The 107,823-nt window shown below is 55.6% G+C and overlaps 7 protein-coding genes across 15 annotated transcripts; 1 reads left to right on the forward strand and 6 right to left on the reverse strand.

Annotated features, from left to right (window-relative positions):
• Window positions 1-2,639: 2,639 nt before the first annotated feature.
• On the reverse strand, window positions 2,640-13,098 carry LOC116494581 (rho-related GTP-binding protein RhoG-like). 2 transcript variants are annotated; one of them, XM_032196515.1, is made up of 4 exons: window positions 13,041-13,098; window positions 12,438-12,582; window positions 6,243-6,313; window positions 2,640-4,420 (listed from the first exon to the last, which is right to left on the reverse strand). In XM_032196515.1, the coding sequence occupies exon 4, from the start codon at window positions 4,397-4,399 to the stop codon at window positions 3,824-3,826; it is 576 nt and encodes a 191-aa protein (XP_032052406.1). In that variant the 5' UTR covers window positions 4,400-4,420; window positions 6,243-6,313; window positions 12,438-12,582; window positions 13,041-13,098; the 3' UTR covers window positions 2,640-3,823. The 2 variants fall into 2 exon arrangements, with proteins under 2 accessions (XP_032052406.1, XP_032052407.1); XM_032196516.1 differs by lacking the exon at window positions 6,243-6,313.
• A 248-nt stretch (window positions 13,099-13,346) lies between these two features.
• Window positions 13,347-18,502, reverse strand: ITGB1BP2 (integrin subunit beta 1 binding protein 2). Its single transcript, XM_032196432.1, has 11 exons — window positions 18,439-18,502; window positions 18,255-18,304; window positions 18,113-18,169; window positions 17,642-17,787; window positions 17,370-17,482; window positions 17,186-17,244; window positions 16,737-16,807; window positions 16,527-16,629; window positions 15,331-15,444; window positions 14,871-14,933; window positions 13,347-13,664 (listed from the first exon to the last, which is right to left on the reverse strand). Exons 1-11 carry the CDS (start codon window positions 18,500-18,502, stop codon window positions 13,347-13,349), a joined length of 1,158 nt encoding a protein of 385 aa, XP_032052323.1.
• A 3,993-nt stretch (window positions 18,503-22,495) lies between these two features.
• On the reverse strand, window positions 22,496-36,679 carry NONO (non-POU domain containing octamer binding). Of its 2 annotated transcripts, none has more exons than XM_032196044.1 (11): window positions 36,610-36,679; window positions 36,281-36,410; window positions 34,213-34,406; window positions 33,024-33,325; window positions 30,800-30,895; window positions 29,566-29,762; window positions 29,196-29,280; window positions 28,326-28,428; window positions 26,944-26,986; window positions 26,203-26,312; window positions 22,496-23,139 (listed from the first exon to the last, which is right to left on the reverse strand). In XM_032196044.1, exons 2-11 carry the CDS (start codon window positions 36,399-36,401, stop codon window positions 23,002-23,004), a joined length of 1,389 nt encoding a protein of 462 aa, XP_032051935.1. In that variant the 5' UTR covers window positions 36,402-36,410; window positions 36,610-36,679; the 3' UTR covers window positions 22,496-23,001. The 2 variants fall into 2 exon arrangements, with proteins under 2 accessions (XP_032051935.1, XP_032051934.1); XM_032196043.1 differs by having other exon boundaries at window positions 34,213-34,433.
• Window positions 36,680-36,928: 249 nt separating this feature from the next.
• Window positions 36,929-64,465, forward strand: ZMYM3 (zinc finger MYM-type containing 3). Of its 3 annotated transcripts, none has more exons than XM_032196040.1 (25): window positions 36,929-36,967; window positions 44,358-45,254; window positions 45,701-45,744; window positions 46,150-46,222; window positions 46,917-47,208; window positions 47,639-47,816; window positions 48,239-48,451; window positions 49,062-49,212; window positions 49,775-49,890; window positions 51,920-52,006; window positions 52,218-52,368; window positions 52,952-53,124; window positions 53,548-53,713; window positions 57,237-57,295; window positions 57,799-57,967; window positions 58,583-58,698; window positions 58,880-59,054; window positions 59,526-59,672; window positions 60,522-60,625; window positions 60,993-61,161; window positions 61,282-61,433; window positions 61,854-61,968; window positions 62,942-63,196; window positions 63,287-63,404; window positions 63,805-64,465. In XM_032196040.1, exons 2-25 carry the CDS (start codon window positions 44,372-44,374, stop codon window positions 64,001-64,003), a joined length of 4,305 nt encoding a protein of 1,434 aa, XP_032051931.1. In that variant the 5' UTR covers window positions 36,929-36,967; window positions 44,358-44,371; the 3' UTR covers window positions 64,004-64,465. The 3 variants fall into 3 exon arrangements, with proteins under 3 accessions (XP_032051931.1, XP_032051932.1, XP_032051933.1); XM_032196041.1 differs by lacking the exon at window positions 36,929-36,967 and adding an exon at window positions 37,970-37,998; XM_032196042.1 differs by lacking the exons at window positions 36,929-36,967; window positions 52,952-53,124; window positions 53,548-53,713 and having other exon boundaries at window positions 42,551-45,254.
• A 1,055-nt stretch (window positions 64,466-65,520) lies between these two features.
• LOC116494243 (gap junction alpha-3 protein-like) lies at window positions 65,521-67,552 on the reverse strand. Its single transcript, XM_032195991.1, has one exon. The coding sequence runs from the start codon at window positions 66,613-66,615 to the stop codon at window positions 65,719-65,721; it is 897 nt and encodes a 298-aa protein (XP_032051882.1). The 5' UTR covers window positions 66,616-67,552; the 3' UTR covers window positions 65,521-65,718.
• On the reverse strand, window positions 67,545-69,297 carry GJB1 (gap junction protein beta 1). The gene is made up of 2 exons (XM_032195992.1): window positions 69,200-69,297; window positions 67,545-68,449 (listed from the first exon to the last, which is right to left on the reverse strand). Exon 2 carries the CDS (start codon window positions 68,435-68,437, stop codon window positions 67,601-67,603), a length of 837 nt encoding a protein of 278 aa, XP_032051883.1. The 5' UTR covers window positions 68,438-68,449; window positions 69,200-69,297; the 3' UTR covers window positions 67,545-67,600.
• A 4,155-nt stretch (window positions 69,298-73,452) lies between these two features.
• NLGN3 (neuroligin 3) lies at window positions 73,453-91,032 on the reverse strand. Of its 5 annotated transcripts, XM_032196207.1 has the most exons (8): window positions 90,324-90,704; window positions 89,941-89,989; window positions 89,211-89,270; window positions 84,090-84,149; window positions 81,628-81,777; window positions 79,997-80,182; window positions 76,455-77,244; window positions 73,453-76,010 (listed from the first exon to the last, which is right to left on the reverse strand). In XM_032196207.1, exons 1-8 carry the CDS (start codon window positions 90,636-90,638, stop codon window positions 75,173-75,175), a joined length of 2,448 nt encoding a protein of 815 aa, XP_032052098.1. In that variant the 5' UTR covers window positions 90,639-90,704; the 3' UTR covers window positions 73,453-75,172. The 5 variants fall into 5 exon arrangements, with proteins under 5 accessions (XP_032052098.1, XP_032052095.1, XP_032052096.1 ...); XM_032196204.1 differs by lacking the exon at window positions 89,941-89,989 and having other exon boundaries at window positions 90,324-91,032; XM_032196205.1 differs by lacking the exons at window positions 89,211-89,270; window positions 89,941-89,989 and having other exon boundaries at window positions 90,324-91,032.
• Between the last annotated feature and the right edge of the window lie 16,791 nt (window positions 91,033-107,823).

Raw genomic sequence — 107,823 nt, forward strand, 5'->3', positions numbered from 1 at the left:
ACCTCCACAGCAGCCCCATTAGGAAGCAAGGAATGAGCTAACAGCAGAGCCACAGAGATGAGGAGAGGTTTTATTACAATTTAATTTTGCATAATTTAAAAAAAAAAAATCTTTTAAAACTGTTAGCTGTAATACAAATTCTTTTATAGTATAAAATCAAGTCGCCAGTGTATGTATCAGTACCACACTTAGTCTTGGGCTCCCGCCGGGACGGGCGGCGCCGGGGTGAACCCTTCTTCCAGACATCCTCCGCTCCTCCAGGCGAGCCCAAGCAGCACCAAGGTTCCTACAGAGCAAGGTTTAGCACTCGACAAAGCACGGTGAGGCTTCTCTAGTTTAAATTCCATATAAATAGCGACAGCTGTAAACTGAAGAAAGCACTTACACACCTCAACACGCCTCGTAGCATCCTTCGGACGCAGAATTCCTGAACTGCTCGATGCCGTGCGGATGGCCACAACTGTGTTCTCAAAATGCTTATGTATTTGAGAAATGATTCATAAGCTGAAAGATTAAAACCAGTCTCTTCACAGAGAGCCTCTTCTGTGAATTATGACACACGTGCTACATTTCCACTAAGAAAACAAACTGAAGAATGTTGAACAGTTCAGGAAACCCTCACGACTTAACTCTGGGGTACCCTGATCTTCTGAACAGACAAAATCTAGCCACATGATTGTGTGAAGCATTTGTTACCTGACCACGGGAAAAAAAAAAAATAAAGGGAAGAAGGGGATGGATTGTAGACTGAAGCACTGGGCTACTTACAATGAAATGCACCAGAAATTGTAAGAAAAAAAGATTAAACAGAGAATGCCAACTGCATGGAAAAGCTCATTGGATTTGTGCACTCCTGAAGGTCATTCTCATGAAAAACAGATGCTGGAATAAATCAGCTGTCAACCAGCAGGATTTTTGCTCGTGACAGAAAGATACAAATACAAGGCACCTAAATGACTATTGATGAGGTACTCTGAAATCAGTAAAAAGCTTCTGAAGTTGTTCAAAGTTCACTTTCTGCTCATTTTCCTCACTATTGTGTTAATATCCTCAGTACTGCTGTGCGATCTATTTATTAAGTAATCTAGATGGGGGATAAAGTGTTCTAGTATCATGTAAGCAATAATGTAATCAATTCAAATGGATTGATTTAGTAGAATTTTATCTCGCCATACCCTCTTCCAGTTAACACCAGGACAGCTGCTCTGTGAGCCTACAGAAGCAGGGTGTGTGCAACAATACTTGCTCACAGGACTTCATCTACAAAATTATTGTCATCCAGTTAGGAATAGCCACAAAAGATGCAGAACTATAAGATTTCAGTATGTAAAGAAGTAAAAACTTTTTAAAACAGTAGTAGCTTCAGTACAAAATTGCAAATTTGTGTAGCAAAAACAAAAAAAAAAAGAGGTGCCTGTTGTTGACATCAAAAGCCTATTTAAGAGCAGTTCAAATATATCACAAAGTTTTTAAAGTACATCTCAATTAAGCAGAGGTTATGGGCTTGCACCAGGGTAACCAGACTGTTGATTTAAGCCTGACCTGCATTATAAAAACATGTGCACTGGCTTAAATAAATATATCTTAAACATGATAAATTCTATTTACTCAGTTACTGAAATTTACCTACAGAAAATAATCTTGCATTACAAGGCACAGGATTAATTGCTGCCAGCAAGTCAAGCCCGCACTAAAGGCATATTACTGAAGAAAAGGCAGAGCATGGTGAACAGAGGTTTCCTCACTGAAATACTCCTCCTACTCCCTCACAGCCTGCAGGGCACTGCGGTAGGAGCCACATCTGGACCGGCACTTCTTCTACGAGTGCAAAAGATGCAACAACACTCCAGACAATGGCACTTGGTGAAGAAAAACATGCAGAAGTCTCCAGGTTTCTGCAAACATCATTCACTACGGGCGTTTTGGTGTTGCCTGCCATCAGGCAATGTGAAACTCAGTACTGTTTTACTAGCCGCTTATACCGATACCTGAATTCACTGCAGTTTGTATCTATGGGCTGCAGCTTGCTAAAGCAGTACCTGTACGAGCACACAGCCAATACACAGAGATTGTGGTTAGCGACAGTGACAGTTACAACAGCTGAAGAAAGGCACATCCTCTTCAAAGAGGGGAATAAGGGCACAAATATGAATGTGTTTATCTACCTGTTTTTTGTTGTTGTTGTTTTTCATATCAGACAAAGCAAGGTCAAATTAACACAAGATCCCTAATAACCTTGCTGATATATTTTCTGTCCTCTTGCTAAAATGAGGCTTTTTTTTTTTTTTTCTGACCAGGGTATACGCAGTGCAGTTTTGCATGTGTGGGAATCACAAGAAAGCAAGTTCTGAATTACCAATCGAGGCTGCATCTGGACAAAGACAGTACTGTCAACCTCAGACAACAAAGCCCAGTCCAGCACCATTGGTTTCATACAAAGCATCTTTGAAGCATGCTGCTTTCATACTACCAAGCTGGAAGGTTAAGACTAAGGAAGGTTTCATGCGCTCACTCCTCAGCTGGTCCCAGAATCACACACAAAAAACAGTGAACATCCTGAAAACAAAAGCCAGCTGTCACTCACTAGAGCTGCTAGAGAAAGTTAAAAAAAAAAAAAAAAAAAAAAAAAAGTACGTAAACAGAACTTCAGTTACAACCGTCTATAACAACTGATCACCTTGCAGAGGGGAGAAAATTGCCCAGGTAAATCTATCCAGTGACTGGCTAACCATTACAAACTTAACTGAAACCATCAGAAGAAATAAGCATTTCTGTTTCCTGCAAATAGAACATCCAAATTTTCTGTCAATGATCTCCCAGAAAAACAACAAAGGAATTGCTGTAAAATCTCAGGTGGTCGCTCCAAGAACATTAAAAAGTGAAGCAATGAATTCTTCAAGAGAAAATGGGCTTCTACCAAGTCTTTGGAATTCATCAAAGGGAGAGTGGGATTACACTGAAAAGCTCACTTGGAGAGTAAGAGTGATCCCAACTATCTCAGTCGGCCCAAGAAGATCATGAAGTTTATTCTCAGGGTGTTAAGTCTCTTTGGAGAGTGAAATAAAACCTTATCTTGGTTTAGTAGATTATGGAAGACTTGCATCTAAACTACTCTTCCACCTCTCCATTTTGACAGCATGAAAATCACTCATTCAAGGGATTCATCGTTATTATCCTAAGTTCCTTACGTGAGGAGAAATCATCTCCTGCTTCTATGAAAAAAATAACTGCAGGTGTTCCCTGGGTCTTGCTTTTTGGGTTAAATATGCCTTATGTTAAATCTTCATACGAATGGTCACAGTTCACTTTAAGGTGAGTCTCAGTACTATTTCAGGCATTTCTGCATGTAAACAAATTGTTTTCAAGCTCTGAATTGGCAAACAACTGGACAGCCAGATGTGTGTAAAAACCAGTTTGGTCTGTACATAAGGGATGGGAAAAGCAGCAGCTATGCTTAAAGCAAAGTTATCAGAATTTGTGCTTTTCAGCAAGTCTGGTAACTGACAGTTATCTACTAAAGGCGTCTGGCTTCATCCCTTCTTTTATTTTCCTCCGCTAAATAAGTACAGAAGCCAAATGATCCCTGGAGAAGCTGGAGACTGGAACTTTAGAAATTAAGTATATATTTGACCTCTCAGTTGGAAAAAAAAAAACTATTTTGTTTCAGTTTCCCTGAAGCAATAAGACTGCAAGAATATTCTTTGCATAATCCATTTCTGCTTAGAGCTGTTAGTGCAAGATGCAAATCTTCAATTTAACGCGTTAAAAAGCCCTCCAAAACTCTAGTCATTATTCAACTTTGAACATCCACCACCCGAGGTAATTACAATAAGACACATTTTCTTGTGTTCTTCTTTGTCACAGGATACAGAACTGCACGAACAGCTTCAGCAAACACCTCCCGAACACCCTCCTGATTCAACGCCGAGCACTCCAAATATTTGACTGCTCCAATTTGTTTAGCCAGTGAAGTCCCCTGTTGCGGGGTAGTGGGAGCCAAGCTTTGCTCTTTCAACTTTTGAACTGTTTCCAGGTCATTCCTCAAGTCTCTCTTCGTGCCCACTAAAAGAATGGGAACATTAGGACAGTGGTGAGAAACTTCAGGGTGCCATTTGTGCCTCACATTTGCGTAGGAAGAGGGGCTACCAATGGAGAAACAGATGACAAATACATTGGTTTGAGGATACGAGAGTGTGCGCAGACGGTCGTATTCCTCCTGGCCTGCAGTGTCCCAGAGATTCAGGCTAACCGTCCGGCCATCAACAGTCATTTGGGCACTATAGTTGTCGAACACAGTAGGGATGTACTCTTCAGGGAAGGCATTGGTGGTGTAGCTGATGAGAAGACAAGTTTTTCCCACAGCGCCATCTCCAACAACTACACACTTTATGGTCTGCATTCTTTACCCAGAAACAAAGTCCTGCACAAAGCAAGAGAACAAGTTAGAAAAGGCACGCTCGACGACAATCATTTTTAAGAGATGCTTTTGCAAGTGTTTTTAATATTGCTAACAATTTCTTATCGCAGCCAGACATACCCAGTGTCTCAGAAGCCATTATGAAGAGCTCAGAGGCTAGAAAGACAATAGGGAAAGAGATGCAACAAGTTGAAAGCTCAGTGACAACTGGCTGCTCTCCAACCACATAAGCACAAATTAGCCAAATTCCCACAGTCTTGCCTTACGGCCAGACAGTTTCCCACAGGCAAGAGGGACAAGTCCTTAGGAAATACCTGCAAGCGGAAAAGGATCGTGATCTCACAACCAGTAACAAGATACTCTGTCATCTGTAAGTCCACACACACTCTAAATTGACACTTCTTGTCTATGTGTTCTACTGCCTAGGAAGTTTAGCACAAAGAAAGGTCCGAAAAATGTGCAGTAAGCCAAGATATCAATTGCTGGGTTGCACTGCTACCGTTTACTACAGTAATTCACTCGACTCACAGTCAGAAAACACTGGACAAAAGGTTCAGACAGCAGCACGTACAAGAAAAGCTGTTCTTTGAAATAAAACTAGAAATGGTATCCAGATTAGAATACATACAGAATTTTTCTAAAGAGGCCAAGAACAGATTATTCGCACTAATCGGTGACAGAACAAGCAAAACTTAATAGGCTTGAAGTAAAATAAAGAAAGCTTATACCAAGCATTAGAAAAAACACACGGTGTAAGAGATCAGCAATCAAACAGCCTTCCTGGGCAGGCTGTGGAAATGTTCCCAGAGATACGTGATGCTTAAAGGCCTTCTTATCCCTTTCTTGAAATGTAAGGAATAGGTTTGATAATCAAGTGGATATAGACTAAAACTCGATTCATTCTAAGCTTTTATTACATGAACAGGAACTTTCCTGTTACTGTTCATAAACACTATGGAACAACTACAAGCACAGTCATTTGCTGTTCATTTCTGTGCTAAAGCTTCCACTGCTAGCCTGAGCAAGAAGGAACATGCATCTGCCTTCTCACCCAAATGCCTTTGAGGTACTATCAGTAATCCCCAACTCGCAACCAGCACCAAATATGCTGCTTCAAACAGAAGAAACAAATAGTAGGAGGGACTACATTGCACATTCCAGAAAAATCACAACTTTAACAGCATTATATTTGCAAAGGAAATATAAAAACAAGCAGCAGTGAAGTACTTCGCTAATAAGAAGTCACAAAATCCCATTCCTCCGAATTCCCCTTCAAGACCATTGAAACAAACAGCTTTTTGACAGAGTCTGTATCCACATACTGTTATCATCCCACTGGGAGCACACATGATTCTTCTGTACTAGGTGAAAAAAAACTACTTTAAGCTTTGGCATTGCAGCAGGCTACTCAAGTGAGCGATATTGCTTTCGGTCACTACAACGTACAGTGCTTAAGGAAGTATAAATATATGTACACACTTGCTATTAAAAGGCAGCCAGTTGTGCGAAGCAGTGCTGAAACCTTGCACCGGAAAGACTGAGCAGGATGTGTGAGGGGAGGAATTTGGAAGAACCAAGCAGGAGAAAGATGCAGAAGCAGTTGATCCTTTTTGAAAAGGGCAGGAATTAAATTGCTTAAACATCATGAATCACCTGAAACGAAATCTGAGCTCAGGTACTTCTGAGCTTTGGCAGAAAAGCATACGTGTGCATTTCATCATACATCAGAAACATCAGTCATCCTTCAAGGCCAGAGTCAAATGTAAAGAGAGAGGCATGCCACTGGAAATCGTAAAGGTAATCAATAAAAAAGAAGAGCACTGACCAGCAATAACCAACAGCAGGACTGCATATATTATTCCAGAACAGTTGCACCAAGATTTTCATTTAAGGGGGCTAGAAGAAAAACAAAAAACAACAACAAAAAAGGTAAAAATCTAACGAATTAGAGGCTTAGAAACATTAGTTGCATTTTGCAAAACCAAGAGTTGAAATTTTAATATAAAACTACCAAAATCATTACATTAAACATTTTCAGCATTTTATTAAGAGGTTGTGCACTGCTCCCTAACAGCACATGAGACAAGGTCATATTCCTGAACACAGAAGGTCTAATGGTTACAAAACAGTGACAGAAGAGGGGACGGATCCCGATGCCATAACACTGCTGTATCCACAGGGGCAGCTGTAACTCGCTGTCCCAGGCTCTCCCCCTGCCCTCCCTGCAGCTCTGGCATGACGAGGCTGCCTTCAGACCTTTCCAAGCACCGAGTTCCCTCCCCAGCCAGGCAGCAGCCCACCTTCTCAGCCGTGACCGCACACTACAACAGGCTGAGGAGTCCTTTCACCCAATTTCCTGAGCATCAGGGGCTGGTGCAGCCAAGCCAGTGGTACGACACGGTGGGAGTGAATCGCGGAGGAGGGGAGCACCGGCAGCTGCCAAGGGCAGCAGCACTGAACGGCAGCAGAGAGCAGGTCTTAGAGTTAATTCCTACACGCACTTCAAACCACTGAATTAAGCCCTGCATCCCAAACTTTAGCGGTGACCAGCAATTTCAGAGCAGAAGATGATTTCCAAATGAAAAGTACCTATGCAGCAGCCAGCTGTTCTGATCACTTGATGAAAAGCCATCTCCGTGATGACGCAGAGCTAAGCTGGACACATGCATTCAAAAACCCGCACGAGAAGTCTCATGGAGAATGAGACACACAAAGCCTTTTATATCCCAGTTCCTAGTTTCTAAAACACATAAATCGCAAGGCCTTGGGAATGGCTCTCCTTAAAGCACAAACCACGAGCTCCCCCAAGGGCTCACATACCTATTCATTCCCGCACAGGATTTTTCACAGAAAGGCAAGATAACCCAGAATTGCATCACTACCCACGCCTACCAGGCACCAGTACTGTAACACAACGCGGGCAGTTTCTTATATTGGTCCACTACAATGCCACACGTTCCCTGTACAATGGGAAGCTATAATAGCTTGGTTCAATCTCATTAAAATTTTCTAAAGAAAGTGTGCTATTCGGAGATTATTTTTGCTGGGTTTTATTTAAGAAGTCTTTGCAGCTTTCGGTTTGGAACACAATAGTAAAGTAACAAAAAAAAAATATCTGGAATATGAATAACGCTTTTACAGCATTAAGATCTCGAATTACCTGGCTGCAGCTTCACTTTTAAGAGAGCAACAGTTGCAATAGGAAGTAACTCCATGCAAAAATGCCAAAGCACCAGGCTAAGTATGAACTATTCAAATATGATTAAAGAGCCTGTGGGCTCTAAAGTATGCTTCCCTGCAGGGCTCCTTTAAAGTAGGTTCTCTTAGCTGAAAGGATTCGTGTGTGGCATATGCAGACTAGAAAAACAAACAGACCGGGATACAAAATTTAGTACTAAAACAAAGCATTTAGAAAATTAATCAAAAGAAAGAGTAGAAAGATGCTCCCACTCTCCAGAAACCTGTAGGCTGCGAGCAGGTGTAGCTTGGTTAAAGATTTACATGTGGAAGACAAAGGAGTTTTTAATTTAAGCCACAAGCAAACAAACAGTATTACCTCCACCTAGCCTTTTTTATTAAATCCACAATCTCTGTTCAACATGTTCAGAGTCTCTATTTGTAATTTCTGCTTGTAAACAATTTACATAACAACAAAACTCATAAGAAAGCAAGAAGCCGAGGTTCAAATTTGAGAGGAAAATTCATTTTTCTCAAGCACCTTGGAACTTGGCACTGCGTGCTGTACGAATAGATGCTGGGAATAAAAAACACCATACTCCCCAATCAATCATCACCAACAAACATTACAAAGAGCAGGAAAAAAGTGTAGGGTTTGCTTTTTTTTTTTTTTTTTTAAGCTTTAAAAGAATTCTGGGGAAAAAATTTTAGAGAGTAAAACATATACAACAGGTAAAAAGAAGAACTGAAAAAAAGAGAAAAATACAGACGACCACATCAACGCATCAAAAGCAAGACTCAGAATTTAGAAACAGAAAGCTAGGCACGAGCTTCAAAGTGAAGTTTAAAGGTTACTTGGCAAGAGAAAGGAGTCAACAGAAAGTCCAAAGTAGTGAGAGGTAATTCTGGTTGCTGAGTCCTGCCAGAGAAAGCACTTTGATTACAGTCAAGGCAGAAGATCATCAGAACATGAAGAGTTCTAACAGTTACAGCAGCATGGGAATAATTTTCAAGAAATTAAAGAAAAAAAAAAAAAACAACACGCATTACCCCACAGAGAAATGTTGTACAAAAATACATGGAGAAGTTATTTCTATCTTATCCATCAATGCCTCCGAATTACCAAACTGGCATTCCAGCTGGGGTTAGTTTCCTCCTCAGAGGATGCTGCAAAGTCTGCTTTCACTGTCTGCACACCTGGCGTTTCCTTTGGAATGTGCAAGATTTCGATCGACATGTCGAGACATCGTCAGGAGAGCTGCTCCCGTTCTGACCTAATTACATATTTTTGGGTATCGTTAACACGGGCAGCTTGCTCTCCTGTAACCCAGCAGGACTTCTGCAGGAGAAATTCACTATTTGGGTTCCACCCCCAGCTTCCCTCCAAAGCTATCCTAAGTGAAATTGAGTAACTTCATATTACCTCGAAATATTTTTGAGGGAGAGAGAAAAAGTTTTCTTCACCACGTCTGAAGGAAACTTCCCGATTGAGAGAAGGGAGAAAACAGTGACAGAAAACACAACGGAAATACAACTGAATTCACTTCCCGATTGAGAGAAGGGAGAAAACAGAACGGAAATACAATTGAATTCTCCTGGGGCTTTCTAGATGGGTACTTTCTTATACTTCCTGCACTTTGAAAAATTCTTGGCAGAGGAACTATTTCTTAGCAGGATATGTCTCTGCCCTCGCTCCATTAACACTAGATGCCTCTGTTAGGTGGATTTTAGCTTTGATATTGCTCTTTGATAACCTTGTTTTCAAAGAGCTTGTCGGGTTTTCTACATCTCTCTTTCCAGTTTGGACAGGGCCACATTTTGGCCAAACATGAGCAGAAAAAGCACCAGGAGTTCAGCAGAAGTCACCTGTACTGAGCAGTATTGTTCTATTCAGCCATCACCTTTGATCAATCCCTCCCAGTTCTGCAGGCTCAGAAGTTTGATACTGCTTTATCTGGAGCAAGCAGAAGCTCAGAAATCTAAACAACATAATTGCTCATTTTCCAGTAACAAAAACTTCAGAGATGATTCACGCCATCCATACATAAAATCAGGCAGAACCTTTCAACAACAAACTGCAGCTCCAACTATATCCTAACATCCTCACCCATACAAAGGAGCCTAAAAGATTTTTGATTTGTGCAACTTAGCCACCAGATCTAACAGGGAAGATAAAGGGGCTTTCAGTAGTCTAATCGAGACTGTGTTACTATTCCATAACAGCTCAGCTTACTCTCCATTGTTTTAGGCAAGCGCTAAACGAATGGACAAGTGCCAAACTTGAGCATGCATGCCAAGAAAGAGTAAAAAAAAAAGCTAAATAGGAGACCTCATCCCTAATACCCTGACTATTCCTTCAGCAGTGAACGACCTACTTGGACTTCTGAATGCTTTTCAAAGTTTCCACACTGCTTTCTGTCCTGCCATTTACCTGTAAGGCAAGAGAAACAAAACATCCAACAGCCTGAGTGGCAGCAGAGGGGAAAGAAATTAATGAGCCACGCCAGATTTCAGCAGCACAGCAGAACCACCAGCCCAGGACCCAGAGCTCCAGGTTCTGTGAACAGCAGAACCCAAGGAGCTCACTTCTGTGGAGCTTCAAGTTCAACTTCCACACACACTGCTGCTGTCTAACAAGAGCACAATTCCCACATCTCACTGCGGACACTATAAAGACCTTCCTATTTTTCACCAAATAAATAAATAAATGTTTCTAAGCTAAAGGAAACTTCCCAAAACCTTTCAAATAATGTTTTTAAGACTTATATCCCTACCAAATCAGGCTGAAATTGGTTTATCCATTTAGTCTTTTTATTTTAAAAAAATGAAGAAACAAACTTTACCATATAATCAGTATTTCCTTGGGAACCACAGAGAAAACAGTGTTCTGCATGAGCCATTCAGGCACCTCACCCACACAAACCTCAATGCATCAATACTGTTATTGCATGCACTCATACCCCAGATTTTATATGAGAGTCGTGATATGAGTGACCAAATATCAATGAACTTAAGCTCTATGAATCCAAGATTACAGTGCATTAGAAACAAGCCAATGAAACAGCTGCAGGACTGTGAAATAAGACTACACCAAAGTGCAGCTCTACAGGAACTAAAAACTAGAACATCGGTAGGTATCTGCATCCCTACAACATATGAAAATGAAATGTATCCTGCCATAATCAGAGGCTGCAGAGCATTAAACTTGATGTTCTTGCAACCACATGCAAAAGGATCGACTTGTCACAATGGTACCCTTCAGAGCTTATTTAAACAAAATGTCCCTAACGTGCTTCAAGGGTGGTAACAGTAAAGGAGTAAGACCAGGAGCTGGCACGGGACGGTTCTGCACCCAGATCCACTGCACACCTCCTCAGAGATGCAGGCAACTTGCAGAGGTCCTGGGTACATACACTGACCACTTTTTATAGGTCCTTCCTAGCTTCTACAGATTTATTCAGTACTGACTGTTAAAGGGAAAAAAGACAGTACCTCAGTGACTAAGTTCTGCTAGGAGAATTAAGCACATTACAGGATGAATGACAAATCCAGTTAAAGCCACCCTCATTGTGATTTGAGGGGGGGGAGGGAACAAAAAAACAGCTGTGAGTCTACCTTCCTATCACCTTGTCACCTGGCATTCCTCGGGAGTATAAAAGCTATTTTTAAGAGAAGTTGGAAGACACCACTGTTCTACCTGAGGGGTAACAGGTATACTGGGAAAATCTGGACTTCTTCCTCAAAAATAAAACCCCCACACTTTCTTTGATTTGCTTTTGATTTCTCCTCCTCTTCCCCCAAATTTCACTGGGAAGTAAAACAAACAAAAAATGCCCTTGGTCAATCAATAACAGTTTTCAAAAGTTTCTTTAAGCAGTTTTGATACAATTAAAACACAAGTTAACGCATCCATTCAGTGGGTATTTTATCATGGCTGCTGTGCTACAATATTGCCCCATTTGCCAGTCTCACTTGTATCAAATCCTGCAGTTCTAAACAGTGAGCAGAAGTTATCAGTGACAAAGTAGCGCCTCAGCAGTCCACCAGATTTACCGCAGGGACATAGGAATGTAAAGTAAATAAATAAAATACTCCTTTTAATGATACAAGACGTCTGTAATACATGACACCATATTGTGTCAAAACATTAGGACAGAAAAATCAGAGCCTCATCATGAAAGCAAATCAAACTGTGCATTCCCCTACCAATGGCAAACCACATATTTCATTGTTTTTCCAACATGTCTGTAAAGTTCCTCCTAAGAACGCTTAAAAGCTTCTTTTTTATGGAAACAGCTCAAAAGCCAAAATGACAAATAATGTCTCATAGCTGTAAGTTCCCTATAGAGACCCGAGTGCAACTGTATGCTGGCAAACTGGCCAAACGCAGTCTTCATGCCAGATGTAAATTATATAGCAGAGAAGAGAACTTAAAAGTTTTTAAAAGCAAAAACCAGGCTTGGGACAAGCAGGACACACCTAATGAACCGGGCACAAGGAGCGCCGCACTCCAGTGCGAGACACGTGTGGTAAGCACAGGGTACACACAGCGAACAAAAGCATTTAAAGCCTTTTTTTTATAACTCAGGGTAAATACGGTGGAAATCACAAGTGCTTATAAAGAGCAAACAGACACCAACTATTCACCGGCTCTTTTAAAGGGGAGAACAAAGGGATGCCAAATTAAATCAGAAGGAGGGAGGCTCCAAACAAACACAAGGTAGCTGGAGGTGAAGCCAGGAATTCCTGGCTGTGGGACGTTACCGATACCGAAAGCTTACAGAACTGGAGCGGAGAACCACCGAGCTGGTGGGTGATGTGCACAGCCTGCCCCACACCGTACCTGTGCCTCCCCACTGCGTGCAGGTGCCGAAGGCTGCGAGAATGATTTCGGACAGCGCCTTCCTCCAGCCGTGTGCTCTTCGAGACAGGAACGTGGCGGGGGTTTTTTGGGGGGGCAGATCACGCAGGACTGCTCCTCGGCGTCCCTGTAAGGGAGGAAAACGCTTCGTGCTGAACACAGCGAGCCCTGGAAGCGGGGAGCTCGCCCCGTGCCCGCCTGTTGTCGCCCCCCCCCCCCCCCCCGCACGGAGCCGCCGCTGCCCCGCGGAAGAGGAAAGCCGAGGAGCTGCCGGCGGGGCGGCCGCACTTCCTGCACATCTCCCCGCAGGAAACCGGCCCGGGGACCGGCTCAGCCCCAGCCGTGCCCTCCCCGCACCTCCCAAGCCCCTTTCGGAGCCACCCCCGGCGGCTGCTCCCCGCTGCCCTGAGGGAAGCCACCGCCCCCGGTACCCCCCCGATACCCCCCCGGTACCCCCCGGTACCCCCCTAGTACCCCGTTTCCCCTTCCTCCCCACTCCTCCCTGCTCCTATTTCCCCTCAGCGGCCACACAACCCCCGTCCTGCCTCCCCTCCCGGCCCGGCGCGGGGCGGGGGCCGCGCTCACCTCAGGGCCGCCCGGTGCCCGCTGCTCCCGGGGCGGCGGCGGCGAACCCGAACCCGGGCGCCGGCCGCACCCCGCCGCGCGCAGGCGCCGGGCGCAGGCGCAGTGATGGCGGCGGGGGGAGGCGGCGCCGCTGTGGGGGAGCCGCCATCTTTCGACAGCTCCCCTCTCCTCCCCCCTCCCTTCCCCTCAGGGTGGTTAAAAGTAATCTTAAATAAAGATTCAAAGTCAAGTTAAAAGGTTAAAAGCAGTCTGCCTGTCTCTGAGCCCGTCTCAGCCTTGTACACGGAGCTGTGGCGTGTTGTGTTTTTATTGCTCGCCCCCTGTGAGCTGAGGGGGGTTACACGGTGCTCTGGGTCGGGGCTGCTCCTCCAGGGCTGCTGTCAAAGCCCTTGAGCGGCGCCGTGCCTCCAGCTCCTCGTCGTCCTCCTCTGACCAGCTCAGGCTGTCGTCAGAGTCCTCCTCCAGCTCCTCCGTGCTGGCAGCCGCCTTCTCTGGCTCCCCCTGGGAGCATGCCCTGCTCTGGGGGTGCTCCAGCCTGGCCCAGGGTCCTGGGCTGGCTTTGCAGAGTGTGATCTCCACCTTGGTAGGGACCATGCTCACAAAGCTCTTCTCCATTTCGATGACCTGGGGAGAGGGCAGGGCACGTCAAAATGAGCAGGAGAGGGCCGGCAGCATGTGCTCATCCTTCCCACAATCAGTAGAGCCGTGATGGAGGAGAAAAGACAAGAGTCCTCCCCTCCTCAGGGCAGAGCAGGATGAGTCCCGGTGTCCAGCTGAGCTTGGTGTTACACCTCAACAGCACGTTGGTGCTGGCGCTGGGCTCCGTTACAGCCCTCTCCACACAGCTACAAGGCACGGGCACCTCCACAGCCAGCAGCACGCTCTGCTGCAGGCGGGCACAGGCAGCACACGAGGGGAATAAAGGCAAGAAGGACGCATGCAAATTGCTGAGCCTCGCTGCTCCTCTGCAGCTGGCAAGTGGCTGAGGAATTGGACAGCGAGTCTTGCCCCTTGCACTGCTTCCAAAAGCGCGGGGACTGAGCCAGGTTCAGGGAGAGCCAAATCCAGAAGGCCAGCAGAGCCAGCAGCGACACCCAGCTCTGCTCTCAGTCAAGGATCGGCACAGCCACCACCAAGGCCCTCCTCACAACACCTGTGATATTTCCTACGTAGCCAGTAGAGATGGGTATAAATGCTAGCATCTGGGTGACCTGGCTCCCAGGCAGCCCCAACAACAAGCCAGCATTGTGGCAATATTTAAAAGAGAGCAGCCAGGGTGCTTCAGGTAGAACAGAGCTGCCAGGACAGAGTCCAGGCATGGCTCACAGGGGGTGCTACCCATACTGGATCAATAGAGAAAAACATCATTTCCCCATCAGCATTTGCTGCTATGGAAAACAGGAGCTCTAAAGATAAACCAGTCCCCTCTGCTGTGACAGCTGCGATGGAGCTGTGTTCTCTGCAGGTCCTCAGGAGCTGGCAGTGAATAACACCGAGAGAGGGACTGTGAAATGGCTGTTTGTTCCACAGATACGCCAGCCTGTTCTCGGGAAACAGCAGAGTCCCGTGGGCCACACTGTTTTTGCGTGATAATGCAATTAAAGACTCCCTCGTGCTGCATGCACAGGAAGGACTGTGCAGAACTTGTAACAGCTACCGCTTTGCTGCTTTTTCAGAAGTCTGAGACTATAAAGGGAGTAATTTTCCTTACTGGGAGCCTGTACTTGGGGCTGAAAATACTTCTCTAGCAGCTTGGGCTGCTCTACAGTGTTGCAGCTCATTCCCACACAGATTTCTGGAACAGGGAAATCAAAGTAAACAGGATCTTACCCCCCAGAGATCGAGTTCTGCCTGGAAAATCTTATTCCCTTCAAAGATGACGTGAACCTCAAGCTGAAAGATCAACAGAAAATTATCTTAGTGGGGCGGCACAGCACTTCCAGCGCTGTTCCCTGGACAGCGCAGCTGCCTTCCTGCCCTGTACCGCATCCCACGTCCCAGCTGCAGTGTAACTGCCGATCCCTCAGCAGCTGCCTCTCACCCCTTCCCCATGCTGCAGCTCCACCTCTGCCACCAGCTGACGGTCTGGAGGCCAACAAAGCCCCACGCTGAGGCCGAAAGCCACTGAGCCAGCGTGGCTGGGCAGCTGCAGCCGCAAAGCCACCAGGCTCTCAGCTCAGGAAGCGCCAACCCCAAATGGGTGTTGAAGAGCACCGGGAACCCGGCCGGCTTGTGGCTCATTGACGTGGGGTGCCATGAAAGCCCCAGCCAGCTTGCTGGCCCCACTCACCACAGTGTGGTTGGCCTTCACGCTGCTGAGGGCGGGCAGGGGGTTCTTGGCATAGATTGTCACCACCACTTGGCTGCTGGTTTGGTGCCAGTCCTGTCGGCACGACACCGCCTTCTTGTTCTGCCAGGGAGAAAAACCCATCTTGGTGTGGCATCCCCCAAGACAGCAGAGGGGACGTTTGTGCCAGAGGGTGCTCTTTGAGTGTCTGTCCTTCGCAGAAAGCCAGCTAAGGACAGCGTCAGCTGAGCGAGAGCAAACCCTGCATCTTGTTTTGGAGGGGAGGTGGTTTGTGTGAAGGTGGGCAGCCCCTGCCCGACTGCCCCATGCAGCACAGGACATCTATGCTGTGCTCCAGGATGTGTTAAGAGCAGACATCTCCTTGTTCTAGGGTCACTCTGCTGTGCCCAAGCTCACACCAGGAGCAGGCACAAAGCCTTTACATCACATCAAATTTCATTCACTCTGCAGGGACAGCAGAAGATGCCCTCTCAAAGCAGCCTCCCTTACACCCCTTGCGTGTTTTCAGCCCAGGACAAAGAACATCCTGAGCTCCGAGAGGGCTGCTCAGGCAGTCTGGCAGTGCTGACTCAGAAGAACACGATGCACTTTCAGAGATATCCTGGGCTATTTTCTTGTAACTTTCCCAGCTCCAGCCTGCTGCCAGCTAAGAGAAACTCTCTCATGCACACAATCGTGAATTGGCACCTTCCCCTCGTGGCCCTGCCACAACAGCCAGTGCGGATGAGGTCCCTCCTGAGAAGCAGCTGCAGAGAGAAAGCTTCATGAAAACAACCTCAAGTCATTTGCAGACATCCGCCAAAACTTTTGGGGGATTTTTGCAGGGCTTTTCCTGTGCTCAACTGCCTGTTCCTGTGCGGCAGCCTGCAGCACCAGCCACACCAAGCTCCTGGAGCAGAAGGCAGAGGCAGCCCTCCTTCAGCTTCCCATTGCACCCGTGCCACAGGCATGAGAGCTGCCAGGTTCTGTGAACGCAGAGGCAGAGTTTTAAAACAACAGATGGGTGAGGATTCAGCGTTCAAACCCTGATGCAATCATCTGCGAGCAATTATGAAAATTAGCAGAATTAAATATGGAAATCCGCGTTAATGCAGAGCAAGGGAAAGAGCAGCCTCGGGTGCCAGTAAAGGTTTTCCTGGAGGCACTTTGCTCAGTCACCTCCCCGGGAGCTCCCTTACCGCCTTCCCCGTCCAGCAGTGCCGCCCCGTGCTGCAGCCCGGCTGCTCCAGGAAGGCGCTGAAGTCGGTGGTCCTGACCCCGCAGCAGCTCCAGTATTTCATCCTGCAGGGTGTGGGGCTTCCTGAGCAGGCAGCAGGACCCCAGCAAGGGCAGGACCCCACGGGACCGCTTCCAGCCCGCAGCGAGGTCAGTAAAGGGAGGTTCCTTACCCCTCGTGGAAGACAGGAACGCCAGGGTGGAAGGTACAAACCTCTGCGTTGCTCTCTGCACCCCGGTAGACCTGTGGGGCAAGAAGCAGAGGGAAGGCTTGGCTGTGCCTCCAGCACGGCATGGCCAGGCACCCGTACATCAGGGCCCATTCCCATCACAGTCACAGCCCGTTGTCACCCTTCCCTCAGCATTGGAGAGGACTTTTTGGGGACAGCTGCAGGCCCTGCTCCCTGTTGGCAGCACCCAGCCATGGCAGGACACCGCTGCGTGCCCCCAGCACCGCCCCGCCGAGCCCCTATCCCAGCACAGCATGGCAGCCTTGGGGCGAGGCAGAAAGCGTGCTGCACTGCAGGAGGGAGGAGCAGGCAGGAATTATTCCATTCCGTGCCCATTTTACCCAAGTGAACGGCAGAGCAGTGCAGAGGGTGTGGGGACGCCGGGTACTCACCGCCTTGCAGGCTGCATTCTTGCAGGTGGTGCCAGCTCTCACCTGCGCTGCCGCCTCCCCTGCAAGGACAGCACAGCTCTGCTCGGGGACACACACCCTGCCTGTCCCCAGCCCTCCCACAGCCCCTGCTTCGGGCTCGCCAGGCCAGGCCAGGCCCCGCTGCCTGCTGCAGACTGAGAAGTACCTGTGGGGCCGCCCTCGGGCACCTTGTCGTGGGGGGACAGGCTCAGTTTCTCCAGCGCCTGCTCCAGAGACCTGGATACTTTAATTGGCAGCAGTTGTCGTGGCTCATCAGAGCTGGAAAACAACAGCAACAAAGGCCGAGTGTTGTTTTTCTATTTTTTTTTTTTTTTTGCCATTTAAGTGTCGCAGCTCCTTCCCAGGAGGCAGGCAGGGCAAGGCTCATGCACAAGCAGCAGCGTGGCCAGGCGATGCCACCAGCTGAGCCTCTCTCACCTTGGTCTTTCCCGTTGCATCATCTCAGCTGATTTTGGTCCTTGGATGATGAATTCCGCCACTGGCTTGGCCTTCGCCTTGTCCGAGCTCTCCTCTTGGAGAGGCTCAGGGGGCTTCTCCTTGCTGTGGAACCCCTTTGTGCATCCCTGAGCAGCAGAGACGAGCCCGATGCCTGCTTTGCCCTTTCTAACCTGGAGGCTGCTCCAGCCCCGGTGAGCTCCTGTGACCCGGTGGCTCTGCGTCCTGCAGGGCCAGGCTCCCACCCTACAGCAGCGCAGGGGCCGTGTCCACAGGGATTCCCACGTGCAGCCCCACCGGGGCCGTGTCGGGAAAGCCTCAGCTCTGTCCCACCCCAGCCTGGCAGCAGAGGGACAGCAAAGAGCCTCCCCACCTCCCCGGGCTGCTCAGACACCTCATGGTGCGGGGGGCGTGAGCTGCACGGGGTCCCTGCTGCTTTGGTGAGTCGCTCACCTGAATGGAGAGGAACTCGGAGAAGTCCATCGTGCGCTTCTTGCAGCAGGACCAGCCCTGGGCACCGGGAGAGGACGAGACGGTCGGGGTGGATGTCCCCACCGGGCACACAGTCCCACCCCACAGCTGCAGCCCCTCTTACCTTCAGGGCATCGTGGAAGATGGGGACGCCTGGGTGGTACAGGCAGGAATCTGAAGAGGGAAAAGCATTCGGAGCCTTTTGGAAAGGGCGATCCTGGCCGTGCACCCCCCAGCTGCTCCCGAGCTGCCTGCTGGCAGCCAATGCCGCAGACCAGGAGATCATCGGGGGGCAGGAACCCGCTTACCCTCGGCGTTGTGCTCGGGATCAAACCTCTGCCCGCAGCCCTTGTTGTAGCACAGCAAGGCCATGGCTCAGGCGGACACGCGGCGTCCTTCACTCCAACAAAAACCCCGTCAATCTCATCCCCTCTATTTCCCTGCAGTTCCCAGCACAGGCGCCGCGAGGTGACTTTGCCTGCCTTTGGGGGCAGCTGGAGGAGGCGGCTGGTAACCGGAGAGCTGGCCAAAGATGGACATGGCAGCTGGCAGGACCCACGTTATCTCCAGAGGCATATTTCTGTCCTGCCCCCTGCTCCGGCACACGCAGGCGCCTGGTGGAGGGGACGCACGCTGCGGGGTGCCCTGGGGTGGGCAGGGGGCTGCCAGCGCCTGCATCCCGGGGCATCTGCAGCACCACGGTGCTTGTGCTCGGATCCGTGGAGCCACAGCTCCTGAGCAGCTGCTGGGAGAGCTCTCGATTTATTTATCACCCAGAGAAGGGGCTGAAAGTTTGCTGCAAAGGGAAGGAAGAGACTTCGCAGGGTCCCAGGGCAAAATGTGCAGATGGCACCAGAGGACCAGAGCAGGGAATATGCCCTGATCCCCAGGGCCTTGTGCAGCCCAGGGATGAAATCTGTCCCCGGCAGCTTTCCCTGCTTCCACCATCACCACAGAAGTGTGCAAAATGATACGAGGGCTTCCAGTGAGCAGGAGGGGTTTGCTGAAGCTCCCCGCTCCCATCCCAGCACCTCGGGTTTTTCTTCCTACAGACAAGAAGCCCTCTCGAGATCAAAGATTTTACGTAGTTCCTACAAATATCTAAAACAAAAGTTTCTTTTTATTGTTCCTGTTTGCAGAGGCAGATGTTTCCTGGGTGTTTCTCTGACCTGTGGGGGCACACTGCAGCCAGCGAGCACTTCTGCTGCGGAACTGGGTCTGAGAGAAGCCCACGAAGGGCAGGTCCCGTGGGCAGCAGCTGCCCTGCAAGGCAGCCCGGATGCCACTGCTGCTCCTCTCAGAGCAAACCCTCAACACAAAGGTACAGCAGCCCCAACGCCTGCCCTACCTGCGGTGCAATATCCCCAGGAAAGCTTTGCAGGAGTGCCAGCAGCCTGGCTTCGAGCTGATGCCACCCCTTAAAGAAAAGCATGCCCCAAGGCACGGGAACAGGCAGCAGTGTGAAGGGCGGGTGGAAAAGCAGGAGGGATCACAGGTCCCGGGGAGTCCGTCAGAGCCCTGTGCCGGGTCTGCGTGGTGCTCTAGGGTTTCAGGTCTCCTCGTCCTTTCTGCAAGCCGTCAGCAAGGCCGCAGCTGTTGCCATCCTCGTGCCAGGGAGGGTTTGGAGCTCGGGTTACTTTGCAGAGGAAACGCCGAGGCGATGTGGAGGGTGCTGAGGCTCGGTTTGGAAGGACCAGCAGGTCGTCGGGGTGGAGGACAAGGGTTGCAGGGCCAGCCCCGGTGTGCCTGCAGGAAGCCGAGCGAGGTGGCCAGGGAGCCACACGGGCGCAGCGACACACAAATCACCGTGCCCGCAGCTCCCAGCGGGTTTGAGGTCAGGGTGGCAGCCCTGGGGACAGGCACAGCACAGCCAGGGCGCAACAGGGACAAGCCCTGTGCTAGGGCTGGCACTTTCTGAATGAGAGAAAGGAGGAGATGAGGTACTTGTAATAGGAAGGACGTGGTGTGGGGCAGCACGCCGATCACCCAGCGCCTGGCTGGGAGCTGTGGCTGCCAGCAGCCCTGGCCCCACGTGGCTGGGTCCGGCCCTGCCCCGGGGCAGAGCTCCAAGTAAAGCACAAGTCCCTGTCGTGTGGGCTGGCTGTGGGCAGCACCTTTGGAACGGCGTGCAAGGAACAGCCAGCTGGGAATTACAAATAAAGCCTCTTTGCTTCATGTGCAGTCGATTTGGTATAACAGAGAACAAAAAGGAGATAGAAAAAATGGACCCAATCGCCCTCAAACAACTTCCACAGGCGTTTCTTGTAGAAGGAAAGCCCTGTTATCACCTTGAACCTTGGACCAAGGAGCACGGGGCGCAGCTGCAGACGAGGCCAGCACAGAGCTGGGCTTCCAGACCCCGAGCACTGAGCATGAAAGCAAACATCACCTCTCGAGGAAGTGGCGTGCCAAGGACATGCAGGTCTGTGAACAATTAAAGAGGAGCAAGAGCAGCTTGAGGAAGAAGGTGACTTCACCGCAGGGACACCTACCTGTGCAGGAGGGTGCTGATGGGCTCCTCATACAGGGGAGGCACAGCACTTCTCCATGGAGCGAGGAGGCTTTGTGTGTGTAATCCAGTCACAGCAATCCTGCAAAGCCTTTCAGCAAGGAGCCAGTCCAGAAGTCCTCTCCGAACACACAGTTTCCTTGTCTTCAGCTGGCACCCTCGTGAAAGCCTGCAGCCAGAGTTAGCAGCGTGGGGTTATACAGGTTTTCCTTTTGGGGGCGCCGCAGCCTAGAGGCACAGCCACCCCGAGCAGGTAGAGCAGCGCAGGCAGGCTGCACCGAGGGAGGGAGCATCCAAAAGGCACAGTAAGGTAACAGTAAGACTGCTCATCAGTCCTGGTAGGGAACGTCTGCCAGTCACGTTCCAGGTAAAAGCCCCAGGAACAGCCACATCCCCTTCACAAGGCAACAGAAGGGCTGATCAGCATTCTAGCCACCTTACTCGGCATTTTGCAGCGTGTAGTTACCTTAGCAAATTGACAGGTGAAAAACATCAAGCTCCTCACACGGTACCTACAGGTGTTGCAATCCCTCTGATAATCACCACTAAATACTGCCAGCTACTCAAACAGATGATGCCAAACAGAAATAAAACAAGCAAAAGAAACAAGACCAGCAGCTGCAGTCTCTCTCCAATACAACTTACCAATCATGCCATTACAAGCTAATTATAAATATTCAATGAACAGCTGTAAACCAGTAAAAGCCTCCAGAATGACTACTTCATCTCTTTTAACAGGGTACCCATAGGCCAATTCATAATTTTTAAAAGCTCCGGTAACATCAGGCACCTGAAAATGTTTTCATCTTCCCTATTATTTCTCAGGTTTATAAGGCAGCTCCTTATGCTCCTACACAGTAACTTTCTCCCTCCTGAAGTCTCTTCCTAAGCTCCCCCTTTCTGCTCCCTCCTTCCCAGTCTCACCTCAAGCTTCAATACAAGAGTGTAAGTCAGAGGACTCCTGTCCTTACAGATTCCCTCAGGTATTGCCTAAGATTAATTGTTATTGTCACCACTGACACTTACAGTCCCTCAGCTTCCTGCCCCAGCGGAGTTCAGAGCCCCACAGGAAGGTCTGCATCCTACTCAGAGGCAACAGCAACGCGGAGCAGAGACAGACAGCTTTGTACCAGGCAGATCAGACACAGATTGAACTCTGCGCTCCCAGTGACTCACAGACAAGTCTTCCATTTCGCTTCTCTGTGCCTGCAATGTAGACATAACCTAGGTGCATCAGGACTTCCCTTATTTTACTCTTAAATGCTGAAGTTAAGGTTCTTATTCCAAAAGCCATACAAAACTCATTCTGTGACAAGAACTGTTAGAAAATTCCCAGGGGTTAACACCCTCTTTACAGAGCTACGCAAGAACAACTTTGACTCCAGAATCTGGTGCTTGATTTACTTCAATACGTAGGTACACATTTTAGTAAAAAAAACAGAAGAGACAGCACACCAGATAAAAAAGGCTTAAAATCCACTTTAATAATAATGCATTCCTGTAACATTCCTCAGACAAACTCAAACTTGTTAGTGGGACAATTACAGCTTGTGTTCAAACAGTTTACACTAAATGAAAAATCTTGTAGTACTTCTACACAAAAGACAGGCAAGGTTAAGATTATACAAACATTTGTTTCAGTTAAATCTTCAGCATGAGATACAGTATCTTTGTCCAATAGATTGTACTTTACTACCAGTAAAAATAAACAGCGATACAACACATTATCAAAAAATTCATCCGAACAAGAGCCTTCCAGCCATTCCGGCTGCACATGACGGTCAACTACTTTAAAGAAACAGATGGTCCAGATAAAAAGAGTAACTACAAGTTAGGATAAAAAAAAAAAAAAAAAAGAAAAAAATGAACATAAAATCTCCCCAATTCACTACATGATGGATCATTTGGAGCTATGTAAATTTACAGAATCATGGGAGCTGCAAAGTACCCAGATGCTGCCCTAGTTCTCCAGAGACTTCTTCCCTGTGCTCTTAAGCAAGGTACGCTACACTAAAATTAAAAAAATGCCAAGACAATTTTATCTCGTTTAGTCTCAGGGCTCCGGCTGCAAATAGGAAACCTGGAATGGTCAAGGCATTGAGGTCCTTGCCAGATTTTACCGTTACTGAACAACCACGGCAGCCTCCCAGAATTCATTTTCACATTGAAATTATAGGAATGCACCACATGAAATTTTCTAAAACCTTTACCAGTCAGACTGCACTCCCCTTTTCCTAGAGTGGCTTAACCAAAGCAGGCCCTAACGAACTAATTTGAACATCCACCCCCTGAGAAGAACCCTGTGTGGCCTGCCAAGATTCCTTTTCTCTTTGGGGCATGTGCAGGGGGCAGCTTAATCCTGTTAGTATCTGCGACGCTTGTTGGGGCCAAATTCCCCCCCTGGATTTCCTCTGTTGAAGGCAGGTGGGTTCCCACCCATCGCTCCGAGTCCTTCCATCGCGCTGCCCTGGCCAAAGCGATCTGCAGGTGGCGGTGGAGTCTTGTAACAAAGAGAAGTGCAGAAGAGGCAGAAGGAAAAACAAAGAACAAACAGCAGTTAAAAGCCATTTGAGTAGATTCGAATCCTGTCAGGATCCCACAATTACAGTTCACCTTGCTATAAACCCCCCACCCTACCAAAACCAACCCCAAAGCCCCAAAACCAGGCTGATAGGACTGTGGTTACAGTTAAGCATTGTAGGATAAAGCCTCTTTCCCCACATAGCTTGGAGTCAAGCAAACTGGAAAACAGCTTATGTCATCCCCACAGTAGCGCCTTGCTGTGGAACACACGAGAAATGCAGTCTGGGAAAGGAATTTCACGTTTCCACCATATTCCCCCACCCAAACTGAATGTAAACGAGGAGCAGCATACTCATAACACAGCAGTGTCACAATCCAGGTGTATGCAACGCTACAATTCCAAGGTAAGTCTGAGATACTCGTCTTGTGCCTTGGTCATATCCTGTCACTTCCATTCCTTTGGCTCTCCCATCTCCCAGCTAGAGCAGTGCTATTGCACAGCCTCTTCCTTCCAGCACGGAGATGAGATGAAAGGGTAATTCAGCTTGGAAGGTACCTTAGGAGATCCCTCGTCCAACCTCCTGCTCAAAGCTGAGTCAGCTCTGAGGCAGATACGTGGCAGACATGTGCTTCCACAAAATACTGTGCAGCCACCGCATCTTCCTTCCCCCTCAACATCAGACTCATGGGTTCCATTCATTCTTCATCCACACATTTACAGTACTACATACTATTTGCAGCATAATACAGCACTCTTTCCATCTTTTTCCCTTCCCAATAGATGAAGAACTCTAAGCAATTGTGGACTTCCCCTGTAGGACACATTACATCATGTTAGGGAAGGTCACTGCAGTCACTAACCAACTGGAGCAAACATGCAAAGCAAGTGCTACATACATGAATAAAGAGCTGGAACACACTGAACTAGTAACACAAATTAAGCAATCTAGCCAGGATAAAGATTTTCCAAAATAACTCTACGCATGTATCTGTCCATTAAAGAAGCAGCTTACTGCTTTTTGGTCTAAGTGGTATTACTTCATTATCCTGATCTGAACTCCTTCCCCTTTCCATTCCTCTCTTCACCTTCTCCCCCATAAATTTCCTTGCGTAGTACACGTTCCTTGAACCACAGCCTCTCTACTGTCCCTACCAGTCAGGTAAAAAAGCTCACAGCCAAATAAAACTGTTCCTTATGACAAGAAGACTTCCATGAAGCAGTCATGCTAAATTAAGAATTAGGAAGGTTTGCAGGAAAATTGCTCATTACACCAAGTACTAGGAACTGCTGAAGAAGAACTTTCAGGACAAACTTGAATATGACTGCTGCTGTTTCTGCAGCTGATCCTGTATGAGATTGCATCCTCTGACAGATAGGATCAGCAAGCAAAGAAGCCATCACCTATTGTAAAGCTCTGCAGTGAAGCTGTAACTGTGCATAACCAAAGCTTGAATTCTTTAGAGGCATCCCTCTCCTGAGTTCAGCTACCAGATCATCCCCACACCCACAACATTTGCTTTACTAGACTTAATTTTACTTGCAAACTAAGGAAACTCCCAAACTGAAAGTTACAAGCGGCAGTCACCAACTTTCACAGCGATATTCATTTTCTATTCCTTCCACTACTTTCATAAAAACCATAACAAACAGCAAGCAATTCAGTTCTTTCATGTTGACAAGTTACCTCTCACCACAGTAAGTACATGCAGACCCTGAACTCGCGGTTTCCACATTAGATGTGACACCTTCAACAACTCCTCCAGCAGTATGAAGTAGCACTCCATTTCACATTTATAACAAGCTAAAACACGCCGCTACCATTCACCAACTAAATCACTAACGCAGCAACCATAATTCCTGTCTAAACACTCTTGTTTTTCAATTTATCCCACTAGTAGCTCAATAACCTTTAAGTTAGAGAGTATTCTTAAAAGCATTTTTTCCTCCCAATCCCATGGAATGGGCTTTTTGCAAGCTGGTCACAGCATGTTGAATGAAGTCTGTACAGCTACTAAATGTTTTATGGCAACCTATTTCAGTTCACTACCAGTACCGGAATTAAATATATGAAGAAATTAATTTCTCATCTCACTATTATGGAAACAGAGACAAGCTCTGTGCTTTCTAAGCAAAAAAAAAAAAAAAAAAAAAAAAAACAAACAAACAAACAAAAAAAAAAGCCAACTTTTAAAATCTTTTAAGAAGGATTTCTAATAAACAGAACTTCTAGATTTCCATTACTTGTATTTGAAAATTAGATTTGTATTTAGAATTTTCCTTAGGGCTTTCTCTTTAGAATTCTTTGGTGACATATATTCAATGATGAGGATGCCTAAAAAGGTTTTGAGCTGTCTAAGGTCCATCAGAGTGGGGATGACTGTGGATGGATGGGGTGCAAAGCTGAGGAACTGTCTGGTCATACAGCTTTGTAGATGGAATGTCAGCCTTGAGTTTTGCCAATCAAGCATTTAAACTTCCTTTGCCCTACAAGAAGAGTCACAGAGACCCTTTGCAGACAAAAGCTACTGTTTAAAATTCAATTAAATGTAAAAATTTAAAAAGGCAAATAAGCAAGCATAGACTTCACTGATTCTTTGTTATTTACTTCCTAAGCAAATCAGCTGAACTCATTTTTGCATACTTATTACCATATTCCTTTTAGCATAGAAGAGTATTGTTTTAAAAAACTAGTGATGGACAGAACATTCCTGAAAGCTTGGCTTTATGCCAGCAAGAACGTACATCTCCAGATACTCTCACTCAAAGCGCTTCCCAATATGCCATTTAAAAAACAACCATGTCGTATTGGTTGATTGCTAAGATCCTTCTAATAAAGGTTTTAGCATCTTCAAAGTAAAGAAGTAAGCATTAGACTTGGCTCAATTTCAAAAATACCAACTAACATCGAGGCAAGATTAACTTCACAGCAGGTCTAGGGTGACAAACAAGACTCAACTTTAGCAGTGTCCTCCTTAACAAGGGAAACACCACAATCTACATTTGAAAGGTGTGCATGAAAAGCAGATGGAGATACATTACCATTCCCATGGCTCCGTCAGGTATCATAGCTCCAGGACCAGCTGCAGGAGGCGCAGCAGCTGGGACGTTGGTACCACCCATAGCTCCTCTATTGTTCATGCCAATGGTACCTGGAAAAGAACCAGAAAAACCATGAACCAGAACAACCACAAAACACCACATAAGCTCCCTGCAGGATTATATCCTAGGACAGAGTTCTAATCTATTAACCACCAGTGCACTATCAGGTCAAGACAAACTGATCTCACATTCCACTATTATCTGAAACCTCGGCAGGTTCTAACGCTCACTGTCTTTGTTAAGCACTGAGCCTGATGGTCTTTTCAATCACTGTTGTGCACGTGGCCTCAAACTCTAGGTCATGTAGCCAAAATATGGAAATCTAGTAATTGAGATTTCTTTCTGGAATCAAGGCCTAGTACCACATGTTGTACCAGCTTCCGTATCACTACAAACTTCTTAACCACATTATGGCTCTAACAGCAATTTCAACCATCTTCTGCTTACTGAACTTTCACGTACGTACAGCACTGCCTCATACCCATACGTTTCCTGTCATACGACAGCTTCCTGTCACTGAAATGGGAGAAAGTTACTACGACGGTTTCTAAATAAGGAGCTGATAAAATACAACAGCTCCAAAACCAAAAACAAACAAACAAACAAACAAAAAAAAACACATGGATTTTGCAGAGGACACAAATGTGCACAAGAATTAAGAAGACTACAAAAAATTCTTACCTCCCATACCCATCTGCCCCATTCGCATGTCTGGTGGCTCCCTCTGGAAAAGAGATGCTCATTTCAAATGATAAAGATCCAAGTATTTTGTAATGTAATTACACAAATTCATTGAGATCTGGGGCTTTATTACCGGATAGAATTACTGGGTAAATTTCAAAAGCAGATCTGAGCTACTGCTATTAACTGCTGAACAAAGAGCTCGTATTTAAAGCATTCTCATTCTGCAAGACAATATTCAACAGCAAAGCAATCCTGGTACAGCATCAAGCCACAAAGCTGTGTGTGCAGATTTTACCAAAGAGCAGCATAAAGTTATCCAATACCTGGATGGAAAGATCTGCTGAGCAGCAGTAACACATTGGAAAAAATTAGTTTTTATTACTTCCTCAGTGTAGCTAAGTAGCTTTTCCTGCTGAAAGGAATGCAAGCTTACACAACAAACATGCAGCACTGGATCATTTCCAGACTTCCAGCTAGTGAACGTCAGGCACACACCACAGATCTCCCTTGCTGAAAAACTGGAAGCACCTCCTCACCAGTGAGGATACTGCTTTTCCAGGATGGGAACTGAACAGATGTCACTCGATTTCACCTGTAGTCTCAAGTGCCACTATTTATCAGATGAAGGCACTATTACTTAGAGAACTCAGGAGTTCTGCTAGGTAATATTTGCATTTAGAGGTCAGTCACAGTTTTGATCTTTTGTCTTTACAGTTAGCTGTTTTGCTTAGCAGCCAATTTTTTGCTAAAATGCATAAGCAATTGTCACCCAGTTGCACTGACATTATGATAGCATCTCCATAGCATGAGAGCTGGTTCACAACAGAAAATTGCCGGGACTGAAAATGAACTGCAAACAGCTCATTACAGAGCTAGCATTACTGCTATTAAAAAGCAGGCTATCACACATTTTACATTCCAAAGAAATGCTTGACCAACACAGACTTTCAAGTATAAGCAAATTATTGTGCCTGCAGCACTGTCTCGAGCTGGGATCGTTCCACCTGAGGAAGACTAAGAACGACTGCAGGCTAGGGATATAGCTGGATACACGACCACAACAGGGCTCTGCAATAGGATTTCAGAAGAGTACGTCTTTGTTACTACTCTTAGAATATAATTAGTTAGCATATGTTCTTCTGAACAGCCAGACAGCCATTGAGGACAGCAGTGGGACAGTAACTGTGTTAATTTATATTTTCCAGACAAAATGTTATAAAGACAGACAGGAGTCTATAACTGGTTGTAGAATGCATTGAACACGTATGTAGAGTCCCTCAACCAACACATTAAGCATCCACTGGAAGCCCTGTGCTAGGGAAGAGAAAAAAATCTAAAATCCATCTCCAGATGCAATGGAAAGGTAGGAATATTCATACCGCATCAGTGAAGTTCCCCTTGAAGCCTTCCTGCTGGCGTCTCATCATCTCTTCTTGTTGCCTTCTCATTTCCTCCTCACGGCGCCTGCGTTCTTCCTCTTGCCTGCAAAGAAGTGGCAAGGATGCTCAGCACAACACAAAGTGATCACTTGCATCAGAGCGTTGTAGTGCTGCCTAGTGGGCTCTTGTTTTGGAAACCTACAACTTGGAAAGCATTATTCTGCTGAGGTTGTGAAATATCAGGCACCTCATGATGAAAGCAAACATCTACGAGCAGGACATTTTCAACACTGAATTTTAAGGAGTTCATTATAGAACTCAGCCTGAGCACACCCACATACACAGCCGCTCTCAAGTACATGCTGACTACGTTACACTGTGTATAATGCATAGAAGCCAGACAGTTCTCTAGCCCCTCGTATTACAGAAGTAATCTGGAGATCTTCCTGGAGTTTCTCACAATGACCCTGAGACAAGGAAGAGCCAGAAGGGAGAGAGAAATCTCTGAGACTAAGTTACCTCTCAAAGGAGAGGATAGATGCTAAAATGGGGTTTTCCAACCTGCAGCACTAAAGCCACTGCACAAAGATCCTGACTTTTGTATCTGCCTCGGTCAAGGAGCTAAACTGAGACACAGAACTGTAAAAAACCAACAAAAAAAAACAAATACTAGTCAGTGTCCTTCAACGTCAGCAGAAGAAACTCCTAACTCCATCTTAAACCAAGCGTACACTCTCCCTATGAACAAAAAGGCCCAAAACAACAGCTACTCTTTAGGTAGCAATTAAATTGTCACCTTGAACAATAAATGAACTGAAGAAGTGCTTTGTTCCATAACGTTATGGAACAGTTTAGAACCTGCCACCTTACCTGATTTCCAACTGTTTACGTTTTTGTACTTCTTGGTTATGTAATTCTTCCATCCTCCTCAGTTCTTCCTGGCGTCTCATTAAATCTATATAAGATAACAGTTAAAAATATATATATATATATATATATATAAAATCAACCTTGTCTCCTCTACCACCTCTCATCAGTTCCTGAATTAGAACCACAACACAAAGGAAGAGTAAGACAATAGAACTTCCAGCAATACAGCAACATCTGTTTGTTTGTTGCTGCCACAGTTGGTTAAAAGTTATGCAGCTTTGCCATAGCCCAACCTCGGTGGCCTCTGGTCAGTCTGAGCTACCCACCCCGGGTGCTGAAGGGCCCTGTTCTGATTATCCTTGGTTGGTACCTTGCCGCATGAGCATAACTTGGTGCTCATGGCGAGCTGCTTCCATTTCCATTTCCAGCTTCTCTCGAGCTTCCTTGATGTTGCGGTCTACCTGTTCTTGCTGCTGCTTCTCCATTTCTATTAGAGCCTTCCAGCGCATGGCATATTCATACTCAAAGCTGCCAGGCTGTGCGAATCGAGGAGGCTGCTCACGCTCCCTGTCAAGCAAGGAAGACGTAGTGAATGCTTCAACACAGCAAAGAGGATCTAAGAAAAATACAGTATGTGTGTAAATGCAATGGCAGAGCCTTCTGACAGTTAGAAACGCATCTCACTGTAATAGATAAATCACCGTGTACACTTTTTTGCACAAATAGCTGTGCCTGAGATACCGCTTTGTCTGTTCCTCAGGATGCATTCTACTGAAAGGAGAAACTTAGACAAAAAACTGTGTCCTGTCCTCACTCACACCCAGCAACAACACTGCGCTCCTAACACACCAAGATACTGGGCAAAAGACATTTAGAAATACTCTTGACAGAAACAGCTCCCGCTGCACAACTCATGAACAAGTTCACTCCAGAAACATACCCAGCCCAAACACGCACGCTTACCTCACTGGTCTCTGCAGCCCCCGCAACCGGAGCATGTGACTGCTCCTAACATAGCCCCCGGGCTCCTGAAGCTCTCATCCTCCCTGCTTCATTCAACATTCATGAGCTCACACGCTGTACTAATACCCAGTGCTCTAATCACATGGCAGCTGTTTACTGTGGGAAGTCCTCAAATACCGTGGCCTTACACCTGAATAACTCTACGATGCCTCACTGCTGTTCACATCATTCGGACCATTTTCACTGTGAGTTCGTCTCTTTCCTCCACAGACTGTCCCTAACACCTCGAGCACAGAATTTACATCTTTTGTTTCAGGTTCTCATCCCAGCAAGGGGAAAGCACACATTATCTCAAACTGACACCAATTTTTATCCCAACAATGGAAGCAGACAAACACAACAAAATATGTGGAGCCTGCCAGCCTTACCCAGAAGAGTGGATCCAAACCCACTGCTTTCTTTCAGCTAACCAATTTCAAGGGAACAGCGTAAGCCATTCTTTTTCTGGAGTCAGGTCACGTATTCAGAAAAAAGGAGGACCTCTAGAAGCCCTGATGAGCCACCCTCCTAAGGCTCAGGCACTAGCCGATACCCCGGAGCCTCCAGGCACTCTCATCTTGTGTCTTATGGCAGCCACATACTTGTGATATTGCTGGTTTTTGATGACCAGTTTCTCTGGTAGTCCCTCTTCATCATCATACTGATCCATGGGCTCCACAGTGACAGGCCGAGGGAATCTGTGAAGAAAAAATGAGGTGCTTTGAGGATAATTCAGGAATGAGCTTGCAGTGTAGGAAAGCCTGTGTGCTATGTCTGAACCTATGAAATATTGCTTTTAGCACTGCTCAAAGAAATTGAGTGCAGCCAGGGTTCTGAAGCAAAGTGAAAACAGTAATTACTTTTCACAGCGTTTTTTTTTTCCACCCCCCTTTAGACTAGGAGCTGAACTGTTAATTGAAAATCTTGTTGAATCCAAACCAAAACTGTACTCAAAGAAGAATGCTTTCAGTTACTTGTTTAAATTAACAGCTTCATTGGGAACTTGACTTCCTGGAGTAGGATCTGCACAGCACAGTAATACCAGCGTCTGTTTTTTCACCCCTTTCCTCCCTTGCTTCATGACCAACCACAGGCTGCACAAGGTCTTTTTTACAACAGTCTAAAGTGAGGAGTAACACTGCTCTTCACTGGAGATCCCTGGCTGCATCACTTGTATTCTCTTGGTGAGACCACCGCTTCCCGTTACTGCCAGACAGCGGTGCTCTGCAAGTTCCTGGTGGGCCCTGCCTCAATTTCCCAAATAATCCTCTGGCACACTTTGCAACACAGATGCTGAGCACGTGTGCTTCTGTGTGCAAAAGAGAACTACTTAGCAGAAGTGTCCCCATCTCTGCAACAAGTCCCCAGCACAGCACTGACACTGCTCACACCCTCAGCGCAAAGCAGCGTCACAATTCAGCTTTAGCTCCTTAATCCATTTGCCATAGCTGGGGAAGTGACAAGCATGCCATGCCAAGGAGCAAGCAGTGCCCAAACTCCAACAGGAAGGCAGGACGTGACAGGCTGAGGGTCCACAACACAGCTTTTCACTTTTGTGTGTTACTAATCGTCTCATTTTCCAACGTGACCCAGTCTATTCCAAGCAGTTTATCCATCCGCTACTGTCACAAACTAGGACAAAGCAGAACAGCTTCAATCGAAACTAAACCTCGAGTAGAAGTAAGCACCACACTGTTTTGCTGTCCCAGATGTCAAAAGCTGATGTGCAGACAGCCAGAGAAAGAGTGAATGTTGCCCCCAGGTGCTCTCAGTTATACACTGGTAGTGCTTAGCTTTGCATGCTCACTTTTCAAATGTTGTTTTCATGATTCTTTCAGGCTGTATAGTTCTGAGTCAGCAAAAGGGCACAAAGTAAATAATCCCAAGAAACTAAAATAGCCCAAAAGCTCCCTACCAGCAACCCTACTGCAGGGCACTACACATTACTGGCTACTCCCAAAGACTCTCAGGCAGGAAAATAGCAATGGAAAAAAAAAAAAAAGAAAGCTGCTTTTTGAACCTGAACGTGCTGTGTACGGCCATGCCATATGCAGCCTCTCCCCCAAAAAGGAGCAGGGCGAGAAGCACAAAGCTTAAAAAAATTACTTTAATAATAAAACACTTCCTGAAATCAGGGCTATATTGCTAATTTCTAAATTCTAAGAGCATGCATATAAAATATACTTTAGTATTTTTCACTCAAAATAGACCCTAAATGGTTCCCCTAGCTATTAAAGCAACAAGCCATGCTCTGTGGAAGCTATTTAGAATTAATCATTTGCTTGTGCATGGTCACATAATTATCCAGGAATACACTTTGTTGCCTTACGATATCCAAGCAAAGGGAGAACAAGCTTCTGAGGGAAAAAAAACCCCAAACAACCCAGTGCATCTGATCCGCTTCCCAAACACCTCGTGCCCCAGAAGGTGGATCAGCACTGCACCCAGCAGCACACCCCACCAAGTGTGGCCCCATCCCTAGACTCAGCGTGCACAATTAACGCACTCGAGCTTTGTTTCCAGCCAATGGATGGGTCTCCGATACAGCTCCTGTTTCTTAGAAGCTGCTTTAATTGCCATAAGGCAGCTTTAGTGAGAAAGAGTTTACTGGACAGCCTTACACTGACCCCACCTGCAGCTTCCCAGAAGGAAGCTTTGAGTTTTGGCACAGACTCGCTCTAAGCCTCACTCCTGTTGGAAAGGAAGCTCGGTTCTCCCCAGGCAAAGCGCCTCCTGCCCTGCTACACCAAGAAATGTCGCTCACAAGCCAACGCCACCCACCAGCCTGCACACAACAGCACAGCAATTCTCGCCCTCCGCACTTACGTAGTCAGCAGGAAAGACCCATCACTACATCTATCCAGGGCTTTCCTAGCAGCAGGCTTCCCTGAGAACTCCACAATGCCTTTTCCAGAGGATCGTCCTCTGTCATCCACAATAACCACAGCCCTTTCCACCTGGCCAAACACTGAGAAGGCTTCCTCCAGGAGCTCATTGGACACAAACTGAGGCAGGTTCCTGACTGTCAGCGATGCGCTGTGGCATGCAAAACGCACTCTTAGCTGCTTCCCACGGAGAGGCATGTTGTCTAATTCCACCTTTGCAATCTCTGCCAGAGTGCGAGTTTCCTGAAGATAAAAAAAGTCATCATTAAAACTCTCAATGCAGCATGGAATCAGCTACGTACACAACAGAGTCACAAGCGTTATTTCCCCTGAACAAGTACTTCACAGAGAGGAACAGATAAACCTCCCACAGCGTGTTAAAAAATGCCCTGACCAACCACAGCTGTTCTCCATTACCAATGACTTTACCTGAATACACACGTAGAAAGTTTGGAGGAGGAAAAAGAAATGTATCGGACATAAGCCTAATCCGACAGCCAGTGAAAACTAAGCAAACAATGATCATTATCTATCAGATATATCAGTATATTAAGGCTACAGAACGAGTTGCTCTTTTTTCTTTTAAAAAAATAAATACGTTAAAAACCTCATGCTCCAGCCACTGTTATTGGGGCTTTCAGAGATGTAGCACCTGAGCCAATAACATCTGAGAACCACGGCACCATGTCAGTAACCACACCTCAGTGTGATCGCTTGGAGCTTCTCCCCTGCCACAAGAGCACTCATCACCCCAGCAATACCGAGGGATTACCTAGGGTCACAGAAATGTCTCATTCACATCCTCCCAGGAGATGTCTGCCTGGTCTGTAACAGCATCAGGTGCGTGTTTTCCTTCTCTTTTCTCTCAGCTGATTCCAGAATGCCTTTACCAGGTATCTCATAAACCCTGCCACACGCTGCCCCAATTGACATTCCTTCCTATACCAGGCTCTAGACAAATCGCTTGTAGAAGCTGATCCGTGACTGTAATCCAGGTCACTTAAAATCAACAGTGGGCTTAATTATCTGAAGATACCTGAACATTTACTAATTTACTACTTCCAGTTAGCAGCACTCCTCTAGCATAGGTCACTGCCACAAAAACATGCCTAAGGTAGCAAGTCACTCACCAGCCTGATAAAGCCAAAGCCTTTGTCCTTGTGTATGAAGACTTCCCCTGCCTTGCCATACTTCTCAAACAACTTTCTCATCTCTTCCTCTGTAATGTCTGGGGGCAGATTCCCCACAAACAGGCGGCTTCTCTGAGTGAAGGTCTTTTCACCGGGTTTCCGGAAATTCTTCAGGTCAATAGTCAGGCCTTCATCTGAGGGGAATAAGGTACACAGCTGCTCTACAGTTGGGGGGATAAATTCTATTAGGTTTCATCACAGTGAATGCAGAGACACAGGACAATACAGGTAATACCACCCCTTCGCTTAGACCTCAAACCTCCCCAGCCATCTCTACAGCAACGAGGGGATTTTCCTTCAGAATGGTCACTCGGGCTTCAGCTTTTGGGTAACTGCTCAAGATAACCGACCCACAATAAAATCTGTGGTCACAATACGAAGTTTTGCTATTACAACCTGAATAAGGACAGGAAAGCTGCAGCTTGGCCAGCAATCAGATTTTTACTGAGGGGAAGAAAAAAAGTTTTTTAAAAAAAATATGCAAAAAAGAGTTAATTTTGCCCAGACAGGTAACATTTTAATTGGCTGGTATACTATGAGATGGGATTTGGGTTCTGGAGTCTTGGGTTCCAAATTGAAGAGAAGACTGGAATGGCAAAAATAGAAAAAAAAAACTAAGAATAGCCACGTAGGTAAGACCTCAAAAATTTAAAAAAAAAAATCTATATTCAGTAAGTAACGCTACATCTACACTAACAAATGGGACTTGTTACAGCAACCCCCTCAATCCCCCACGTGCACAATTCACTTTAGCCCACAGTTTAGCTGAAGCCCAGCACGATCCGGAAGCCCTGCTACAGGCGGACGGCTTTATGACCTCTTTACCTCCCTCTGTCCCCTTTTCTTAAAGGGACCCAAAACCTCCCTGCACAGCAAGCTGTAAAAAGCAATTCCGCTTTTTTTGTTCTGTTTTGCTTCTGTCTTTTGTTCCCTTTGCAGTTTTTCCTTTCTTCTATTTGACCCAAGCAGCATATCCATTCCTATCTGATCTGCTTTGCACAGGATCCACCTCAGGGCCACGTGTCTGCAGTAAACTCAAGTGGTTCGATTCAGACTAAAAAGCAGGGTTCTAACCAGGAAGAGCTATTCATGCAGAGGCAACTGTTAAGGACAAGCCTTTCGTGAGTACAAGCACACCTCCACAGCTAACTCTTAAAAAAAAAATCGTGCTGACAGCATATAGAAGGGTAGCGTAAGGACAGTGAGTGATTTACTGCACACCGCTCAGTCACTTGGGTGAAGCGTTTGTCTTGCAAACGACTCCAGGCTGTTACCACAAGTATTCGGGGGTCAATTGCAAGGCCTGCAAATAGCCTAAGCCGGACTTAGGGCAGCGTTAACCAGCATCCCTGCTCCACCTTAAGCAGATCCCCTCAAAGGAGTCTGAGCTACAGGCTGTCACTCCGAGCTGATCCCGAGCTGATCCCTCGGAGAACACAACAATGCTGCTCTTGTGCTGTATTGTTCCCAACCTGACTGGAAACAAACTCGTCGGCCACCCTTTTCTGTGATCTCCCACGAACCTGTTTAGCAGGATCGCTTAATGAAAATGCCCATGAATTTTACACTAGCCAAGCATCTGCATGTGGGCGCACTTAAACATGCAGCTGAGAGCAAAAACCACAGAGGAGCCATGCATAAGGAACACAGCCAGAAGTGCATTTAGCTCAGGAAAAAGCCTTCGAGAGAGCCAGCAAAGCGCACATGCGACTTTTATCCTCTTTTGTTTTGAGAAATCGGTAGTGAGACTTCAAAAACAAAAGAAAATAAAACAAAAGAGATTTTTAACATAAGCAGAGAACTTTCCCTCTGTCTGGAGGCGGGAGCGGCAGCGCCCTGACTCCCCGGCTGCGAACCATCCGGTTGGATCAGCCGCAGCCCCAGGAGCCTTCAGACGGCAATCCCTCCTCCTGCCCCCCGAGCAGCAGAGCCGCGACCCGCGTCCGTTACGGAGCCGAGCAGCGCCCTGAGCAGCGCCCCGCGGGCCGCGCCCCGCAGCCGCACTCACTCTGGCTGTTGGCCTGCTGCCCGTTGGCGGGCCCGGCGGGCGGCGGGTGCGGCGGGTGCTGGTGCTGCTTCCGCGGCGCGTGGTTCTGCTTCTCCATGCCGAAGCCCTTGTTGCCCTGCATCTTCCCCACCTGCGGGGGCACAACGCGAGGCTCAGCACGGGGAGGGGAGGGGAGGGGGGGGGGGGCACGGGCCCGGCCTCACCGGGACCCCCCCCCTGCTCCCCCCACACCCCCTCCGCCCGCCTCAGGGGCCGCGCGTGGCGGCGGGGCGGGGCCCGCTGAGGCGCGGGGCGGCCCCGAGGCGGCCCCGAGGCGGCCGCGGCCTCACCTGGCGGCGCCGGGGCGGCTCGCGGCCTGCTGGGCCCGCTGCAGCCCGGAGCCGAACGCGCGCGCGGCCGGAACTGGCGCAACCTACCCCGCCGCTCCCGCCGCCCGCCCGCCCATTGGCCGCCCCTCCGCGCTGCCCCGCGCTCCTATTGGCCGCCTCCCTCGTCACTCACCGGCCGGCCGCGGCGGGGCGGGCCGAGGCGGGCGTGCGGCCCTCTGCGCGGCGCCGATTGGCCGCGAGGCGGCGGCGGCCCGCCGCGCGCGCCGCCAATCAGCGCGGCGGGCATCAGGCTGGGTTGAGAGGCGAGCGAGGGGACAAAGGAGCCGAGCGAGCCGCCGGCGGCCGCCGCGCAGGCGCAGTGAGGGCCGGGCGCCGCGCAGGCGCGGTGGGGACGGGAGGGAGGGGAGGGGAGGGGAGGGGGGGTGCCCGCGCTGCCTCTTAAAGGGGCCGCGTCCCGCTCCGAGCGCGTGCAGCGCCGTGCGCGCCCCCGCCCCGCAGTGCCCGCGCGCGCGTGCACGGGGCCGGCGGCGGCGGGAAGGGCGTGAGGGGAGCGCGGGGGGGCGGGGCGTGGGGGTGGGGGGGGCGAAGCCTCGTGAGGGGGGCGTGAGGGGCACCGAGGGGGGGGCGTGTGAGGGCGTGGCGCGGGGGAGGGGCGCGGGCCGGGGGCCGGGGGAGCCCCTCCCGGGGGCGGCGCCGCGTCCCGGGCCCCCGCGAAGCCCCGCCCGGCCGCGCTGTCACTCACCGCCCCGGGGAGACGGCTCCAGCTCCGGGGAGGCGGCGGCGGTGGCGACGGCGGCCGGGCCGGGCCGCTCCCCACCCCCTCCCCTCCCCCTCCGTTTCCCCCTCCCCTCCCCACCCCGCCGGTGCGCAGGTAGAGGCCGGGGGCGGCGGCGAAAGGGTTAACGGGGGGTGGAGGGAGGGGGGTGGGGGGGGGGCAGCGTCCCGCTCCGTGAGATCCGCTCCGCACTTTGCGGGCGGCCCCGCGGGCAGCGAGGGGCTCGGGGTGCCCCGCTCCGGCCCCCCCCCGGCCCCCTCCCCGCCCCCGGGGCTCGGCTCCGCGCGGTGCCGCTCCGGGATCCGCTCCGGGATCCGCTCCGGGTTTTCCGTGCGGCCGGCACAGTGCGGGCTGCGCGCTCCGCTCCGCTCCGGAGCCGCCGCTCCCGCTCCGCGTTTTGGAGGCCGCCGCCTGCCAGCGAGTCTCGCGAGCCCCAGCCCCGGCGCGGCCAATGGGGACGCGTCCCTCGCTCGGCGCGGCCAATGGGGAGCTGCCCCCGCCCCCTCCCGGGCCCGCAGCGCGCTGAGGGCTCCGAGCGGCGCCTCCATTTAAAGGGGCCGCGACCCCGCACCGGGGCTGGGGGCAGAGCGGGCGGCGCGGCGCCGGGCGGCCAGGTGCGGGCGGCGCCGCCGCCTCGAGGGGGCCCCTCCCTGCGGGCAGCGCGGGGCGGGAGGAAGGGGGGGGGGGGGGAGAGGAGGGAGGGGTGGGAGGTGGGGGGCGCGCGGCGGTGGGCGCGGGGAGGGGGGGGGCGGGGCAGGCGCGTGCGGCGCGGGGCCCCCGCAGGATGGGGGGCGGGGCTAACGCGCGGGGAGAGGGGCGTGGTTTGTAAAGGGGGCGTGGTCTGGAGAAAGGGGAGGGGCTAAAGGAAAGGGGCGGGGTTTGTGGGGAGGGGGCGGGGTCTGGAGAGGGGCGGGGCCGCTGGGGGGCGCCATTGGGGCTGGGGCTGGGGTGGTCCCGGTCCTGGTCCCGGTGTCGGGGCCGTGCTCGGGGCAGGGGGTCCCTGGGCAGGGCAAGGGCCGGGGCTGAGCCCCCCGGGGGTGAATTCCCGTGCGTTATTTCTCCTATGGGTGACCCCCATGGGTGAGGTGAAGCCCGGGGTCCCCTATGGGGCCGTTGTTTGTTCACCCCGTAACGGGGCCGTGTCACCCTGCAGGTCCTGGTGGGGTGCTCACAGCGCAGTTTCTCGCCCTGCTGTCCCCTCGAGCCCCTTGCCGTCATTACCAGCCCCGTGGGCAGGGAGCTCGCTGGGGAAGGTGGCGCTGCCCGGCTGGATCGCTCGCCTCGCATCCCCTATTTCGGACCGGGAGGGCTGCTGAAGGGAAATTCCATCTTTTCCCTTCCGATGGGCACCCTCCCTGCGACCCCGTGGCCTTCTCCCACTTTCCCCAGCAGTAAGGCTCGGTCGAAGAACCGTAGGAAGAAGGATCCAGATTGGGAGGGACCTCGGGAGGTGTTGGGAGGCGATGTGAGGGTATCCCTGATGGATGGGCACGCTCCTGTTTGCTTTAGCGTTTGCTGCTAGTGCAGAAGTGCTGGATTACCAGCACGTAGCGCTGAGACCCCAGGAGCATAGCCAAGTCCCTTTGGAGCCTTCTGGTCAACCCAAAGCCAGGCAGTTGGGCAAGAATTCGGAAACCCGTCCTTCCTTTGGCATGGAGCTGAGATGAAGTTCCTGAAAGGCAAGCTCAAAATCTGGCTCGGTTGGCCCTGCCGTTGGGGAATTTTGGGGACCCAGTGGGGTTGTACAGCACCATCTGCTCTGTGTCAGGGGGTTTGGCGTTGTGATCGCTGCTGCTGGTTGCTCTGGGTGAACCGAGAGAACCGGTAACACGCAGGGAGGACACAGCGGGCAGCTGTCCCCCGAGCCCTGCCTGCAAAGGGCAGGCTGAGGAGCTTGTCCAGGGACACCGGCAGTAGCTGCAGCTGACTTGAGAACTGCTGAACGCTGCCGTAAACCCTCTGACTTGCAGTTTTACGTACCGCTGGGTCAGTCGTTAAAGCAGGCGATTGTCTGTGGTGGTGACCGTGTAAGAGTTATTTCTGGGTTTGTCGAACCTTGACTCCCAGCCTTTGGAGCATTCCTGTGCGATTGCCTGTTTCTCCGGAGTCCTTTGCTGTACATCTTGGTGGTTTTATTGGGATGGGTCGTGTTGCGTCTCCCCGTTTCTTTCCATAATGAGATAGGTTTATCAATGGAACGCGTTTTCTAAGCAATGATTGATTCTTGAAACACTGGGGTTCTCCTATTACAGGGTTGGATGTGTTTCGGTTGTTTTTTAAGCACCTCAACTCCTCCAGTCTCTGTCTGCACGTGCAGACACACCACCAAGCAGGCGATGGTCGTGGTCCGTCGCGGTGCGGTGTGGCAGCAGTGATGGACTGCACGGCACCGGGGGCGTTGTGCTCTCTGAATGCCTTTTGGGCTGCCAGGTGGGAGGCAGAGCCGCCTCTCCAAAACCACCAGTGAATAATGAAATCGTTTCTGCCCCTTCCCAGAGAATTTTGTCTGGCCCGCAGTAGTGCGCTCGGTTCCCCGGTGATTCTTCATGAATTAATTTGCTTTAAAACGAGTTAGGCAATCTGTAATAAATGTTTGCAGTGCTTAAATCTGGAAGGCTAGAAGCTGCCCAGGTAAACTCGGATAGATTGCCACAATGAAGTTAGCCTTTGCCGCATTTGTCATTCGAGGCTCTGTACTTAATGAAGATGTGTTGCCTAGAACCATGCTGGTAGGACGTTATATTATTTCCTTATTTTTTTATGCATGGAGCCACGTATTGACCGCCGTTGTTTTTGTCAGGAAATACTAGTTTGGGTGTTAACAATTTGTTCTAAAATTTGGTACCAAAATAAGAATTTCCTTCAGAGCCCTTTGTTCAGGTCTTAGAGAACTTGTAGGTAAGAGCTAGCCGGAATGTCGATGAAGTGTCTTAATTGTGGCAGTTCTTCTTTAATGCTTTCTGTGTACCAAATGATCTCGAGTGAAAAAGGTAAATACTTCAGCCTTCAAAATCTTTAAAACCTGAATCCGCATCCAGCGACAAGCCTGGGAGAGGCACCCAAGCAGGCGCTTGCTGGGGGCAGGCAGTCGCCGGTGGCTGTGCTCTTCTCTGGGCACTGGAGACCTCCGAGGCCCTCGCCTCACGGTGAGGGAGCACCAGCAGTATTTTTTTTTCTCGCTGATTTTAATTAAATCTTTGATGGTAGCTCCACGGTTTTGCAGGTAGGCCGTGTATTCCCCTGCTAACAGGCAGCTGAGTAAGGACACTCGGATGTGGAAGAGGAGTGCAGGTACAGCACCAGTGGTGCCTTGAGCAAGGTGCATAAAGCCCCAGCCAGTCGCTTGGAGACTTGAGTGTCCCAGCAGAGATGGATGTGATGGTCAGAGCTGTGCCTGCGTGCTCCTGGAGGACCCTCAGCAGTCCCTGTGCCTCCCTGGAAACTCTTGCACCTGAGAAGCGCTGTGCTTTGGGCTGTCGTGCAGGGGGCTTTGCTCTGAACCTCATCTTCCCAGGGACATCTCTTGCTGAATGTTCTGGAGGGGATGGTGCCGAGTCCCAAGGGAGGCGTTTCCAAACGTCTGATTGTGGGCAGATTGTGAAAATGTGCAGGATTTCGGCATGCTGTCTCCTGTTTTTTTTTATTGAGTAATCTTGCAGTGTACTCCCCTCCTTGCCAGGTATGGCTGGAAAAGAGGGAGGTTTCAAGCAGACCGATGACCAGAGCCCAGTGAGTGATCTGCGCATTAGATAGTCCTGGAATAAAAAGGAGATGAAATGTGGTGGATCAGTTCAGCATCTGCCAGAAACAATAAGCTGTTATTCATCCGTCAGAGGTAGTGAGAAGAGACCTTACCAGGAGGTAAAGCTCACATTCAGCTGGCAGCATAACTCACTGTGAAGCTCAGCAGAAAGTCCAGACGAATCTGAAAGCCTGGGGCAAGCAAAAGAAGCAGGGTTTCTTACCTTGCTGCCTGCAGCTGGGCAGCTCTAATTTTCTCGGGTTGAGTTCAGCTTCAGAGCAACCCACGGAGCTGCAAAGCATCCTTCTCTCCTCTTCTAGGGGCTGCCTTCTTGATCCTGATCAGCCGGCAGTTGGAAGTCGCTGTAAAGACTTTGCTGTCAGGGAAACAGAATTGCAGTGATGGGCAGAAGCATTCCTTGCTTTCCCACCCAAACTGCTTGCGGCATCATCACCTCCTGGGGTCCATCTCAACACTATCTCTATCAGCTCTTCCAGATTTTGATAAGTACATCAGAAGTCAGCGCCCATCTGTTTCTGCATCTACTTGTCACGGAGCTCTGCTGCGGCAGAAAAAAAAATATTTTTTAAAACAAAATGTTAGGCTGCAGAAGGTGTTAGAACGGGAACTTTTGGAGGCCCAAAATATAAATTGGTCCAAAGGGGGATTAGTCAAATTCACTGAGGATTTGTCCAGTACAGCCTCCTAGCAGTGATAGTCTCAGTGCAGCTCGAGCCAAGCAGTTCTTCAGCAGCTGATATTGGAGGATGCCCTGAAGAGGAATTGCCCAGTTAGTTATATTTCTCATACTCTCTCTCCTGGTTCCCACTCCTGGTGTGAATAGGGATGGGATGCTCGAGTAGATGGACATTTTGCTTGACTGACTGCGGCAGCCCGTAGCTTTGCACACCCTGTGAAGATGTTTCGGGCTGCTCACCAGAACATGGGCTGTCCTGCTGGGGGATTCGGACAGAGCTGCTGAGAGAGGACAGGAGCTTGAGCACACAGGGCAAGCACTGTGCTTCCAACCAGAACTTGCGAGTGAGTGCTCCTGTTGTGGACTCTCAGCTCTTTCTTGTCCGCATATCTTTCCCTCCACATACCAATATTTTGGAGTTGACTCAACCTGCGGGATACTTGTTCCCTTTAAGACCGTTGTGCTGGTCGGTGTTGTCACCAGTAAGTTTTGTCAGAGTCTTGCCTTGCATCATAACGCCCTAGTGCACAGAGCTGGAAAGCCAGCGTTAAGGTAGGCTCTGTTGGAACCAGCTGCTTTCGTTTGTTTGGCAGGGCACGCAAATAGCATGGCGAGTTCGTAGGTTTTCCTAGATTGCTGCTTGGATTATCCTCTAGGAAGGAATGCCAAAATGGATTTCTTATGCTCCAGAATTGTTCCCAAGGTCTCTTTCAATAGGCAAAGCCTAGGCCAGCTGCAGGTAGCAAATGCTGTAGGAGTATCACCTCTCTGGTTCCTTGCAGACATGCACAAAAGCTTGTAAATGAGTTTTCCTTCCTCATCTGAGGGGCTCAGCCCTTCTGCTGCTTGTTTTTCTGAGGTCTGTTGTCCCGCACCCAGGTTTCCAGAGAGACACCTTTGAGAAGGAGGCGTTGTTTGTGTTCAGAGCAGCTGAAAACAGGTTTGTCTTGAGGGGATTCTCACCTCCTTCAACTTCTTACGACCTTTCTTTCAAATGTCTTTACTTCTGCTTTACTCTGTTCTCCTCCCTGTCACCCACCCTAAAACGCACATTAGGCTGTGCATTGCTCTAGAATTAGCTCGTTCTGGAAGCTTTGTCTCTTTGTAACTAAAGAAAATGAATGGAATAATCAGTCTTTATTGGTGAGACTTGCTGAGACTGTGAAGATGACAATTTCTGTAGTTTCTGTTTGTGACTGGGGGAACAGTGCTTATCTGGAACAGAAAATGTTGCAGTGTTTTTAGATAAAAGGAAGGAGATAATGACTTTGAACTCCAGCTGTAAGGTATGATTTCTTCAACTCCCGCTTAAATGAGGTTCAGAAGTTGGGTACCTTCTCTGTCCAAATATTTCTTGTGTAGTTCTGAGTAAACCCTTTGTGAGTAAGATTTGTTTGTCCTTTCAGAGGATGTAATGGAAGCACTGCTCAGCTATCACAGTGAAATTGCTTCAGGCCTCCTCCTTCATAGCTATGGGTGTGTTATGCTCATGGTAAGCCCAAACAGGCAGGAATACTGAATGTCCAGGGCTCAAAACAGTGCCAAAGTTAGGATTAGGATGATTCTAATAGGGGAACAGGTTGCTGCCACATCTTTTGGTTACAGCGCCTTCCCTGTAGCGTCTAGTTGCAGCCTGTTTTGGGGACGTGATGCTACATCAAGCCAGCTCCCTTTCCCTCTTCAGGCTTTTCAGCTTCTGTCCCTTTGCAGGGGTACGGTTCGTTGTTAGCCACAGGAATACAAACGCCTTCTGGCCTCACCTTGTGGTCTTGCCCTTCCTGCCTTGCAGTGGTGTTGGCTGGAGGAGCTGGGCTGCAGCTTTGTCCGTCTGGTGGTGGTAAATGGCAGCACACCTCCCTGCGGAAAAAACTTCATTTTTTTTTCTTCTGGTTGTTTTCTGAGTGTTGGCCCCCATCGCTATGGCCCCAGGCTGTAGCTGTAGTTAGGGGGTAACGTGGTTTGTGTCTGTCCTCTGACAAAACTCCTGCATTTTGTCATGTTGCATCTCGTTCAAGGACCAGACTGCAGAGCTATAATCAAGTTCTTTCTGTTTCTGTGTTTAAGAGAAGAGATATTTTAAAAATAAAAGATGGGTTAGCTGTGTGCTAGCAGATGAGGAGAAAGGACAGGCCAGATTATTCGGGTCTGCTGAGATGCAGAGGAAGGCAGCGAAAGGCTTATTACGCGCTGCAGAACAGCTGCGTGAAGCCTCCTGAACTGGTGCTCAAATCATTTCTGATATCCCACTGTGTCCTTTAGCATAAGCACGTCTGTTTGCCACGCTGCGGCGAGGGGTGTGGATGCTATAGAGAATTCTGAAAGGTTTGCTTTGCCGAGTGGCTGCATCTCGCTGCTGCTGCTCGGCCTCAGAGCTCTGTAACCCCACGAGCTGATGCGATTGACTTGCTGGGATGCTGGGTATTGCAAGAATCTTACCGGGCCTCCAGTTACTCCAGCAATGTTCAGAGGAGTGGGCAATTCATGCACCGTTAGTCTATTTTCCATTAACTTGCAAGTCTCTCTCTCGTTTCCAGTTGTCATCTTCTAAATGGATTCCAGTGAGTTTTCGGGCTCGTTGGACCCCCTGTCTCTTCCTGACAAACCACTTATTGGCGATCTTCCTGCTGACATGGAGTTTGGGGAAGATCTCCTGGGCTCCCAAACAGCTTCTACCCAGGAGGCTTCAGTTCTTCAGCCCCCTGGCTGGGATCAATCCAAGCAGATGACCGCAGACGGGGACTTGGACCTTCTAGTGAAGGGGGACGGCCTGTCTGAACTAAACAAATCAAGTGACCTCAGTCTAGATAAACCTAGTGTCTTGGACATGCTGGAGAAACCCGGTGTCTTAGATGACCTGGATAAAACTGCTGGCTTGATGGAGCTAGATAAATCGGAGGGTCTGGACGGGCTGTATAAGGCACGGCCTTCCCAGGACGCAGAGGATGGGCCGGGGGACTCCTCTGCCCCCTCTAGAGAAGCCCTCGTTCCAGAAACGTGGAAAGAAGGGGAAGACGCACCAAAAAAAGACTCTGGGGACCTAAAGGAAGATGGTGCCGCTGCTATTCCTGCGCCGTCTGATGACAATGCCCCCGAATCGCCCCCACAGCCCGTTCCTCACTCTGGAGACCTCGGCAGTGCCCCAGCCACAGAAGAAACCACAGCACAATCCTCAACTCCGCCAGCGGCCCCTGCACAGCTCAGTCTTAAACAGTCAAAAAAGACGAGGTTGAAGGCACCAAGGAAAAGCTCGCCTGTGCAGAGGGAAGGGCCTGCAGGGGAAGCAGAGGGGGAGCTGAGCCCGGACAATAACGCAGCAGCTCTGCCCCATGAGCCCATGGAGGAAAACCAGGCGGAGGAAGGAGATGACAACGGGAACAACTCCCTTAAAGAAAGTAGCGTACCGAAGGCACAGGAGGCTGTGCCACCAGCAGGTAGGTTGTTGGCTCTGCAGGACTTGGCTTCCTGTAGCTCAGAAGGCTGCTGGCTGAAGTTGGAGGCTGTTCTCCACTCCAGCTTTCCCCATCTTCCCCTGCCATGGAAATCATTGGGGCTGCTGATGGGCTAGATGTGGAAAAAGTGTCTTGCCGATTAGGAATAACATTCTGGAAGCTGTTCCTTTGGTGCACACAAGCTCTCACTCTGGTTTTCGTAGCTTTAACTTTGATTTTTAATGTTTGTGGCAGCTAGGAGCTCCCCTGATAAAGCTGCTGCCGTACATCATCTTAAGTCACGCTCCTCATCATCGGAGTCCTTCCTGGAGATGAGGGTGACCAGGAGATGTTTCCCATAGCCTGCCTCCCCTCGTGCGGGGAGGTCTCTCTTGTGTTGGAGAAAACCAAGACGTGAGATTCAGGTTTCTTCTGTGCTTCTGTTGCAGGAGAAGGCCTGTCTGGGAAGGGAAGCGAGACGCCAGCTGAGAAGGTGAGGAGAATGCAGTCAAGTACGTATGCTGCCGGAGCACTGGGGGTGTCTGGCTGCTGCCAAACTCACTGAGAGATGCTGGCTGTCCGGTCACCCCTCTGAGAAGGAGCTTGCACGTCTCCAGTGATGGCGTGGTCCCTGCGTGTGCTGCCACTGTGCTGTACATGTGGCTTCAGCATCTCTCTCCCTGCCACCCCCAGGTGGAATGTCATTCCCATAGGCCTGCCTGCCCCTCTACCCCCCCCTTTGCCATCTCTGGTCAGGTATCCGTGGAGTTTTTTCCTTTTTCAGCCTGGTCATTGGGAATTCAAAACCCAGAGGTTGAAACTGCGCTGTGATCTGAGATATTTACCCATGGTCGTCCCAGCAGATGGTTAGTCTAAGTATTTTCTGATTGTCTTCTAGGAACAGAAAAGAAGTGAACGAGCCAGAAGATCAGAAACTGCCAGGCCTGAAACTGTGAACTCTGCGGAGAGCAGTGAGTAACCAGGGCTGGCCGGTGCCTGCCTTCAGCCAGAGCGTGAGGCCTAGGCCCAGCACGGGCAGGCAGACTGTGTTGTGAATAGGATGGGGGTAGGGACTCTGGACCTTTCGTGCAGCCTTTCCTGTTACACTGGACAGGTCCCTTTGCCCGTGAGTTTTCATTTCAGGGTTCTTGCCTTGATTTCTCAGCGCCTTTAAGTTGAGGAGAGGGTTGTAGTGTTTTTACAGTGGTTTGTGGACAAGCAGCAAGTAGTAATAGGATGAGACTCCGGCGTGTTCCCAGGAAATCCATCCTCCATCTCCTTAGCCAGGACCTTTCTTCCTTTGCCTCTAAGCCATCAGGCTGTCTGGAGGAAGGTAGTGTTTGGGGGACTTCCCTGTAAAAGTACTTGAAATCTGTTCTTTGAGATGCTGAAAGTTGCACTGACATTCCCTAGCATTTTTTGGTTGGTCCTTCCTTGTCTGCCTGTACTGGAGAAGTGTCTGGCAATCCAGCTTGTTCTTTTTAAGGTTTACTGGTCCTTTTAAGGTTTACTGGGTCCCTTTATCTTGCTAACAAGGAAGGTAGAAAGCATAGAGAGACTGCAGCAAGATGACCACGGAAAGCCCCAGCATGCCTCTCACGGAATGACTTTCTGTCTCAGTTCCTAATGGGGAATTTCTCTGCGTCTTCTGCCTCTGCTTTGCAGTTCCAGTCTCTGATGAAGATTCTGATGCGATGGTGGACGATCCCAATGATGAGGATTTTGTTCCTTTTCGTACCCGACGCTCGACTCGCATGTCCTTACGCACGCAGATGGCTCAGCGAGCCGCCCGCTCTACTGTCACCAAGATGACGTGTGCCAACTGCCGGACCCCTCTGCAGAAGGGCCAGACTGCCTACCAGCGTAAAGGGCTCCCTCAGCTCTTTTGCTCCAGCTCCTGCCTCACCACCTTCTCAAAAAGACCACCTGGCAAGAAAATATGCACCTTCTGTAAAAAGTGAGTGGTCATTGCCCTTTCCTCAGCGATCCTGTGCTTGTGACCCCACTCACTTGCCCCACAGCCCTGTACCTGCCAGTACCCATCCCTGTGATCCTCATGCTTCCTTTGTCTCCCACATCGTTCTTGTCCACTGCCAGGTGTTGCCCCATGTCTTCTGTCACTCGCTGTGCATCCCATCTTCCTTTCACCCCCTTCACATTATTTATTGTCTCTCTCTGCCAGGCCCATATCCCTGCCTCCCCTCAAATCAACCTCCTGCATGCTTCACCTTCAGGCACCGCCGCTCTGGGCTGGAGCAGAGGCTGCTGTGGGCCAGTTCTTGCCACCTCCTTGGGATAGCAAAGTCCCTGCACCGCAGCATGCCACCCCATCCTTTTGGGGCAGGACTGGTGTGTCCCTGCACTAACGCGTTCCTTTTGATCCCCAGGGAGATCTGGAACACCAAGGACTCTGTGGTTGCCCAGATTGGTTCAGGAGGCTCTTTCCATGAGTTCTGCACCTCCGTCTGCCTCTCCCTCTATGAGGCCCAGCAGCAGAGACCAGCACCTCAGTCTGCTGATCCCTCAGACACCATCCGTTGCAGCGTCTGCCATAAACCTGGTGAGGTAAGCAAATCCCTTTTATTTTGCTTGTCGCAGATCAGGAGCTTGTGACCTGCAGATCTTGGCCCTGCCTGGAACCATTGCTGAGCATTTACTGAGTTCTCCTGTCGTGTGAGGCGTCAGTCCCTGAGCTGCCTCGGGCTCACTCCCAGGCTCTGCCTTGCTGCTGTGAACTAGCCCTTATTCCCAGAAATACGGCTGCTGCTTCTCCCCACCCTGCAGACTGCTACTTTCTGCCACTCCACTCTCCCAGTTGCTCTGCTGGCTCCTGGCGAGAAGCCAGCTTGAGTTGACAGCAGCTTCCAATAGGGAACTCGCCTGGGTTTTAGTGTAACAGCCCATTCTCCCAAGGGCTGTGTGTGGCGTGCGTGTGGGAGGGAGACCCGTGGTGTTCTGAGGGAGTGACAGCAACGGTGTCTCTGCAGATCCAGCACGAGGTCAGCAATGGGAACGTGGTTCACCGCATTTGCAGCGATGCCTGCTTCACCAAGTTCCGAGCTACCAAGGGGCTGAAAACCAACTGTTGTGATAACTGTGGACTTTATATCTACAACAAGGGCTTGCCCCTGGAGTACCTCTTCCACGAAGGCCAGCAAAAGCGCTTCTGCAACTCCGCCTGTCTCAACAGTTACAAGAAGGTGTGTGGAGTCAGCTGCCGGGGGCGAGGGGAGAGGGGGCTCCTCAGTGGGTACACATCTCCCTTGTTCAGTTTGGCACAGGGCACTTGATGTAATAAATAGCAGGCAGCTTCAACCCCCTCCGTCTTTTATTGCTGACAGAACAGCTTGAAGAGACTGCTGTGGAGAAACTCTGAAGCAGGCGAATAGAAGTTAGTTGTACTGCTTGGGGCCCATCCTGGAGCACAGGTCAAACACTCAGATACAGCTGGACCGTGCAGTTACACTGGGAAATGCAGTTAGCATGAGATGGCTTCTTTTGGATGCCTCCCCAGAGCTTGGCTGTATCTGTTCCTCTGTGGTCTGAGCAGGCTTTGCTTAACTGCCCTGATAGGACTGCCAGCTTCTGTGTTCCTGCCAGGGTACCCTTGAAATGAGAAGCAGAGGTGCCAAAGGTGGCTTTTTTCTACCACCACCTGAACCTGCAGACCGTGAGCCTGGCTCTCACATCGAGTGTTCCCTGCGGGAGAGCTGCCCTGTGGTGGATGCTGTAGTGGGGTGGAGTGTGAGGGTAAGACCTCCGTGGCTGTGATGGGCTCCCTGGCAGCTCTGCTCTGCTCTGTCTTTGCAGAAGAACACCCGAGTCTACCCGTGCATGTGGTGCAAGACGCTGTGCAAAAACTTCGACATGCTGCCCAACGTGGATCGCAGTGGCAAGATGGGACTGTTCTGCTCCATTTGCTGCACTACCTCCCACAAAGTGAAGCAGTCAGGCTTGGTTGGTAAGGGCGCTCACAGGGATTCAGTCACCTCTCCACTCTTAACTCCTTCCTTTTTGCTATTTATGCCTTGTGGATGAGACTGGAAAGAAGGCATGGTGCTCACCTGGGAAGGTGTCTGGGGAGGAGTCCAGGGAGGCAAGTGGAAGGAGATGTGGAGAGGGAGTGACCCTGCAGTACGTAGCCATTGTAATGCTGAGGGGATAGTGTCCATTGCTGTTCTTGAGAACGCAGGAAGCAGTTGTAGTACTGTGTTGTGCTGGAATTGCACAGAGTACCAGGGTGTCCAGGACTGCGTATGGTCTCTGTTGACTGGTACAAGTATTGCAGTCTGTTTTGTCCAAATTTCTGTAGAGCCAGGATCACTTCCTTGAACCAGTCTGCTTTCCATCCTTGTTTGATATTTCTGTCCTAGCAGAAGCTGGTGCTCTTAGTTCCCTGATGTTCTTGTCCCTTCCCTTCTGGTAATAGCTTTCCAGACTGAGGATGTGTGAGTAGCTTGCATGCCATCCTCAGAATCCAGTCCTTTGCTGCTGGCCTCACCGATTCCTGTCTGTTTCATCAGGTCCCCCTAGACCCTGCAGCTTCTGCAGAAAGAGTTTATCTGAACCCTGCTATTACAACAAGACAGACCGGGTTGTCTACCAGTTCTGCAGCCCCAGCTGCTGGACCAAATTCCAGGTACTGAAAAATCCTTCATGCTGGGCTGGGCCCTAGAGCTCCTGCCTCTTTTCACACTTAGCAGAGGCTGCAGCTTCTTCAGGCTCCTCAGGGAGGGTCCATAAGAAAGTCTCTGCTGGAGCACAGGAGTTCCAGTGACTGTAGCTGTCGCTTTCTTATTCTTGGCCCTATCTCCCCTCTCTTCAGCCGAGATAAGGCTGGCTGTAATTATGTCCTGTCTAGCAGCTTATGCCCAGTGGGAGTGCAGCACAGAACTGCACTGCATGAGTGGTTTGGGACATAGTGGCCTTACAAGGGTACAAGCAAAAGCACAAATGAGCTAACAAAGCACCATCAGCACCTGCTAGCATGGAAAGAGGCGGAGCTGCACTCTGAACCAGGTATCACCAAGGAACATAAGTCACCCAGGTCATGTCGTCTAAGAATTCACAGCCAGCAGGCTTGGAGACCTCATGTCCTAATAGTCCTCAAAGGCTTGGTTGATACTTTTCAGTTTTCTGGTGTTGAGTTTTAGCATTTGTGAAATGTTCATGGTATTCAAAGGCAACTGGGAGAATATTAGTTTTGTACAGTTGTCAAAGAACAAAGCAACAGCCAGGAAGACCTGGGAAACCTAGGCCAAGACATGCCTTGGGCAATGGAGAAAACTTAGAGCATCTAGAGGTAGAGAGTTAGTTACTGACAGTTGCAGTGTTTTATTTTGTGTGTTGTTTTTTGTGTTTTTTTTTTTTTCTATTTCCTCTTCTTTTTCTTTTTTTTAATAAATCCTTGATATCACAAACAAAAAAAAAATCCTTGATATCACAAAAAAAATAAAAATCCTTTGAGATCACAAACTGGGCAAGGGTAGCTGAAGAGTCTTTACAGGTGTAGACTTCATGTGACACTTGAGTTCTTGCCATGTAAAATCAGCATTGTAGTAAATGTGAGTAAAGCCATGCATAACCTGGATTAGGTGACGTCTTACTGTCAGATCTCAGAAAAAAACACACTGAAGGGAGTGTTTCATGATGTCTTCTCGGGGATCAGTACTGATATCAATAATATCAACACCTTCATTAGTCATCTGGAAATAACGTCAAAGTAAGCAAGATAAAATTTTGCAGATGAAACAAAAACCAGTGAAGTGTTATCTCATGCTGAGGTCAGGGCAAAGCAAAGTCATTGGGTTGTTTGACGAGATGGGTTCCTCCTAACGTGTACTTAAATACAGCTCAGTGCAAGATCCTGTATCAGCCTTACCCAGGTAATGTGAGGTTGTAAGTCCTGGAAAGTAAGGACTTTGAAAAGGCTCTGTGATTGCAGCAGATAAGCTACTAAGCTTGAGTGCCTCAGTCTACAGTTAAAAGTTTGGGGCCTAGGGAGGGAGCAAAAGATCTACCTAGAATGAGGCACAGATAGGAGGGATATTCATCCAATGTCCACATTTTTAATGCTGAAGAAAAATAGGGAGAGTCCTGAAAGAAGCTGCAAAACTACAGGGAGCCTTGAAAATTGTATGTACAGAGGCACTTGCAGAGCACCTTATCAGCAACAAAACCAGATTATTTTATTAATAAGGTATATGTGTTGACAAGACCTCAAGTGCTAAACGGCTCTTGAATCTAGCAGAGGAAGGTGGCATGAGAATGCCTACTTCGATTCTGAAGTTACGTTACCCTGAAAACAGGATCTAGGCACATGTGCTTCGAGATCTTGCAGAGGAAGTCCCAGCAGAGGTAGCAGAGCCCCTATCCCTTAACATTTTCAAACGCAGAGGGGTGGCAGCCTGAAAGCTCGCCTCCCTGAGCTGCACCCAGTACAAAGGAAGCAAAGTGAAATTACTCAGGAGTCTGCTCCCCAGGAGCTTGAGACATCATCAGAGGGACTGACTGTGAGTCACTGACAGTGGCAGGCAGCACGGGTCTGAGCGGGGCCGGTGGACTGCTGTGATCAGTGGAGCAGGCAGCACGACTGGAGGCAGTGCAGGTCGGGTGCTTGCTGCCCTCCGTGTGCCTCCCCCTCCGTCAGCTGTCTTTGTTTCCCGCAGCGCACCAGCCCGGAAGGTGGGATCCACCTGAACTGCCATTACTGCCACAATCTTTTCAGTGGGAAGCCGGAGATCCTTGACTGGCAGGTGAGGACTTTCCCCGGGGAGCACGTTGAGGCTGAGGCCAACCCCAGCGAGGACCGCAGAGCTCTTCCTCTCCTTGCTCAAAGCAGAGCCCCTTCTGGGCCAGTGCCACGAATGCCCTGGCTGCAGAGACCCACAGTCTTGCCCTCGCTTCCCCGGGAAGCCTGGGGACCTCCTGCCAGCCTGGCTGACCTGGTGGCGGTCTCTTTGGCAGGACAAGGTGTATCAGTTCTGCTGCAAGGACTGCTGCGAGGACTTCAAGCGGCTGCGTGGGGTAGTGTCTCAGTGTGAGCACTGCAAGCAGGAGAAGCTGCTGCACGAGAAGATCCGCTTCTCGGGGGTGGAGAAGAACTTCTGCAGCGAAGGTACTTGGGGAAGGCACGGGAGAGGCAGAGCCCCCATGCCAGCCCTTGCTGGGGGAGGAGAAGAGAGCATGGAGTGGAGCAGAGGGGAGACTGTCTAGCCAGGCCCTGGGGCGAGAGCCTCGCCATGCAGTGAAAAGGGAGGACTGTCAGTGGGGATGGCTTGCTGTCCAGCCAGGCCCGAGGGCAAGATCTTTACCATTCATTGTGTCCTTGGGGAGGGCTTTCTCACAGCTTTTCTCTCTCTGGGGGCTGGGGAGACAGCAGGTGGCAGCTCCGCTCCTCCTGTCATCATGCACTTCTACGCTCTTGCGTCTGGGCTGGCCTGACCTGGCCTTGCCCTGCCTGCTGGGTTCCTGCACACAGGAGGTTGGAGTCAGACTCTTCCTAGAAGCATAGAGGTGAGAGATGGCAAGTCCCCATGAGGTCCCATCTTATCCCAGCCCCAGGGGCCAGTGCTGGATTGTTCCCTACAGTGTGTTGCGCGTGCTCTGTTGTCTCCGCAGACCTGGATTCTGGTCATGTTTGGGTCAGGGAGGCCCCCAGTTCATCCTGGGAAGGTTTCACTCCTATTGTTTCTCCGCAGGGTGTGTGCTTCTTTACAAACAGGATTTCACCAAGAACCTGGGCCTGTGCTGCATCACCTGCACCTACTGTTCTCAGACCTGCCAGCGGGCGGTCACCGAGCAGCTGGAGGGCAGCACCTGGGACTTCTGTAGTGAAGACTGCAAAAGCAAATACTTGCTCTGGTACTTCAAGGTCAGTATTGGCACTGGCAGCTTGTGCTAAGTGCTGTGGTGGGCACGGCACCCAGATAAGTGGGCATTGCGCTGAGGAAGCTCGCACTGCTGGAGTCTGGCTGGCACTGCTGCGGAGAACCTGGCACTGCTGGAGTCCTGCCTGGCAATGACGGGACACTGCTACGGGGAAGCTCACGTAGCTGGAGTCCCCAGCTGATCCTGCCAGAGCACTGCACTGAGGAAGCTCACAGTGCTGGATCCGCGGCTAGTGCTGCTGTGAGAAGTTCGCACCGCTGGAGACCCCGGCTGGCACTGGCAGGGCACTGCTGTGGGGAAGCTCACAGCACCTTGCCATGTGCACCGTTCACTGGAGAGTTGTGTTGCACTCGGAGGGGGTGTGGTTAGTTACTCCTTGTTTCTCTCCTGCTGATGCGGGCTTTAGGCAGCTCGGTGCCATGCCTGCAAGCGTCAGGGGAAGCTGCTGGAAACCATCCACTGGCGAGGGCAAATCAAACACTTCTGCAACCAGCAGTGTCTGCTGCGATTTTACAACCAACAGAACCAGCCCAACCTGGACACGCAGAAGGGGCCCGAGAGCCTGCTGAACAGTGAGTAGGAGGGAGGGAGGGGACCTGCATAGCTCAGTCTGAGAGACACAGGGAAGACTGAACAGCGAGGGGTGGAAGCTTCCTGCCTGGGACTGGATGAGACGCTAGGGAACAATCCTGCACTGGCCCTTGGGGGGGAAAGGACGGAGTGGGACCTAATGGGGCTTCTCCATCTCTAACGTCTATGGTTCTATGACACACAGGGCCCAGACGGGAGGAGCCGGTGCCAGCGTGCTGCCTGTAGCTCACACTTAGCGAGGATACTCAGGGATTTAACGGGCGACTCCATCCTCATGTTGCCAGCGGAGAGCTCGATTTACAGGGTTAGGGGACAGCGTGGCTTGGCATGATAATCCACCTGCAGCCCCACACCACCTCCGAGCTGTGACCTTCTCAGATCTCATAAACTAATCAGGATTGGGCCAGGTCAGTGCTTGGATGGGAAGCATTCAAGGAAAACGCAGGGTGCTGCAGGAAGTGGTGCTGGTGATGCTGTAGGTGGGCTCTCCTCAGCCAGAGCTGAACCTAGGCCGATCTTGAGGGAGCGCAGAGCCGCTGGAGGCTCTGTCTTGCGCTGTTAGATTGGAGTCCTACCACTTACCCAAAGATCGCTGCAGCTTGGGGGAGTTGCCAACCCCGTGTCCCGGATAACCCCATTCTGCATCTGTGGAGTTCCCGCTGGAGAGGAGATTCTCACTGCCTGTTGCCCCATTTCCTATCATTAACTTGAGCCAGTTGCTTCTGGAAGATTGCAAAGTGCTTTGGGGTCCCTCAGGACGGAAGGTGCTCGTAGTGACAGTGACAAGACATCGCATGGCCCTCGGACACTCGCAGAGTCTCACTTTGCTCGGTCTGTGGTAGGCCATGATCTTCTAGGTGATCTGATGTAGTTACCAAAATGCCAGCAGCTTGTGGTGTGACTTCCTTCAGTGCATCAAGCTTCGACACATGCCTCTATCGCAGGCTAAGTGCTTCGCTGCCCCCTGGAATTTCGTGAGGTGTAAAACCCTGAGTAGGGTGCGCTGAGGAGGGGAAACCAAGAGGAAGACCTTCCGTGAGAGACCTCATCCTCCGTCCCCAGGCTCTTCCTGGTGCCTCTCTCCTCACAGCAGTGAGCTAATCGCGAGATGGGGGAAACCCTGGATGCCATCACTGCTTGGAGAGCACAGCAGAGCTGCTCTGCCAGAAGCAGGAGGTTCCCCCAGGCGGGGGAGTCCTGACCTGCCCTCCAAGAGCCGTGCTCTGTAAAATGCCGTGTGAGGTGACAGCTCAAGTGACAGCACGTTGGGGTGACCTGGATGAAAATCTGCCGGTTTCAGCTGGCATTGGGGTGTCCAGAGAGAGACTGCTTGATGGGACACAGAGTGTCCTGCTGCCCCAGGGGAGGAAGAGGCATTGAGCTTGCCAGCCCCTGTAGCTCACCGAGTGATTCTACAGCCCTAGCTGTGCTGCTTGGTTTGTGCTCTGCTCTCAAGGCATCCTACCTGTGAGGCACCAGTAACACTGCTCTGGGGACACAGGCACAGCAAACAAGCCACTGCCTGCCAAGGGAAGCATCTACTTCACACCATTTGGCCCTTACCTCTTGGAGACATGGACCATGAGACCCTCTTTGAGTACCTTCTCCAACACCACCGGGAACTTTGCTGTTAAGCGTGCGGGGCATTGCCCTTCACTGTGTCACAGCTCACTGTGTTCACTGTGCCAGCTGCGGGACAGCTGTAGACAGCCTTGCCCAGGGACTGTGCCATCCTGGCCAGCTTGCAGTGGAAGGATGCTGGAGCCAGAGCCGCTGTGTGCTTACACAGAGCTTTCCAGCCCCGTGTGCTGTGTGGGGTGTTGCAGGAGGAGCAGCTTGCCTCCACTGGTGAGGAACCGCTTCTGCCTGCTCCAGTCAGGGTCTTCTGTGCATCTGGCAGTGGTTTTGTAAGCTTCTGAGGGACTACCTGGATTTTAGGCCCAGCGGGGGCTGGGCTGCTGGCTACTTGCTTGTTTTATAGCCAGTGTTGCCTAAAATACTGCGATCCAGTGGCTGCTGCCAGCCTGGTGATCCTGAGGGTGCTTGCTGACCATGAAAGTGACCGTTCCTTTGCTGGGAACACAGTCTGTGTAAGAAGTGATTGAGGAGCTCCTGCCACAGAACTGTGCCCAAAGAATTCAAAGGGAACGGGCTCTGTATAGGGCTATCCATCTGGAGAGGAGAGGGCCAGTCGTCTTGGTTGGTGCAGCTGAGACCTTGACAGTTCCTTGCTGGTGTTAGGATGAGAGTAAAGAACAAGCCGCAGCTTTCTTGAGAGCCTGGACATGTAGCGTGTAGAGCTTTGTGGTGTGAGGATCTTGTTTCCTGCTGTCCTAAATCCTTGGCCTGTGAGACAATGACCTTTGCTTTTATTCTGCGTTAGCAGACTCTGCTTGTACCCTTCTCCATAGCTTCTTTCCCCATCCGTGTTTCCTGCTGCCCATCCACTTGGGACTGGTCACGGGGAGCTCTTGGACCCACTGAGCCGTGGCAGGTGTGTGGCTGAACGTCCAGCTGGAGGCTAGGGAGTTTGCTTGGGCTGGAACTTGCCTGTCCCCTTGGTGGCAGTCACCAAATGGCTTTTGCTGTGCCTCCGTTTGCTGATGAGCAAAGTTCTTGGGATTTCCTTGCGATGCAGGAAATTGCGCGGTATAAATGCCAGTGTGCTGATCCTTTGGGAGTCTGGGTTTTTCCCAGAGAGCCTATCTGTAGGAGGAGCAAATGGACCTGCCACTCTGTTTGGGTGCTGACGCCTGCTGCTTTCCTTGCAGGCATCTCCTTCGTGCATGGCCCACGGTTAGTCAGTGCTGCAGAAGGAATTCTTTTTCCCAGCCACGTGGGTAGCCAGGGTTCACGGGAGACTTGGATGAAGGTGCTTGTAGCTCAGCAGCCTCTGAGATGGGTGCTCTGCAAAGCGAGTGGGACAGAATTATCATCCGAGGCAGGATGATACGGTTACCATCTGAGACTGGTGTCTGCCACGTGTGCCTCTTACCTGCTGGTGATCCGCTCTCTCCTGCATCCCTAGCGCTGGGCAAAGCTGTCTCTGTACTTTCTGGGATACCTTACAGCAAGCTATTACCTCTGTCACCTTCTTCCTAGGGATCTCGAAGCACTTTGCCAAGATATTTGTAGCAGGGAGATGGAGGCACAGGGAGGGGCCATGGCTCGGTACAGCAAGCCAGTAGGCAGAGCTGGGAATGGAGCCCTGGATTCCTCTCTCCACAAGGGGCTGGGATTTCTCCTGACCTGCTGTGATGGGAATGGGGTGGACTGCAAGGGAACTCAAAATGACATGGCAATGACTTGATTTTGGAGTTGTAGTGCCTTTGGAGGTGCTAGGGCTAGAGATTTTTGGAATGACTGTTCCTGGAGCGGCCAGGAGCAGTTTCTGGGGAGCCTGTCACTGCCCTCTGGCCTGTGGCTGTTGCCACCTCCAGTCCCAGCAGTGGGACCTGTTAGCTGAGGAGCTCTTAAACTGAGAGGCTTTGCTTTTTCTTGCAGGTCAGTCTTCAGAACCAAAACCACCTGCCTCTTCCCCACAGAAGGCAGAGACTAACACGGTAAGGCCCGCTGGAGGTAGGAATTTGCAAGGTAGCATAAAGCGTTTGTCCCCAAAGGGAACAGATCTGCCATTGCTTGCGGAGATTTCATTTTACAGCCAGTGCATTTTAAGATGGTGGTGGCCTGGGCAGTGGGAGCTGATGCAAGCTGCTGGGGAGGGCAACTTCAGCACGTCTCCTGCACGGGGGATAAATAACTTCCCCGACAATGAAACAGACACCAGAGCAGACTGCCACTGTGGTGCTGGCTCCTTTCTGCATGGTGCTCCCCTCTGCCTGGGCATTATCAGTGTCCCTCTGAGTTCCCTGCTGGCTCTCGCAGGGATCTCACACAGGTTTGCTGCCCACCAACATCAGCTTGGCAGCCCTTTGGCCAAATGTGGCCGTGGGAGCATGTGTACGTGTGCTGCGGGCTGCCAGGCTGCAGGAGGCTGTACCTGAGGTCGAGGAGAGGTGGTGCTGCTTTTGGTGGACACCAACCTCCTGCTTTCTGCGTTTCCTAGTTGTCAGCAAAGACCTCCTCAGCACAGATGTCTCCAGCCGCGCCGCCTCCCCCGCCCCCTCCAGTTCCAGCCACCCCTCGGAAGAACAAAGCTGCCATGTGTAAACCACTGATGCAGAACCGGGGTGTTTCCTGCAAGATAGAAATGAAGTCCAAAGGATGTCAGACAGGTAGGAAAGTAAGACACGACTGCAGGACTGAAGGGGCGTTTTGGAAAGGCAGGTAGCATGTCCCTGCTCCAGACGGAGTGTGAATCCAGCTTGAAAAGCTCTTACAGAGCTGCTGGGTGTTCCTCATTACGCTGAGGAGAGTTAGGGATGTATGGGGAACGCATGGAAAGGCTGGAGGTAGGGCACCCATTTCCAACAGCAGCAGGAGGAAAGCTGCAGAGGGCGCTGCAGCGTGACCCCACCTCTCTTACGGTATTTGGGACAACTTGTTTCCCTCTAGAGATCATCAGCTTGCTTGAGGGGCTGTCTGCTGAACAGGTTGCACTGTGGAGCTGCCGTTGGGCACGTGTGTGTGTGGTCTCTAGCACGTACAAAGCAACTAGACCTCTTGGCAGGGCCACGTAAGAGCAGGGCTTGCACCTTTGGCTAAGGCAAGCCCCTCGGGGTGCAGGGCTGCCTGGCTTGCTGCTGCTCCAGCTCTGCCCGTAAGTCACAGGCGCTGGTGGCTGGAAAGGCTGTGGTGCTGGATGGCTGCGTGGGCATGGCAGTGCACAGCTCGGCTGGGTGGAGGAGCTGCTGGGAGCGAGCTCACTGACGTACTTTTGCTCTTGTCAGAGGCTGACTGGAAGCCCCAGGTGATTGTGTTGCCAATCCCAGTCCCGATCTTCGTGCCTGTGCCTATGCATATGTACTGCCAGAAAGTACCTGTGCCTTTCTCCATGCCTGTCCCGGTAAGCCACACACTTCACCTGCTTGTGTTCTCTTACTGTCTCGGTCCTGCCTCGCTGCAGCCTTCCGGCTTCTCTGTCTGTCCTCTACTCCTGCCTCTGCTTTTACAGCAGTCGGCCGAGCCAGAGCTCCCTGCGGGCACAGCATGTGTCTGATCTTTGCCTGCTGTGCTGCTGTCAACAGGTGCCTGTGCCAATGTTCCTGCCCACCACGCTGGAGAGCACAGATAAGATTGTGGAGACCATTGAGGAGCTGAAGGTGAAGATCCCCTCCAATCCTCTGGAGGCTGACATCCTGGCCATGGCAGAGATGATTGCGGAGGCTGAGGAGCTGGACAAGGCCTCCTCAGACCTGTGCGGTAGGTTCTGCCATGCCTTGGGCTGGCCCAACAGCTGCCATCGCGTGGGGTTTGCCTGCTTTGGGAGCCAGAGCATCTGCCCAAGGCCTTTGAGAAGGAGAAGAGCAGAGCAAGCCCTCAACTACTGCTGAGGAAATACTAGGAGCAGGGAGCAGTGCTAGCCACTGACCCTTGGGGTGCCAGGCTCGTGGCTGTTCAGGCTCTTACCTAAAGCAGCTGCCCAGCCAGACCAGCAGTCCTGACCTCACAGATGTTTTTAGCTGGGGACTGCATTCCTTAAGCTCCAGTGACTAGAGCCATGGCTGGGGAGAGGACAGAGGTGCAATTTCTTGCAGTTTCAGCCATTGTGGGGCTGCTGTGAGCCCAGGACTGTGCCCCGGGGAGCCTGACTTCATTTTCCAGCTGTCACAGGGAGAACAGACAAAAGACTTTTTTTGAAAGTTGTCTTTCTGACCTGCTTTTGCATTGCAGACCTGGTGAGTAACCAGAGTGCAGAGGGTCTCCTGGAGGACTGCGATCTGTTCGGACCAGCGCGGGACGACGTGTTGGCTATGGCTGTCAAGATGGCAAACGTCCTCGATGAGCCAGGCCAGGACCTGGAGGCTGACTTCCCTAAGAGTAAGAGCTAGGTGAAGCAGGCACGCGGGGCTGCTCGTGCTGCAGCAGGGTCCTCCTGCTGCCCTCAGCCCACCTTTGCCAACAGCGTTAAGACCTGTGTGAACTTACCTCCCCATGCCCTCTGACTGACCCCACTTGAGGCCAGGAACTGAGGGTCTTGCAGATGACTGCCCACAGCGGGGGTGAGACCACCACTTTTGAACAAGTCTCTGTTTTCTGGCTAACTGACCTGCTGCAGACATAGAGAAGGGGGAAAGAGAAGCTGATTTTAACAGCACAAAGAGCATGGCAAAGGGGCTGGTATGTTTACAGATAATGATTCCAGAGGATCCAGAAAGGCCTGAAAGACCTGGACAGGGCACGATGTCTTGGGAGATGGCAGAGTTGCCGAGTGTGTCTGTCGAAGGGCAGGAGGTGGGAAGGAGGAGCAGGGACATGCACGGCAGTTTGGAGGCAGTTTACTAGCGGCAGAGGACAGAGAACTGGGGTGCTGTGCCAGGCTGTCACCAGGGCTGGCCTGGTGTGAGGGGATGAGGAATGTTCCTGAAGTGTAAAAAAAAAAAAAAAAAAAAAAAAAAAAACTGTCAGAAGGAGGAATTTTGGGTTCTGGTTAATCTGAGAAAGCTTGTGGCTCTGGCAGGTAAAGCTGTTTCCTTTGCTGGGCTGGGGCTAGATGTTCGTGCCAAGCAGGGGTGGGGGTGTGAATTGTTGGGCTACGTGTTGCCTCTGCCTCTGGCTAAGAACCAGGCCAGAACAGTCATCTGGCTGAGACGTCTGCCTGCCTCTTACCTCTGCTGGGGACAGGATGAGGTGTCTCAGCTGAGCTTTTCCACCTCTGTTTCCTTTCAGACCCTCTGGACATCAACCCCAGTGTGGATTTCCTCTTTGACTGTGGGCTGGTGGGGCCAGATGATGTGTCCACAGAGCAAGAGCTGCCTCGTGCTGTCCGAAAGGTGAGCTCTTAGTGGGTGCTGCCTGCTCAAAGCCGTGTGGATTTGGAGTGGGAGCTGCCCTCTGGGACATACTTGGAGGTGAGGTGTGCTGGGGAGGTTGTACCCTCTCCCTTCAGGGCCTGCCTGGCCTACGGGCATCTCTTCAGATGGAAGTACTTGTATGGGGCCCTGGGTGCGAGCTAGCCTCTTTCCTGCCTGTCATCCTCAAAACTGATGGGTTTTGGCTTGGCTGTCAGCAGGAGGATGCCTGCTGGCGTGGGTATAGGCACGGTGGGAGGGAGCTGGCTGTCAGCAGGCCCGAGGAGCGGCTGGGAGCCTTGCCTCTGTCCCAGGTACACGTCTCATCTCATGATACATCTTTCTGCAGGGGCAGAAGCGTCTGGTGCTCTCTGAAAGCTGTTCCCGGGACTCGATGAGCAGTCAGCCCAGCTGCACAGCACTCAACTACTCGTACGGTGTGAATGCCTGGAAGTCCTGGGTGCAAGCCAAGTATGCAGGGGGAGAGACCAGCAAGGGAGAGGAGCTGCGCTTCGGCCGTAAGTGCCCTGGCGGTACGGGGTGGAGCGGCAGAAACCTCCCAGCAGCTGGGCCCCAGGTGTTGAGGTGCTCCTGACCTCGCAGGCTATTGTCTGAGGCTGCCGTGCTTGTTTCCACAGCCAAGCCCATGAGGATCAAGGAGGACATCCTGGCCTGCACAGCAGCTGAGCTCAACTACGGCCTGGCTCAGTTTGTCAAGGAGATAACACGGCCCAATGGGGAGCGCTATGAACCGGACAGCATCTATTACCTCTGCCTAGGCATCCAGCAGGTGAGGGAGGGCTTTTTGTCCTCAAGTCCTTCCCAGCCAGACCTGGGGGTCAGATCTGGTGAGGGGAGCTCATTCCCTTTGTTCTGCCTTCTGGTGACCTAGGACAGCAACCCACCTGGTTCAGTCTTTGAGTGCAGTGGGTAGGGTGACAGCTATACCCTGGCTTTGCACCCTTCTTGCACATCCTTGAGGAAGGCGGGGAGATCTTCCAAACTCTGTCCCTTCTTCAGCACCACGTCTGCTTTGTTGTCATGTCCTGGGGTTTCCCTCACAACTTTCAGGAGTGGGTGGTCTTGGGATTCTGCTCTGTAGCTCTGGCTGTACAAGGAGGGGCTCTGTGTGCGCACCCTGGGCTCTCTGGGGAGGGTTTGCACTCCAGGTGCTACCGTGTCTCCTGACTGTGTGTTCTGTCCTTTCTAGTACCTGCTCGAGAACAATCGTATGGTGAATATATTTACAGACCTCTACTACCTGACCTTCGTGCAAGAGCTCAACAAGTCCCTGAGCGGCTGGCAACCCACGATCTTACCAAACAGTACGTGTCTCCAGATTACCTTGAACCACCACACACATGCCCTGTTTCTGCTTCTAGCATCGGATCCTGCAGTCAGATTGTGCTCCTCCAGCCTCAGTTCTCTTTCTTGGCATAGGCAGTGCTGTCCTGCTGTGTTTTGGGGTCTTACTGTCCCACACTGACAGCAGAGCCAGCCTGGGTTATGCCTCAGCAGCTTCTGTTTCCCAGAGTGAGGTTGGCTGGCGGCAGAGTATGGCTGCTGTGTTTCCTGGGACAGTTTGCATTTTTACAATAGTTCACTTCGCAGTGATGTCTGAACCTCTGGCAAAGAGCACACCAAACCCAACAGGTGCAGCAGCCCATGCCTTTCCCTTCCCAGTCCGTGGGCAAGCCCTGCGCACTGCTGAGTGCTGGCCATGGCTGCTGCGCTGCTACCTTGGGAGCAGACTGCCACAAAGCTCTGCAGAAGCTTTTCATGATGCTGTGATCTGGGCTCCCATCCCTGCAGCGCTTTGTCAAGTGCTGGTTCCCAGATGCAGCCTCTCCCTCTGCATGTTGGCTGTTGAGGCAGAGGCCTTTGGCTCCAGACCCGTGTGTCTAGACAGGAACTGGCTTTTCTTTCACCTCACCCAGTGTGCTGGAGCACTGACCTGCAGTCCTCTTTGTGGCCATCTCTAGAGACGAGCTGTTAGGACTGATTGGGTTCTAGCTTGTGTTTTGCCTGTGCTATGGGACGGCTTGTGGCTGGGCAGAGCCAGCATCTAGATCCACTAACGGCTCTGGAGCAATAACCTCGTGGGGCAGTGGGTGTTGTGAAGTGTCAGCACCGAGCTGAGCTTGCCTGCGCAGGGTGAAGGGATTGCTCCAGACCCACGATCTCCAGATGCGTGGGGCTGGCTCCCAGCCCTTGCTGGCAGGCACATTGTTCTAGTTCCCTCCTGAAAGAACACGAGGCCACCGTGGGTGTTGACCTGGTTCTTCCTCTGTGTTGCAGACACGGTTTTCTCACGTGTTGAGGAGGAGCACCTCTGGGAGTGCAAGCAGCTGGGCGTTTACTCACCCTTTGTGCTCCTCAACACCCTCATGTTCTTCAACACCAAGTTCTTCGGGCTGCAGACAGCGGAGGAGCACATGCAGCTCTCCTTCACCAACGTCGTGCGCCAGTCCCGCAAGTGTACCACAGCCCGGGGCATGACAAAGGTAGTGAGCATCCGCTACTACGCTCCTGCCAAGCAGAAGAAAGGCCGAGGTAGGGTCTGACAAAACATCTCTCTGTCCCTCCTTGTCCCCCTGACCCCATCACGTTCCAGCCATGATCCTATTCTCTGCCCCTTTGCAGATGGTGGCACTGGAAAGCGGAAGCGTGAGGAGGAGGTACCGGTGCTGGAGCAGCGGGAGAACAGGATGAACCCACTCCGATGCCCAGTCAAATTCTATGAATTTTATCTCTCCAAATGGTGAGTCTTCGGAGAAGAGGCACGAGATGTTTTGGGGGCCACCTCTCAGTTTCAGGGTGACCCTGTGGAATAGCTGCTGTCCTCTGCACATTTGTCTGTGAGTTTGAAGCCTTGACCAGGGTTTGCAGTGCTTGTAGGCTGTGGCTGAGAGAACACTTCTCTCTGGCCTCTTTCACTGCTCAGCCCTCAGCCTAGGCATGGAGGGGTGTGTGGTGTGTGTGCTTTCTGGTTAGGGAGCTCACTCCAGAGCGAGGAGCTACAGGCTCAGTCTGTGGCCTCGTCCTGCCGGGGGAGGAGTCCAACAAGTCTTGAGCCTTCGAGGGCTAACCGAGAGGGCAGGCCAGGCTTTCTGAGTGCCTTCTGTTCGTACCCTGGGGCTCACCTTCCTTTCTCTCTGCAGTCCTGAGAGCCTGCGGAACCGCAACGACATCTTCTACCTGCAGCCTGAGCGGTCGTGCATCGCCGAGTCCCCGCTTTGGTACTCGGTCATCCCCATGGACCGGAGCATGCTGGAGAGCATGCTGAACCGCATTCTGGCAGTGAGGGAGATCTACGAGGAGCACAGCCGGCTCGGTGGCCTGGAGGACGACATGGACTAAGCACAAGGTGCTGCTGGGCTGGTTCCGCTCCAGCCCTGGACACCTCATCTCCCTGCCTCCTGCTGCGGGGGCCGTGCAGCGCAGGGTGGGGCCGGGGCTGCAGCAGTGCTGTCCCCTCATCGTTACCGGACTCAGACATCCCATCCTGCTCCTAACAGGCCTGTCCTACCGCGTCCCAGAGCCGCGTGGGCCATCTTCCCCCAGGCCAGGCCCTGCAGCACAGAGGTGGCAAAGCCCCCAGGGCGGTGGCCCCAGCTTGGCTCTGTCCTCCTGTTCCCCAGGGCTGCGGCCCCTTCCCCTGACACTAACCCCTTCTCCCCCTGCCCCGGGGCAGGAACCGCACAATACGGCAGAGTGCTGCCTGGGACCAGCAGCCCCTGAGGCTTTTAATTCCCCCTTCCCTTGGCATCAGCTCTTGGAGGCTGCAGGTGGCGTGGCAGGAACAGCTCTGCTGCAGTGGGACAGGGTTTTCAAGGCAGCAGGGAAGGACCACGGGCGGCACGTGAGCTGCTGGGCAGGGGAAGGGCTGATTTCAAGGGCGGGAGGTGGCTGTGGGGAGCAGGTGGAGTCAGTGCTGGAACGCGGGGGCTGAGACCCAGCTGGGCTGCCTCCCTCAATTTTGTCGACGTTTTCTGAGTCAGCAGAAAACTGACTGACACGGGTCTGTGCCAGTGCTGCCCCTCTTCCCCCCCGTCCCCGTGTGAGGTGCCACCAGCAGTGCAAGCCGGCCGGGGTGCTGGCGGCGGTGGCAGGTCCCTCCGCTCCTGCTCTGGGCTCGGGCAGCTGCTGGCAGAAGCCAGGGGCTCTGCCTGGCCTCTGCCCTCCCTCCCAAAGCTGCAGGGCCCCCGTGCCCTGCCTGGAGCAGGCTTGGCTCCGGCTGTGCTCTTCCCTGCTGCCTCCTGCCCCTCCTCGTGTTCTGGTCGGTTTTCCTGAGCTGTACATGGGTCTCAGCACTGTTGAGCCTGTATATATTGTTCTGGGCCTTGGCCCGGGGCCCTCTGTCCTCTGTGTCCATGTGGAGAGTGAGCCACTCACCAGTCTTGTTGTAGTGATAACAGGGCGGTAGGACTAACCCTGTGTCTCTGGAAACCATTCATTTCAAATAAAGATGCAGAAACCTGCGGGCAGCCCCTGCTTTCCCCTGGGGGCAGGGTGGGCCCTGCCGTGCAGCCCCTCACACACCCCCAGCCCCAAGCAGTGCTATGGGGCTGGGGCCTTCCCTTCTGTGGGCTTGGCCTCTCCCAAAGGTGCTTTAAGGCTCTGCTAGGCACGAAGGCCCTTGGTGGAAGAGCCGGGCGAGTGTCCTGCTGCTGCCACCCATCTCCCTCCTCTCCATCCCGCCCCTGCTGTGCTGCAGGTGCTTCCTCCTGCCCCCTCCTCAGCTATGGGGACGCATCCCAGTGTGGTGGTGGTGGCCCTGTCCAGCCCTTGTGGCCACTCGGTGCCCCTGTGGGACAGTCAGAGAACAATGCCGCGGTGCCCACGGGCAGAGCACGAGTCAGACGAGTTGCATTGAGTGTTTATTTGCTCCCCAGGGCTGACGGGCAGGGTGGTGGTGTTCGCCCCTGCCCCAGCCTGGTCCTGCTGCTCCCAGGTCATGCCCAGCTCTTGCATTGGGGTCTGTGCCATGGGGCTTGGCAGGTCCTGGAGATGGAACCGCAACTGTGGCCACCATGGTGGCCTGCACATCGCCCATCCTGACACCCCAGCTGCCCTCACACCGCCAAGTCCCCCACATGCGCCTTCCCGCGGGACCCGCTGGCCACCCCCAGCCACACACCAGCCTTCCCCAGGGGTGCCAGGCCGCGGTGGGGTCCGCTGGCCTCCGCGAGGCTGCCACCACCAGGCAAGGCGACACGGGCGCTGCGGGGCTCCGTAGGGCCACCGGGGCCGGGCAGGACTTGGGACCTGGGACGTGGCCCTTGCCGGCACTTGGTGAAGCCCAGGTGGTAGATCTCCACCAGGTTGAGCAGCAGGGACACGCAGGCCACCCCCAGCATGAAGAGGATGAAGATGGTCTTCTCGGTGGGCCGGGAGATGTAGCAGTTGACGGTGTTGGGGCAGGGCCAGCGGCTGCAGGTGTAGAGGGGCTTCAGCTCAAACCCGTACAAGGCGTACTGACCCGCGATGAAGCCCATCTCAAAGAGAGCCTTGAAGACAACGTTGCAGACGTACGTCCTCAGGATGGCCCCCCGCATCTGGACCCGGCCCCGCATGTCCCCCCTGTGGAGCGGGGGCTGCCCGGGGCGCTGCCGCCTGGCCCCGCTGCCAGCCCGTGCCACCGCTCGCTGCTGCGCCTTCTCCTCCAGGTGCACCAGGTGCAGGATGTGTCCCAGGTACACGAGGCTGGGGGTGGAGACGAAGATGATCTGCAGGACCCAGAAGCGGAGGTGGGAGAGGGGGAAGGTGCTGTCGTAGCAGGCGTTCTGGCAGCCGGGCTGCTGCGTGTCGCAGGAGAAGCCAGCCAGCTCGTCGCCCCAGACCCGTTCGGCGGCCGCCCCCAGCACCAGGATGCGGAAGACGAAGAGGACGGTGAGCCACACCTTCCCCACCACCGTGGAGTGCTCCTGGGTGCTCTCCAGCAGCCTCCCCAGCAGGCTCCAGTCCCCCATGGCGCGCGGCGCTGTGCCCTGCAAGACAGCCGCCCTCCAGACACACGGACACCTCCCGGACACCACCCTGCCCCCGGGCGGGCATGCGGGGCCCTGAGCTGGGACTGTCCCCACCTCTTGTCCCACGGGACACCCTGACCTGGCTGGGGAGGGCGACGGGAGCAAAGGCTTCCATCAGAAAGCAACCCCCAGCGAGGTGGCCACGGCCACCGTGGGGCACGGCGCGGGGACCCCTCACCGTTGCGGGTGCGCGGGGCACAGCCCGGTGCTCCCACGCCGTCGGCTCCTGCGCAGGGGTGCAGGGTGCTGCCAGGCCCCTTCCCGGAGCGCAGTGGGGTGCAGACAGATCCACACGGCTCCGTCTGTCCGTCTGTCCACCCGACAGCGGGCACGGGGTTATCGGGGCGTGATGCAGCTGCAGGCCCCATTGGCTTTCTTTGTGACTGGCAGATGAAGCAGCCACTGGGGGAAATTTTTCCCCTCTATTTTTGGTCCGGGTACCTTTCTAAATATACTTGGGGCTGCAGGGGCTAGTGCTCAATGCCACCAGAGGGTCACTGCTCCCGCACGCATGCTGCCAGGGATCCATGCAGGGACCACACGGCCCCAAACCACAGCATCCCCCACCCACCTATGGGGCCGGCCAGCCCCGTGCATGGGGAAGCATCCCCGGAGGTGGGTGGCAGCAGCCTGGCTGCACCCAGACCCTCTCCTCTCCTCTCTGCCTGGCTGGACAGGGGCGGGCACCCCACGCTGGCACCGCAGCCCCCGGCACGTCCCAGCCGGAGCAGAAAGCAGGGAGGCAGCGCCTGAGAACGGAGATTTAATGGCCCGAGCGCGCAGCAGCGGCTGTGCCCTCCTCGCCGCCCAGGAGGACAGGCACCGGGGGGTGCCGAACTCAGGATGGGGGCGGCGTGGGGTCCCCCTGGGGCTGTGGGGTGGCTGCGGGGCAGGGCCGAGGGCTGCAGCCCCTGCGGCGTGGGCCTTAGCAGGCGGAGCAGCGGTCGCCCTTCTCCTGCAGCCCGGGGTTGCGGCGCAGCATGTCCTTGAGGGAGCCGTCCTGCTCCGTCAGCAGCTGGTTGATCTCGTTCTGCTTGTACTCGGAGAGCTTGTGGCCGTAGAAGGAGCCCTTCCCCGACGAGGGGTTGGAGTTGTGCCGGCTCCGGCGGGCGCAGGCCCGCACCACCAGGTAGACCAGCTCGGCCATGTTGAGCACGATGCAGATGCTGGAGGTGACCAGCATGAAGACGGTGAAGATGGTCTTCTCGGTGGGCCGCGAGATGAAGCAGTCGACGGTGTTGGGGCAGGGGTAGGCCTCGCACTTGACCAGCCGCACCATCTGGTAGCCCGGGTAGATCATGTAGAAGATGTACATGAAGACCGCCTCGAAGAGCAGCCTGAAGACCACGCTGAAGACATACGTCCACCACAGCGAGCCCGCGATGCGGATCTTGTGCTTCTTCACCTCCTCCAGGTGCTTGGCGTCCCCGTGCCCCGTCATCATCAGCAGCTTCTTCTCCTGGTGCTGCTGGTAGGCCACGTGCATGGCCACCAGCAGGGCTGGCGTGGTGACGAGGATGAGCTGCAGGGCCCACAGGCGGATGTGCGAGATGGGGAAGAAGTGGTCGTAGCAGACGCTGTTGCAGCCTGGCTGCTGCGTGTTGCAGGTGAAGGCGGACTTCTCGTCCCCCCAGACGCTCTCGGCTGCCACCACCAGCACCATTATCCTGAAGATGAAGATGACGGAGAGCCAGATGCGCCCGATGGCCGTGGAGTGGCGGTTCACCCCGCTCAGCACCGCGTAGAGGCCGGCCCAGTTCATCGTTCCTCACGCCTGCGGGAGCGAGAAGCGGCGTTAGGAATGGGAAGGTCCCCGGGTCGAGAGGGAGACAGCAGGACGGCAGCTCGGGGCAGTGTTTTGCCTGCAGCAGGCAGGAGATCAGCCTCGTGGCTCTGCTGTCCCCGTGCCACCAGCCCCGCTCGGGGTGGCAGCGGGCAGAGCCAGGCAGAGCGGGGCTGGGACGAGGGAGCAGGCAGAAGGCGCTGCGTGCTGCCGGGACAGCAAATTGCCCTGGCTGCCCTGTATCTGCATGGGGAAGGGTTGCCCCGCCACTCCAATCGTGGCTGGGGGGCAAAGGGCTCCCAGCTGGCGGCCAAGAGCTGCTGCTGGCTCCGGCTGCGGGGCCTCTCTGCCTCCCCCTGCGAGGGCTGGGGACAGCCCTGTCACCTCTGCCACAGGGCAAACCAGGGGCCCCGCTCCTACCCTGCTGGCTCCAGGATCCCCACCTCCAGCTGCTGCAGAGGATGGGGGCAATTTCACAGACTCCCACCCACACCCAGCAGTGATCTCTGCCCCAGCACCTCCCTGCCCTGCGCTGCCACAGCCCTGGGCACGGTGTCCCCAAGGGCAGCCACGCGTTGCCTCCCTCCTCCGGCACCGTCCCTGCCTGGGGTGACCCCGCACCCCAAGTGCCGGCACCGAGCAGCCCCGGGGGCTGCTCCCCACCTGGGCACGAGGCCAGCCCAAGGCTGGGGACCGGGACCCACCAGCTGGCCCCAGTGCAAAGGGCCCCACGGCGCCTACCTGCTGGTGAGGAAGGGTCCTCGTGAGCTGCCCCCAAAGGCCCCTCTAAGGTCTCATGTCTCCAGCAGGAGAGCTCTGCTCCGCCTGCCCTCGTCTCTGTCCACCACTGCCCTGCACTGGAAGTCATATGCTGCTTTATAAACTATTTACATACAATGGGGCCTTTATGGGCCCCTGAACAACACACTTTAGCATTCAGATCCAACGCCCTGACTTCCGCCCACCCCAGCCAAACAAAGTGCCTGTGTGCTGCGTTCCTGCTCCCACCTTGCCCCGCGCCGAGCACGGATGTGGACCCACGGCTGCCGGCCGGGGGGGTGCCCACTGCCACGGGCATCGCACGGGCTGGCGGCCACCTGCATGGCGGGGTGCCACCGAGGGGACAGCCAGGACCCTGTGCTGGTGGTGACTGTGGTGAGAGTCCCACCGTGGCCCTGGGGATGGTCACTTCTCTGGATGGCGAGCAGGGAAGAGCCTGCGACACGTGCCAGGACGCAGAGCTGAGCCCAGCCACGTGCCTGTCCGCATGGATGGCACCACAGCCTGGGCTGGGGTTGGGGTCTGGCTGCTCCCCAACGCAGCACTGAGCGTCCGTGGGACCAGTGGGGTTGTGTATGGCCCCCGTGGGCAGCCCCAGGTGGGGAGCAGCCACACACAGCGAAAGCTTCCAGCTCAGGGCCCTGCGGCACTGCTGGCATGGCCGGGGCGAAGGAGGTGGCAGGCAGCAAAGCCACCCTTCATGGCTCCTATCCCGCAGCGCAGGGTGCGAGCACGCAGACCAGGAGCTGTGCAAATCATGGTGGCAAAGGCCCTGCTCTGCTCCTTGTCCCAATCCCCCCATCCCACCCTAACTCTGCTCCTGCGCCCCGTGGTGTGACCCCAACATCTCCGCTGGGGTCCCCAGCTGGGGGCTGTGGCGGCCACCCCAGTGCGGTGCCCACCCGGCTCTCACCTCCACGCGGGGCTTGCTCCCAGAAAGGCTCCTGGCGCCGTGTCCTCAGCGCACAGCAAACACCTGGACTTTATACTGACCCGCTGCGCCACCCACCCCCTCCCAAACAGCTCCGTGCTTTCCAGGACCTGCTCCCTGCTGAGCAAACACCACAGGTGTGTCCAGCTCACTCCCACGAGGCCCCCACCCCGCCGCCGCCACTGAGCATCCCCCGAGGGTGTTCCAGGGGCCACCGTGGCACCCTGGGGGAGCTGAAACCCCCCCGTGGGGTCCCCTTGACTGCACCTTTTGGCTGGGAGCATCCTCCCTGCCACGCGTGCAAGCCAGGCACACGCACCGTGATGCCGTGATGCTGTGACACCGTGGCACCATGTCCCCATCCCGCTCTCCCCACGGGGACACGGCACCCACTCCACGCCGTGTGGGGTTGTCGGGGAGAAGGGGGGGCGGTGAGCAGCCAGGTTAGCGGCGTAAAAGTGCAGCCGGGGCAGGCAAACAGCCTGTCAACCATTAACCGGGCTGGCAGCCCCACTCCAAGGTCCCGCCGCCGAGCGGGGAGCGAGGCCACGCGGCGCGCTGGGACGCGGCGACCCCGCGGGGCTGCGGTGGGGCAGCGGGGCTGGGGGAACGGGGTGCGGGGTGCGGGGTGCGGGGTGCGGGGTGCGGGGTGCGGGGTGCGGGGTGCGGGGTGCGGGGGGGGCTGCCCCGAGCCGCTGCCGCAATCTCGGTCCCCGATAAGCGGCTGAGTCAGCGCGGCTCGGCACGGCGCCGCCGGGGAGGGAGCGGGCAGGGAGCGGGCAGGGAGGCGGCAGGTGGCGCTGCGGGGCCGGGCCGAGCCGAGCCGAGCCGGGTCCGGGCCGAACCGGGCCAAACTGGGCCAGGTCCGGGCCAGGGGAACCGCGGGGATGGGAGAGCGGCGGGGCCGGAGGCAAGCGGGTGAGGGGGATGCGCAGGGCGCTCAGCTGCTGCCGGGGAGCCCGGCAAAGATGTTAAAAATATAATGAATTAATTAATTAGCAAAGAAAAAATGAGAATAGATCCAAATAAATAAAAACTGGGGAAGTAAAATGGGGAGGAGGGGCTCGGGGGCGTTGCAGGTGTCCCGGGGATGCAGTGGGGGCTCTGTGGCTGCTGCCCTTTGCGCCCAGCCTCTGGCCCCTGCTGCTGTTTGTGGTGCAGAAGCCTCGTGCCAAAGCCTGCGGGCAAGGACAGGCTGTACCTGCGGGGACAGGACCATGTACAGCCAGCACTGTCCCCTGCCTCCAGAAAACCGCCCCGTCGGGTGAGTGCCCAGAGCAAAAACGAGCTCATAGCTAATGACGTTAATCACCAGGTGAGCGTGGCGGCTGCTGTGTGAGGCCATGGGCACGGCGAGCTGACGAGACGGGCTGGGGTGAGCCAACATCCGTGTGGCTCGACGGGGTGACGCGGCGCTGCCGGCAGCCCTGGCACCCCGCTGGGGTCAGAGGTCTCCGAGCCCGGCAGTCCATGCCGAAACGGTGATGCACGAAGCCTCTGACACACGTCGGGTACCAGGAGGAGAAGGGTGCTGCTCCAGAGCCACCTTTGCCCGGGCTGATGGCGACACAGGCGTCCCCGGATGCTGCCCCCTAAGAGACAAATCCCCTCGTCTGCGTCAGCCCTGCCGGGAAGGGCCGGGGCAGCGGGCGAGCACAGAAATGCTTTGTGCTGCCAGAGCGGGGTCAGGGGGGTGCCCTGCTGCATCAGGGCTGTGGGAACCAGGAGCAGGAGCAGGAGCAGGGCATGGCACTGTCCTAGGGATGCTGCCATGCAGAGCCCTGTGCTTTTGCTGGCTGTGTCTCCTGGAGCAGGCAGGGACCAGACACGGGTCACTCGTATCACTCGTACCTTCCCCGTGCCAGGCTGTCCTTGCGGGTCATTTCCCTTTTGCTTCTCTTTGCCAGCAGCCCTAAACATGTCCCCCGGAGCTGAGGATGTCCCTCATCGCCACACAGATGTTAACCGCAAATACCCTCGGGGACACGGTGTCCCCTGGGCTTTGCCAGGTCTCCAAAGAAACGCTGCTGATGGTCAAGGACACCCGGAGCAGATGGCAGGCTTGGGAGTTCTGCGAAGGCAGTAGCTTAATAGCAGCGTGTCCCCTGTCACCAGCCAGCACGCGGGGTCCTGGCTGGGGGGACAGGCAGGGACAGCGGGCAGTGGGGCTGTGCGAGGATGGGGAGCAGAAGGGCAGGGCAGAAACCACCTCCCCTTCAGGGAGGGGACTGCGGGGTGGGCAGCTGGTGTCACTGGTGCTGGTGCCACCGGGATGGGGGCCACCAGTCCCTGGGCAGGGCTGGCCCCACTGCTCGAATTGTGGCGAGCGGGCTGCGGCTGGAGCTGTGCTGCAGAGCACTGCCATTTCCATGGCAACCCATCCCCCGTGGACCGCTGTGGGTTTCCATCCCGCTGTGGGTTCCCATCCCCGTTCCTCTTGCAGCTGGATACCCGGGCAGTGCGAGGGAGTGCCCTGGGTGTGTCCGACCGGAGGGGATGCTCTTGGGGCAGTGCTGGATGGGACAGTGGGGTCAGGGATTGGGCTGCAGGCTGGGCAGCCAACCCCATCCCCGACCCCGAGCCTGTGGGAACACCGCTGCTTCCAGCGAGCGACAGTCCTGGGGGAGGCACAGCCCCGGGCCCCTCTGGGTGCCCCTGCCTCACGCAGCGGGGCCCGGCACGCTGCCTGCCTTCCCACCTCCATCCTCCCCTTGGCGAGGGGTCTGCTGCCCCCATCCCATGCTCCCTGCCTTGTGCCGGATTTTGGGACAAGGCCACCCCCAGGTGAGGCACAGCACCCCGCACAGCACCCAGGAAGCACCCGCCTATCCCCAGCCCCCCCCCCCGGCCCCAGCCCTCGGCCCTGGCTCTGCTGTGTGTGCGCTGCCTGGAGGCGATTCAGGCCCCATGCCTGGTTTCCATGGCAACCCCAGCTGAAATTACATTAAAAAGAAATGAAACCAGCAGCTTTTCTGGTTGGCAAGCAGGGGGAGGGGAGGGGAGCGGGGCTGGGCAGGGCAGGGGGCTCGGAGGGAGGGGACCCGCGGTGCCAATGGGGTGGACGAGGTCCTGTGCAGGACCCCGGTGCCGTGGGGACCCCCAACCATGTCCCCAAACGCTGGTAATCCTGGGGGCAGGGTGCATACACCCAACCTGGGGTGGGTGCTGGGATCCTGGGGACCTCCTGGCTGGGGTGGCCCCGTGCTGCACCCCTCGACCCCTCCCGGGCTGCACCCAGCCTCTGCCCCTGGCACGCTCCAAGGAGAGGCGAGACACACCGCTATTAAAAATATCACTTCTGTTTTATTTGGAATTTGTTACTCTGCGCGGGTGACAGGGTATAAATACATTCTCCAACGAGCATCCTCACCCCCCAAGCCGGGGCGGGCTGCGGGGCCACGCGGGGCCAGGCGGCACCGGTGCGTCACGGCCGCCAGCACGGGCAGCGTCTGCCAGCCGGACCGGCTCGCACAGGGCGAGGGATGGCGGCCCCACAAGGACACAGGAGATGCCCCCCAGCTGCCAGACCCGTCCCCCTCCTCCTGCTTCCCCACACCCAAGGTGCCAGGGACCGTGCTGGCGGCTGACACACTCCCTGCCCTCACTGGGATGCCCCGGGTGGGCTCCCGGGCAGCTCCTTCTCCGTGCCCAGCTGCTCCGGAGCCCCCACCAGCCCTGCGGGTGCCCCAGCCCCAGGATGGGTGCCCTGTCCCCACGCAGGCTGCATCACCCCCCGGGGCCCCGCTGCGAGCACATCCAGGTGCCGGGAGGCAGAAAGCACCCTCGGTGCAGCCGGCTCGCCCTCCGAGCTGCCAGCCCGCTACAATCCACAGCTGGGGCAGGAATTGCAGCACGGCCCCGGCAGCGGGCACGAGGGGGTGGCAGGGTGGGAAGCAGAAGGGGAGCAGGGCAGGGAGGCCGTGGGGAGCACCGGGTGCTGCCCTGGGTGGCTGCGCTTCAGCTGTGGGCGTCCCTGGTGGGTGACACCCAGGAGGGGCTGGGGGTGGCACTGGACAGTGCTGGCAGCGGGGTGGGATGGGTCAAAGGGGGCCGTGGGGTGCTCGCGGCCAGGCCCTGGAGTAGGCTATTTGGCTGAGATCCGTGGGCACGGGTGACAGAAGAGGGAGAATATCAAAAATACAAAAGAGCGCGGCCTCGCGGCGCGGGAGGCAGGGCCCTGCCTGGCGCCCGCCGGCCCCATGCGGGCAGTGGGGCCGCGGGGCCGCGTTGGGGCCGGCACCGTGCACACACGCTGGGGTTCTTCTAACTGGCTTTTTATTTTATATCAAGAACACTTGGTTTAAAATCTTTACAAAGGACAAAACGCGGAGACTCCGTTAGTGTGTAAAGAACTAAAGATCTGCTTAAAAAACGTCTCTGCAAAGAGAAACGACTGACACAAAAGAGGTTCTCTGCAGCGCAAAGAGGGGCAGAGGTGCCAAGTCCCCAGCTCGGGGCCAGCTCCCCGGCTCCCAGCGCCCCGGCACCGGCCCCAGCGCCTGCACCCAGCGCGAGGCCAGGCCCCGGGCCCCTGCTCGCTGCCTCTGCCTATAGCACCATGGCCCGGGGCCGCTGCTCGGAGCCGTATCCACAGCACTCCAGATGCCAAACCTCCCGGGGAGCCCCGGCACCGGCCGAGGGGGATGCCCGGCACCACTGCGCACCCATCCCGGGGTGCTCGGCGGGCGCTGGGGACGCCGTGTCCCCGCGGGGAGGCACAGCCCCGGCACAAGGAGCTCTGTGGCTGCTGTCGGCTGGACCGGAGGGGCCCTCCTGCCGGGAGCCGGGAGAGTCGAAGCACTTCTCAAGAGTTAGAAAGGAACGAAAGAAAGCGCCGAGGGGAGCGGGACGGCCAGCGGCGTTGGGTCCCACAGGTCCGGGCTCGGTGCTGCACCGTCCGTGTGTGCTGCCCGTCCATCCGGGGCGCCCGCCGGTCCCTCTGCCAGTGTCTGCTGCGTGCGTGTGCGTGCGTGCGTGCGTGGGTGTGCGCCGGCCGCGGGCGGCTATACCCTGGTGGTGGAGTGTGAGTGCGGGAGCCCCGTGCTGTTGAAGCCGGCGGCGAAGGTGTTGTAGGGGTGCAGGGTCTGCAGCCCCACCAGCGAGTTGGGGATCATGGTGATGGTGTTGGGGGTCATGAGCGGGATGTCGTCCGGGGACCGGCGCAGCGTCAGCGTGTAGTCGGGCAGGGCAGCGAGGCGCAGGGCGTCGTGGGGCGGCACGGCCTCGCACTCGTGGTGCGCCTGGCTCGCCTGCAGCGACGGCATCTCCTCGTCGGGCGCGTGGGCGATGTCGTTGGCGGCACCGCGCTGGGGACTGGGCTGCCGGTGCGTGTCCTGCCGCCGCTTGTCCTTGCGGTAGTAGAGGGCGGCGAAGGCCAGCACGTTGAGGAAGAGGAGGGAGGCGCCCACGGCGATGGTGACGCTCAGCTCGGTGGAGTAGTCGCGGGGGCTCTCGAGCAGGGTGCCCGCCTCCTGCTCCGGGCTCCACTTCTCCTTCCCGTTCTCGCTGTTGTAGGCGGGTGAGATGGCGGGGCGCTTGGTGGTCCAGATCTTGCCGTTGGGCCGGCGGGTGATGTGGGAGTTCTGCGTGGTGTCGGGCGGCGGCACTTTGGTGGTGGTGGAGGTGTAGTGGAACATGTCGTGCAGGTTGTACAGGTGGGGGACCAGGTGCTTCCAGAAAGCCACCTTGGTGGCCCGGTAGTGGTCGCGCACCCGCGGCTTCAGCCCGATGTGCAGGTACAGCTGGTCGCGGGGGTTGTACTTGGACCAGGCCACTTCCTCAAAGCGGTTGGCCTTGGTGTGGATGAACTTGGTGTCCTGGGGGACGGGCTTGTTGGGGTCCCTGCAAGACACAGGCAAAACAGAGCTAGCGACAGGGAGAGCCGAAGTGTTCAGGAGGGAGAGCTGGATAAACCTCTGGATAAACAGAGGAGGGCACAGATGGGCACCACCCCACGCCCTGAGTCAAGCCTGACCTGTGATAACTGCAGCCAAAGTGGCTCCCACACCCCTGTGCTTGGCTGTGGCCAGAGCCTGTCCTCAGCTGGCCACAGCCCGTGCCATGCTGCGAGCAGCCCTGCCCTGGGTGAGAGCACAGGGAGCCAGGTCCTTGGGGCTGGCCATGCTCTCAGCTTCTCGCTGTGTGGCTGATGACCCCAGCTAGGGCACAGCACATAGACCTCTGGGCACAGGAGGCTCAGCATCCCACACCAGGCATCCTATCCCACCACCCCCTTGCCCCAAATGCAGCCCTGCAGCGAGGCACCGCTCCCCAGGCCCTGCTCACCCCGTCTTGGCAAAGTTGGTCCAGTAGGTCATCACCACGGCGCTGAGCATGACGTCGTTCTTGGAGAAGTTGCAGGGAAAGAGGTCTGTGGGGCCGATCATGGGGATCCCGAACACGTAAGGCACCTCATCCCCGTGGGCCGCGTCGGACCACGCGGGCTTCATCAGGCTCTGGCAGTGGTGGTAGAAGGCGTAGAAGTAGGTGGGGGAGCCGTAGCGGGCGTGCAGGTCGGCCGTCACCACCGACGGCTCTACCCACTGGTGGTCAGTGAAGAGGGCCACCAAGGTCTTGCGGCGTGTCTCGGGGTTGTCCCGGTCGGCCCAGTCCGTGTACATGAACTTGATGGTCTCCCGCAAGGTGTCCTTGCCCTCGGGGTAGCCGTACAGGTTGTCTACAAAGTTGGAGACCGAGTAGTCAAAGTCGCTGCCCGACACGCCGTCCTCGGGGTCCACCACGCCCTCCACGAACTTCAGCCCCTCGCCCTGGTTGACACCCAGCATGATATCGTAATTGAGGAACTCGCCCTGCTCCATCAGGATCTCTGGGTCGTCCGGGATCACGTCACCGTCGATGACCGGCCCAAAGGCCACGTGGTAGCGTGCCGGCTGGATGTCTTGCTCCACCAGCTCCTTGGCACTCTTCTGCCGCAGGCAGTCCACCATGTCCACCGTGTCCAGCACGTTGCAGCCCACCTTGTCGGCCAGCATGCTGGTGTACTTCACGGGCTGGTAGTTCACTGCCCAGCTGGAGAGCGCGGAGCCGCTCTGGATGATGGCTCTCTGGAAGAGACCTGCAAGAGAAGCGAGGAGCGGAGGAAGCTTGCAGCGGGGAGAGCCCGGAGCTGCCCCAGTACCCCACGGCTGCAGTGCAGGACGAGGCGTGGAGGAGGCACCGGTGCCCTCAGGATCCTGCGAGGACCCCAATCTCCAGAGCATGCACCATATCAACCCGTGCCGTGTTCCCTGTGGTGCTGGGCTGGCACGGGGCCTCAGCTCAGGGGCGCCGCACACCCCCAGGATCCCACGGCCGGTGTTTCATGGGGAAGGCCTGGCAGCAGCGGGAGGGTTAACGCCTGCTCGGGGACACTTAACCCTGCGTGTCCCACCCGCCGCTTTGTCAGGGCCCCCCTCGCCCCCCTCCCCGCCACTTCCTGCCCAGCTGGGGCTGCTCGGTGCCAATCCGGCCCCGCGGGAGCACGCTGCCAGACGCACAAAGAGGGCCTTTCTGCCACCGGGAACACAGAGGGAGTGGACTTTCGCCCTGGAAAGCGGGGCCACAAAGGCCCTGGCCCAGGCGGAGGAATGCGTGGCTGGGCTCCAGCCCCATGTCAATGGCGCTTGTGCTCGGAATACAAAGGGCTGCGAGGAAGCGGAGCCTCCGGGGCGGTGAAAGCGGCCGGGCTCGGGGTGCACCCTGGGGTCTCTGCTCTCCGGCCGGCCCTCTCCCGCGGCCCCGCGCGCTGCTGCGCCTGGCCGGACTCTGGCGTTTGATTGCTGCCAGGGGCCGTTTTGTGCACGGTGCAGGGAGCAGCACGGCAGCATCGCTGCACACAGAGGCCGCCGGGCTGAGCCCACTGAGTGCTGTGAGAGTGGTGGTCACACACCTGAGCCCGTGCGGCTCTGATGGGAGCATGCCCCTGCCTGCAGCAGCAGTGTTTGGAGGATCCTGGCTACCAGCCACAGCGCCCGTAGCTCTGTCTGCACGCACTGTCCTCGCTCTGCCAAGTACCTGACGTACAGTCCCACGCGCTGGGACAAAGAGAAGTCACAAGCTCTGTTTGTCACCTCCCGGTGCCCTAGAAAGCAGTGCCCAGCCCACAGGCACAGCGGGCAGAGCACTGCCCGTTCCCCTCTGAGGTGAGCATCCCCAGGCACCCTGGCAGGGCTGGCCGGGAAGAGGAGCAGCCCCTGGCCCCTTGGCGAGGAACCCACCCGCCTGCGCGCGCCGGGGCTGGCAGGGGAGCCGCGGGTCTCCCCGGCAGCCAGACACAGCGTGCGCGGCACCAGCCTCCCGTGTCTGCCTCTCGCCGCGCCTGGCAGAGCAGGCACAAATTAGCAGCTTCATTAATAGCTCTTGATCACTACGAGTTTTATTTTGATCCGATAAAAACAAACCCGCCTGGTCTACAGGCTGTGTCTCGGCGTGCCTCCCCTGCCGCGCTGCGGAGCTGGCTGCTGGCCCCATCCCCGGGGAGATGGGTGCTTTGGAGCAGGTCTAGGTGAGGGCGTCCTGTGTACGTGTGTTCTGACACCATAGCCTAATGGGGCAGCAAGGGACACGGCACCCAGACACAGGGTTTAGTGGCAGAAAGCCTGGTGTGACCCAAAAAGTGCTGTACTGGGCTCTCCAGCTGCGGATGGAAAGCCAGGGAGCAGCTGCAGCCACTCAGGGGGCGAAGAATGGAGGCTCCAACCCACCCCAGCCTCAAATCGTGCTGCCAGGTACAGCAGCACACCCGGTTGTGCTCAGGAGACACCAGGGGCAGCAGGAGGACAAAGGGCTGCCAAGAGCTGAGGTGCTGACTTCAGGCACTGGGCAGTCACGTAGGAGCAGGGACTGACTGTGGGTGTCCCGAGAGCCCAGGGTGGCAGGGAGAGCAGCTTACCCAGAGCAAATGCGTCCTCCATATATGTTGCTTGGGCTAGACCACTCTTTACCTTCCCTTTACTTTTTACCCACACTTTGCCTTCCTTGTTTCCAAGCTTTCTCTACACTTGGGCTTTAGCATTTTGCTTTGCCCTGCATTACTCCAAGCTGGCAGGGTGCAGGTGATGGTGTCGGCAGAGCAAGCAGGCTTTGGGGCAGCCTGGCCCTGAATTCCCCAGATCCTGGAGCAGGACCAGCCCGGCAGGACCAGGCAGCACGGTACGCTTTGCCCCTCTCCACGTTCAGCCTGAAGTTTCTGAAGGTTTTTCTTCACGCAGTGTTCCCAGGCTCCCCAGCAGGGCTGCAGCTCTTCTCAGTATTGTCATTTTTCATATTTGCCTGGGTTTCTGTGGGGCAGATTCAGGGCAGTGCCCACTGCCCCAGCATGGCCTGTGCCCCTTCTCCCCTGCACCAGGATGGGGCACTGCCTGAGCTCAGTGCCTGTGCCCCATATAACCCCCTGTGACCATGCCCACCGTGCTCCCTGGCAGCCTGGTGCCCTGTGGACCATGCTCAGCTCGGGTTTTCCTCCTGCTGTTTCCTTCGGGAAGTTTAGGCAGAACAGCTCTGCTCTGATTGCTGAAAATCTTTTTTTTTTTTTTTTTTTTTTTCCAATTTTCAATGTAAATTTATTCACAGGTGGTTTATATGCATCTGCTCTTATGCCAACACAATCTTGTAGCATAAACAATTCCTTTCTTTATCTAGAGTAAACATTCTGCTGTATTTACACCACGGTATCAATCACATCACCTCCACAAGCGCCGTGCCAGTCTCCACACTCCCAGACCTCCTCTCTGCTACGAGGGGGCCTCGCTCCCTCCCCGGGCTCACGCTCGCTTTTGCCCCTGCTCCCGCGTGGATCGCTCGGCAGCTGGGGCAGGGCCAGCACCTACCTTCCGAGTGGTGGGACAGGGTGAGCAGGCTGACGCAGGAGGCGCCGATGCCGGAGCCGAAGACGGTGATCCGCAGGGGATCCCCGCCGAAGAAGGCGATGTTCTCGCTGACCCAGCGCAGCGCCTGTATCTGGTCCAGCAGCCCATAGTTGCCCTTAGCAGCCTGGTCCCCCGTGCTCAGGAACCCTGCAGCAGGTGAAACGGAGCCCGGTTAGGGACAGGGGAAGCAGGCTGCCCTCCCACCCCTCCCTGAGTCTGGGGGAGCTGTATGGGACCCCATCCCAGTGGGATCAGCAGTGCTGTGGGTGCTGTGGGGACTCTGCGGCCCTACACATGTAAGGGAGAGAGGCTGGGAGTGCTGCCTGCGGGCACAGACAGGGCGATGGGCACGGGACCACCACCCGTGCCAACAGCCTCATGCACGTTCGGAGGGGAGGCTGGGGAAGCACAGGGAGTGCAGGCAGGCTGAGCACACGCAGCCAATGCTTCCCATGGAATAGCGTGGTCCGGAGGAGGCTCTATAAATGTAAGGAGGTGGGCTGGGCAGAGAGGAACCACTGCAGCTTAAAACGCAAAGGCTCTCAGGGAGGAAGATGCTAAGAAATGCTTTCAACAGCAGAGGTAACACCCAAGATAAGCTATCGATGTTTTATCTGCCTTGACTCAAAGCAGGAAGCTGGAGCCATGGCACGGGGGCTGAATGTGGGCAGGTAACATGGTGGCAGGGAGTGGCACGGCGCTGCACCGGCACCGCGGTGCTGCTGGCACTCAGCAGCTCTTCAGTGGGGATGCCAAAGGCACCATATAAGTTTTATTTCAGGCTGTGTTTTATACCTCCTAAATTAGCGCTATCAATCTTAAAGGCCCGATTTTTAATATTGAGAGGTCTCGAATAGGCTGCTTTTTGCGGAAAAGCCTATTTCCTACCAGGTAAATCCAGGCAAGACTGCTGACCTCCAGCTGCCTTTCCAAGAGGATGTGGGAGTATCAGGGGGACGTGGTGCCCAGGTGTGGGACAAGGAGCCCCTGTCCCGGCTGGGGTGTGAGCAGCAGAGCCTGTGGGGTGGCTCGGATGGGCTCTTCCCCAGCAAACCCCTCGGAGGGCCGAGCACGTCTCCGTGCATATTGTGAGAGGCCACGGTGTGAGCAAAGCCACCCTTACACCTCTCCCGTTCCCTTCCCGAGGGGATGCATTTGGGATTGTGCATTTCCCATGCAGGGCAAGGGAAGCTCTCAGGGCCTGCCCTGGTTCCTGCTGGAGCACGGCGCTGCCTGGTCAGCTCGGACAGCATCCACGGAGCAGTGAGGCAGCTCCTGCTGGGGGGGGGAGAGCTGATCTGTCCCCCGGGGCAGGCAGGCAGCACCCGCTGGCAGCTCAGCGCTCCGAGCCCTCTCAGGAGGTGATGCTGGGTAAACACATTTATTATTTATTTAACCGCAGACCAATATTTGCTTTCAGCTGAGCCGGGTTGTGTAAATGAGCCTGGGTGGCCGGTGCCAGGAGCCTGACCACGCCGTTGTGGCTGCTGTGGGCTCTGCCACGTGGCACCATGCTCGGCCGGAGCGCAGACCCCGTCCCTCCCCGTTCCCCTGCCCCCTGTCCCGCCGCACGGCACCGGCACGGCCCGTACCCAGCACTCCAACACGGTAGTTGAGGGTGATGACAATCACGTTCCCGTAGCTGGCCAGGACGCTGCCGTCTATCATGTTCCCCGTGCCCTCCATGTACGAGCCCCCGTGGATGTACACCATCACCGGCTTGGCCCCGCTGTCCCGGATGTCTGGAAGGAGAGGAGGTTAACCACAGGACCCCGCCAGCAGCCGCAGCACCCTGCCGAGAGGCAGACCATGGAGGAGGAAGGCAATGCCAGCTGCCAGGACTGGGGAGGGGGCTGCAGCAGCCAAACCCAGAACCCAAAGCCTCGGCGCAGACCTGAGAACCACCCACCACCACCCCAAACCCTCCAGCCCCTTTCCGGGCGGTGGCAGTCCCTGTCCCCATCCCAGCACTGCTGTCCCCTTGCTGGGAGCTGCCCGGGGTCTCAGCACATGCAGGAGAGGCACGGGCTGGACCCAGCCGCTGCTCCCCAGAGCCACGGGCAGGAGCTGGCACCTCCGTGGTGGCACCGGCAGCGTGGGGTGCCCCCAGAGCCTGTCCCCGTGTCCCTTCTTCAGCTGGCCCCAAGCCCTCGGCTCCGGGAGTGCTGGCAGCTGGCATTGCGGAGGGGCAGGGACGGGGTGTGCAGGACCTGGAGGGCGGGGGGGCACTGGTGGGCGCTCCCACCTCTGTCTCTCCCGTCCCCCCCCCCCCCCACTTCCAATTCCCTGGGAAGGCAGAAACCTGCCGGCTGCCGGGATGCGAGCCCATGGCACCCCAGTGCCCGGACACAGACATGGCGATGAGCAGACAGTGCGTGCGCGTGTGCGTGTCGGGAGGTGAGCGCCGAGGCCGGGCGAGGACAGGTCATGAGGCATGGAGTGAGGATGGGGAATGGGACCCGAGGGACGCGGAGGGAGAGGGCTGGGGGAGCCTAGGGCAGGGAGCAGCCACGCGCTCCCTCTCTTGCCTGCTCTTATCCCGGGGAAAGTCCCTGCTGGTGATCAGCACCTGGCACATCTCCACCGCGTTGCACCCATCGCAGCGGTGGTGCCAGCTCCGCGTGGTGCCCAGCCCTTCCCCATGCTGGCGAGCCGGTGCCGACGGACTTTGCCCTCCCCTGTGCTCACCCACACTCAGTGCCTTGCACCGATGGGCATGGCCGGCACCAGGCACAGCCCTCGCCCCCCTCGGCTGCCCCGACCCCTGCCTCCCTCGCCCCCCGCACCCCATCGCCACCGGCTGCCCTGCCCGGGGCCGTCCCGGTGCCAGCCCTGCTCTGGCAGGAAAACTCTTGCTGGGGCCGCCTGTGTGAAATCCCAACAGCTGAAACGCCGAGCCCGCGGCTCTGAACTCTCCTCCCTGCCACGCGCTGTCACCAAAATGCGAAGGGACATCCCTGTATCTGACCGGCAGCAACGGCATAACAGGGAAAAAAAAAAAAAAAAAAAAAGGTTCTTAATCTTCGCAGCACATCTTGGTGTGCAGGGATTTACTGCAGTCAAATCACTTAGCGTGGATGCCAGTTTACACCCTGGTACAAGAGATCCTGGGGCACAGGTTACTGGGAGACAACAACAGGTTTTGATACTGCCAATGAACAGGCTTTTCATCTGCTGCCCAGAACCCAAATGCCATCTGTCAGGACAGGCTTGAGCTGCCCCAGGACTCCCGCAGACCACGAGGTCTCGGTGCCCTCGCCGTGTTACAGCTGCGTCCTGGCAGACCTTTCCTCCCGCCTCCTCCTCACATCCCTGCAACAAAACAGGCCGAGTCCAGACCCTGCAGACGAGCAGCCCTGTTTTTACCCCAAATCGCCTGCTCTGCAGCTTTCTGAAGCCTGGTGTAGATCCTGAATCACACCCATCTGAAGCTGCTCTTGCTCTACCTCAGCTGGCACGGATGCCGTGGCCACAAGCAAGACCTCGCTCGCGTTGGGAAAAGAGCGGGCGCAGCATCCCCAGCACCGGGGCTGGGTACAAATCCTGCTCCGGGTGCGGGGGACAGCGAGCCAGGGGCACCGCTACCCCATGGCACGGCACCTAGAGCTGTGTGGGGCTGCTCCTCGCCAGCACCCGCAGCGTGGAGCGAGTGGTGGGCGAGTGCACGAGGGCACGAGGGGAGGGCGCAGGCTCCCGCTGCGCATCGCTGAGTCCGGAGGGATGAGGCTGGAGGTGGAGTATGACCGGGCTCGGGGTGAAATGGGCCCAGGTGCCCGAGGGCTCCCTTGCTCCCAAGCTGCCATGCTTCCTCCCGGCCCTCGCTCGAGCGGAGCGGGGCAGCCAGCAACCTTCTCCTGAAGCACAACCCCACAAGCTTCCCCCGGAGGAGAGGAAGGGCCTGAGCCCTGCACAGCCGGCCCCCCGGCCCCCCGCCCCGCGCAGCTGCCCAGCGCCGAGACAGACACACACGGGGCTCCCTGGGGATGGCAGCGGATGGTGGGCAAACGGAGTTGCTTTGCGTGTCATGCAGTGGCAGCCTCGAGCACAGAAATACCTTCGTCTTCATCCCCGTCATTATCCGCTAAGTCCTCTCCCTGTTTCTTAGCGCTGGCTCCTAGGGACCAAACACGAGGAGACAGAACAGAAAGGAAAACAAAACAAAACAACAACAACAAAATAAAAAAAAGAAAGAAAAAAAGAAAGAAAAAAAAAAAAAAACAACAAAAGAGAATTCAAAAATAGCATGATAGCAGAGACGGTGGGGCCAGGCCTGCGCCCCACAGCACTGCTGGCTACTCACACTGCACCTCTCCCAGAGCCACGGCAGGGCAGGGGCAAGGCTGCCCCGGCACCGCGATGCCGCTCCCCAGGGCCCTTCCCAGATCCTCCCCGGGGTGCTGGGGGCAGCGAGCATCCCCGAGCATCCCCGAGCATCCCCGAGCCGTGTCCCCGCCTGCCCCTGCAGCCCCATCAGGCAGCACAGCCATGGGGTGCGCACAGGGGGCCCCGCTGCCGGCTCTGCTGCCGCTGGCTGTCCTCTGCCACCAGCACGGCCGAAATGCCACGGTGCCCTGCAGCCCTGCTCGTCGCACCACAAACCACTGGACTGTAATGGGAGCATCCCCACGCCACAAAAAAACATCGGTTCCTGTAAGGTCCTGCAAAACTTGGAGTCCCACCAAGCACCAGCATGGTCCCAGTGCCTTGTTCCTATCAGCCCAGCTCTGTCCCAGCAAGGGGCTGCTCCATCAGCGAGGTGCAGCCTTGGGTAAGGATTAGATGAAGTGAAAGTGGGTGCAAGAGTAGCTGGGAAGCCGAAGTCGGGGAGTCACTCCCACTGCCACCCCGGGAGGTGACAGAGCGGCACTGTCCCTCTTGCAGATGGCAGAGATGAGGGGACAGGATTTGAGTGTGAAAGGAATCAGTGACACGGGCAGCTCCGTGGGGCCAGGTGCAAACACCCATCCTCAGCAGGGATAACCCCCGGTGCTGGCTGAAACCCTGGCTGGGGACAGCAGCCTCGTCCCACTCAGAAGACAAGAGCAGGGCCTGAGGGGGAGCAGCAAGGCGCAGCCGCCGCTGGTGAGCTGCACAGCGCCCCGTGCCGTGACCTTCTGCTGGCAGCCCACCGAGCAAGGACCAGGAGTCTGGAAAATCCGCCAGCAAGTGAAGTTTGAGGGAGACAAGGTCACCCAAATGCTGACAGCAGGAAGCTGAAGGGAGCTGTGCTTGTGGCCTCCCTAGGCAGGACAGGCCGCGGAGCGGCGGTGACACGGGAAAGTGGCTCCTGCTGCACAGGGCAGCAGCAGCAGAGCCACAGGAGGCAGGGTTAAACTGGGCATAAAGAAAACCTTTCTGGCAGATAGGGCAGAAAAGCAGTGGAAGTGATGGCCTGGGGAGGGGGTTAAGGAGATGTGTGACAAATGCTGGGCACACGTTAGGCGGAGCAGCTCCTGTCCTGGGGCAGGGACGTCTCCAGAGCCAGCCCGGTGATCTCCGAGTTCACCTCCCAACCCAGTGCTCTGTGCCCTGCCTCCTCACAGCCGTCTGGTTACCGCACCCCTCCAGCCTCACCCCAGGAGCCCCTGCCCTCTGCCCTGGTGCCCCAGCACCCCCCTCCTGCTGTGTCCCCTTCCCCACCCGGCACACACAGCCCCAGCCTGCCTGCAGACAGGCGCCGTGGGCTTGACCGGGTGCATCTTCGACAGGGAGAGCTGCGAGCCCAGAAAGCACTCAAATGACAAAGTACCCGTGCAGTGTTTGCTACGCAGAGCTCCTCTCCAGCTTCCCTGGTAATGCACGGGGAGAGGGATTTTCTCTAATGACTGCTGCAGGCTGCAATCCTTCACCCACCCCGTGCTTCGGAGCTGTAGCTGGGAGAGGTGGCACGGCGTGGGGAGGGAGCTGGCTGGGGCTGCCACAGCTGTAGCGAGTCCAGCCGTGCTGCTCACCCCATAACTACACCAACGCCCTGCAATCCCACAAGAGAAACAACACAGCAGGTGCTCTCACACCTCACTGTTTGCTCGGTTGCCTCCCAGCACCTGCTGTTGCAGTGCCACCGCAGCAGGAGATGCTGCTCTGCTCCAGCACGGGCTGCAGCCCAGAGCCCAGCGCTGCCCTCCTGGCCCACCAGCTCCCTGGGCTCGTCTGAGCTTGGTTCACAGCCGGGAAAACCAAAGGACTTGTGGCTCCTGCTCTCCTCAGCCATCAAAAATTCATTCTGCTCACTCAGTGCGAGTGCCTGTTACGCTGCTTAACCGCGAGCTGACTGCGGAGTGACACTGTTCAGGGTGATAGGAAGGATGCATGCGCGCTTATCTGAAGTCCCTAGGAAGATTTAAGCCCAAGTTCAGAAAAAAATAAAATCAGTTTTCCTTAAACAGGAGCATCCGCACCGGATTTATACTATCTTAAGCAAACTGTTCCAATAGCACTGACGCCAGTGCAAACAGTGATAAAGAGGGCAGGGATCCCAGCTCCTTGCAGCCGTCATGGTGCAGATAAGAGAGGAGCAGGAGCAGGACCCAGTCCTTCTCTGGCTCCAGCAGCCGGGCAGGAGCCTTTCCTCCCTGCTGCCCGGCGCCTCCCTGCCCCTGGGCGATGCTGAGGAGCCATCTCCATCCTCCTGGGGCTCCACAAAAGCACCAGACTCCTCGTGCCCTGGTGCCTGCCAGCACTGACGCTGCCCCTCACCTTTGTACATCATGTCCTGGCACAGTAGCAGAGCACAGGGGTGGCCACGTGCCCCCAGCCACACCACAGAGGCCAGGCTGGTCCCTAGTAAAAACCAGGGGGGTCTGACAGGAGCATCCATAGGCCCTGTGCTGTGTGCACGTACACGCTCCTCCGGTGGGCAGAGCTTTATTTTCACAGCAAACCACGAGCAGCAGCTGAACCTAGATGGTTCAACAGATCCTCCTGCGCTGTGCATGGCTAATTAGTCCCAAAGCGCTGCTGCCCTGCCCTGTCCCAGGAGAGGGGACCGACGTGCACCCAAGCAGGAACTAGGGCGGGGAGACAGGGAGGTTTTTCTGTCTGGTGGAGACGGGGATGATTTCTGATAAAATCTTAGCCCTTTGGCTGCTGTGAGATGAAAACAACAGTGAGGTGAGAGCCGAGGCATTTCAAACCACCAAAATACTAGACAGGCTCTCGCTCTGCGAGAGGAGAGCTCGTTGACCAGTCATACACAAGATGGCCTTAGAAATAGTAATCAGGAGCATTGCTGAACAAGATGATGTTCAAATGACACCAAGTCCGAACAAACAAGCGCTGCAGGTGTGTTATCCTCGCCCTAAGCACTACTAACCCAGGACATTCAGAGCTAAGTGCCTCTTCACAAGTTATTCAATTAATTCGAGTCAACAGACACCAGCTCAGCGGCCGGAGCTGAAGGGCAGCGGCAGCAGCTGGGCGCTTTAATCCTCTGCACATCACGCCTGGATGCCCAGATCCCTGGCTCTGCCCATCCAGAGCCGATGCTGCCAGCACGGGGCAGGAGGCACAGGGCAGGAGGCACATCCCCGCCGCCTCCCCGGGAGCTGCCACCGCATGGCACAGGCCACCAAAGGCATCCTCAGAGGGACTGCAGGGGAACTGCTGGCGGGCAGAGCTGGTGGGGGGCAGAACAAGGAGGAGAAGGCACCCGAAGTGGTTCATTGTGCCCTGTGCCACCCCTTCTCCTGCCCTACCCCAACCCCTTCTGCTCTGCCCGGGCTGCGGGGGGCTCCCGCGGGGACCCCAGCCCCAGAGGGCCGGGAGAGGAAGCGCTTTGAAGTGTCTTGGTGTCGCTGGCACAGCCTGCGCCGGAGGCGGCGTGCGGAGACTCCCTAATGCGCCAGCCCTTTCAGGGGCAGCCTTGGCACTCGGAGAGATGGCGTGTGAATAGCCAGGACAGCCACAGGAAAAGCAAAGCAAAGAAACCAAACGACAGAACTCAGGGAGGGGGGGGGAAAGAAAAACAACAACAACAACAAAAAAAAATAGTCGCTGGAAGGAAAAGAGCTCCCCAAACCTCTGAGCCCAGCTGCGCCAGCCCCGTGAAACGCGGGGGCACGAAGAGAAAAGCGGCAGAGCCGGGGCCCCCTGCGCGGGGTGCCCGGCACGGCGGTGCGGAGGCGGCGGCAGGCGGGGAGGGCAGCTCCAGCCCGGCAGGACACCTCCTCCTGAGCCTTTCAGAAGAGCTGGGCGGCCCGGCCGCGGGCACCTCGGGGCAGCGAGGAGGATGGGGTGATGCAGGGAGCAGCCTGGGCTCTGCCTGCCTGCGTGGGGCTGGGCGGTGGGATGGAGGAAGCATCCTGCAGGGATTGAGGGAGACAGGAGGGGTCTGGTTTGTGCATCTCCCACTCCCCGGCTCGTGGCACTGGGGTTGGATCGGGATTATTTTGGGTGCCCAAGCTGCAGTGCAGCGGGAGGAGCCCCGCGCAGCCCTGGAGACAGCGACGAGACAAAGCGGAGCTGTGTCTGCGCTGGAGATGCTCTGCCGCCTCCGGGGAGGCTGCAGCTTAGGGAGGGTGCGATTTGAGGAGGTGGAGAGCACATCCTGAGCTCGCACAGCCGTGTCTGGGAGTGTCTGTATGTGTGTGGATGGATGAATATAGGGATGCACGCAGCCCTGCCAGCACAGCCGAGGGCAGAAAGGGGGTTGGGGCAGAACACGGCAGTGTTTACACGGCCAGGCCAGGACTGATGCTTTAACCACAGAGCTCTGGCTGCTAACGACCAGGGATGCAACGAGGGGAGGAGCTCAGGCCCCATCTACAGCCAGGTGCCCCCCTGAGCGGGTCGGTACCCAGGGGTGGGAGGGAGCCCCTTGCCTGCTCTGGGAACAGGCGCATTTACGCGCTCCCCATGACCAAAAGGACCGGGAAGCACGGGCTCAGCCTGCCAGCAGCTGTTCTGAAAGGCCTGGGAGCACAGGAGCATCCTGCTCTGCCCTCAGCCCGGCTGCGGGGCAGGAGCCCAGGCGGCCGCAGCACCCGCGGGTCCCTGCGGGCGGGGAGCGGGCGGCAGCGGGGCAGGGCTGCTCGGGGCCCGCGGGCGGTCGCGGCACAGAGAGGCGCTGGAGGAGCACGCCGCGGGGCCAGAGAGAACCGACAGGCACCCTCTCACTCTCTCTCACTCTCTCTCTCTTTCCTCTCTGTGCCTCTCTGCCGGTCGGCTTGCTACATACCTCCTTTCCTACATATTTTCTTGTTGGGCTTTCGGGTGCATTCCTTGGAAATCCGTTTTACTGTAAAATGAATAAAAGACTACAAAATAACAGGAGGCTCCACCGGCTGGAGGGGGCATGCAATCACAACCACGCTGCCGCCCACCCGCCGCCCCGGGACCGCGGGAGGTGGGGAGGGAGCGGCGCCGTGGGAGGAAAACTCTGGGCCAGCCGTGCTGGGCGGGTGGGAAGGGGCGGCCGAGAGCCCACCGGGACGGAGGGGCAGAGCCGGCGAGGCTGCCCTGAGCGGGGCAGAGCTGCCCCGTGTCCCATCCAGCCCCCTGCAGCCCCCCGGGGCTCCCGCGGTGGTGAGGCTGTGGCGGGCAGGTGGGCAAGGTGCTGCCTCCTCCACCCTCTACTTACGGTTCAGGTGGGGTGCCCTGCGAAGGAAAAGGTTAGCCAGGAGGCAGCCGGTGCTGCTCGGCCTCACCACCGCGGGACCGTGCCCCTCATGCTCGGCTGCAGCTGCAGAGCGATGCCCCCAACCTCCCGCCTGCGCCAGGATCCCCCAAAAGGGCTTTTGCGGCCCCAAAAAGGGCTCTGTGGCCCCTTCCTGGCCCGAGCAGCCCGGCCCCGGAGAGGCAGAGTGTTCCTCCCAGCGGCGGCCGCAGCCCGTGCCCACGGCTAGCGCATGGACCTGGGGGTGGGAAGGGGGGAGGAAGGACAAACCCAAACCAACTCAAGACAGAACCTGGCACTCGGCGCCTGGGGAGCACAAACCAGCTCGTCGCTCTGTGGATCTGCGGTCAGAGAGTCTGATTCAGATTTAGCAACACAAGAGAGGAACCCGTGACGATGCCATGGAGGTGGAAGGGAGAGAGGGGGGGGGACGGGACCGAGAGGCGTGGAGGGGCGGGAGCACGCGAGACAGAGATGGCAGCTGAGGGCGAGCTGAGTGGCCAGAGGAAGCTTTCCACGAACAGACAGCATGCTGCAGGGTCCACAACCACATGCGGCAAACACAACACCCAGGTGAGACCAACCGCTGCCGGGCAGGGGCAGGGGCAGGGGCAGGGCGGCCCCCCCTGCCCTCCCAGAGCGCTCGCTCCTGCGGGCGCCCCGGCGGGGACTCACCATCCTCCGTGGGGATGTAGATGTTGAGGTACAGACAGTCCTCGTTGGGGTCCTGGATGTAGGTGGCCACGATGTCCAGGTTGGAGGTAAACCAGATGGGCAGCATGATCTCGGGAACGGCGTTGTGGATGTTCTGGGGGCAGACCGGCGAGAAGTGGGTAGCGTTCCTGATGCCCGACCAGGAGGGCGGCGGCTCGGGGGGCATGAACCTCTTCTCCCCGACGGGGGGGGCGGCGTAAGGCACCCCCAGGTACTGGTCCACGGGTCCCAAAATCTCGCTGGGCAGCGGCACGCGCACCCCCCGCAGCTTCCCATAGTGCGTGTTGACGGTGGGCGAGTAGACCTGGCCCTCCATGCGCACGACGGCCGAGGCGAAGCTCAGGACCCACAGGGCGAGACGCAGGTCCCAGCCGGCCACCAGCTCAGGCACTTGGAGAACAGGGGGCAAGAGAGGGCTTCTCCAGAGTATCAGCCACATCGTCCGGGAGGAGCAGCACCAACATCCAGGCCTGAAGCTACCTGGGGCGAGGGCTCAGCGCATCCCCATCACCGCAAGCCTCCGGTTTTCCCAGCAGGAACGGCCAGATCCGTGGGGCGGGAGAGCCCAGAGACTCAGGGACTGTGCCCCGGATTGACGTGCCGCCGTGCCTCAGAGCCTGCGAGCTGCCTGCTGCGGTCCCCCTTCGAACGGCCCGGCCCGGCTGGGATTGCTGATGCTGCGGAGAGACGGAGGGAATTAACAGCACTCACCCTGCAAAGAGCCACGGGGCTGCAGCGCCTGGGGTGCCCGCTCCTACCTGGGCGCAGAGCGCTCCCCGTGCTCGAGAAGGGGCCGGTGTTCACCCCCCCGGGGCAGGAGCCCGAGTTGGGATGCTGGGGAACACCCGAGGTGCTCCAGGAGACGGAGCCCCGAGCACGTGCGGACACACAGACAGCGCCCAGCTGCACACACTGAGCCCACCCATGGCACAGAGGGACCCCCGGCACCGGCTGCTGGGTGGGCAGGGGTCCATGGCCACATCCCCCCCCACTCTGCTGCCCCACGTAGGGTGGCGGGGGGCACGGACACCGTGCAGGTGGCTGGGGACGAGGACCTGAGGCCACGTGTCAGCGTGCAGGGCTGCAGCAGGGAGCCCTGGCTGGAGGCTGCCTGGATTTCCAGCGCTCTGCCCTTCCCCTCCCCGCTCCGCCTGCCGCATTCAGGGCTTATGTAAGGGCCCCCCCTCGCCTCCCCCCGGCTCCTGGGGACGGGCACACCGCGGCCACGCTCGCTCGTGGGCTTCTGGAGTCAGTGAGAGGCCGGATCCTGGCCTCGGTGAGCCGGTCCCTGCTGAAGGCACTGCTCGGGGAGGGGGTCAGAGGCTGCCGCCCGTCTCAGCCACACGTGCTTACCCTGGCAGGGACGGTGGCAGGGCACCTCCATTTTGCCCCAGAGCATCCTTAGGTGCCCACCTGGTAAAATCTCTCCGAAGCTCGGAGGGGAGCAGAGCTGCACTGGAATTACTGGAGCACAAAATAAGGGCTGTGTGCAGATGGAAAGAAGAGGCTCTGTTCAAGGCTCAGCTGGGCAGGGACTCCACTAATGGAGAACACCTCATCCAACGAGGAAAATCCGCAGAGAAAAAAAAAAAAAAAATACACGGAGGGCGTCTCAAATCTGCACTGCACATGTGCAGGCAATTCACTGCCGGTCATTAAGGAAATGGGCCTGTGCTGTGCCTGCCCTCCTGGTATGCCCAGGGAACACGGCAGGCTCAGAAATCAGTGTCTGACAGGCGTAATAAGAAACACTCAGCCCAGAAAATCACATTGCTGCATCCGGTCCGCCCGAGCAGCGAGGCTGTGCAGGGCTGGGAACGCAGACGTGCTTCCAGAGCCCACAGACAGCAGCGGTGTGAGGCAGGGACAGCACCAGGAGCGATGGGCGAGGAGCAGCAGCAATATCCAGGGCATCCTGCTCTGTGCCCCGGAGCACCCCTCTGCCCCTGCCTGCTGCCTGACCAGGGGAGGTGGCACCAGACAAGCACGCACTGCAGGATGCTGACACTGCTGCGTTACCCCAAAACAGGTGCTGGAGGCTACAAAATGCAACGCAAGAGCAAAAGAAGCGTACCAAGGGCAGAAAGGCAGCCGAGGCACCCCAGCACCCTGAGCTCTGCGGTCACACCACTGCTGCTGCCGCCCCGCTCTGCCCCCAGCTCCGGAGGAAAACCATCGCTCATCCGCTGAGCACGGCGCTGCTGGAAGGCAAAGCATCCAGCCCACATCATCTGTCCTCGTCCTTTGGATGCCGCGGGTTAGGATGAAGCCAAATTATTAATGAGTGTCGTATCTTGTTGGCATGCCTGGGCGCTACGGGCAACCTCGATACTGCCCGTAGCTCCCAGCAGAGCCATTCGCTGCCAGCCCTCATTCCTGCTCTGCAGGAGCACGCCGCAGCCCTGTGGCTTACCAGAGGATTCCCTGGCTCCAAGCTCTCCCAGAGCCGTGGCCGTGCATCGCCTTGAGCATGGCAGCTCCGGCACTGCCTCAGCCAAGGGATTTCACAGCGTGAGGCACACCGGGCACCACAAAATTAGGGCTGAACTCACCCCCCGCTTCCCATCCTTGGGGTGGCTGCACACCTGGCATAGCCGCTGTGTCGTTGTGTACTGCACAACGAAGAGATTGTTTTATTTTATTTTTTTTTAAAGTAAAACAGAGCCCAAACCAGCTGCTCCTCCTGATTATGCTATCATGATATCCTTTTGGGTTGCTTAATCCTCACCCATGGTTCTTCCAACAGCTCTGTAAAAAACAGGGAAATCTGAAGACAAAAAACTGTCTGTTATGGTAGAATTAAAGTTCCAAGTACACTTCCATAATGCAAATAAAATCATGCTACCAGATTTGCAGTTGTCTCAAATTATGAGCTGTGTGAAGCATCAGAGACGGAGGTGAGTTACATTAGCAACAGCCAAGTGTGTCCGGATAGAGATGCACAGTCAAGACCCAACAACCCTAATGTTACCTCGGAGAGCCACAGAGTGCTGACAATAAAATCCACATCACGCTATTTGAACATTTGTAATTCCAGATTTGGTTCCATCGTTTTTTACAGACTTTTCTCCTCCATCTGCCGATGCCCCTGCAGCACAGAATAAAGGCACCCAAACAATCTCAGCAACCTGCTCCTAAACCCTCCTATGTTTGGATTGGTTTTCAATTACAACAACAAAAACAACGCAAGCCCTAAATCTGGAACTCCCTGGATTTCAAACGCCTCATTTGGGATGATTACAATCCCCCCGAAACACATCTTACCCGCATATTGCTGTTCTGCGCTCTGCGCTCCCTGCTGTAACTTCGTGTTAGCGTAACATTTAGTACGGGAATTTAGCCTTAATTTAATATCGACGGGCTGCCACCAACACCAACACCCAGCCCTCTCCACCAAGGCGCTCCCGGGGGCAGCTGCATGAGCCCTGCATCGCTGCGCTCACCCCAGAGGGGCTGAAGGCTCCTTCCCCCAGCCTGCCCAAGCACACGCAGCAAGGAAAGAGAAGATCCAGGAGAGGACGTTTTGTTCGGGAAGCTATTCCCTGGCATCCCACGGGAGGTGGGAGCGAAGCATCCCCAGGATGAGCCGCCTACGGCTCCTCCCGCTGTTCCCGGCCAGCCCAGCTCTTCCCCCGGCAAAGGTGGCTGCTGCCTCCCTGCAGCCCTCGCGAGCGCTGGAGGCTGCCAGTAGGAAATGGAGGCTGCCAACTGGAAGTGAAACCCGGCTCGCCCGGGCAGATACGGCCAAGCTGGGGACACCGAGACGAGTGCACGAGCGAGGAGCCGGGAGCATAAAGCCGCTGCAGGCATCCTGGGTCGTCCTGCCAGACCGCGGAGGGCGGCTGGTGCGAGCGGAGGAAGTGAGGCTGCTAACTGTTAATGATTTTATTCATGCATCTTGGAAAACAAACGCTGTATCGGTATTTCCACGACTGTACTGTCTGCCAGGCTGCTCCCTCCCCAACAACAAGACGCTCTCCATGGAAACCTGAGCAGGCGGATCCCGCGAAGCCGCGGTTGCAGATGCACAGCGAGGCGTCCCCGCGCCAGCCAGAAGAGTCGGATCCACACCTCTGCTGGCTGAGAGCTGTGGGCGAGCGCTGCCAGGCCGGGCCCTCGCATCGGATCTCCGCTCCCCTCCCAGCAATCCGCACCCTGCTGCTTCCCTCCCTGCCAGCCCCCTCGCTGCTCTCCTCCTGCACGCAGCGATTTCGGCTCTTGCCAGCCGCCGGTGCCTTCTGCCTGGCCGGCGGTGCTGCAGGAACCTCGGGAGCACAGGAGCTGCAGCAGCACCGGGCTGATGTGCCCATGTCCCTGGGCCCCAGCATTTCTCTGCCAGCCATCCTCAGCTCTCACCCTCTGAGGGTTTTGGCCTGGGTTGGTGCTCGAGGGTAACGCTACGGAGCGGTGGTTAAGCACAACGGGTTGTGCCCAGCGGGTCTTTCTGACACCAGGTTTCTCATCCATGCTGCAGGCAGATGTTTCCCTGTCCTGCAGCACCGGGGGAGCAGTTCTGGGAATTCAATCCATCACACAGCTCGTGCACAGCAATAAATGGTTACCAGCGACACTCAGTCACACTGAGCAGGGACAAGCAGGGTTTCAGCAAGGTCTGCCCCGCTGCTGTTACAGCTCAGCATTTCTCTGGGTGACCTAAATGACAGGACGAGGTATGTTTTAAAATCTGCACACGACACCCAGGGCTTTGGAGGCCAGGGCTGGAACTTGACGTGCTCCTGACAAACTGGAGAGAGGGCTGGGTGGTGATGGGCAGGGCTGAGAGGCGCTGGCAGGAGAAAGCAGCAGCATAAATGCGGGCTGGGGAAGAAAAGGCAACAGTGTTGCTGCCAGAAGGGTCAAAAGGGCTACAGGGGAGTACAAACTGAGCGTGAGCCAGCATGTCATTGTCACAGGAACGGGCAAGTACCCTAGGATGTGTAGGACAGCTTATAAAGGCGCACGAACTGCTTCTCGTTATTCTGCTCTCCTCCAGCTCGTAACGATGCATCAAGCAATTATCCTGTTCTCTAGAGAACTGCTTCATCCCCCAAAAGATTTGGGCCAACCAAGAGAGGCCACAGGAGACCAGCAAGGCCACAAAAAGCCTGGGAAGCATGGCCTTGAACAGAAGCCTGGAAGACAAGGCTTGTCAGCAGGTGCAGTTTTACAACACGGAAAGGCTGCTGCAAAAAAACGCCCAGAACAGTCTGATGCTGAACTCAGTGCTAGGCAGTCGTGACAGCGTCCTCCCCCTGCCCCAAAGCCTGACCCTCCGTGGGTGAGAGCCATCGGTGGTGACCCTGATGGACACATCCCATCATGGTAGCTGAGCTGGGTTCAAGGTGGACTCGGGGGAGACAGATCCAAGGGCTAAAAGGTGCATGCACCACCCAAACCCAGCTGGCATGCAGATACAGCTAGTCATCAGTCGTCCTACCCCATAAACAGAGGACAGCCCAGAGCATGTTGAGCTCTCCTGTGCTGCAGCAGGCTGGATGCCAGGATCTCCTTGAGCAGGGACGCCTCTCAAGGCTCCTCCTTGAAGCCGAGAGATTCCTTACCTGTGACAGACGCTCAGCAGGTGACTGCTAGCTAGCTTGTTGAAACTCTGCAAGTAATTTACTAAGCATGCTCCAACGTCGTTAGCTTAGCTAAGTGACATAAAGGATTGATGTGCACACAGTCCTCCAGGCATAAACTGTTAAGCCTGGGATTGGGATAGGATCCGGTCATATCTAGGCTCCTCGGAGTTTGGACAGCAAAAGGAACTCCGTGCTGAACCTCATGGCTCACCGTGAGGGTCTCCCTGAGGCTTGTAGTCTGACCCTCTCCTCTGTGCAGTAAATAATGAAGTGGCCTTGCCATCACGAATCTTGTTAATGTCACATTTACCATTAGAAAATTGTTAAATCGCTGTCTCGCTCACAATTAAGCACTGCTAAATCACTATTTTCATCAATAAATATATTGCTGCTTCGCTCGTGTGAGTGAAGTGCATAATTCCTTTTGTGGCTGGAGGAGACGCTTCCACGTTAAGAAAGGAGAGCCAGGTGTACACCAGGGAAGGGTAAAGGTAAGCTCATCAGCAAAGGGTGCTCCAAGGCAGGTGGACAGAGCAAATGACACCTCGGTGTCCCCTCCAGCCCAGTCCCCTACACTTCTCATTCCCCTGGCTGGCAGCTCTGTCCCTGCCCTTGGTGTCTCAGCACTGGTCACCATCTAGTGAAAGAAGAGCCATCTCGGCCATGAAACCATCAGTGTTTAGGAGGCTCTGAGGGAGCAGAGCACTCTGGAAGCTTCCCAGCAGCATGGAGCCCACCACAGCTGTCCCCTGCTCTGCAGGTCTCCCTGAGAGCCCCATGTCCCCATCTCGTCCTCCTCCCAAAGGCACATCTGCAACACCTCCAACAGCACGGCACCGCAGTCACTCTGGTGGTACAGAGGGAAAAACAGCCGCAAACCTCACCCTCATTCACTTCAATTGCCAGATGCTTCCCTGTGACCTGCCTTTTCTAACTTCTACCCACAGTATCACCAGTACTTAAGCAAAGCTGAACACCAGAAGCCAATGAGACACTCAGCTGTGCATCCAATGCCCTGGGGAGAAGAAAGATAAGAGACCTCAAGAGAAGCCTCGGTTAAGTGCCGCAGGAACATATGTGGGACAGAAGCTCTTAGACAACTCCCAGACACACACCGAGATCCTCGAGAGCTCCCATTCAGAACAGCAAAAATGTTGCCCCAAATCCCTAGAAATTTCAGTGCCGCTTCTGCTGCCGTGCCAACGGCCCCCTGCTGCGATATGGCCCGGCCCCATTTCCTCCACGCCTGGTGAAAGGTCCTTCAGGAAGAAGCAGATCCTGCCCGCCTCGGGAAGGACCCCAGGAGCAAGGCAGACCTTTCCCTTGCCCACACTCCTGCCTTTCCAGACTTTCTTTTTCACTGGGACTGGCTGCCCCGAGAAGCTGCGGGTGACCCACACCTTGAAGGTGTTTGAGACCAGGTGGATGAGGCGCTGGGCAACCTGATCTAGTGGGTGGCATCCCTGACCATGGCAGGGGGGGATGGAAGTGGATGGGCTTTAAGGTCCCTTCCAACCCAAGCCATTCTGTGATTCTGTGATTTCTGGTGTCGATTCCAGTGCACTGTTCGACGCCCTGCTCCTGCCTCCTCCAGAAGGCACACAACCCAGCGGGTGACATAACCTGGCTCCCTTCCAACTCCCATTTAGCTTCAGAAGCTCCAAAAACGCAGGCAGTATCTCAGTGTCACTGTGCAGGGAGTGGCGATGCTGCTGAAGGACAGCCGGTGAGCACTGCAGCAGGGACAGTGGTGGGGTAAGCACCCAATACTGCCGAGGCAAGTGCAGGGTGGCCTCCGTAGAGGATCCAAGGACAACCGTGTTCGACAGCCTGGGCTGTCTGGGCGTGGGCCACACGTTCACCTTGAGCCGGTCTCCATTTCGACTGACCTTCCCACTCACTGCTTCCCAGGAGCGTGCAGAAAGCTGGGGGAGGGCCGCATGGCACAGCAAGCAGCTGCTGTGCGAGCGAGAGGCTGTGGGACAGATCCCTGGCTGTGAAGAGGGCAGCGGCAGCAGCCTCTTGGTGGGCTGCCGGACTTCCACGCCGCTCACAGACAGCTGCTGGAAGTAGGCCGTTCAGTGCCATGTTCTGGGTAGAAATAATCTGGATTATCTCACGTTGCAGCTTCCCTGACCTCAGCACAAAGAAACGGCAGCAGCTTTTCTCTCCCTCACCTTGCCGCTCGCACGGATTCAGTTCGCAAATGCTTCCCTGCAGGGGCAGAGGCTAATGAGAACCACTGTCTAAACAGCAAACACAGTGCCACGGCCTTGGCACAGATACACACGCGCTTGCTCCCCAGCCAGAACAACTGGCAGCGAAGGAAGAGCGCCTGACCCAGCCTGGCAGATCAGAGAGCCCTGGAGGATTGTCCAGAAGCCCCTGCAATAGGGTTGCACATGCTGCGCCCTGCGCCCTTAGCAATAGCCAGATGGGGCATTGCTGTACGGCATCCTAAACGGGCCCCATCCAGGCTGGCAAGAGAGGCAGAATGGTGTAAAGTAGGGTAGAGCTGTAGTGCCAGTTGGAAGGGGTCCACAGAGATCACTGAGACTGAGAGTCAGAGTCAGAATACCTCAGGGCAGACCCCAGGTTAAGAATTATCTCCTCGAGCGTTATCCAAATACATCAAACACGGACAGGTGCTGGGCATCTACCACCTCCCTAGGAAGCTCTTCCCTTGCCAACTATCTTCTTGGTAAAGGAGTTTTTGCTAATGTCTAGTCTGAACCTCCCCTGGTGCAGCTGTGAGACATTCCCACATCCTGTCACTACATACCTGGAGAAGGAAGGAGCACCTCCCTCCCCGCATCCCCTCCTCAGGATGATGTAGGGTGCTATGAGGACACCCCCAACCTCCTGTCCTCCAGTCCTGAGAAACCCAAGTGTCCTCAGCTGCTCCTAGAACCATTGAATGGGAAGGGACCCACAGGATCATTGAGTCCAACTCCTGGCTCCATACAGAACCACCCCAAAAACAAACTCTACATCTGAAAGCGTTGTCCAAACACTTCTTGAACTCTACCAGGCTCGGTGCCATGACCACTGCCCTGGGGACCCTGTCCCAGTGCCCAACCACCTCTGGGTGCAGAACCTTTCCCTAATCCCCAGCCTGACCCTGCCCTGTCCCAGCTCCATGCCGTTCCCTCGGGTCCTGTCGCTGTCCCCAGAGAGCAGAGCTCAGCGCCTGCCCCTCCGCTCTCCTCGTGAGGGCACCATGAGGCCTCCCCTCAGCCTGCTCTGCTCGGGGCTGAACAAACCCAGGGACCTCAGCCTCTCCTCACACATCCTGCCCTCTAGGCTCGTCACCACCTTCACAGCCCTCTTGGGTGCTGACAGCTTTACATCCTTCTTACATTGCAATGCCCAACACTACACGCAGCACTGGAGGACAAAAATGGCCCTTTGGGCTCCTGGGACATGCTGCTGGCCTCTCGGCTAGCCTGGACCCTGCCCGCAACCCTTCCAGCGCCCAGCCACCCCTTCAGCACCCAACGGGCTGAGCCCAGCACCGGGCCCACCGCCAAGGCCACCTGAAGGGCACTGGGCTGGCTAGTGCCAGCTAGTGACCTGTGGGGCATCAACCACCTCGGCCATACTAGAGAAATAGCTCTGTGAGTGGCAGCATCGCCCCGGTGCTCGCTTCATGCGGGCAGGTTGGCTGTTGACATGTGTCTGCAGAACCCCAGAACTACCAGACACCTGCTCGGGGCGAGCCGACGGGCGAGCTGCTTCCAGCAAGCCCTTGGCACCAGTTCATGCCAAGGCAGCTCGCTTGCTCTCCAACACATCACAAACAAGCACCAGGCACCCACTTTGAAGCAATACAAGCTTGCTTGTGGATCCGAGATCCACGCTCTGCAGCTAGCAACTGGTGCAAACCTCACCCAGCAAAGAGCGCGCTGCCGGCACAAGCAGCGCTCCCCGCGCTTCCTTCCCCAGCTCCGCCGAGCTGCGCGCTGACATTATCCCAGCTGCTCGTCGCCATCCCCCTCACATCTGCCAGAGCAGCGGCTTCTGTGTCCTCTCCCGAACAACCGCCTCCGAAACAACCGTGCCTAGCAGGGCCCCCGGTTTTTCCTCCAACACTAATTGTTATGACTGAACCACTTTAGGGAGCAATTACACAAACACGAGACTCTTTTCAGAGGAACAACCTTCCGAAACTCTATGTCCAAATATGTTTGTATTTCCTGAGTTAGCAACAGCAGGATTGAAATTTAATAAAGAAAGGAGAGCAGTGCCAGAGAGGCTGGTTTCGTGCAGTGGCACCCCCGCTTCTGAAAGGCCCCAAACCAAACAGCAAGTACGAAACCCAGCTCTGATGGCATGTCCTTCCCCAAAATGTCTGGTATCCCAGTCCCCCACACTCCTTTCTAGGCACCCAGTTGCACCAAGGCCAGGGACCCCCCTCTGGCCACTGGGCCATGGGCAGCTTGCACGGGACACTGCCCTGCCCTGCCCACCACCCGTGCCAACAGCCTGACGCATGCCCGGAGGGAGGCTGGGGAAGCACAGGGAGCGCAGGCAGGCTGAGCGCACGCAGCCAATGCTTCCCATGGAATAGCGTGGTCCGGAGGAGGCTCTATAAATGTAAGGAGGTGGGCTGGGCAGAGAGGAACCGACTGCAGCTTAAAATACAAAGACTTCCTGCGAATGCGACTGGAGAGGGTGGACAACAAAATCCAAGAGTGCTTTGAACAGGAACAGCTACACCAAAATAAGCCATCAGTGTTTCATTTTTACTGACTCAAAGCAGGAAGCCAAAACCACTTAATCACAGGTTGTAATCTGGAATGCGGTTGTAAGAACCTCCGGTTTCAACAGCAGAGCTGATAAAGGATTGTTTCCTTTACTGACACCTGTCTCAGTCACCTATTTCTTCTGATATCACTATCCATCACTTCATCAGCTGAGCAAAGTTTCATGGGGCTGAACGGTAAGTCAGGTCATGGGGATGATGCAGCGCGAAGGTAATCAGTAATGGGGCAAAGAACAAATATAAGGAAAATGGTTGGAGAGAAGCAGGAACTAGCTTTTCCATGGAAGCTGAATGACAACGTAACTATTCTGTTTCCCTGTGCAGAGATAATGTCCCAAGTTATCTGGCAATGTACACCCATCACCTTCCTGCACCGCCCTGTCTTGCACCACCAGACACCAAGTCAGCCAGCGAGGCAGCGAGGATATGGAGCACAGCGGCTCCACAAGGACAGCAAATCCCTGTGCAAGGGGCGTGCAGGTGATCCGCACGGAGCCACCCCTCTAGGATCACAAAGCAGGCGGCAGGGCTAGGCTCACTCCCTCAGGAAGCTGGAAAGCCAAGACTGGCAAGGAACAGCAGGACAGGCTGATCGCCCTAATACCACCACGCTGGTGCCTGTTCAGACCCAGTGGCACCAGCAGCCACCCACTGCCTCGCGGCACTGTGGCTTTCCCCGGGCTGCACTGCTGGTGGCAGCTCCTGCAGAGCACCAGGGCACTGCTCAGTGCTCAGGGGACCGCGCTGCCCTGCTCACAGCAGCATTGTCTTCACCCACAGCAGGGGCTGTGCTGCTGCTCTGCAGAGCGCTCAGGGAGGGGAGACCCAGATGCTACTGGAGTGGGGCAGGAGAAAGGGATTTGCAAGCACTGGGTCCAACGCACGGGATGAACAGAACAGCACGAGCATTTACTGAGACTGTAATGCCCACTCCCTCTGTGTCCGCCAGCAAGCAGGGCTCACAGGAAACATCAGGAAGGGAATTTGAGAAGATGGAGGTGGGAAAATGCCACGCGCTGCTGGAAGCGCCAGCCCTGCTCACAGCGCCTGTCCTTGCAAGCCGCCCAGCTCACCTGCAGCATCAGCCCCTGCCTGCTGCCAGCTGCGCCCCGGCCCTGTGCAGGGATGGGGGACGAGCTCGGGGCTGCAGACCCCGGGAGAACACGAGACAGCTTCGAGCAGCCACGTCCTGCAGCAGCCACCGCTCTGCGAGGTGACGTCAGCCTGGCCAGGAGCTGGCAGGCAGGACACGCCGTGCATGCAGGCTGTGCTGCTCCAGACACTGCCTGCCTCCCGCAGACGCCAGGCCCCGCGCTCCTCGCCCGCTACGGCTTATCTACAAATTGAATTTCACACTTGTGCGCCCCCGGAGCAGGCACGCAGGTGCTGCAGAAGCCGCCCTGCCCCTCTGCATCCTCGCCCCACCCCACCACCGAGGGTAACTGCTGCTGGCGAGGCTTTGTCTGGGGGCACCGGGAGAGCTGAGCTGAGCTCCTGTGCCTTGGAGGGGTGGAGGCGGGCTGACAGCCCAGCCCTAGTGCATGGCAGCCTCCGCTCAGCCTCCACCTGCAGCAAGAGCCATTGGCCACCCGTGTTCCCAAAACAAAGCCAAAGCTGGCACGACCGAGAAGGAGACCACAGAGAACAGGCGGGCTGGAGGGTCAGCCGGCAGCAGGGCAGCTCTGCAAAATCCCTCTTGCTCGTGCTGCTAAGGCATGCTGAGGACTTGAGGCCATGCAAGCCAGCAGCTAGGAAAGAAGCCTGTTTAAATTTAATCCAAAATGTACTTTATATTTTTCCCTTGTAGCTTTCTCCTCCCATATTTTCTATCTTCAAGCACAAAAAGCAGAAAGCCTTAAACCTCTGGCAAAAATCCTTTAATGTGTTTTACTGTAAAGGCTGCCTAGTGTTAAGAAATAAGCTGAACCGGAGCAAATCAGGCAGCCTGCGGATGCCCTGGGAGGCAAGGATGAAGCAGGACAAGCAGGCGGGCTGCAGGGACCAGCAGTGCCAAGGAGAGGCGGCCCCGGTGCCAGGAACGCGCCCGTGCTCCCTGCCGGGGTCCCCGAGCACAGCTCTGCCTCGGCAGATGCCCGCTTTGAAGCCTTGCTCCCTGCGGGGGCCGGAGGAGGTTTCTGCGGCCAAGAGGTGACTGCGTGGCTCCCCTGAAGGCTGTGAGCATCCAAACAACCTCAGCGTGTGAGCATCTGAGCGGGAGGGCCCAGGGGCAGCGGTGAACAAAATGGCAGCGAGGCGGAGATGGAGAGCACGTTCCCATCAGCAGCTTGGCAGCACCACGGCCACCCAGCTCCCCAGGGCCTGTGCCCTTACAGCCCAGCCCCGTGCCCTCGTCTCCCAGCCCAACACAGGCTCTCCTCCCACAAAACCTCTCCCAGGCCCAGCCTCGTGGCTCCCTGCTGTCCCTGGGTGTTGCTAAACCAGCCGGGAGCTGTGAGGACAGCCTTCTTGCACCCCGTGCTGAGCTGCACCCTCACTGACAGCAGGACACGAGGCTTTTCTCAGCTGGGCACAAAACCAGGAGCAGGACTGAGACTGTTTCCCGGTGTCAGTATGGGCCAGGGGATGGGAGGAGAGGGAGAGGATCCCTAACAGGATCCGTGCGATGCCACCGTGCCCCCTACATGCAGCGAGCTCTGGGGCAGCACCGGGGCAGGAGCCCAGCTGCTAGAGGGGAGAGCATCCTGCACGCAGCAAGGGCCTGCCCCGTGCCAGCTCAGAGCTGGGCAGGGATAAACCCAGTGCAGAGCCCAGAGCTTCCTGCTGGCTGCAGCCTTCCCACGGGCACATCACGGAAATCACGGCTCAAAGCAAAGGTGCGCCCTGCCCTGCCCTGCCCTGCCCGCTTCCCTGCCGCTAGCCTGAAGTATGAGCAATTTGCAGCTCAGGAGCTGTCCAAGTGTATCTCCGTGTATTTATTGGTCCTCAGGGAACCTCTTGTCCTTCTTGAACTTGTCCCATTTCTCCTGGAGCCAGCGTAAGGTTTTGCTGTTCGCAACACCTTGTTCTGAGGACTTGTGTGCTCTGGCAGCACGGCTGTGAGCGGCAGATCCCCTCCTCCTGGTTTGCACCTCCTGCTAGCGGCGTTTGATGTGACCTTGTACTTGCATGGCAAGAATCAGGGAGCAGTTAACCTCCATCCTTTCTCTCCTGGCCTCCCGTGATTTCTGTAGCTCTGTCTGATCCATCCTCTGTTGTTTCTTTCCCAGCCCGAAGATCCTTGCCTTGTTCAGTCACTTTCTGTGCGTGGCCACCCCCGTGCCAGCGACCCACAGGTCACACCACACCCCGGGGCGTGCTTCTCGTGCTCCCGCAGGGTGGCAGCTCTCCGTGAGGGGCTGCGTTGGGCAAATCTCTGCAGCGCCCCGCACAGAAGGCACCGTGATGCCAAGGGTGTTCTCAGAAGTCTCCTCCCCGTGCCCGTCTCAGAAACCTTCCTGAGGCTCTGCCAAACGGCCTCGCCTTCGGAGAGCCCCAGCAGCCCCGGCCCAGACCCAAACAAGGCTCAGGCACAGCCAGAGCCCTGTAATGCTCCCTAACGCAACCTTTCCCAAACTTTGCCACCTGCTCCGCTGGCACGGCCAGAGCATCTGTCCACAAGGCAGAGCTTCAGCTCCGCTTGCCAGGCACCTCGCAGGGTATGCTCACGCTGGGAAGCAGTTTGAAAATAACAGATGTTACTACGCTGCTCTGCGTTTTGCAGTGTCAGGAACACGGCTTCTTTACCAACAATCCCCAGAGCTCCTTGCCAAGGCAGTCCCAGCCCAAACAGCGCTGCCCGGCACAAAGCCCTGCTCACAGACATCGCCCCACGCCCTGCGCCCTGCAGGACGGACAACGCAGCAAGGGCAGGGGTTCCTCATGTGCCTGCAGGAAGCAGGAGCACGGTGTCATCACGCACCACAATATCACCTCTCGTGAGCCCAGACAAGCGACCAAACAACTGGCACGTATCCTCAGCAGGCAAAACTTCCAAGCGCCGCATGCAGCGGGCAGGACGTGGCAGCGTCCCCAAGCTCCTGCTCCCTCCTGCAGCTCCCGTTCCCCCCAGCTCCTCCTCAGTCAGATTCCCTCCAGGGACTGAGTGATGTGGGTTCAAACCACCAGCGCTGGTGATGGCAGGACCTTTTATTCATTCCCCTCACACGCCCTGCAGAATCCTGCTGAGGACAGCACACAGAGCGCCGGGCAGAGCCCGCTCCCTGCCCCCTGTCCCCGGGCACGTCGTGTTAGGAGACCACCAGAGCTTCTCGGCCGGTGTGCGGCACCACGCAGCTCTGCCTCTGCCACGGCTTCCCCCTGAGCACCCAGCACCAGGACGCATCCTGCTGGCTTCTCCTGCTGTGCCCTTGCCAGACTCCGTGCCACGGACCTGCGCACGCCCTGGCTTTGGCTGGGGATGCAGGTTCAAGTGCCAATCCCTGGTTTAGAAGAGCCTTCCAAAACGCTCTGTCAGCAGCAGCAGATAACCATGGCTTATCAGCAGAGGAATCACTGTCCGGGATGCCACAGGGAGCAAACAACTGTCCCATCCCAGCGGCACTAAAGCCCTAAGGACAGAGCCAAGCTGTCCCTGTCCATCGCTCCTGAGTGCCCATCTCTGCACTGGGGCACAGACCTCGTGGGTGCTCAGCCCTCCTGTGCCGTGCATGAAACTCCTTAGGGTCTTCTGTGGCTCCTCCCCAGGCCATGCCCAGAAAGCAGCTCGCCACGCTCCGTGCCCCATCCACACCGACTCCCACCATCCCTCCACACTTCTACCCGGGTTCCTCACCACTGTGGCTGCCACCAGTGCCACCTGGGCACACCACGGAGGTCTGTCCGAGGCCACAGTTGGCTCTGGATGGCTCCGAGGGCTTCCCTTCTCGCCCACCTGCCACACAGAGGTGGCTCCCGGCAGGGAGGGGAAGGGCAGGCTGCAGCAAGGTGCTGGGGAGGTGGCAGAACTGCAGTCATGGGGGAGAACCAGGAGCTGGCAGAGCTGCTGTTGGTCAGGGATGGCTTAGGTGGAGCTGAAAGGACTCGATGACCTCCAGATCCCTTCCAAACAAGGTGTCCTAAAATCCCTCCTCCCTTGACCCAACGGCAAAGCCAACAGGGACCTGTCAGAAGGGTCTGGCAGTCACCATCTCCTCGCTCTCCCTCACGGACTCAATGCCATCCTTGTCAAAAGTCCCCGGGGTCATGTCCCTGCCCACAAAACCCCAAGCACACTGAGCGGACCCTGGGGAGAGCCAGAGAAGCTGCCACCTCCACAGCTGCAGCCTCAGCGAGTGCCCTGCCAATTCCCAAACCACCTTTTGGAGCCCCGGCAGGCTGCTGGGCATGGGGCAAAGCAGCACCAACCTGCCCGGCACCTCCATGGGTGCAGAGCCTGCGCACGGGGTCTGTGAAAGGGGCAGATCCAGATGTGAGGGGCAGGGCAGCATCCTGGGTATGGGCTCAGCCTTCCTCTCCAGCAGGGCTGCCCTGAACGCGTGCTGCAAGGCTCGTAAGGCTGCACGAGGTGGCGGCACGCAGCCCCTGCCAAGATGGGCACCGGGGCTCCATTTCCCGAGCACACGGCTGCGCGGCGCCCACGTGCCCGCGGCCGGAGCCTGCCCCGCGTCTCCCCGGTGCTCGGGAGGTTCGGAGCCGCACGTCTGCAGGTGTCCAACCCAGCTCCCCATCCCGACTGTACCGTGTAACCATGGCAACTGCACATGCGAGCGGCAAAGCGAGGATCTGGGCTAACTGCAAATGCAAATGAAGCAAACACATGCACAATGCTAAAAGCGTGACCTCTAAATGTCAGCGTTTAACCATTTTGCAGACACCGGCTCCGGTGGCTGCCGCCCGCAGAGCCCTGCTCCCACGGGGACCTGGGGGCACCCAGCCCTGCCCCGGAGGGTGCCGAGGATGCTCTGGTCCAGCGCGGGGAGGTCAAGGGGGTACGTGTGTGCTTCCCGAGAGCACTGCGTGATGGGCAACGGGGGCACCTCCAGCCCTCCTGCTTCACGGCACAGCCACCTGCAGCCTCGGGAAGGGCTGCAAGCAGGGGAGCCGGGATGCGCTGCCATCGGGGACAGCGTGGTGCGGAGAGCGGCTGGCTGGAGGGTGTTGGGTGCGGACCAGGGCTGCCGTGTCCGGAGCATCCTGCCCGCCTGCAGCACGCCCCTCGGTGCTGCCCCTGGTCCCGCTGCACGGCTTCGAGCGCGGCGGAGCCGGGCCCTGCCCAAGGCGCACGGTGCCGGAGCCCCCCGGCAGCGCCCCGTGCGCCCTACCCGGGGCCGGGCGCACCCTGCGCGGCGGAGCCCGGCTGTGCACCCGCTGGGCACAGGGGGCCGGGAACGGCGGCTCCGAGCCGAGCCGGGCCGAACCGGGCCGGGCTGGAGCCGGCGGCACGGGGCAGAGCCGCGATGGCCGGGCCGGGCCGGGCCGGGATGGAGCGGGTCGAGCCGAGCCGGGGGGGCCGCGCAGCTGGGCGGGCGCACAATCCCCCTTTCAGCCCGTCGCCATGGCAACCCGCCGGCTCGCCGCGGCCGCTCATCCGGCCCCGTTAACCCCCGCCGTTACCGCCGCCCCGCCCGTTAACCCCCGCCACACCGCGCGGGACGGCGGCCACGGCACGGCACGGCACGGCCCCCCCGGCACCGGCACCGGCACCGCCACCGGCACCGGCACCGGCACCGGGACCAGCCCCTTCCCTCCCTTGGGAGCCCCATCCCGGCCGCCCGGTGCCCCCCGTCCCGGTGCCCCCCTCCCCGCCCGCCCGGTGGGTGCCGGCCGGGGCCGTCGGGGCGCACTCACCGTCGGGGGCGGCGGCGCGGCTGGGCCATGCCGGGGGCGGCGGCGGCGGCGGCGGCTGCTCCGCGCCCCGCGCTCCGCTCAGTCCGGCCCCGACCCCGCACCGGGAGCGCGCGGCGCGTGCACGGCGGGGGCGGGCGGGGGAGGGGCCGCCGCCGCAGCACCCCTTCGCTGCCGCCGCCGGTATCACCGAGAGGCCCCCGGGACCCGCCCCGCTTCCGAGGGATGCGCGGAGAGGGGCACCCGGCCCCGGCGGGGCTCGGACACCCCGGGACCGCACCCCCGGGACCGCACCGGCACCGGGGATCCC

Source organism: Aythya fuligula, chromosome 13 (assembly GCF_009819795.1).
Source record: "Aythya fuligula isolate bAytFul2 chromosome 13, bAytFul2.pri, whole genome shotgun sequence".
In the NCBI taxonomy this organism is placed as follows: Eukaryota; Metazoa; Chordata; class Aves; order Anseriformes; family Anatidae; genus Aythya; species Aythya fuligula.

What these genes read in the sequence shown, in the direction of transcription:
- LOC116494243 (XM_032195991.1), bottom strand. Translation starts at nt 66,615, where the DNA reads ATGGGGGACTGGAGCCTGCTGGGGAGGCTGCTGGAGAGCACCCAGGAG.
- ZMYM3 (XM_032196040.1), top strand. Translation starts at nt 44,372, where the DNA reads ATGGATTCCAGTGAGTTTTCGGGCTCGTTGGACCCCCTGTCTCTTCCT. An exon ending in GAAGCAGTCAGGCTTGGTTG is followed by an intron (nt 49,213 to 49,774) that starts GTAAGGGCGCTC and finishes CTGTTTCATCAG; the next exon opens with GTCCCCCTAGACCCTGCAGC. An exon ending in CTTTCTCCATGCCTGTCCCG is followed by an intron (nt 58,699 to 58,879) that starts GTAAGCCACACA and finishes TGCTGTCAACAG; the next exon opens with GTGCCTGTGCCAATGTTCCT.
- NONO (XM_032196043.1), bottom strand. Translation starts at nt 36,401, where the DNA reads ATGCAGGGCAACAAGGGCTTCGGCATGGAGAAGCAGAACCACGCGCCG. An exon ending in AGGGGAACTTCACTGATGCG is followed by an intron (nt 26,987 to 28,325) that starts GTATGAATATTC and finishes TCTCTTTTCCAG; the next exon opens with AGGGAGCCACCAGACATGCG. An exon ending in GGGGCAGATGGGTATGGGAG is followed by an intron (nt 26,313 to 26,943) that starts GTAAGAATTTTT and finishes GTTCTTTTCCAG; the next exon opens with GTACCATTGGCATGAACAAT.
- GJB1 (XM_032195992.1), bottom strand. Translation starts at nt 68,437, where the DNA reads ATGAACTGGGCCGGCCTCTACGCGGTGCTGAGCGGGGTGAACCGCCAC.
- NLGN3 (XM_032196204.1), bottom strand. Translation starts at nt 90,801, where the DNA reads ATGTGGCTGATACTCTGGAGAAGCCCTCTCTTGCCCCCTGTTCTCCAA. An exon ending in GAAAATATGTAGGAAAGGAG is followed by an intron (nt 84,150 to 89,210) that starts GTATGTAGCAAG and finishes TTTGGTCCCTAG; the next exon opens with GAGCCAGCGCTAAGAAACAG. An exon ending in CTACCGTGTTGGAGTGCTGG is followed by an intron (nt 80,183 to 81,627) that starts GTACGGGCCGTG and finishes CACCTGCTGCAG; the next exon opens with GGTTCCTGAGCACGGGGGAC.
- LOC116494581 (XM_032196516.1), bottom strand. Translation starts at nt 4,399, where the DNA reads ATGCAGACCATAAAGTGTGTAGTTGTTGGAGATGGCGCTGTGGGAAAA.
- ITGB1BP2 (XM_032196432.1), bottom strand. Translation starts at nt 18,502, where the DNA reads ATGGCCTTGCTGTGCTACAACAAGGGCTGCGGGCAGAGGTTTGATCCC. An exon ending in GTTCCTGTCTTCCACGAGGG is followed by an intron (nt 16,630 to 16,736) that starts GTAAGGAACCTC and finishes CACACCCTGCAG; the next exon opens with GATGAAATACTGGAGCTGCT. An exon ending in ACTGCTGGACGGGGAAGGCG is followed by an intron (nt 15,445 to 16,526) that starts GTAAGGGAGCTC and finishes TGGCAGAACAAG; the next exon opens with AAGGCGGTGTCGTGCCGACA.